The 140,589-nt window shown below is 40.6% G+C and overlaps 12 protein-coding genes, 1 long non-coding RNA gene and 1 pseudogene across 22 annotated transcripts; 8 read left to right on the top strand and 6 right to left on the bottom strand.

The window, feature by feature from the left end:
- Positions 1-92: 92 nt before the first annotated feature.
- Positions 93-2,312, bottom strand: LOC115692469 (beta-carotene 3-hydroxylase, chloroplastic-like). Of its 3 annotated transcripts, none has more exons than XM_056304216.1 (7): positions 1,778-2,312; positions 1,609-1,668; positions 1,368-1,439; positions 1,113-1,247; positions 778-903; positions 565-621; positions 93-440 (listed from the first exon to the last, which is right to left on the bottom strand). In XM_056304216.1, the coding sequence occupies exons 1-7, from the start codon at positions 2,219-2,221 to the stop codon at positions 423-425; spliced, it is 912 nt and encodes a 303-aa protein (XP_056160191.1). In that variant the 5' UTR covers positions 2,222-2,312; the 3' UTR covers positions 93-422. The 3 variants fall into 3 exon arrangements, with proteins under 3 accessions (XP_056160191.1, XP_030475170.2, XP_056160192.1); XM_030619310.2 differs by having other exon boundaries at positions 93-400; XM_056304217.1 differs by lacking the exon at positions 1,609-1,668 and having other exon boundaries at positions 93-400.
- Positions 2,313-4,378: 2,066 nt separating this feature from the next.
- Positions 4,379-7,980, top strand: LOC115692485 (heat shock protein 83). Its single transcript, XM_030619340.2, is given in 5 exon segments — positions 4,379-4,817; positions 4,819-4,848; positions 5,599-5,740; positions 5,888-6,168; positions 6,271-7,980. Coding segments are annotated over 5 exon segments (2,097 nt in total). The 5' UTR covers positions 4,379-4,724; the 3' UTR covers positions 7,822-7,980.
- Positions 7,981-8,674: 694 nt separating this feature from the next.
- Positions 8,675-12,901, bottom strand: LOC115692459 (DUF21 domain-containing protein At2g14520-like). Its single transcript, XM_056304290.1, has 13 exons — positions 12,222-12,901; positions 12,055-12,131; positions 11,887-11,970; positions 11,684-11,797; positions 11,487-11,573; positions 11,230-11,369; positions 11,058-11,145; positions 10,908-10,981; positions 10,582-10,757; positions 10,246-10,505; positions 9,788-9,834; positions 9,424-9,703; positions 8,675-9,025 (listed from the first exon to the last, which is right to left on the bottom strand). Exons 1-13 carry the CDS (start codon positions 12,400-12,402, stop codon positions 8,981-8,983), a joined length of 1,653 nt encoding a protein of 550 aa, XP_056160265.1. The 5' UTR covers positions 12,403-12,901; the 3' UTR covers positions 8,675-8,980.
- Positions 12,902-17,011: 4,110 nt separating this feature from the next.
- Positions 17,012-20,672, bottom strand: LOC115692466 (DUF21 domain-containing protein At5g52790-like). Its single transcript, XM_056304299.1, has 13 exons — positions 20,492-20,672; positions 20,325-20,401; positions 20,157-20,240; positions 19,954-20,067; positions 19,757-19,843; positions 19,500-19,639; positions 19,328-19,415; positions 19,178-19,251; positions 18,878-19,053; positions 18,542-18,753; positions 18,079-18,125; positions 17,714-17,993; positions 17,012-17,297 (listed from the first exon to the last, which is right to left on the bottom strand). Exons 1-13 carry the CDS (start codon positions 20,670-20,672, stop codon positions 17,253-17,255), a joined length of 1,605 nt encoding a protein of 534 aa, XP_056160274.1. The 3' UTR covers positions 17,012-17,252.
- A 6,806-nt stretch (positions 20,673-27,478) lies between these two features.
- On the top strand, positions 27,479-28,765 carry LOC115692461 (protein SAR DEFICIENT 4). The gene is given in 2 exon segments (XM_030619300.2): positions 27,479-27,787; positions 27,790-28,765. Coding segments are annotated over 2 exon segments (1,152 nt in total). The 3' UTR covers positions 28,633-28,765.
- A 493-nt stretch (positions 28,766-29,258) lies between these two features.
- LOC115692457 (uncharacterized) lies at positions 29,259-32,003 on the top strand. Its single transcript, XM_030619295.2, has 4 exons — positions 29,259-29,547; positions 30,432-30,546; positions 31,071-31,189; positions 31,577-32,003. Exons 1-4 carry the CDS (start codon positions 29,324-29,326, stop codon positions 31,626-31,628), a joined length of 510 nt encoding a protein of 169 aa, XP_030475155.1. The 5' UTR covers positions 29,259-29,323; the 3' UTR covers positions 31,629-32,003.
- Positions 32,004-39,160: 7,157 nt separating this feature from the next.
- Positions 39,161-41,033, bottom strand: LOC115663950 (membrane-associated kinase regulator 5-like). The gene is made up of 2 exons (XM_030585910.2): positions 39,839-41,033; positions 39,161-39,724 (listed from the first exon to the last, which is right to left on the bottom strand). Exons 1-2 carry the CDS (start codon positions 40,854-40,856, stop codon positions 39,621-39,623), a joined length of 1,122 nt encoding a protein of 373 aa, XP_030441770.2. The 5' UTR covers positions 40,857-41,033; the 3' UTR covers positions 39,161-39,620.
- A 10,026-nt stretch (positions 41,034-51,059) lies between these two features.
- On the top strand, positions 51,060-62,762 carry LOC115663951 (reticulon-like protein B2). 4 transcript variants are annotated; one of them, XM_056304355.1, is made up of 5 exons: positions 51,060-51,333; positions 52,604-52,784; positions 61,712-61,855; positions 62,360-62,427; positions 62,524-62,762. In XM_056304355.1, the coding sequence occupies exons 1-5, from the start codon at positions 51,138-51,140 to the stop codon at positions 62,652-62,654; spliced, it is 720 nt and encodes a 239-aa protein (XP_056160330.1). In that variant the 5' UTR covers positions 51,060-51,137; the 3' UTR covers positions 62,655-62,762. The 4 variants fall into 4 exon arrangements, with proteins under 4 accessions (XP_056160330.1, XP_056160329.1, XP_056160328.1 ...); XM_056304354.1 differs by lacking the exon at positions 61,712-61,855 and adding an exon at positions 52,872-53,013 and having other exon boundaries at positions 62,358-62,427; positions 62,524-62,750; XM_056304353.1 differs by lacking the exons at positions 61,712-61,855; positions 62,360-62,427 and adding exons at positions 52,872-53,013; positions 53,525-53,594 and having other exon boundaries at positions 62,524-62,744.
- LOC130135365 (uncharacterized) lies at positions 55,482-57,783 on the top strand. Its single transcript, XR_008814777.1, has 6 exons — positions 55,482-55,778; positions 56,109-56,225; positions 56,369-56,519; positions 56,608-56,887; positions 56,988-57,074; positions 57,197-57,783. It is a non-coding gene; the product is annotated as an uncharacterized LOC130135365 (long non-coding RNA).
- A 32,573-nt stretch (positions 62,763-95,335) lies between the features above and the next one.
- Positions 95,336-102,706, top strand: LOC115667306 (G-type lectin S-receptor-like serine/threonine-protein kinase At4g03230; annotated as a pseudogene).
- A 1,216-nt stretch (positions 102,707-103,922) lies between these two features.
- On the bottom strand, positions 103,923-106,723 carry LOC115692468 (F-box protein At5g52880). Its single transcript, XM_056304169.1, has 6 exons — positions 106,487-106,723; positions 105,763-105,917; positions 105,594-105,681; positions 105,265-105,464; positions 104,796-104,938; positions 103,923-104,294 (listed from the first exon to the last, which is right to left on the bottom strand). Exons 1-6 carry the CDS (start codon positions 106,669-106,671, stop codon positions 104,178-104,180), a joined length of 888 nt encoding a protein of 295 aa, XP_056160144.1. The 5' UTR covers positions 106,672-106,723; the 3' UTR covers positions 103,923-104,177.
- A 1,138-nt stretch (positions 106,724-107,861) lies between these two features.
- On the bottom strand, positions 107,862-115,008 carry LOC115692467 (cell division control protein 48 homolog C-like). The gene is made up of 16 exons (XM_030619308.2): positions 114,390-115,008; positions 113,059-113,180; positions 112,889-112,977; positions 112,772-112,807; positions 112,470-112,563; positions 112,259-112,298; positions 112,002-112,102; positions 111,468-111,532; positions 110,806-111,302; positions 110,581-110,668; positions 110,346-110,480; positions 109,332-109,900; positions 109,079-109,214; positions 108,908-108,976; positions 108,657-108,797; positions 107,862-108,492 (listed from the first exon to the last, which is right to left on the bottom strand). The coding sequence occupies exons 1-16, from the start codon at positions 114,608-114,610 to the stop codon at positions 108,379-108,381; spliced, it is 2,517 nt and encodes an 838-aa protein (XP_030475168.1). The 5' UTR covers positions 114,611-115,008; the 3' UTR covers positions 107,862-108,378.
- Positions 115,009-131,133: 16,125 nt separating this feature from the next.
- On the top strand, positions 131,134-134,884 carry LOC115692475 (S-type anion channel SLAH3-like). 5 transcript variants are annotated; one of them, XM_056304197.1, is made up of 6 exons: positions 131,134-131,396; positions 132,153-132,316; positions 132,640-133,119; positions 133,246-134,016; positions 134,099-134,130; positions 134,224-134,884. In XM_056304197.1, the coding sequence occupies exons 2-6, from the start codon at positions 132,170-132,172 to the stop codon at positions 134,612-134,614; spliced, it is 1,821 nt and encodes a 606-aa protein (XP_056160172.1). In that variant the 5' UTR covers positions 131,134-131,396; positions 132,153-132,169; the 3' UTR covers positions 134,615-134,884. The 5 variants fall into 5 exon arrangements, with proteins under 5 accessions (XP_056160172.1, XP_030475187.1, XP_056160174.1 ...); XM_030619327.2 differs by having other exon boundaries at positions 131,136-131,385; XM_056304199.1 differs by lacking the exon at positions 131,134-131,396 and adding an exon at positions 131,476-131,650.
- Positions 134,885-135,503: 619 nt separating this feature from the next.
- LOC115692477 (aspartic proteinase nepenthesin-2-like) lies at positions 135,504-136,712 on the top strand. Its single transcript, XM_030619330.2, has one exon. The coding sequence runs from the start codon at positions 135,504-135,506 to the stop codon at positions 136,710-136,712; it is 1,209 nt and encodes a 402-aa protein (XP_030475190.1).
- Positions 136,713-140,589: the final 3,877 nt, after the last annotated feature.

The following is a 140,589-nucleotide window of genomic DNA, read 5'->3' as shown; positions in this document are numbered from 1 at the left end:
TTGAACATTGTCTTCTGCTAAGATTACGATTCACCATGGGCAATAGTCATATCACTATTACCTAAGGACAGCAAGAAGACAGATTCCTCATATAACGAGATGGACCATGCTTCCACTCTTATAAGAATTGCCAACACCCTTGCAGAAGAACTGATGCTGCGTCCGGCGAAAACCGAAGACCGAACTCGACGGGCAAAGCACACGAAACATCCGTTCCAAAAATGCTTCTTTCTTTTCATCATCATTTACGACAGTTCTCATTCATTTTTTACACCGATGGAAAATTCTAAGTCAAGACAGGGCCGGCCGGTTCCGGCTACGATCCCGAGCCCTTTTACGATTTGGTTCTCCTGCTGATCTCCTTCTCCAGCTCTTCTAGCCCTCCAACTTCCTCGAGCTCCTGCGTCACAACATGTTTCAGCTCACTCCCTCACCAAAAACTAAAATACAGAATCGGTCAACGCAACCAATAATGGGGTCAGTCAAAGGAAAAAACCACACCAATAATTGCCGCCACAAAAGAAAAGGAAGGAAAGAAAACACAGAGACGGGTCGGTCCCCTACCTTAGGTCCGAGGAACAGTCCATATGGCACCCCATTGAATTTGTCCGAGTGGTGGATCTGGAAGAGATGAAAAAAAAATCCAAGGATTGCTCAGGACGAGATCTCCGCCGTCGGATTAACCCATAGAAAAACGACAAAAACAGAATCCCTAAGCAGCCACGTGGAGCGCCCCCATTGGCCGCGGCGCCGATCTCCCCGTATGGGGTTTTGTACCTGGTGGGCTGAGGCGACCCTTCTGAAGTAGGGCACGTCGGCGATGGGGCCCACGGGGAATCGCCTGTGGACGAGGCCGTCGTGGACGAACATGTACGCCATCCCGAACACCGTGATCCCGAGGCCCTGATCGATCGAGCGATAGAGTCAAGAGGGGGGTTGGTCGTCGGAACATCAGCGAGAAAGTAGGCGACGATCGTGGGGCCCGTCTTCCCAGCTCAATTAGAAAGCAAAAGAAAAAAAGGGAGCATAGAATAATCCCAGGCAGGTGATCGCAACGGCAGCCGATTAAGGCGATAATTAAACCGTTGTTAAGCGAGATTCCGGTCACTTACGGCGCCGAAGCAGAGACCGGGGACGAGGCCCTTGTGGAAGAAGCCGTAGGAGAGGAGGGCGATGGCCGGAACGGCGTTGATGATGGCGAAGACGTCGTTGAGCTCGAACGGCCCGTCTCTCGGCCGATGGTGAGACTGACATTCAATCGAAACAAACTTGGGTCAGTTTCTTTCGGCCATGGAGAGGGTATTCAAATGGGAATTCTCTGTTCTCTAAGTCAATGGGCTGCTTGAAATTATGATGAGGGGACAGACCTCGTGCATGTGCCACAGAGAGGCATGCCAGAGAGCTCGGTGAGCCCATCTCGCCCAGAACTCCATGCCCACCTGAAAGTCAAAGAATGCAATGAAGCTCATTTCTCGATTTCGGCACTGAGAACGCAAAATCAGGAATGCCCAACCTTTTCTTTATTTCATCTTCATGCTTCATGAACCCAAAAAGAACGAAATTTTTAAATTCCTGTTCGTGTTTCAATATTGAAAGATGGAAACTTACGGCAGCGCCCACAGAGAGAGCGAATGTGCCGAACATCTCAGACATGGGCACCTGCCGTCCCTGCAAGATTAGAGTGGGAAGAAAAAGGCCAAGCTTTGCATTAGAAATTGATTTCTACGTAGAGGAGAGAACGCGAAAAGAAAAGGGACCGGATTCCGCGGTTTTTTACCTCCATTTGCCACGCGAATCTGTAATAAACGGCCATGACGGCCATGGACGTGATCCCGAAGCTGGACATCACGGCGGCGACGAGGTAGGTGAACCGCTCCGACCTCTTCCGCGCCAATCTCTCGGCGGCGCGCGAGGCCGGGGCCGAGATCTGATCGGACCGCGCGGCGGCGGCTTCGTCGGGGCCGTCTTCTTGCGAGGCGGTGGCGGTTTCGGTTTCGACATGACGGGGGCTCTGTTTCAGGTCCTCCAGAACGAAGCACACCGTGAGGAGCGTCTTCCTCCTAGGGGCGTGGAAGACCGTGCAGTTTCTGGAGAGAGAAGGGGCGGAGGAATGAGAAGAGCGAGAGAGGCAGGTGGGCTGCGGCAGGAGGAGGAGGTTGGAGCTCCCGAGGAGGAATTTGATGGGCTTGGGGATGGCGGCGGTGGACAGGCCTGTCGCCATGGGAGGAGCCAAAGACGGGCCTTCGAGCTCTGTGTGCTTGCGTTGGATCGAGACAGAGAGAGAGAGAGAGAGGGAGAGAGCGGTGGGACTCCGGAAGAGTGAGGAATTGGAGCTGCTCTCAATTGCACCGAGACCACAAATCTTCCTTGAGCAAAGCAGAGACCTTTATTGTATTAGAAAATGTTCTATAGACTCAAGAATTGGGAAGATAGACAAGTGCCCCTCCCTATGTTCTGAATTGCTGAATTGCCACCATTGTTGGTCAATTCGCTATTTCCTCTTTAATATGTATAACAAATTATTAAGAGGGTTAATTCACGTGCTATTCTCGAAAGGATCTCTCATCTGATACGGAATGTTCGGCTCGAGTAACGGTCACTCGATTCGTCCCGAAAGTCAAGAACTCGAGGTCGATGAGCCCGTCACTGCAGCCCAATTGAGCGGAGCGGCACTACTCTCTTGACTTTCACCAAGACTGCACGTGCCGACGAGTGTTTACATGTTTATTTGGGAAGCAGTGATACCCTTCCTCCCTCTATGTCTTTTAATTCGCTGATCTTGCCTCGTGTCTGTAAATTCCCATCCCTCTAACGATATCAGATCGTGTGATTTAACAATGCCTCGCAATGCTAACGACCGGGATAATTTGATCGTACAAATACGAAAAGGGTAAAAGATTTGCCCTGTACTATTATAATAAAGATTAGAGCATCGAAGTCGCACGAGACGGAGAGAAAGTGGACCGGAGAGGAATCGACAAATGACAAGGGGAAAAAAGACAAGGGGGAGAAGAAGGGGCTGGTAGGTTCGTGAAATTTGGGACGAAGTGGAGGGGCAAGTGGGGGACCGATGTGTGGAGGTGAGACAACGACACGTGTCTGGCTCGGACAGGCGAATGTGAGGCCGGTGGGCGGCCGCAGGATTTCGTATGGGAAGCGGACAGCGAATCACGCCGCACCTTTTAGATCCCTTCGTTCCTCTCATGCGTTTTACAAAAATAAAAATAAAAACTGATTTTTCTCAATTTGTTTTTTGATCGATCCTACTCTAATTTTTAATTCACTGTCAGACTTTTATCCTACATCTTACAGGAGGACGTGGGAGTCGAAACCCACGTCTGAAACTATACGTCTCTACCCTAACCCCCTTGAGATGGTGGGAAATTAAACTCCCCACCTCCCCCTTCCCAAGTAGGAAGGGTGGCCACTGAGGCGAACTCCAGTGGTTTTTTTTTTTCTCAATTTAGTCCCCCGTTTTTGCTCGCTCCTAAACGTGGACACGTATCGGCAACCAGCATCTCTAGCTACCTTGACGAACTACCTTTTTAATCGAGGGTCGATAGTGTCGCCTACGCGGACCCGCCCTTTTGGGCTCCACACCCGCCTCCCTTTTTCAGCATCCCTATCGATGCTCGCAAGCGTGGAGCGGAGTGGAACTTTGCCTTGGTCATACGACCTAAACAGACCTGTCAAATGGGTGAGTCGAGTAAAAAATGACTTGGCTCAAATTGAATCATTTAATCTGTTTTAACCCAATTCCATTCAATATAAATTTAGTGATCCGCAACCGACCCGGCACACACACCCGACCCATATTTAATCCAATATAGGAAAACTCGTGCTCAAATTGAGGTGAGAGCGCGAAGAAAGCGAGCGCGAGATCGACCAAGAGCAAGAGAGAGTGAAGAGAGAATAATATACATATATTTTTTATCAGAAAAGAGAAAGTAATAGAGATGAATTCGATTTAAGTAAGTTTTTTGTGAACCCATTTTAACACTCATATTATTAAGGATTTTACTATTCTAAACTTATTTGGTGAATATAGCTAACTCGTATAATAACTCATCTAGTCAAATCTTGGTTAAGAAATAGGATGGCCCATTTTTGACTTGTCGAGATCCAAGTCAAACCCCTGCTTTGGCCCAAGAAATTTCGGCCCGTATCCAATGGAGGAGCATCATTAAGCCGGGCCTTTCGGCCCATAACCCCCTAATCTTCCGAGCAGAACCGGGTCGGGTCACATGGGCCGAGCGATGCCGGGCCGGGTCGAAAGGGATTTATTGACCGCGGGGAAAGAACTTGGATTCGGTGGGTCCCCACCCGGCGGAGGAAGAACGCGCGGGAGAACATTCGAGACTTACCTCCGGGGATCAGTAGGGAGAACGTTCTCGAATTCCAAAAAACACCAGAGCTCGATCCACACCGGCCGGGGGAAAAAACCGACGTCGCCTCCGACGTCGTTTCCCGTTCGTGGAGGAAGAATCCAGAACCACGTCCCCAGCTCTTCGCCCGTTCCCTCCAAGCTATATAAAATGCCGCTCCGCCTCGCCCTCTGCGGTCGCGTAGACAAGGCGTCCGATTCCGATTCCGATTCGCTCGCGCTCTCTGACTCGGCACGCTGATCTTTACTCGTCTCTCTCTCTCTCTCTCTCTCGTTCTCTCGTTCTAGCGTGTTCCGTTGCCTTGTGTGCGGCGGTGTGCGGGGGTGTGTGGCGACGGGAATGGCGGATGCGGAGACGTTCGCGTTCCAGGCGGAGATAAACCAGCTCCTGAGCTTGATCATCAACACCTTCTACAGCAACAAGGAGATCTTCCCTTCGCGAGCTCATCAGCAACTCCTCCGATGTACGTCACCCCTCTCCCCTCTCTCTCTCTGTTGAGCTGTTTGTCTCTCTTCTCTCTCGTTGAGCTGTTTGCTTGCGCGTTCCTGCCTTTTTTTTTTACGTTCCTGGCTGTGGCGTCCGCATCGTGAGCTTTGAGGGAATTAGAATCGTGTCTGTTCGGTCGCGCGGAGAGGAATCGAAACTCACGTTTCACCGAAATTTGGCAGTGGGACTTGGCGATCGAAGGCATCACCGCAACGTGCATAATTCAATGTCTTGTCTGTTGGGTGTAGTTATCCAGTGTGATTTTTGTCTCGGCGCAAGTATTTAGGTCCGTTTGTTTCGCGGAAAACACAGGTTTTGGAAAATATTTTTCTAAAAATAATTGATTATATCGTTTAAAATAATTAGCCAATAAAAAAAAGATTTCGTCATCGATAGTAATTTATGTCCAGACATTTTCATGGACGATAAAAATATTTTTCATTCGTTTCTTTTTGTAAGTGGAATAATCAATCATTTTTACGAAAAAAAATTTCAAATCGTTCATTTTTCGCAAAAAAAACGGACTCTTAGACACAGCAGTTGTGATTCTCGATTTATATTTGCTTGAATTAGACATTTGATGTCTGGTAAAGACTAAGAGCCTCAATCTATAGTAATCGAATGGCTCTGCCTGAACATTGTTGAAGAATAGTTGTGATCAAATGCAATATTGTGATGCCGAAGACGCTATACTAATTCTGCACTCTGTTCGGATTGTGCCCTTTAGGCCTTGGACAAGATTAGATACAAAAGCCTCACGGACAAGAGCAAGCTCGATGGGCAGCCTGAGCTGTTCATTAGGCTGCTGCCAGACAAGGCCAACAAGACCCTTTCGATCATTGACAGTGGCATTGGCATGACTAAAGCAGGTAATGCAATCGGTTGGCTGAGATTAATCAATTTTCTTGTGCACGTCCTTTGGCTCTGTCCCCGTGCGACAGCAGTATTTGTGACATTAAGTTCATTTAAGTTCTGAGACTATCAATAGATATTAACATCTAAGGTGAATTGGACAGATCTTGTGAACAACTTGGGTACGATTGCGAGGTCGGGAACCAAAGAATTCATGGAGGCATTGCAGGCTGGAGCTGATGTGAGCATGATCGGTCAATTTGGTGTCGGTTTCTATTCTGCCTACTTGGTGGCTGAGAAAGTCATTGTGACTTCTAAGCACAATGACGATGAGCAGTACATCTGGGAGTCCCAGGCCGGTGGTTCCTTCACTGTCACGAGAGATGTGAGTGGGGAGCAACTGGGCAGAGGGACCAAGATCACCCTCTTCCTCAAGGAGGACCAGGTGAGTTCCTTTGGGGTTGCATTTATGAATTGGTATAGGAAATATGCATTGTTTTTTATGTTACATGATGCTAACGGTGTCGCATGTCTCTGTTTTCCTCAGCTGGAGTACCTGGAAGAAAGAAGGATTAAGGACCTTGTGAAGAAGCACTCCGAGTTCATTAGCTACCCCATCTACCTATGGACTGAGAAGACAACTGAGAAAGAGATCAGTGATGATGAAGACGATGAACCCAAGAAGGAAGAGGAAGGAGACGTGGAGGATGTCGATGAGGAGAAGGAAGAAAAGAAGTCCAAGAAGAAGAAGATTAAGGAGGTTTCTCATGAGTGGCAGCTCATCAACAAACAGAAACCCATCTGGCTGCGAAAGCCAGAGGAGATCACCAAGGAGGAGTATGCTTCCTTCTACAAGAGTTTGACCAATGATTGGGAAGACCATCTTGCCGTGAAGCACTTCTCTGTCGAGGGGCAGCTTGAATTCAAGGCTATTCTCTTCGTCCCAAAACGTGCTCCGTTTGATCTCTTTGATACTCGCAAGAAGATGAACAACATCAAGCTCTATGTTAGGAGGGTGTTCATTATGGACAACTGCGAGGAGCTCATTCCGGAGTATCTTGGATTTGTGAAGGGAGTTGTCGATTCTGATGACTTGCCCCTCAACATTTCTCGTGAGATGCTGCAACAGAACAAGATTCTGAAGGTCATCAGGAAGAATCTTGTCAAGAAGTGCATTGAGATGTTCAATGAGATTGCAGAGAACAAGGAGGACTACAAGAAGTTCTATGAGGCCTTCTCGAAGAACTTGAAACTGGGTATCCATGAAGACAGCCAGAACAGGGCTAAAATCGCAGACCTCCTTCGGTACCACTCGACAAAGAGTGGTGAGGAAATGACAAGTCTGAAGGATTATGTCACCAGGATGAAGGAGGGCCAGAAGGATATCTACTACATCACTGGTGAAAGCAAGAAGGCTGTTGAGAACTCTCCATTCCTGGAGCGGCTCAAGAAGAAGGGCTATGAGGTGCTTTTCATGGTGGACGCAATCGATGAGTATGCTGTAGGACAACTGAAGGAGTATGATGGAAAGAAGTTGGTCTCTGCAACCAAAGAGGGCCTGAAGCTCGATGACAGCGAGGAAGAGAAGAAGAAAAAGGAGGAGAAAAAGAAGTCTTTTGAGAACTTGTGCAAGATAATCAAGGACATTTTGGGAGACAAAGTTGAGAAAGTGGTGGTATCGGACAGAATTGTGGACTCTCCTTGCTGTCTGGTGACTGGAGAATATGGTTGGTCCGCAAATATGGAGAGGATCATGAAGGCTCAGGCTCTGAGGGACAACAGCATGAGCTCTTACATGTCAAGCAAGAAGACAATGGAGATCAACCCAGACAATGGCATCATGGAGGAGCTGAGAAAGAGAGCTGAGGCTGATAAGAACGACAAGTCAGTCAAGGACTTGGTGATGTTGCTATTCGAGACTGCTCTTTTAACATCTGGTTTCAGTCTCGATGACCCCAACACTTTCGCAGCGAGGATTCACAGGATGCTGAAGCTCGGTCTGAGCATCGATGAGGATGAGACTGCTGGTGATGATGTTGACATGCCTGCGCTGGAAGAGGATGTTGCCGAGGAAAGCAAGATGGAGGAAGTCGACTAAGCTTCTGCGACATGGAAAGTAAACTCTGTTTTGTATTAGTGTCATAGATAGAAAAGTTTCTAAGTGGTAACTTGTGATATTGTATCCGTAAGGGCTTATGAGCTGGAAAGAGTATGATGTTTTGTGCTGACAATAGTGTATAAATTACTTGGTCTGGCATATCTTTTCATCGTGTCTAATCTTGAACATGCCCAAACATCCTCTGCATCGGAATTTCAGGGGGGCTTCTCCTTCAGGCTTCATTGTTGCGAGAATTCGACTTGGAAATGTAAGAATCTCACAAAGTTCAGTGCATGCCGTGTCGCAGAGACCGAAGGCATGAGCATGCTCGAACTGTGAGTGCGGAATGGTGAACTAGAAATGTTGGCTTACTTGCACACCCAATATATCATATAACCCTTTTAGTGTGTTGGTGGAACATAATAAAACATTCGTTTTGCTCTCTGACAGAAATAGAACTTTAAAGGGAATTATTTTGGTTCAATTTACTCCTTTTTGACTTGCTTGGTCGAGTTTTCTATTTTGGAAACGAACTAATCACATAATATCCCCAGTAATTTGGATCTCTTTTCAAACTGTGTCGATATTTTTCCATGGTGGAAGAAATACAGAGTACTGAAAGGAGTACTGCTTCGTGGCTCTGTATAATAACAGTTTACTCTCATTAGTTGGGAATCTTTATGATTTCCCTAGCTTTTATCTGTTTTCCTGGAAGCAGGATCATGACTCTGCTCTGTATCTCAAACAGATGAGCGGGCTACCGTTCGTTGCACATGTGTAGCATTTCCTACAAAATGGTCTCTCTACTCCTCCACATATGTCGGAGTTAGAGTTGTACTAATCTGCACCAAAGTTCATGCAAAAAGCGAAATTAAAGACTGCATAGTTTAGTCAATCAGCTTTAACCGTGTTCAAATTGTCTCGTAGAATTCCGTACAGCAATGTCAACTGGTTCCGAATGTTCAGGATTACCCCATCCATGAAATGCTAGCAAAATAGAGTATTGGGGAAAGAAAGTCCCTCATTAAATTTCAATACAGTGTCCTATGAGTTACTTTCTGCATACAAGGAAAATCGGAGCGTCGCTTCTTTGCTTCACATGCTGTGTTCCTTCCTTTCCGTGAATCAGTAATAATACAGGGTGTCTTTGGCAATCAACTCATGGAACACTCGATTTTTTTAGTTTCTCATATTTTTTTGAACCCTGAAACGCAAACAGGAAGGAGAAAATGCATCAATGCCAGATCCTGGATGTATAGACTCCGACAGCCAAAAGAAAAATAATGCATGCTAATATGGTATTCGTCTATACTAGGATTGAGACCAGACTTGAAAGCGAGTGAACTACGCAATAAATGGTTCATTTCGGAACTATAAGCCAACGGTGCATCTTTATTTTCAGTATTAATGAAATCTAGTGTTGACGAATAAATTAACCTAGCAACTAGCAAGATCTTCGAGATATCTGGTGAGAGCGCCATACTGCTGTTGGAACTGAAAAGATATAGCAAATGAAGATGTTCAAGACCTATTAATCGTCAAATCTTTTGGGTAGATGATGTTTAGCATTTACCAGTATCATATTCAAGTGAGGAGTCTTACTGGGGATGGTGAAGTGGGAAAGAGGCCTGAATGTCTTGATGGAGTTATTGGCCTGGAATCTCCAGGGGAATTGCACAATGTTGGCCTTATGAATGGTGACTGACTCCACGCAGTGATTGGCGAACGCAAAATAGGAGTATGATTGCATGAGGAAACTGGCGTAGGGTGATACGAGGAAACTGGAGACATGACTGGCGTCCGCCAGTTTATCTGAGATGCTGATGCTGCTCCGGGCGATCTAGATAATGACAGTCTCGAAGGTCCCATGCTGATGCTAATTCTAAGACAGGATAGTAGGAGACAAGATTAGCTAAAGGAGAAAAGAGAACATATTAATGCACCTCTCAACTAACTAGCTTCTTACTTGTTATAAACATCGACGTACTCATCTGTCTCGTCCAGTATTTCTTCCTGCGTCAAAAGATTAATAGTTAGACATACACATGAATCAACTCAAACTATTCATGCATCAGTAGACTTAGCTTTCACGTTACTGATTTCCAAAGACGTAAAAGATGTGACATCAAACAGATTGAACAAGCAAATCGACAACATGCCTGAAAAATAGATCAGCAAATTTCTAATGATGCAAATAGAAGCGCTATAAAATTTAGACACGCTACTTTTATATTCATCTGGTGAAAGAGAACTGCATATGCCATTGTCAATGTCAGATACCATTTGTCTAACCTAAACAAGATTACACTGGATCACTTACATAATCCGAGAGGTCATCCCTAATCTATATGCTTACGCCTGTAGATGCAGAGAAAGAAGAATTTACAGACTTACAAGTGACAAGCACTATACTATGTGTCTGACCTGTAAAAGTTCCTCAATGACATCCTCCAATGTGATGATGCCGACGACTTCATCCTCCGTACTCGGGATAGATTCCCAATCTTCCTTTAAGATATTGTCCTCTCCTTGCTTCAGTTTCTTCGACTGGGAGAATGATTTTTTGGGCAGTTCAGGCATATTCTTCTGATTTGGGCTTTGGGCTTCATTATCAGTGGAGTACACAGACGGCGAGTTTCTAAACATGATACGTTGCTCTTTCAGCCCGAATTGATGACCAGAGCCTGCGAAAGGTTCTCGTAAGAAGTTTCTATCTTCTGTAATCACCTTAAATCAATCAGAGAAGACAATTGCTCTTACCTCTTATGTTACCTTGTTGTTTTGAATCTGAATCCACATTTATGCTGATTGTGGTAGGTTTTGCATTTTCTCCAATGTCATTTAAGCCCTTTTTGCATTTTATAACCACAGCCATGTGGCTGTGACCCTTTTGGAATTGGTTTAATATATCATATAGAGGCAAATAATCCTGAACCCTGCTAGAGATCATCAAAAATTGTATGAAATACGCACTCTTCCGATTAGCCGGGACACTTTAAGCGGCTAAAAAAACAACTTTGCAGAGGAAAAATTGTAAAAAGAAACTCAGAATTATCAAAAGCAAGTTTACCCAAAAACTTAGGTACCTAGGAATTTTCCTAATGGTAACATCTTTGACAGGGGTTTCATCTTCTGGGTTGCAGTTGATCAAGTTTTTCACCTTCATCCAGAAGAGAACGGCTATTATTACAAGATAAACGATCTGACACACAAATTCTAGAGAGAGTTCACCTTACCAAAATAAGGCCGATTATGTTAGTTGGGCTCCCCGAGTAAATGGGTACACGGCTATGCCCCTTCCTAATGATCAGTCCCATTGTTTCCCTAAGAAAACCGAACTTGAAATTATAATCTAAGCAATGAAAAGTATTCATACTAAACGAAAAGCAGACGTGAGTGGAGCTGTACTTGTCGAGTTTAGAGTTCATGTCGAGACCAAATATGTCTGATATCGGCGTCATGGCATCTTTAGCAGTCTTCTGAGTCATATCCAAAGCTCCAGCAATGATGGTTGTTTCGTCGTGCGTCAATTCTCCGCCTTTCCCAGCCTAGACAATTTACATGACAATGACAATATGATCAACTTTCTATATCTTTTCTTGAAGTTCCGATCCTGCCATTCCAAGTTCATTTGTTGTGAATCCCAAAGCAGACACGAGACTTACCTGATTCCCGTGCATATCAACAAACATTTTCAGCTCTGCCCGCCGTAGAAGTGCCGAGTGTCCTTTACCGAGCAACCAATCCAATGCCTAACATGAAATCCACAATGCCATTAGGACTACAATGCAGTTTCTTTTATATTATCAGAACTCAAGTTCATTGGTCGTTATCAGTTTGAGACTAGGAATCAGTGCACTACCTTACTGATCGGGTAAGCTATAGGGAAGGCGACTATTACAAGCAACCGGACAACAAAAGACAATTTCGCTCCAACACTTAGCCCATATTTAGAACAAACAGCTTGTGGAATAATCTGTCATGGAAAGGAGAGAACACTAATTCAGAGTCGCTCGTCACATACCTACATAAAAAATCACATCGATTGAACTCCGAGTCTCTTACCTCACCGAAAGCAAGTATGAGTGTGACCGAGATCACTACAGAGGCCCACGCTGGAAGAAGCGCGTCAAGGAAGATCGGCAAAGCCTTTGGAGAAAATCATCAAGAATCAGATACCAAATAGAGACAAACCATACATAGAAAACCATATGAAGGAACGTCTTTATCTACCTCCATAGCTATGGAGTTGCATATGAGAAGTGTGCATAGGAGTAAATGCTGATTCTTAACCAAGGGAAGGATTTTTGCTGCGACCACGAGAGATCAATGAAGACTAATTACTTCAGAAGACAAATGCTAATTAAGGAGTGGAAAAGAACGGAAGATTAAAGTTCCACCTGCATTTTTCCTATCCTGAGGCTGACCAGCTTTCGCAAGAATCTCGAGATCGACCAAGCTAAGCGACATGAGTCCCAGCGTGAGGCCTGACATGAGGCCGGCAAAGCACACAAGAGAAATGCACACCACTAAATAGACCCAGAACATTGACTCGCAGCATGGCACATCATTAGCAGCCATTTTAGGCCTTGGGGAGTGGAATGAAAAGCTTTTGAGAAGATGACTACTGTCGCAGATAAGAATGAAGCGAAAGTTGAGGGCTATTAATATTGAAGCTTTCAGCTTGTATGAGATGTTTTTATGAATTCAGAGATCAAAATCTTGCGAGGATGATGACAAATGACACCGACTTTGGTGCGTCATTACGGCAAAATGCCCAGTCCTAACTGCCAAAAACTTGATAAGTGAAACTGCAACACTAGCAGTACTTTTTTCTCCAGGAGCAAAAACAAAATGAGACAGATGCTGTCATCATCCATAATCACCCCACCGATCACAATAATAAATGGCTTTCCATTAAGACAAACACAAAAAGGAAACATCAACAAGAAAGATGACGAAAGAAGATGGGCCATTGCTGAATCCCATCATCTGTTCATCAGTTACCAGCTTGAAGAAGAGAGAAATTGTTCCAGGGAAGGTGCAACAACTGAATCTGAGCCAGTACATGTATGTGAATACGATATCTATATTGTCAAAGTAGGCATCTCTACTCTTCAATCAATGAATTTGCTTCCGCGAGGAACTCATCTTCCGAAGAATCATGAAACTTTGCATGTCCCGATATTAAAATAGTGTGAAAAACGCGTTTAATCAATGCATCTTCAATCTGTCATGCATGACCAGATCAATCAGATTCGAACAAAATAAAATATTAAACCCGAAGTGGGCTATAGCAGCAATGGTGTAGCAGGTATGGCACTTTGGACCTCTTATTTTAATAGTGCATCAGCACATAAATAGCTGGCTATCTTAACCCATGAACGGTTCCAATTAAGGATAGAAGAGACCACCTAGCTTACTTCAAACCTGTGACGCTGCTAAACAGTGGGGGCAAATCCTAGCTGGCTATCTTAACCCATGAACGGTTCCAATTAAGGATAGAAGAGACCACCTAGCTTACTTCAAACCTGTGACGCTGCTAAACAGTGGGGGCAAATCCTTCTTTAGCTGTGGAAAAAAAAGAGATAAAGGTACTGGATGAATTTCCCTAATTACAAAAAAAAAAACACTCATAATTTTATTTTATTTTATTTTTGGTCGAAAACACTCATAATTGAATTTGATCATTGAAAGCGACTTAGTTAGGTATTTGAGATCAATGACGATTGACCCAGAAGTGCCTACCTCAAAAAGCACCACTTTTACGTCCCCAGCCACCATCTGCTTACTTGAGTAGCATTGGTTGAGTTTAATATTTGGTAAGATTAGGTTGGACCGATTTGTTAAAACGATTGAGAAGGATGGATTCAGCTTTCTTCCGATAAAATAATCCGTTTATCCTTCCCATATAGCACGCTTTCGTCTCGTGTCGAGAGAAATGAATGATGCGGAAAGGAAAATGTGAGGAAGTTCTTGTATATTTCTATGTACATAACAAAGAGTACATGACCCGGCTTTTCAAGATGACTAATTAAAGTAACCGAATGTTATAATATCGATTTACATTCAATCAGGAAGATATCCAAAATCTCCTCCACATCCTAAGCATTTCTTACATTGAGAATGCCAAACCTCTCTCTCCACGAAATGCATTAGCTTACTTGCCGTGCATGCGTTGAGACTCCCATCAGTTTTTAGGATTTAATACATTGAGGGAAAAAGAAATATCATATTATATCGAAGTGGTATAGTGATTCTTTGCTTTATAGTGAAGTAAGAATGTGTAATCACAAATAACATTATAATATATATATATATATATCTCCCGAGTTTATGTTGTTTGGTGTATAAGATGTAATTATTGGAGAGGCTTCTATTTTTCGAGTTTTCCTATTGACATTAAACTTCTACTGATTGATTGATATCACAAGATAATACATAGATAGACATCATACGTGTGAATAAATTCTCACAGGCTGAATTTTCTTGTTTTATTTCAACTATATATGTATAGTTTTGCTCTAATCCTGTTAAACATTAGGATATGAAGACAATTGAAAATGGTGAAAATCAAAGGTGATAACTCACTGAAAAAGTGTCGTCCCACGCCGAGAGGCTCAATGACTTTGTGACTTATGTGCCCTCCACGAATTTAATATCAAATCGACAAATTAAATAAACTCAATGCAATTTTCCATGATTAATGTCAACTTCAGAAAATAAGATCCAATAAATAAAGATGAACGTCGGCATGCGAAGCTCAAGACACATGCATATAAAAGTGACGACACAAATTGAGATACGTTAAGGAGTCTCATCTTATGTTAATATACAAAACTCATGCCCCTTTTAAATTAATGGACGTGGACATTAAACTTGGATTTTTCTTGAACACTTATGGAGTCAATGAGATCGCAATATTGTTTTATTTTGTGGATTTTACATATAATTTATCTTAGTACAGATGTAGTCGTAGCGTCGGATGAATGGATTTCACTGTCAAGCTTGCCAGAGTAAATGCATTGATTATGCGATTTTTTTTGGTCGAAATTGATTATGCCATATGAGGAGGTTAAAAAATGCTTATTAGTTTATTTGGGTGTTTGTCCGTATCTTGCAGAATATTTGAACTAATTTTTTTGGTTTTTTTATATATTTTAATTTGCAAGCAAAATTTCAAATTGATTATCGCTCCAATTTCACTAGGATTTATGCGATTCTCATTTCTTAAGATTCCTATTGCGTTGTTTTTTTTGCCCATTTTATGGGCTAAAACTAGCCGATTATTTTTGCACGACCATTAATAACATGCATGCACTTAAAGACATGCGGTTAAGTGTATTCGACTTAAATTATTGGTTCCGTTTGTTTCGCAGAAAATGTGACATTTCTAGAAAATATTTTTTGGAAATCATTTTTCAGGATAATTACAATAATTTCTGGTATTTTGTTGAGACCTACAAATGAACTGAAAAATATTTTCTGTCGTTTCGTAAGGCAAATCTTATTTGATTTTCCTAAATAGACATACACTATTCAGGTAGGAAAATTACCAAAATTGGATGTCAGCCGTCCTATGTGGCACGGTCGGCAATCGGCAAAGAAAGAAAGAAAAAGAAAAAGAAAGAAAAGAAGAAAAAAATAAAAATTATTAAAAATATGTAAAAATTATCCATGTCAGCACCGCCGTGCCACTTAGGATGGCTGACGTCTATGTCAGCAATTTCGGGCCTGACATCCCGGGCACCAGTGTCCCGGGGTCTTGGGCAGGGCTTAGATGGACTTGGGCTCGACCTCGATGGACCCGGGTGTCAAGGACCCTGCCTTGCTGCTAAGAACTCGAGAACGAGCGTTGGGGTTCATGTGTTCAAGCGCAAAGTTTTTAGTCAAAACGTCGATAGCTAGTCATATTTTGCAAAATGATTTTCGATTTGTGAAAGAGGAAATTATTTTCCCGAGTTTAAGCTTTGTAGGAAAACCTTTTCCATTGATTTATTTTCTTAAATCAAACAAATGCCGGAAAATGGGAAAAATGTTTTCTTAAAAATCGGTTTCGCGGAAAATGAGTAATTTGGCAAAAAATTTTCGTAAAAATAATCATTTATATTGCTTGAAATAATTAGGTAAAAATAATTTTTTTTTAAATATTTTCGTAGACGAAGAAAATATTTTTTGTTTACTCATTTTTATAAGTGATATAAATAATTTCTTTTCAGAACAATTCATTTTCTGGAAAAACAAACCAATCTAGTAACTTTCTACTATCGATGTCAACTTCAGAAAATCAGATCTGATAAGTCAAGATGGAAGTCCACAGGGGAAGCGTAAGACACCAGCATATAAAAAGTGATGAGACAGGCTGGGACACGTTAAGAAGTCTATTACGACTCATGCCAGCACACGACACTCATGCACACGTGGAATCAACGAATGTGTATCCGAAACTTTGATTTTCTCGAACGCGTCACATTTTTTTATTTTATTTTATGGAGTCAGTGAGATAGCAACAGTGTTTTGGTTTGTTAGTTATACACGTAATTTATCTTAGTATAATGAAAAAATGACACAAATCGTCCATGAACTTTGATTCAATATGCAATATGATCTATGAACTTTTAATTTGTTCAACGCGGTTCTTGAACTTTAGAATTTGCCAACATTATCCCTGAAACTTTCAATTTGTTTAATGTGGTCCTTGAACTTTTGATACATGTCTAATCTAGATCATATGAAAATGTTCACTATTGTTTTTGAACTTGAAATAATGAAATGATAACAATGAACATTTTCATATAATCTAGGGACTAACTTGAACATGTACCAAAAATTTATGGACCACATTGAATAAATTAAATATTTAGGGATTACATTGCATATTGAGTCAAAGTTCATAAATTATTCGTAACATTATTGATAATATATTTACAGTGCTGACATCAGGTGATTTTAGTCAACTTTCAAAACAATGTACAGTTAAATGGATTTCGTCATCAAGCTGGCCAGAGTTAGTAAGGTTTTTTCCTTTTGGTCGGCGAGTAAGTAAGTTGAAAAGGTGAAAAAATGTTCATTATTTTATTGGGCGTCTGCCTGTATCTTTCGTAATATTCTAATCAGTGCTATCAAAATAGGTTACTAACCATTGGTACATAGATAGGATAAAGTCCGCTGAGTTTGAAGGAGTGGAGTGAGGCAAGTTTCTTGGCTCATAACAGTGAATTTTGATCGAGTAATAGGAATGTTCACGGCAAGTCTGAATAGTGCAAGTGAAAAAGGTACGGTAAGATTATATATTGATGTGTTTTAGTAATATGAGTCGGGTACGAGTTACTTTCTGCGTATAAGAGAATCGGAGCTTCGCTTCTTTGCTTCACATGCTGTGCTCCTTCCTTTCCATGAATCAGTAATCCACGGTGTGTCTGGGAATCAACTCATGGAACACTTGATTTTTTCAGTTTCTCGTATTTTTTTGAACCCTGAAACGAAACCAGGAAAGAGAACATGCGTCAATGCCAGATCCTGGACGTATCGACTCCGAAAGGCAAAAGAAAAATGATGCATGCCATTACAGTGAACTCTGCAATAAATGTATCGTCCATACTAGGATTGAGACCAGACTTGAAAGTGAGTGAACTATGCAATAAATGGTTCATTTCAGAACTATAAACAACGGTGCATCTTTATTTTCAGTTTATATCGAAATCTAGTGTTGACGAATTTAATAAACTTAGCAACAAGCAAGATCTTCGAGATATCTGGTGAAAGTGCCGTACTGCTGTTGGAACTGAAAAGATTTAGCAGATTAAGATGATCGAGGCCTACTAATCGTCAAATCTTTCGGGTAATTGATGCTTAACATTTACCAGCATCATATTCAAGTGAGGAGTCTTACTGGGGATGGTGGAGTGGGAAAGAGGCCTGAATGTCTCGATGGAGTTTTTGGCATGGAATCTCCAGGGGAATTGCACAATGTTGGCCTTACGAAGGGTGACTGACTCCACGCAGTGATTGGCGAACGCAAAATAGGAGTATGATTGCATGAGGAAACCGGCGTAGGGTGATACGAGGAAACTGGAGACATGACTGGCGTGCGCCAGTTTATCTGAGATGCCGATGCTGCTCCGGGCGATCTAGATAATGACGTTCTCGTAGGTACCATGCTGATGTTAATTCTAAGACAAGGTGGTAGGGGACAAGATTAGCTAATGGAAAAAAACAGAACATATTAATGCACCTCTCAACTAACTAGCTTCTTACTTGTTATAAACATCAACGTACTCATCTGTCTCGTCCAGTATTTCTTCCTGCATCAAAAGATAGATAGTTAGACATACACATGAATCAACTTTGAACTATTCATGCATCAGTGGACGTAGCTTTCACATGTACTGATTTCTAAAGACATAAACATAAGAAGATTTGACATCAAACAGATTGAACAAGCAAATCGACAACATGCCTGAAAAATAGATCAGCAAATCTCTAATGATGCAAATAGAAGCGTTATAAAATTAAGACACGCTACTTTTATATTCATATGGTGAAAGAGAATTGCATATGCCATTGTCAATGTCAGATACCATTTGTCTAACCTAAACAAGATTAAACTGGATCACTTAATCTGAGAGGTCATCCCTAATTTATATGCTTCCACCTGGAGATGCAGAGAAAGAAGAATTTACAGACTTACAAGTGACAAGCACTATATTATGTATCTGACCTGTAAAAGTTCCTCAATGACATCCTCCAATGTGATGATGCCGACGACTTCATCCTCCGTACTCGGGATAGATTCCCAATCTTCCTTTAAGATATTTTCCTCTCCTTGCTTCAGTGTCTTCAACTGGGAGTATGATCTTTTGGGTAGCTCAGTCATATTCTTCTGATATGGGCTTTGGGTTTCATTATCAGTGGAGTACACGGACGGCGAGTCTTTTGACATGTTACGTTGCTCTTTCAGCCCCAATTGATGACCAGAGCCTGTGAAAGGTTCTCGTAAGAAGTTCCTATCTTCTGTAATCACCTTAAATCGATCAGAGAAGACAATTGCTCTTACCTCTTATGTTACTTTGTTGTTTTGAATCTGAATCCACATTTATACTGATTGTGTTAGGTTTTGCATTTTCTCCAATGTCATTTAATCCCTTTTTGCATTTTATAACCACAGCCATGTGGCTATGACCCTTTTGGAATTGGTTTAATATATCATATAGAGGCAAACAATCCTGAACCCTGAGTAAATGGGAACTCAGATTAGCCTGGACACTTAAGCTGCTAAAAGACAACTTTGCAGAGGAAAAATTGTAAAAAGAATCTCAGAATTATCAAAAACAAATTTACCCAAAAACTTATGTACCTAGGAATTTTCCTAATGGTAACATCTTTGACAAGGGTATCATCTTCTGAGCGGCACTTGATCAAGTTTTTCACCTTCATCCAGAAGAGAACGGCCATAATTAGTGGATAAATGATCTGACACACAAATATTAGAGAGAGTTCGCCTTACCAAAATTAGGCCGATTATGTTTATTGGGCTCCCCGAGTAAACGGGTACACGGCTATGCCCCTTCCTAATTATCAGCCCCATTGTTTCCCTAAGAAAACCGAACTTGAAATTATAATCTAAGCAATGAAAAGTATTCATATTAAACGAAATGCAGATGTGAGAGGAGCTGTACTCATCGAGTTTAGAGTTTGTGTCGAGACAAAATACGTCTGATATCGGCGTCATGGCATCGTTAGCAGTCTTCTGAGTCATATCCAAAGCTCCAGCAATGATGGTTGTTTCGTCGTGCGTCAATTCTCCGCCTTTCCCAGCCTAGACAATTTACATGACAATGACAATATGATCAACTTTATATCTCTTTTCTCGAAGTTCCGATCCTGCTATTCCAAGTTCATTTGTCGTGAATCCCGAAGCAGACACGGGACTTACCTTATTCCCGTGCATATCTACAAACATTTTCAGCTCTGCCCGCCGAAGAAGTGCTGAGTGTCCTTTACCGAGCAACCAATCCAATGCCTAACATGAAATCCACAATGCCATTAGGACTACAATGCAGTTTCTTTTATATTACCAGAACTCAAGTTCGTTGGTCGATATCAGTTCGAGACTAGGATTCAGTGCACTACCTTACTGATCGGGTAAGCTATAGGGAAGACGATTATTACAAGCAACCGGACAACAAAAGACAATTTCGCTCCAACACTTAGCCCATATCGAGAACAAACAGCTTGTGGAATAATCTGTCATGCAAAGGAGAGAACACTAATTCAGAGTCACTCGACACATATGTACATAAATAGCCTCATCAAGTGAATGCCGAATCTCTTACCTCACCGAAAGCAAGTATGAGTGTGACCGAGATCAATACAGAGGCCCATGGTGGAAGAAGCGCATCAATGAAGATCGGCAAAGCCTTTGTAAAAAATCATCAAGGATCAGATACCAAATAGAGACAAACCATACATAGAAAACCAAATGAAGGAACGTATTTGTTTACCTCCATAGCTATGGAGTTGCATATGAGAAGTGTGCATAGGAGTAAATGCTGATTCTTAACCAAGGGAAGGATTTTTTCTGCGACCATGAGAGATCGATGAAGACTAATTACTTCAAAAGACAAATGCCAATTAAAGAGTGGAAAAGAACGGAAGATTAAAGTCCCACCTGCATTTTTCCTATCCTGAGGCTGACCAGCTTTCGCAAGAATCTCGAGATCGACCAAGCTAAGCGACATGAGTCCGAGAGTGAGGCCTGACATGAGGCCGGCGAAGCACACAAGAGAAATGCACACCAGTAGATAGACCCAGAACATGGACCCACAACATGGCACATCCTTAGCAGCCATTTTAGGCCTTGGGAATGGAATGAAAAGCTTTTTAAGAAGATGACTAGTGTTATAGATAAGAATGAAGTGAAAGTTGAGGGCTATTTATATTGCAGGCTTGGGCTGTATGAGATGTTGTTATGACTTCAGAGACAAATCCTTGCGAGGATGATAAAAAATGGCACGGACTTTGGCTCGTCATTACGCAAAATGCCAAGTCCTAACTGATAAAACTTGATAAGTGAAACTGCAACACCTTTTCTCCATGAGCAAAAACAAAATGAGACAGAAGCTGTCATCATCCATGATCACCCCACCACAATAAGATAAGGCTTTCCATTAAGACGAAAAAAAGCAGAAGGTAATTTCAACACAAAGATGGAGAAAGAAATTGGGTCATTGCTGAATCCCATCATCTGTTCCTCAGTTACCAGCTTGAGGAAGATGAATTGTTCAAGGGAAGGTGCAACAACTGTAGCTGAGCCAGTACACATCATGAATACGATATATGAATTGTCAAGCTCGGAATCTCTACTCTTCGACCAATGATTTTGCTTCCAAAAAATTATGAAACTTTGCACGGCTCGTTCTATTAGAATAGTGTAAAAAATTGCATGTAATTAATGCATCGTCAATCTGTCACGCATGCGCATTTCATGCATGCCTGCAATCAGACTCGGACCCAATAACATATTAAAACCGAAGTGTGCTATAGCAGCAATCGTATAGCAGGTATGGCACTTTGTACCTCTTATTCTATTAATCCATTAGCACATAAATAGCTGGCTATCTTAAACCATGAAATGCTCCAATTAAGGATTGAAAAGACCACCCTACTTCATTCCTGTGACCGTGCTGAACAATGGGGCAAATCTTTGTTTACTAAATGAATTTCTCTAATTAAAAAAACACTCATAAATGAGTGTGATTATTGAAAGCGACTTAGTTAGGCATAAGAGACGAATGACGATTGACCCAGAAGTGCCTGCCTGAAAAGCACCACTTTCACGTCCCCAGTCACTATCTGTTTACTTGAGTAGCATTGATTGAGTTTTAATAAAGGTAAGATTAGGTTGGACCAATTTATAAAAACGAAGGATAGATTAAGATTTCTTCCGATACAGTAATCCGCTTGTCTATTCCATATAGCATATAGCACGCATTCATCTAATGTTGAGAGATAAGAATGACGCGAAAAAGAAAATTTGAGGAAGTTATTGTATATTTTTATGTACATAACGAAGAGTGCATGAATCGACTTTTCAAGATGGCTATCTAAAGTAACAGAATATTTTAATATCGATTACAATCAATTAGGAAAATATCTAGAATCTCCTAAATATCCTAAGTATTTCAAACATTGAGAATGCCAAACCTCTCTCTCCACTAAATGCATTAGCTTACTTGTCGTGCATGCATTGTGACTCCCGTTAATTTTTAGGATTTAATACATTGAGTGAACAAAAAAAAAAATACCATATTATATCGAAGTGGTATAGTGATTCTTTACTTTATAATGAAGCAAGTATGTGTAATAACAAATAGCATTTATCGTATTATAATATTAGTATAAGATGTACTTATTGGATAGGCTTCTATTTTTCGAGTTTGCCTAATTGACATTACACTGCTACTGATCGAATAATATCACAAGATATACATAGATAGACGACATCATACATGTGAATAAATTTTCACAGGTTAAATTTTCTTGTTTTATTTGAACTATATATGTATAGTTTAGCTCTAATCTTGTTAAACTTTAAGATATGAAGAAAATTGAAAATGGTGAAAATCAAAGGTGATAACTCAACCACCCGCCTGGGTGGCGCTGCTGGAGCGCGCACTCTTCCTCTCGCAAAAGGTTGAGTGTTCGAATCCCGGGTGCCGCAGGGTGACTTAACCGGTGCACGTGTGTGGTGGCTAGCACGTGTCGCCCCCAGGGTTTATCTCCCGGCTGTCGGCCGTGCGGGGGTTCCCTGGGTCATAAAAAAAAAAAAAAAAAAGGTGATAACTCACTGAAAAAGTGTCGTCCCACGCGAGAGGCTCGACGACTTTGTGACTTGAGTGCCCTCCACGAATTTAATATCAAATTGACAAATTAAATAAACTCGATGCAATTTTCCATGATTAATGTCAACTTCAGAAAGTAAGATCCAATAAATAAAGATGAACGTCCGCATGCGAAGCTTGAGACACATGCATATAAAAGGACGACACAAATTGAGATATGTTAAGGGGTCTACGTCTTATGTTAATATACACAACCCATGCCCCCGTTAAATTAATGGATGTGGACATGAGACTTGGATTTTCTTGAACACATTAAATATTTTTATATTTTATTTTATGGAGCCATTGAGATAGCAATATCGTTTTATTTTGTTGATTTTACTTGTAAGTTATCTTAGTACAGTTGTGGTTGTAGTAAGTAGCATATGGATTTCACTATCAAGGTTGCTAGAGTAAATACATTTATTGTACAATATGAGGAGGAGGGGGTGAAAAAATGCTTATTATTTTATTTGGGTGTTTGCCCGTATCTTGCAAAATATTCGAACTATTCTTTGCAATATTTTTTACATATTTTAATTTACAAGCAAAAATCTCAAATTGATTATCCATCCAATTTCACTAGGATTTCTGTGATTACGTTGTTTTTTTCCCATTGTATGGGCTAAAACTAGCCGATTATTTTTGCGCGACCTTTAATAACATGCATGCACTAAAAGACATGTGGTTAAGAGTATTCGACTTAAAATATATGCTCCGTTTGTTTTGCGAAAAATGAATGGTTTGGAATTTTTTTAAAAAAAAATAACCGTTTATATCACTTGAAATAATTAGATAACCAAAATTGTTTTTGTAGACAACCAAAATTATTTTTCATTCATTCATTTTTGTCAGCGATATAAGCAATCATTTTCAGAATAATATTTTTTAAATAATTAATTTTACGGAGCCTCTCTCGATGCAACTTTCTACTATTGATGTCGACTTCAGAAAATCAGATCTGATAAGTCAAGATGAAAGTATGATATGCGAAGCATTACACACCTGCAAGATGAAAGTAATGACACAGACTGTGATACATTAAACAGTCTACGTCTCATGTCAATATACGACACTAATACACACGTGGAGTCAACGAATGTGGATCCGAAACTTGGATTTTCTCGAACACGCCACGCTTTATTTTGTTTTGTTTCATGGAGTCAGTGAGATATCAATAGCGTTTTGGTTTGTTAGTATTACATGTAATTTTTCTTAGTATTTACTCAACTTTCAAATGAATGTAAGGTTAAAATGGATTTCACTATCATGCCGGCCAGACTTAGTACATTTGAATATACCATATGAAGAGGTGAAAAAGAGTTCATTATTTTATTGGGTGTCTACCCGTATCTTTCGGAATATTCCATTCTAACTAGCCCTTTCGATTTTTTTAAGAAGTATCCTTAATTTACAAGAAAAAATCTCAAATTGATAATTGACCCGATGTCACTAGGTTTGATCTAATTTTCATTCTCTTATGATTCCTATTGCGTCATTTTTTTTAATTTCCTTGCTTTGATTACTCTTCAACTTTAATTGTGTTTTTTTTTTCCGGGTTGTGGGCTAAAACTACCCGATTATTTTTACAAGACATTTGCCCCCTTGCATGCACTGCACGAAACTTTGAACTTAAACACAGAAGTGGCCCAAAAACAAAATCTGCCAATGAGCCTAGTTTGGCTCTTACAGGAATCGTATATACTAGTGATTTTCACTGGACTCAATTTTTAGCTAGGCTGAGGATTTGAAGGAAGGATCTTCCCCATCCGTTGTGATGGAGATGTGCAGTCTGATAGAGAAAAGTAATATTAGAGCTCAGAGTTTTTATGCTAATGGAATATATGTAATTTCTATCATAACTATGTATGCCCTAAACTCCTACTGTATCTATTGTGGTAATATCTTTTATAGTTGTAACACTAATGCTTGAAACCCTGATGCTTGTAACTCCAATTATGATACTGATAGCAAGGAGATTGTCTATTGCGGCACCGTGATTTTTCCCTTTATGATTTTGAAAGGTTTTCCACATAAAAATTTGCTTGTCTTCTTCTCTATTTTATTCTCTTCAAAGATTCGCGTTCCTGACAACTGGTATCAAGCTCTGGTTTGGCGAAATAGTGGAGCGACGAATATGGACAAAGAGACGGTGAAGATTGATCGGTGTTATGGCAAGGACTTTGGCTTATGGAAAATGCAGATCAAGGATCTGCTGTATCAGAAGAACTTGCATCAATCTCTGTCGGGAGAAAAACCATATTCAATGAAGCAAGCAAAGTGGGAATTGTTAGATCGGTAAGCTCTGGATGTGATTCGTCTCGCATTGGCGCGAAACGTTGCCTTCAACATCGCCAATGAGACGACAACGGTAGAATTGATGAGGGCGCTGTCCAACATGTACAAGAAGCCTTATGTATCCAACAAGGTATATTTGATGGTCGTCTTTTCAATCTGAAGATGGATGAAGGTGCTTTTGTGACACATCACTTCAACGGATTCAACGTGATCATGGCTCACATTGGCGTGAAATGTAGTTCGCCACATCGTTTCATTTCTCAATAACCTCTTGGCCTTCTTTTGCCGCTTGGTGAATGGCTAAAGATTCGGTGTGCAGCTACTTCGTCACCAGTTATGGCATTAGATTATTGTTGTCGGCACCATTTTTGGACCTTGTTGAGTAATCTCTTCGAATCAACAAAATGCGTCTTATTTGGTGTGCCAAAATTATTATTTTTTTGGCTGGAAATGGCTCCACGCGACAAAATATCTTTTACCAAAGGTTGGATCTTCGGTCAATGCGTAAAGGAAAGTAAATGCATAAACCGGAAAAATAAATTGTAAACTGAAAGATACATTATTTGTGTTGATGATTAGGGGTTTACAAAGAATGCGATGTGGCAATCTATAGCTCACAATCGAATCGACGATTACAAGTGATTATTGAATTTGAAAAGATAATTTCTTAATCTTATCTTCAAAATAAATAACTTCTTAATCTCATTTATTTACGGTTACAAAAAGTCACAATAACATTTATACATAAGAAGTTATAAAAATCCTAAAATAGCGACAATAAACGTAATCACCACCGGTTACGTTTTTTCAATCAATCGCTTGATGTCCACGACTTCCTTGATGGTCTCAGCCGAAGTGGGAAGCTTAAGACACATGCATATAAAAACAATGACAGATTGGACACGTTAAGAAGTCTACATCTCACGTCAATATACGACAATCATACACACGTGGAATCAACCAGCGTGGATCTGAAACTTGGATTTTGTTGAACACGTTGTACCTTTTTATTTTAATGGATGGAGTCGGTGAGGCAGCAATATTGTTATATTTTGCTGATTTTGCACGTAATTTTTCTTTTTATAGTTGTAGCAATAACTTCAAGTGGTTTTTAGTCAACTTTCAAATAAATGTACGGTTAAATGAATCTCACTATCAAGCTTGCTAGAGTAATTAAATTGATTATGCCATTTGAAGGGGTGAAAAATGTTTTATTACTTTATTGTGTATCCGCTAGTATCTTTCAGAATATTTCAACCGATCTTTTCGATTTTTTTAGATATTTTAATTTATAAGCGAAAATCTCAAATTGATTATTGACCCAATGTCTACTGGGATTTATCTTATCTTCGTTTTTTTCTTTATATTCCTATTGTGTTATTTTTTTTCTCCATTTACTTGATTTGATTACTCTTCAATTATACTTCGGTTTTTTCGTCCATTTTATGGGCTAGAACTAGCCTTATTTTTACACGACCACTAATACCATGGATACGCCACACGACCCGTGGTTTAGGGTACTCGACTTGAACTTAATGATCTTCGTGCCATAAAATTATCAATCACTTCACGACATTCTTAAAACAAAGTTCAATTAAATAAGTCAACGTGTTATATTTTTTTACGACACATTTAGATACATTTGAGACACATAACTAGACAGGTTATCGCCGTACCATGTTAGCAAGGAAAAGACAACAGATCTGACCTTCTGCCTAGATTCTGCCGGAGCAGGGGAAGTTGAAGATCAATGCAAATGGAGCTTTCCTTGGCGGTACGGCCGGAGCTACATCGTGCGTGTGCCGCGATCCCACCGGAAATCTCATCGGCAGCTTTGCACAATCGGTGAGGACCGGATCTGCTCTCCAAGTTGAAGCCCTAGCTATTTTGGAGACATTGCACTTTCTTCGCACATGAATGGATCAACACTTTGTGTTTGGAGTGGAGTCAGACAGTCTTTGCTTATCAATTTTAGACATCTTCGTTTGGCCCGCTGTGTAATACTGCAAAGTAAAAAGTAGCGGACTGGGTTGTTAAAGCCCAAATCCGAAATGCTCTCCCTTTTAGTTGGATCTCAAACCCCTCGAGCCTTATGAGATTTATTGTGCTCATAGGCCCACTTCGTGTACTCAAATGGATTATCTTAATTTAATAAAGTTCATCTTTTCGACCATAAAACAATTACCACGACTATTTAGTTACATTTAGACACGTTGGTACTTATCCAAACCCAATTTTAAACGTTTATATAAAAATTATAATCTATTGAACACGTTAAACGTGTCATGTAACTCATTTAAAACAAATTTCAAGAAAAGGAGACGATTGAGAATGATCGTGTTTGGATTAAATCGTGAATTTGACACGAAAAGAGTGGGAATCGGAGGCACGAATTTCTCTGCCTTGCCAAAAGGCTCGATTTCATAATTATATTAAAAATTGCAATTAGGACTTGTTGACTTGTTAAGTCTTGGTCAATGGTCCATCATCATCTCCGACCATCTCCAGATGATTTTCTAAGTCTTGGTCGTTTTTTTTTTTTTTTTCGTTTTAATTTCGTTTTCACCAAACAGATCGCACCCAATCTCCACTCTTCGAAGCACCAAATTCAATCTCTTCAAGATCCAACAATGGCTTCCTCCTATCCCAACGCCAACCCAATCTTCATCGCCGCCGACTCCATCCACGCCCTCCTCTCCCACCAGTCCCTCATCCGCCACTTCCGCTCCACCCTCTCCTCCTCCGTCCACACCCCTCTCCGCCACTCCCACCCCCTCTCCGCCGCCGCTCCGCCTCCCTCCTCCTCATGCCCTCCTGGTCCTCCCACCCTTCCCTCCCTTACATCGGCGTCAAGCTCGTGACCCACTTCCCCGGCAACTCCTCCGCGCTGAACCTGCCGGGGGTCCACGCCGTCTTCGTCCTCTTCAGCTCCCTCACCGGCCAGCCCCTCGCCACCGCGGACGCCACCGTGTTGACCCTGTACCGCACCGCCTGCGTCTCGGGCCTCGCCTCCGAGCTCCTCTCGCGGACCGACAGCAAGGTCCTCGTCATGGTCGGGTCGGGCTCCCTCGCCCCGCATCTCATCAGGGCCCACCTGGCCGCCCGGCCCGGCATCGAGCGGGTCATCATCTGGAACCGGAGCCCGCAGAAGGCCGCGGCTCTGGCCGCGAAAATGAGCGAAGACGAGGGCCTCAGGGCGGTGCGTTTCGACAGCGGCGAGATCTTGGACGAGATCGTCGGGTTGGGAGACATCGTGAGCTGCGCGACGAACTCGGAGGAGCCGCTGGTGAGGGGCGAGAGATTGAAGGCCGGCGCGCACTTGGACCTGGTGGGGTCGTTCAAGGAGACGATGAGGGAGTGCGACGACGCGGCGCTGGGGAGGGCCGGGAGGGTGTTCGTGGACTGCGCGGCGGCGTTCGTGGAGGCGGGGGAGCTGGTCGGGGCGGCGGAGAGAGGTGTGGCGGTGGAGAGGGGCGGCGAGCTGGCGGAGCTGGCGGGGGGCGCGAGGCCGGGGCGGCGGAGCGAGGAGGAGGTCACGGTGTTCAAGTCGGTCGGGTCGGCGGTCGTGGATCTGTTGGCGGCGCAGTTGGTGTACGAGGAGTATGTGAAGAGGAGCGGAGGGAGTTTGTAATCTCTAATTTAGTTTGTCGAAATTATGTGTATAACGTATGGTATGTAATTGATCGATTGTACCGCACTGAGAATTGCTGTGTGTAAGCAAACTACGCTTAAATTGGAGATGAGAAAACAAAATTTTACATTAACTAACTAGGATGCACGCATCATATCGCATGTTAACGTTATATCACAAATCTTTTCGAGTAACTCGAATTACGTAATAGACGATTATTGATTGTATACTTAATACTTGAGAAAAATGGTCACTTGATTGGATTGTAGATACAAGATAGCACATCGTGTATTGCCAATTTGCCGGTGATCTTTGCCACCTTTGATGGTTATTGACGAAGAGCTTTGTTGCAACAATTTTATTTTACACTCGCTCGTTAAATAAAATACATAAATTCAATATGTTCCTTAAATAAAAAATATATTGCTGATTCTCGTAACGAAAACAATTTCAGTTCAATTAATAGGTCAAGCCTTGTTAGCTAGATAAAAATTTTCATAATTCTCCACCCATTTAGATCAATTTTAGAAAACTGCAGATTAAGAAGTTAAATTCTAAAAGATTATGAAAAAAAACCATTTTTTGTATATTTCAAATATTTGATTTGTTAAAATAAAAGTACATCCCTTGGCTGGACGGGACCCGGGTTCCCGGTGTCTTCTTCAGTCGAAACCCGCGAACCGAAAAAGCGATGCAGTTCTTCGGAGGCTCCGACATCAGCCCGTCGCCGCCGGCGCCGACGGCGGCGGGGCACAACGCGAACGTGATGTACGTGTTCAACCGGAACGGCGTGTGCTTGTTCTACCGAGAGTGGAGTCGTCCCCTCCGAACCCTAAGCCCCCAGCAGGACCACAAGCTCATGTTCGGCCTCCTCTTCTCCCTCAAATCGCTGACCGCCAAGATGGATCCGACCAGGTATCCGGAGCTTGAGCTCCGTCTCCGATCTTTCGTTTTTTTCTTGATTCGATTCCGGTCCGTCGAGTTTGCGGGGAAGTTGAATTGCGATTGCAAATGGGGAACCTGCAAAAAGCATCGAAAATGGCGGCTTTTTATATCGGTCTAGGGTAGAATTGTAGATCTTTATGCCTTGTCTTGAGATTGTATATGCTGTCCGGTTGCTTCATGATCTGCTTTGACTTCGATCCCCCCACGTAATTGGTCTCTGAACACTCTCCCAAATGGTTAGCTGCGATTGAAAATGTCGGTGAATTTGCGGAAATGAATGATCTTTTGAAGACTGTTATATTCAATTCGGGCACCGTTTAACGGTAATGCGGTTTTTTTTCTTAATTGGGTATTTAGGATTGCTGTTATCCTCACGACTGATCAGCTAATCTTGGGTTGAAATGTCCAAAAGAAAGCTCATTTTGAGCTTAGTCGGTTCTACCTTCAAATTGTCGTGCTGAGTTCGAGCTAAAAAAAAGAAAATCTAATGTAAGTTGAACCTGCAGCAGAAATTTTAGATGAAAAGACATTTGTGTTTCTTATGTTTATGCGCACTCACCGGTTCTCACGTACATGTAAACGTATTATGATCGCACAAAACATAACTACTCAATAGCTCATTAGTTGCACAACTTAAGCATTGCAAAGGTCGATACTCAACTAAACTTTTTTTTTCTGAGTAGTCACTTCGTCGAGCTCAAGTAGCTCGTGAGTAGGAGGAATTTCTTGTGCCATGAGCTTAAAGTCGCAAAACCTTTTGTACTGTATGGTGCCAAGTATGCAGGAGAAGATGCAGGAGAGCCGGATGATCAGTGATTAACGTACACACTCTCTCTGTTTTCTTCCTCTTGTAGTGCAGACAAAGGAAATCTTGGGGTGCCCCAGTTACCGGGCCAGGGTTGTTCATTTCACAGTTTCCGCACTAACACCTACAAGCTTAGTTTCATGGAAAGTCCTTCTGGTATAAAGGTTAGTTAAACTAATTCTGCAGTATTTGGTTTTATATTGTTTGTGTTTCTACCTCAGATGTTGCTTATAATGAGCTTTTGCTCGAAAACTTTAATAGTCTTAGCAGATTAGCAAGACCTGTTGAACTGAGTATTATTAAGGAACTTACACTTCTTCTGATGATAATTTATCTAAAGGCACCACACAATCAGAAGGTGTTTGTGGTTCCTTGACCACATAATACAAGAGAAATATGGTTTGCTCTTGTTAACTTCTACTCTCTGGGCATCAACTACTTATTATTAATGCTCAATAAGGCAAAATGAATTTGTTGAGAATGACATTGCCGCATCATCTTACTTTTCAACAGTGTTAAGGATTTGCCTTATGCTTGTATCGCTTGCAACTTCAGTAAATATGCTAATGCCAATGCATTCTTAAATCAGCTCTTTGCCCATTGTTGTACTTCTCTTCAGAAGAATCTAGCAACCATCAATCTGCCTTTTCTTTTGTTCTTTTTCATCTTATGCCTGATGTCTTTGCAGATAATCTTAATTACACATCCTAGGACCGGTGATCTACGGGAAGCTCTGAAGTACATATACAGTCTATATGTTGAATATGTGGCTAAAAACCCTGTCTACGCTCCAGGAACTCCTATCAGGTGACTGATGAACTTTTTTTGGTTTAAATTGGTTGATTAGATGACTTGTGTCAATTTTGATGATCTATTATTTGAATAGTGTGCTATAGTGGACTAAAATAGTCCGATTGTCTGCCAAAAATAACTCTGTTAAAATCCTCGATGGTACTTTTTCATCATTTTAGATAATGAATCCTGCGCTGTCCCGGTGCTTTTTATCCGGGTCGTCCGTTTCGGCACCTAGCTTGCATCTTTTTGATATGAGTACTTCTACGGACATAAGATTAGGAATTTGGGATAAAAAGACATTTCGTGTTGACTATTGCTTTTCTTTCCGTGAGTTATTTTTGCATGACTGCAGAAGCTGGTGTTTTCTCTCCTGACACTTTTTCTTATCCTTCTGTGAAGGTGTGACCTTTTCAATACAAATCTTGACCAATATGTAAGGAGCATTTCGTAAAACCTCGGTACGGAGCTAAATACGTATGTGCCTTTTGGTCATGTATCAAGCTTAATGGACAATTTGGAGAGATGGGTAATATGCCCGCTTGGTGTATTATGTGCCTTTCTCTTTGCTGCCAGTTCTAGTCCAACTCCAATCATCCTACGCTTATGTACCAGCTGCTTCCTTCAGTGGAGGGTTAGAGGAGGAATTCTTCTATGCTCCTATTTCTTCAATATGGATGATAGTGATCATTCCTGCGCACATTACTCTGTGGCTCTCCTTTTTCCTTATTTTACGGCTTTGTTATTGGGATGCGTAGATGTTATTGGAAGGCGTTGATTCTCGTGTCTTGATTTAAATCGAGCCCATGTAGGTTTACATGATTCAAAATGCACAAAGCTGCAAGCATCTGCTGTGAAGTTTTGATATTGCCTTGTTACGAGTGATTGATGTTGTGCAGAACCGCGTGTGTTTCTACTAGCTTCGCCATGAAAATATTCCTAGGCCCTTGTGACGCCGGAGTACATATTTTTGGTGGTATTCCTGGATATGATCGATCATCATCAATATGATTCATGCTCACTCCTTGTCATCAGATTGATGGGTATGGATTATGATTGGTCTTAGAGTACCTAAAATAGTTAATCCTAGTCTCCAATATTTGGTTGAGTGGCTATGGCTTGAAGAAAGCAAAAACTTAGAACGGCAGGGCAGGGCCATGGTCAGCGAGTAATTCATCAGGCCAGACATTGCTCAGACCCGACTCAAAAGGCTCCTTAATTGAGCTTTATACAACAATCAAAACTAGATTAATCCTCATCGGCTTCAATCAGTTTCTTGAAAGAAACAAAACTCCAGATTTCACACGTCGAGGTGTAGTCAGAAGTTGCTTGATATTGATAATTTCATGACTGGACTGTATACATAAATCTGTCGCTTCCTTTGTGAATGCATTGTTTTGAGATGAATTCAATACACATTCTGTGGAATTCAATGCACGTTATGTAAGAGCATGCTGATGTTCCTAGCTCCGAAACATTTGTACTATCTCACAATCCGAGTTTGTATGCATCTCCTCCTAGATGACATGAGGACAAAATTACTAATTCAGTGTCCACTGTTTCCTAACACTAAAAGATAAACGTCTTTTTTAGTTAATTGTTGCTCGACATTTGGGATCATAGGACAGATGCAATGAACCAGAGCGAAAATCCTCCGTCTTTCGGAGCCAAATCTCCTTGAAACAAGTAATTGGGTTGCGTTGAAAAATGGGCTTCCCCAACATGTTGTGAGACAGAAGAGGGGGACATGGTAAATCCAAGTTCGTTGGAGTAAGATATGGTGTCGGGTCTCTTCAACTTGGGTAGTAGTGTTCATACTTATGGCGCACTATATATTCATCTCCAAGCATTTCGCCCCATGATTTGTGCAGTGAAATAAGCCAACCGACCCCATCTTGGTGCCTGTTTAATGTTAATTTTGTAGGAAAGTAAAGAATTCATTTATTGCATTGACTCCTTCAATGATTCTCTTGTTTTTTTATTTTATTTAAGATTCGATCGAGTTCATGTAGTTAACAGATCCAAATTACCTTTACTATCAAGAAATAACCATTTTTCGTCGGGCGCACCTATCGCAACATTTGGGTATCCTAGGTGATTTAAGAACGAACGTATGGGCCTCGTTAGGGACACGAACAAGTCCAATATACCATGCTACAGGCCAAACGGTTCGATACATGTATAACTCGTTTAGCTTTTAGCTCTCGCCTTATCCGATTTATGAGAGCAATATGATATCTAATAAAAGGGGGAGGTTATCTATCTAAAGCTTCGTCGCCCTTCAAAAACGAGGTTATTGGCCAACATCAACACCAGTGAATGGGGCCAAAGGGGGTGATGGGTGCCCAGTGGAGGTTGCTGGTGATAGTGAAATCTTGCCGAGTCCCAAAGGAATTTTGCCTTGATTTGGGGGGTCCGTGATGCCTTTTATTTTCTTTTTGGGTCGTCGTCATTAATTGATGCATTCTTTGAAAATTTGGTTTCATCTGCTCAGAGTTGGAGAATGCAGTGCCTGAAAGTCTTTTTGTTCCATTCATGAATTTGTGGTTCCTCGACAGACAGTCCACGACCCCATGCCCATTCCCTCTCCCTCTCGTTTGAAATTTCAAACTTCAAAATGTGCCCTGCGGTCCATAAGATCTTTGTTGAGGTCTATCATGTTTTTGTCTCCAAATGCACTAGGAGTTGTCTCGTCCATTTTGAAATTATAGTTGTAATTTCAACTTTGCTATCTTAAGAAGTTTTGGATAGTCCGCACCAGGATCATAAGCCATGTAAAGGATCATGGTGGTGGAGATAATGCCCACTTTTAAGCTTTTCAATTTGTCGCAACTTGGCTTGATTCGTCAAACCAGCAAGGTCACGCGCCAAGTTGGGTTGTGAGCGAGAAAATGAATGATTTGGGAATGTTGAGATTACTTTAACACGAGATTTCGATATCCTTTCTCGATTAGATACTAATTGTTCATTAGGATGTTGGAATTTGAAAGCAAAATTGGGCTGTTGAAATTAAAATGACAACGAAAAAGAAGACACTCCACGAAATTCAAAATGTCTGTAAAGTGATGATGAGAGAGGAGAAGTTAAAATAGGGATCGCATGAAAATGTCTGTAAAGTGATGGGTGATTATGAAACATTGGGAAGACATGATCTTGTTTCGATGTTGATATGCAATTTCCATTAGTACAACAATTGAGATGTGGAGAGAATCATGTCGTCATTGAAATGTACATGTCTCATCTTGATTGATTGGATCTCAGGTAACCTTACAAATGCTTTATGAGTAAGATAATCTTTCTTCGACAAAAAAAAGAAGAAGAAAGAAAGATAATCTTTCTTAACTGGTGGATACTAAATATAGAGACAAATTATTTTGGTAACCGATTTAATAACCACGGTATCTTTTCCAGTGGATAGATGAGTGCACTCCCAGCGCTACTCAAGGTGAAAAATAATCCATACATTGAATATTCTTACGAAGAAGGATCACTCTTTTGGTGTTGTGTTCATGACAAAAGGAAATGGAATTGCACTCTAGTGTCACAGACCAAAGGTTTTAAGGCAAAATGGGCGAGGAAGGCCGAGATGATCAAACATGAACTCTCTAGAATTCTGGATATCCCAATACATGAACCGTACATCCCCTTTATATTAAATGGGATGTACGGTAGTTGATAGATTGGGAGATAAGATATACACCATTTGATAAATAAGAGATTTACGATATATATATAGGGGTCCCCTCCCCTCATTTGTATCACTTTCTCTATATAGATTCCTAATTCGCAGAGGAGGTATTCTTGGACACTCAACCATTAATTCGCTCTGTTTTGGATGGATTGAACATGTGTATATTTGCCAATGGTCAAACTGGTTTAGGAATATCATATAAATGGTACGTCGAAACCTTCATCTGTGTCCTTACAAAATTTGGACTGCTTCTTTTCTTTATAAAAGACATTGTTATGCTAGTAAAAGAGTGGGCCTAGCGCATCATTAAGGGAGGATTGAAATGTCAATTATCTAGCTCTAAATGATCTTTTTCAGAAGGCACAAAGCAAAATACTACTGTTTTATATGAAGTTACTGTTTTACCGGCTGGTCCATGGCCGCGACAGGCGAAGGTGGCTTGGCTTGGACGCACGGCATTGGTCGGCACGGACACGGCGCGGGCAACTCCTCCGGTTGCAACTGACGGAGGGACGCACGAAGGTCCAACTCAAGGTGGCCTAGATGGGGGTGGAAGAGAGAGGAAAATCAAAATTTTGTTTTGTTTTCAATGTCCACGTGTCAAAGTCTAAGTGGATTCGAGGAAAAAATATTCGCCACTGGGAATGTAGAACCACTGAATATTTTTTACGAAAGAAGACATGAAATCTTCTTCTTTTTTAATAATATTATTTTTTTGTTGGCTTTTTGTAGATGTACTTAGGAGTTATATTAGAAAAATTTCACATCGGAAAATTGATATGGCATGATCCAATTAATAATTCTAGTTAGCCCATAATCATAGATTGAGGTTTTTGAGTAAAAGCGAGTCGATATTGATATATTGACGAGAGTGGTATTGAATTTCTAATGTCCAGCTCATCGGTGATTTGATAAACGCTCCGATGATCCCGACGATAAATTTCTCATCTCAGACAAGAGAATTTTTGCTTCCTATGCTCCAATCCATCTCAAGAGGGTGACGAGAAATTTCTGAAAAAGAGGAGCGAAAACAATAAAAATAGAAGCCAAAAATAGAATTCGGTTATTAACAAAAGTTATTTCAGCGTAACGAATGGTGGAACTAAAAGAGAAATATGTACGTACTAACGCTACACTAGGACTTTTATTCCATGGGGTCGTTCGAGGAGACAGGTGAGAGAATGCAAACAGTGCAGTGGCGTTTGCGGAGGCGGGCGAGCCGAGAGGGGCGGCGGTGGAGAGAGGCGGCAAGCTGGCGGAGCTGGCCGGGGGGGCGCTTAAGAGTCTTGTTACTATGCAAGCCATGCTTAACTTGTAGATGAGAAGAAAAAAAAATTACATTCAAGTAGATCGCAAAGATCAGCGGCACTTTATAGGGGGAGACAATTATCGCTCTCGACTTATCAATATGCTAATAAGATTATCAATCGTAAAATCCGGGATTATTGTTCAATGGAATTGCACTCGAATAAGCAAGGTCAATAAAAAACCAAAAAGGAACAAAACTTGACCCACGGTTAGTGATCATACAAGCGAGCAAGCTCTTCGGGGCTCGGTAATTTGCCATGTCAGTAGCACGTCAAGAAACAACCATTTCAATGTCGGGGGCACCACCAACCTGGATCACTCGAAGGTTCAATCGCCTGTGTCTGCCGCGACGCAGACGGAACTCTGGTCGACGGATTTGCAAAGGATGTCCCTACCTCCTCAGCCGAGCAAACCGAATGCCTAGCAATGGTGGAAACCCTCATATTTCTCTCCTCACGCGCGGATGAAAGACTGACTGTCCAGTCAGATTGTCTAAATCTGGTCAACGCATTGAAGACTACACAAGCTCTGCCGTGGGAACAGAGGGCAATTATTGCTGAAGCACGTGAACTGCTGACATTATTTTCACAATTAGATTGCGGACTGGGTAGCAAAGTCCCACCGGAACAAAACACTCATTGACGACTGGCTGATTTGTCCTCCGCAGGCCCTTAGAGACTTGCTCTGTTTTGAGACTCCCAAAAGGGGTTATGGTTCTACTAGATATCAATGAAAAGCAGTTCATTCTGACCAAAAAAAAAAAAATGTCGAGGGCACACCTATGGTATCACGACATATGGGCGGCCCTGGTGATTCAAGAACGAAGATATGGGGCATCATTAGTGACACGAACATGTCCGATATGCCATGCCATCGGTGTAACAGTCGGACTACCATAGATAATTCTTTCAGATTTTACCTCTCTCGTCTTATCTGATTTACGACATTAAATCTGGTATCGAACAAACCGAGGGTCAGATCTATTCAATAGCTTCGTTGCCCTTAAAAGGGAGTCATTGGCCGACAACAACACCGGTGAATGGGGACGAGGCGTGGGTGGGGATGGGGCACCAAGCGGTGGTTGCTGGTGATATGGTGAAGTCTTTGCCGATTCCCGAAGGAATTTTGCCTTGATTTTGGGGGTCCGTTAGTGTCTTCTTCCCTTCCGGAAGTCGTCGTCATTAATTGATTGCGTCGTTTGAAAAAAATGTGGCTTCATCTGCTCAGGACTGGAGAGAATGCAGCGTAATGCAAAGTCTTTCGCCTCCATTAATGAATTCGTCGTTCCCTCAGCAGTCAGCAGACAGCCCATGACTCCATGCCCACTCCCCCCTCTCTTTCGTTTGAAATTTCAAACTTTAGAACGTGCACTACGGTCGGAAAGATCCATGTTTTAGGGTCCATCGTGTTTAATCTCCTAAAGCACTGAGGACTTGTCTCATCAGTTTTGCCATTATAGTCGCAAATTTCTACGTACCGTATCAACTGTTCATATGCCCGTAAAAGGATCATAACAACGGCGGCAAACATCCACTCTTAAGCTTTTCAATTTGTCGCGACTCGACTCGATACGTTAGATCTACAGGTTCATGTCCCAAGTTGCGCCTGCGAGCAAGAACAAGGAATGGCTCGGGAATGTTAAGAATTCTTCAGAATTCGAAGATGCGACTACCAACGTCCACAAGGGATCTTACAATCTCATGACTTGTCAAAACTAGATGCTCTCCAACATTTTGTTTTCCCAACGTTTGAATTTAAGATTATGTCGATGTGCTCCACTGTTTACCCCAAAAAAGAAAACACTCCAAAAAGGAATGATAGTTGTCCGGATCTAAGGCTCTATTTAGTTCATCATTTGAATGCTGCTTTGAGACTTTAAAGTCCCTTGAGCAAATGCAAAATTATTTGGCAAGTTTTGAGAAGATGCAATTGCATCTCCAAAGCTCTCCAAAGGCCTTTGATTGAATGGAGAGATGGAGGAGCCTTAGGGAACTTACATTTTTGGGATGCAACTTCACTATTCATCGAGCGACTACTGTTCATCTTCTTCAAGCTTTGGGTCCAGCGGCCGACGATTGCCGCCTAAGGGGTCGCGTGACCCCGACGACCCCCGCCTGGGGTCGCCGAACCTCGGGCGATGCCCTGGGTCGCGCAACCCAGGCAAAGCGGTGGTCGTCGGGGTCGCGTGACCCCCAAGCGACAGGCGGCCTGAGGTCGCGCGACCGCCACCTGGGCGTCGCCTAGGTCGCGCAACCTAGGCCAAGCGTTGCCTGGGTCGCGCAACCCAGGCCAAGCGTTGCCTGGGTCGCGCGACCCAGGTGACGCAACCTAAGGTCGCCGGACCTCAGGCGTCGCCTGGGTTGCGCGACCTAGGCGACGCTTGAGGTGCGACGCTTGAGGTCGCGCGACCTCAGGCCGCCTTGCCAAAGGTCAGGTGACGGTGGCCGGCGACCAGATCTAGCGGCGGTGGTGATCGGTGGGTGAGCTCTATCGAGATTGATTTTTTTTTTTAAATATCAGTAAAAGTCTTTTACAAAATATAATTTTTACTAAACGGTATTTAGGCCAAAGTTATTTTCAAATGTGATTTTAAAATACACATTACCAAATTTAACTTACGATTCGAAGACTCTTTTAACTTAAAAGCCTTTGTATTTTGCCAAAAGTATTTCCCAAAATCGAACGAAACGGATCCTAAGTCTATGCACGTTCGGGTGGAGCGCAAGTCCCAAGCATGTGAGAGCGGTCCTTCCTGGTTATTACCTTCACGCATCCAATTTCCATAGTCATACATAAGAGTCAAGCCTATCCTACGAGCGAAGCCTATCCTTCTCGATTGTCCCTCCCCATTAATGTTACCATACGACCAATTGACACTAGGACCTTTCCCATTTTATAAAAAAAAGAAACCCAATTTATTGGCAGAAATAAATAAGAGTGGGAATCTTGGAAAAAGACAGAACGAGGGGGGGAAAGAAAAAGGGTGGTAAAAATAAGAGCCATTTGCGAGGTCACTTGAGGTCCAATCAATCGAAGTTGACCTGACCATCAGACAATGTACATCTCAATGACGATACCACCACGACACGATTCTCTCTCGACATCTCAAACTGTCGTACCAAAAGGAAAAAAAATTGCAGATCGACACCGAAACATTAACGTCGTGTCGTCCCGATGTCTCGTGATGACCCGTCACTTCACAGACGACGCCCCCCCTTCAGGCCATCCCAAAATCTGCAAAAACTCACCCAACCCTAATTCGAATTTACTTCTGTTTTTTTTTCTACACCCACAAAAACAAGGCAACAGTTCAAGAAAAATTAAATAAAAAATAATAACCAAAAACTCACCCACCCACATACCCTCCTGTAAAGTTTGACCGACTGCACAAAAAACAGACCCTTTTTTTTTTCTTTGAAAAATTATGGCTCCAAAGGCCGAATCTCGTTACAATTTACTGTCACTCGCTTCGTCGCCGGAACTTCGTCTTCCCGATTCAGAGGACGTCTCCGGTGGACCGCTAGCGGATCGCGATGATAACGGAGAACAATCTGCAACACGACCCGATGATTAGGCGACGCTAGTGATTCATTGTTCGAAAGAAAATTACCGAAGAATTGAAGCGATAAATTCAGAGGGACAGAAGATTTAATCAAGTTACGTACCGCTGGAAGAGTTATAGGATCTCTTGCAATGCAGGATCGCGCTCTGGATCCCGTCTTGCTGCTGCGCCAGCGAATCGTCCCTCCTCGCCGGCGGCGGCGACGAGACCCCGCCCGACGCCGACGCGGACCTGCTCTTCCCCAGCCGCTTCGGAGCCGCCGCCGGGAATCCGGCCGGAGACTTGCGCAGCGCATGCATCTTGGACGAACCCAGCGGCGGCATCGCCGGAGATGACGTCGCCGACAGCTCGCCGGAGAACCTCGTGGCGGCGGCGGCGGCGTCGGTTTGTTTCCGGGAGACCATGACGTACAGGGGCTTCACGAGCTTCAGGTACTTCTGGATCACGTCCTTGGAGAACCGCTTCGAGCTCGAGTCGATGAAGCTCTCGGGGCTCCGGCTCGGAAACCCCGTCTCGGATCTTCTCGAGCTGTTCGCTCGCCTCAAATCCGGTCGGGGGCCTTCTCGCACCTTGAACTTCAAAGTGAACAGACCCCCTCCTCTGCCTCTCAGCTCTCCATCGTCTCCAGCCTTCTCCCCGTCGCTCGACGAAGCCGACACCGACTTCGACTTCCGGAACATGAAGACCCGGAACTTCGGAGCCGACTTCAGCAGCGAGATCGGGGACTGGGGCCGGGAGCACGGGTCGATCGGGAGGATCTTCCGCAGCGAGAGCGACGACTGGTGAGAGAGACGATAGTTCCTGCCGCTCTTCGTGGTCGTCGAATTCGGTGAGCTCCTCTGTTTTTCTACGCTGGAGTCAACTTCGACCAGGTCGCCATCTTTGACATTTTTCTTGCCGTCGCTGGTACTGCACCCGCGGACGTCGCGATCAGGAACAGTGAGCTCCAACTCGAAGAACGAATCTTCTTCCTCCTCCTCCTCCTCTTCTTCTCCCCCTTCTCCCGCGACCGCGTTGAGGAGCCCGTCGCCACTTCCCACCGCAAGAAGGCTAGGCGCTTGGGCGGCGATGGCGGCGCTGGCGATGGGCCTCCGGAACCTGAGCAAGGTCAGAGCTTCCATGGCGGGCGGGCGGGCGGGCGGGCGAGCGAGGAAGCAAGACAGAGCAGACCCTCGAGGCGGATACGTCAGGGCTGGAGATGGAGAGACGGGGGAAGGGGATGTGCGGAGTGAGGCAGAGGAGGAGAGAGCTTTCGCGCTTCGTTTTATGGGGGCGAGGTTTATCCTCGGCTGCTTGTTGCGGGGTGACGAGAAAGAAAAGGGAAAAGGGAAAAGGAAAGGAGGAGAGAAAATGGCGTTTCGAGGAAAAAAGAAGGAAAGGAAAGCGAGAGACGCCCCTCCCCTTTTCCTTTTCTCTTTCTTTTCTCTCTGTTTTTTTTAACTGCTTTTTTGGAGAGAGACAAAGCTAAGCGCTGATCACCTTTTCCTTTGTTTGGAGGAGCTTTGTCCTGTCTGCTCGCGAGGTCGGAAAAATTGATCTGCGTATATTAACAGTTTACTTAAATAGGGACTAATTCTAATCGTATTGTTAGTGAGTACGAGATTGTGTTTGGTGTTTATGAGCTTGAATTCTAAGTGAGCTGGAATCATGGATGAAATCTTTTGCTCTAGATAATACGGAAGTGTCGGTGCAACTATAAACTAGCCGGCCGACGCATATTTTCATTTCTTAATTATTATCAGTTCAATTTAATGATGTTAATCCTTATAAAAAAAGGATTCATACCACAAAAAAAAAATCCCCAAATCGATACATTTTGACAATATTAAGTAAGCACGTCACGAGAAAATTTTTCTACCGTGAATTCGTAAATATCTCGTCCGCGTCGAGCCACACAGATTTCGATTTCAAATGCGGGTTTATATTTCCTTTTTCACTATTTTCGCAAGTTTCTAAAATTTAGTAATATTTAAAATTTTGACTCGGAAATACCTTCGCTTCTTAAAATCTAAGACACACCCACCAAAAAGTTTTAAGTATATTATTAATCAACAAAGCTCGTACATGGAAATTGCCCCCTCGTATTTTCTCGATAGTAAGTAGATTGTGAGAATTATTTTTCTTACGTTTTAATTTGATCAAATATGCATGCGCAATATCATCTTAACTTGCGTAAGCATCTTTCGTGAAAAAGGTCATCGAATTTTGATTTCCCCAAACGCGCCGGAACTTTTTATGCTTATTATTACATTGCTGCAGATGATGCATTTTCACGAGAAGTCGGTCGATTAAACAGCGAAATGCACATCGAACAGACGATATCAATATGTTTCTTTCCAGATTCTCGTCGGGAATTTAATTGAATCGCGAGTCGAAGTAACATTGTTTCGGTGATTAAATTAGTAACACGAGTGTAAAATTTAATCGAAATATTTAGAGGCGTAGACACACACACGTACAAGCTTCTCGTCCTCATACTTACATGTTTCTCTTTCCCTCTCAGATGTATCTTTCGCTGGCCATTGGTCGGTCACGTGGATGTACAGCGCGGGTCACGTGAGCTCCAGTTTCTTTTTCTTTTTCCCCCTTTTTTTTTTATTTTTTGCAGAGGTCAGAAAGTCAGACGTATTTTATGAATTGTCCGATGTCGAGTGTCCACTACCGCGCCACGCGCGGTCCCTCGCTCTCGCCTCGGGTCAACCCTTTCATCATGCTGGTGGTTGACCGCCGTACCGGCCGAGCTCTCTTCTCTTCCTTTTTCTTCCCTTTTCCCGTGCCATTTCTATCGGAATCAAACTCGGCATCCATCTCTCTTTTTGATTCCACCGATTTTTGGGTCGTTTTTGCATTCATCGAACACCCAAAATAAAATGAGGGCGCGAAAATCTTTACGGCTTTGTTTGCTTCGCAAAAAAAAAATGAACGACATGAAAAATATTTTCACGAAAATGATCGATTGCATCGTTTGGAATAATTAGTTGATGGAAAACATTTTCACTGTCGACAACAATTTGCGCCTAAATATTTTCGCTGACGATGAAAATATAATTTCTTGATTAATTTTTGTGAGTAATATTAGCGATCGTATTTTTTTTTTTAAATTATTTATTTTTCATGGAATAAGACGAAATCCAAGAAGAGGAAATGCTTTTTTTTTTTTTTGGCTTTCTAGGATTCTGAGGTCGTGAGGTGGTGTAAAAGGTGAACGGAGGAGGATCCGTAATGTCCAATCCAGCTCGAGGGGGGGGGGAGGGTGAAGAGAAATTTCTGGAAAGAGGACTGGAGAAACAATTAAAAGAAAGCCCAAAAGGAGAGAATTCAATATTCGCAAAAGTCATCTCACCGTCAAAATTAAAAAGAATAAAATGGAATAATAGCAATAAATAACAAGAGTGATTGTCACGTTAGGATACATCGGGGAGCGTAAGCGTACTTTACCTTTTTTTGCAGGGGTCCTAAAAGATACTCCTCGTCAGAAAGGGAAGGAAATGTGGCTCTTTACCGTGTTTTGTTGCTCCCTATTGCTCATGGACCAACCCCTTTAATTAAAAAAAAAGACCACCCCCTTTTTTTTTTTTTGGGACATAGGAGGTCCGGAGAGTTATACTTTGGCCCCCCAAAAAAAAAATTGAAGATGGCCTTAGGCTTTTTCTCTTTTGTTATCCTTTTTTTCACAGAAAGAAACGGGTTTGACCTGCTGGTAGAAGTTTAGCGCACTCGGTACCTTTTCTCTTACTTATTTATTTATTTATTTATTATTATTCGTTATTTACACCCCTTTTTTTTTTCTCTTTATTTCTTCCTTTTGTTCCCTTCTTTTTTTCCACCCGAAAGACGCGTTGAATAAAAATGAGCCTTTTCTTCGCCATCGATCAAAAGAGCTCCTGTTTTTTTTTTTTGGATAAATGCAGCAAAAATCCTAAACTTTATCAAGAAAGTGCAATTGAGCTCTAAATTTTTTCTTTTCAAACGTGCAATTAAGTCATAAAACTTATTACAAAAGTGCAATCGAGTCCTAAAACTTTCAAAAAAATGCAACAAAATCCTAAAACTTGTCACGAAAGTACAATCAAGTCCTGAAATTTTCGAAAAGCGTAATAAACGGAAGAACTAGATCGGACCAATTTGATAAGTTTTTGGATTTGATTGCACTTCTGTGATAAAATTCTAGGACTTAATTGTACTTCTTGAAATTTTTAGGATTCAATTGCACTTTCGCGACAAGTTTTAGGACTTGCTATGCACTTATCCTTTTTTTTTTTTACCATCTCCATCGGCTCGAGGCATCAAGGGATTTTTACATGCATTTCGTAATGAGAAAATTATCAGGTAAATTCGTTCTACGGACGATTGGAATTCCTGAAGTCGCTACGGTGCAAAATGTAGGAAGGCAACGACTTGGAGCGACTAATAAATGGAGAGGCGGGGGGCAATAAACATAATCATTTGTTTGTGGGGGTGGAGACAAATTTGCAGGGGAATATCTGGAGGGGCTAGGGGACGTGCCTCGTGCTTACTACAGCAGCCTTTTGTGGTCCTAAAAAACTTACGCCCTTCACTTTTTTATTCGTTCTCTATTTAAAAAGCTAGATCGAAACGTACAGAGATGAATATGAAAATTACTCAATCGGTCCGAAATTTACTGATATGAAGGACTCAATTGGTAAAATTAAAAAATTTAGGACCGAATTGGAATCCGTACAATTTTTCTCGAGATGAATTGATAAATGCGAAAAGAAAAATTCTCTCTCGCGTATGGAAAATTGTAAGTAAAGAAAAAAAATGATATTTGGGTAATTATGAAATTATGACATGAATAGTATCTTTGCAAAATCCTACGTCTCGTATGAAATGATGATGATACAAGGGGCTTTGGAATTTGTTTCTAGCTTTATCAGTAAAAAGGAAGGGACCGAAGTTCCCCCCACCATCATCATTCGCTGCCTCCTTTGTTGTCGTCTCAGGTGGACGATGATTTGGTTATATTCCGAGTCCTTTTTTTATATTGATTATATTCCCTTTTTTTAAACTTAAAAAAAGAGAGAAGAAAACCTGTTTTTTTTTTATGACTTTTATGTACTTTGTCTTTCGTTTTTATGGTTTGTTTGTCGGTTGTTGCCCTCAATTTTCACCAATGGCTGGCGGGTCCAATGGTTCCCCTCAACAATTCTTCCCCCAACAAGTCCAAAAAAATAAAGTAAAATCTTAGAAATCCGTTCATTAGTTATCTACTTCACGTTTTAAATTTGATTTATTAAGTCGAAACTGTTCATTTTTCGGCGTACTAAGCCTCGAAAACCTTTTTAATTTTGATCGATCGAGGACAGCGTTCAATTCCTTTTGTTGATTGGAAAAAGCGACACGGAATGTCATAAAGTGAGCCGCGTGTGGCTTTCCAGGCTTGAAGTTCCATAGGAGCTAATTAAGAACTTAAGATTGTCACGTTGTTCCTCATCGAGTTTGACTAGATTTCTTAGTCTGGTTCAGCGACCATTCCAGTTCCACCATTACACGGGATGAGCATTCCGTTCTTTGCCTTAATGACTACTCCAAATTATTTGAACGAGTAATTTACTTGTAACTTTTGATTCCAACCTAAAGAATTGGCATTTTTTCTTCATCCATTACTTTCTTAGCTCATTCTATTCCATCGTACTAGATACGCAAAACGTTAATTCGATCGTGATATCCGATCCTCACTTTTAGCGTGGGGAAAAAGAAAACAGTTGCCCGAGTTTTTGGGCTCTTGCACTTGAATATATTCGATCTGTTACTAGCGAATTTAAAATCGATATAAGTGATTTATATTTTAAATTTCTCACGATCCTTCCCAAATAAAAAACCGCATATGCCAAGAAGTTGCCCGCTCAGCTTCTGGCTGGTTTCCCTTTGCCAAATATCAAGTGGGAGTGGGGCAACAGCTAAATCCGAACTCACTCTTTCATTAATAAAATCATGTGGGGATTGACTGATTAGTGGAATAAAGCTCGCAAGTTTGGTCAAGTTTTGCTTCTTTGGCCGACGTCAAAAGGAAACGTCTTTAATGGCACGAAAGCCATCTTCACTTTCGGAGAATGGCAACATCTAGTTTGAATAGTTTGAGGCACATTCAACATAGGCGCCGTCCATAAGCAAAGCCTCGTGATCGAATTGACACTCTGGCTATGAACTTGTAGCTGAAATAAAAGCGTATGCACTTGGATCGGTCCTAGGGTCGAGCGAGCCCACCGACGAGCTCACTTGATTAGCCCGAGCTTAAGAAGGAAACAACCAGTTCAGACCCACGACTTGCACTTCGAGCCTGTGCAAGCTGCCGGGGACCTGATCATAAAGTCCTGACCCTCGGGGGTGTCGAAGTCGACCTCGAAGCACCCTTTTTTTCTTTTTCCTCCGGACAGCATCATATCCTCTCTTTTGACTGGGAAGAATGAAAGCCTCTTTTGCCTAAACCCTGACCATGAAGCTTTGGTCGAATCACATGCCTAGGAATTGTTGAAGTTAGTTCAAGGTACGTATGGAGTGAAAAAGGGAAGGGAGAGAGTAAAACTCATACTGAACTGGGATGTACATGTGTATATATATACCTGAATAGAGTAGCCAAAAGAGATGTACAAGCCGTAGGCAAACGTGCGAGAGAGGATTTAATACATTTACTCAGCCATCCTCAATCGTTCTGTCTTCCAATTTATGTCCCTCAATCAGAACAGCAGCCTCAACTGGACTCGGGGGATTTTGAAGGGGTTCTTCAGCTTAATGCACTTCCAATTTAAGTCGCAGCAGGTGTTAAAAACATAAATAATGAACCGGGAAGCCTTCTTTTAATCAAGACTTTACCCTGTATCAATCCACCTTTTTTAAACATACGACTGCCAAACTCGTCTCCGTAGTTGAAATGCGTGCCATATATCTTTCCGTCTGCAGCAAGATTCAACTTTCCAAAAAGAAAGCAAGTGATGTCGGTTTGAGAGGCTTTGTAGAGCGTCTTTTCCTTGCTCTATAAAAAAAAAAATTTCGTCCAATTACAATCTTTTGTAACGACTTTATCACTTCAATTAAGATTATTATTTCGAAATTGGTAATTTAGTTAAGATCGTAGCATGAAACAGATGATATATTATAGAGATGATATATTTATAGAGAGAGAGGCACACGTCTAGATGAAGAAATAGCGTTTTATGGTTAATGTCATGAATCCAAAAGACTCGACTTGATCCGTGCCTGGCACTGCAAAAATAGGATAGATTTCTCCACAATCTTCTCATTGGTGAGTTGACTTGTACTAATTTGTAGATGATCAATTTTCTCTTCTAGATGGCTAGTCATCAGCTTACAAACTCCAATTGCAAGAAAGAATGTGTCTCCCCTTCCTGATTTGGATTATGACATGGGGACCTCACATGTGCTGAATATACATCCTTTGAAATTGTACACATGCATACACGTAAGTAAAGTCACTCTTTGCCCTTCTCTACAACTGATCTGGGTTGATTTGAGAACCCTCAAACCCACTCTCTAAATCATACATTTTTTTCTCGCCCATTGTTCATGGGTAGGTGTATTGTTCCCAATTGCTTGCAATAGGTAGCTTCTCTTTTATGGGAACAACAAAGAGTACCACTTTTGCCTCTTACAGTTTGGGTAAGAATTAAAGCTCGATTACACGATCATACGCTTCATCACAAGTGACTCTTTTCCATCTACAACAATAGTTACCTTTCCAAGAAAAAAAAAACAACTATATGGGCTTAACAGGTTTTATCTAAACTGGAGCAGAGCCTCTCTTTCTTGCTCTATTGCTCTATCCAAATGGATGTTGAATTTCTGCAGAGGCATATTCGTGAATTATCTAAAATAAAACAATGGGGTTACTAGTCACCTTTGATATATCAAGCCGGACAGTAAAAAGTGCCACAAAAGAAAGCTAAAATTCATATATTAGTAAGTCCTTGCGAGAAAAAGCTCACAACTTTGATAATTAGAAGGCTCACTTTCTCGGAACATGTTGGATCCCTATTGAGGAGACAGATAGTACAGGATATAAAGGGACATTCTCTTTGCCAAGGGCACAACTTCCGCAGTGCGGGGCAACGCAGCCATGTTGCTGAATTAAAGGACTTTCTTGATAATTGAGCTGAAAATCTAGTTCGAGCTTTGGATTTACACCCGGTGACAAACAATAGAATCAATCGCATGGAAGAATTTCAGTTCAATGTCGAGTCGAGAATCAGAAATTAAACGCCCTCATAAAACAAAAAGACATACAACTTCACGTCCGAGAGATGAAATTTGCCGTTCTTCCAAATTGGGCATGCTTGATTTTCGCAATTAAAGCCTCATTATGGTCAAGATTTACCTCTGCTTCCAAAATGCCCATTCGTTTGGCACCTTAGAGTAGGAGAGCATTAGAAGCTTTGCTTTTTACAAATGAGTATTTACCCAGAAACATGCTTTCGTCGACGTACGATATCTTTAGATGCTTTGAAGCTTAACGGAAGTTAGACTAAGCTGATCTTCCATCGTGATCGCGATGCTCCACTTGAGAAAAGAGCATTCTACCTTGCATATCTTATGATGCTTTCATGATGAATTCGTTCATAATGTCATCGAAGTCTACGTCGTGCAAAAATAGATGATCCATGTCTAAAGGTCCCTGATGATTTCACACTGGTGGTGGGGTTCGAACTCCCCCCCTAGAACAACGGGGACATCGGACCACAGGCCCACCGGTTTAAAGGGAGATTTGAAGATGAGCATATTCCGAAATTTGTGCTCTTATTCTAATCAACAAGCATGAGGAAAATAGCATATTCCAGTTCCACCTGTCACCACCGACGCTTCAACGACACTCTCGGCATTTTTGGTTCTGAAGACCGCACCAGTCAATCCTGCACCATTTCCACGGCTCTCCGCCATGGTCATCGTCGTCCTCGCCGCCGGACTTTGGACCCCGGTAACTGAAATTTTCTCTCTTCTTCTGTACTTAAGACACAAAGCTACGACCCGCATCTTCGTATGGTCCGATTTGATGATTGTTCTGTTTGTGCGCCTGGATGATCGGGATGAATTTTCCAAGAGCCTATCGTTGTGCGTAGATTTGCTGAACAGGATCCGAATCTCACATGTCTGCTTTGTGCTAATAATTCACGCATCACTTGGTGCGTCCAAGTTTGAGTTGTCAAGTAGGGAAGCTGGAATGAAACCTTGCCCTCCGGTTTCTTTCCGAAGAGGCAAAACCGCATTTCTGCTCATTGGTTAGTGATGCCTGTCCTGTTTCTACCAAAGGAGAACTGTTTTAGCAGTTTGATCATATGCCTTTGTGTCCATAATGCCGAAGATTGTTCATATGACTCAGTTACAGCCTTACAGGACATGTTTGCGAGCTAGCTAGTTCTTGCTTTGGCACAAGTCATTGTGATTCACCAATTTTCATTGTAATTGCAACTTAGCTCTTAGCATTTTTGACCCACTATTGGTTGCTTCGGACTTTAGTGGATGCATGGTGTGTTGTGATCTTTTCGATGTCCCGACGCTTATTAAGCACTTGAATAAGTAAAGTTTGAACGTTTTTCGATGTGCTGCTTTTCTTCTAGTAATATGAAATCGATACTTTGAAGATTGAAATGTTCTGATTGGAAATGTTTGACGAGCATCGCGGGACTGCTCATTGATAAGAGACAAATCTCACTTACCTTCAAATATGGTGCAGTTTTTCCGGTTAGTATTTTGGCATTGCTTGAATACTTAAAGAGAAATGGAGGGCAGCGACACCGATTCATGTGCAGAAGTTGAAGACGGCCTTGAGATATTAGTTTACCACCCATATCAACCGCTCTAGAACGCAACGTGCAGTTGATGAAGATACTAACTCGGCATACGTGGCATATGTGCACTTAATGCATCTCGACCATTTGATTTGATCACCCAGATGGTTCAATGGCCCGAAATGCATCGGGTGTGCATCTGTTGTCTATTGCTCCAGGAATGACAGTGCTTGTGTTGTGACATTGTGCAGGTCAGTTCTTTTTCTCTCTTCCCATGGTTGTAATCTTACGAGTTTTCTTCAATGGATTGGAATCCTCCAACTAGATTTTCTTTGCATCTCTTAGAATTTTGTATCATACTTCCACCATACTATGACATAACCCGGTTAGTTTCGGAAATGAGCTGGTCGTTTGGGGAGAACTGTGCTAAACGTGCCTATGTGGTCCAATTGAAAGAGATAGGTTTTTGACTTTTTTCCAAATGGGAGGAAGTTTAACTTGCAAGGTTTTGTCAGCTTCGGTTTTGAAAGGTTTTTATGCGCTGAGATTATCATTTTTGGGGGACATTTCACTTTTGTTTGAATTTGTGCTGGTGGTGTTTCGTTTGAGCTGGTTGTACTAGAGGTTGGGCCGACTTCGTGCTGGTTGTACTGGAGGTTTGGTCATTTTTTTAGAAAATCTTTTCAAAATCTTTAAATATCAGTGTACATTTTGATCGGGTTTGTACTAGATGGGTTGGGTTTATGTGGGTTGGGCTTGTACTGGGATGTTGTCCACATATTCACTAATCCCCAAGGAATAGAAGAAAGCCAAGCTAAGATTGCACTTAAATTCAGAAAAATTGACACGGATGGTTCTTAAATTCTAGTCAAATATGCAGTGTGATTCATGAATTTTTTGTATATGTTAATTTTGTCCATGGACTATATGAAAATATCTAATGTAAGGGACTTAATTGAACATTTCCTAAAAGTTCAGCGATCATATTGAACAAATCAAAAGTTTAAGGACCATATTATATCTTTTGTCAAAGTTTATTTATATAATTATCCCCTTAAAATCTATAGCTCGGCAGCTCAATTCATGAACGGTCTCCACCTTTATCACCCCTTTCTCTTTTTGCAATCGCAACAACCACAATTAAACAACTAAAGTAAAGCATTCTCGGAAACTATATCATTATGACGACATATATAGGAATTTTATTCACGTAAATCTCAATGGCTATATGATCCTTTGATTTGCATTAATTCAGCTACGATAGATGTAAGATTAGATCTGGATTTTTATTTACCATTATAGAATTTCCCCATGTTTCCTGGAAATAGTCATTCTGCGACGGGCCGAGGGGCACATGCCATTCGCGTTGCCCCCCTCCTTTCGAGACACCTGCCCCCGTCCCTCGGTTTCCGTTACCGGAACCACCCGAGCCTGGAGCCTCGCTACCCTCCCGAACCTCCGGTTCGGACCCGGCCCAACGGCCCAGATTTCATCACGCGCGACGCCGAACCTCCGTTCCCCCCCTCCCTATCTCTCCTTGTAAAGCCCGCCAATGGAAGCTGAGGGGCACGAAGGACGGACATACCCACGCGCGCTCTCTCTCTCTCTCTCTCTCTGCCGTCTCTCTCTTGAGGAAAGTCCATGGCGGATCATGCAGGAGACTCCGAGCCATCGCTGATGGAGAAGGTGGCCGAGAAGATCCACGGCCCCGAGTTCTCCTCCTCCTCCTCCGATTCCGACGACGACAAGCCGCCCACCGTCGGTTCCGTGAAATCGAGGGTCTGGAGGCTCTTCGGTAGGGAGGTGCCCGTCCACAAGGTCCTCGGCGGCGGAAAACGTAATCCCTCTCTCTCTCTCTCGCAATGGATATGGATGAGTGCAGTTAGACAGGCGAAGGCATTGTTTAGAATCGCGGACTCGGAATTCTCTCGTATTTCGAATTGTTTAATGTGGCTGCGACGTGAGCGGGGGCGGGCTAGGTCGGGTAAACTAGATGGGGAAATGATGAGTGCGATGAGATTGTCGACGTCGGAGTTTATACGCATCGATGGATTCGTTTCTTGCATCTCGACGATGTTGTGCCTGCGGAGGAAGAGATTAGAGATGCTTGAGGCCGGCGATGAGTGTTTCTGGTTCGCATTGATGACTGCTGCTCGATCGGTGGCGGAATGCAGTATGACATTGTTTATTCAGTAGTATATGGTTGAAGAGGGGTGAGCGGATCAAATGGCTGCAGATCGCCGTGTTTCCTCGTATTTATTACTGTTTCGTGGCTTGTCGATTTGAGCAGATTGACCATATGCAGTTAGAATACGGGCATGACAGTATCCATATGATATATTATAGATGCCACTCAAAAGTTGGATATTGTTTAGTCAGCAACAAATTATGGCATGCTACATCGGGGCGGGGTTAGTGATTACATTTGGGTTATAGGTCATCTACATTGTCTTTTGGATGTGTGATTGATTGGTTTTTAACTCAGTGTCGATTTTTTCTCGAAGAGTATGTGTTTTCCATGAGTGAGGTGTATTTCCTCGAGTGTTTCCCTTGCTCTATCGGTAAGGATTGCCACGACAAAGTGTCGATGCATGTTGTACTTCCTGATATGGGTTTTATAATCCATGAAGAGAATAAATCGCCGGACCCCTTTTATGCCCCACCATTTCTCCCATTAAAAAAAAAGGAACGAAAAGAAGAAGACCTTATCTCCCAAAGTTACATTTTACCTCCCAAGCCAAGTTAAGTTGGATTCATGCAAATTAGAAGTTTTAGGGTCTTTTTGGATTAACTTTTACCTTCTTCTTTTCACTTAATAAAAATCTTGTGACCCACACACTTTGATTCTTTTACATTTAAAAAACTTGAAACTTTCGCAAAATGCACACGTTGATATGTAAATTCACATATAATATTTCTTTATTTATTTGAAATTTGAATCATATTATATTTTGCGGTTTTTTGCACATAAGCTGAAACAAACAGACCTTTAGACCACTGCCGTAGTGAATTTCTTAAGTTATCCTCCCATAAGGGGAAAAGCTGAAAATATCTCGTTTCTCTTCATGGCTAAATTATTTTCCATTAATGGGCTCCCTTTATTGCAGCTGCTGATATTTTCCTTTGGAGGGACAAGAAAGTCTCTGCTGGTGTCCTGGGTGTGGCCACTGCGATATGGATTCTCTTTGAGTTGATGGAATACCATCTGATCACTCTTGTTTGCCATATCTTGATCCTCTCTCTGGCAATTATTTTTCTGTGGGCTAACGCGTCCATATTCATCACAAAGTAATTGTTGATATTCTGAATGTTCATCTTGCTCATGTAATTTTTCTGTTCATTTTTTGTCCTGACATTACCATGTCTCTTGCTTAGGTCCCCACCTAACATCCCAGAAGTTCATCTTCCTGAGAAATGTGTGCTGGAAGTGGCTTCTGCACTGAGATTTGAAGCTAATCGAGGATTGGCTCTCCTGAGGGAGATAGCATCAGGGAGAGAATTAAAGAAGTTACTAGCTGTAAGTTGGTTATCTCTGAGGCTTAGTGTTTTGAATCTTACTTTTCTAATCAGGGCCGTTATTCCTGGACAAAGAGCAGTTTCTGTTTGTTCGCCTTTTTTTTTTTTTTTGATAACCCAGGGGCACGACATCTGTTTGTTTCTTTGAACAGTGATAGGGTACTGAAAAAGAACAACATGTTTAAAAGTAAGGTGGCAAAGATCACATTGGATTTGTAGATAAGTGGGATCCATTCACAAAGTGGTTGGCTTATTTTATCTCGTGAACTCAGTTAGTAGACAGAATTTAGGAAACTGTGTACAACTAGCAATTCTCTTGTTTTGATTTTTGGATGTTACACTTTGAATTCTAAAGGCCACAGAAGCAGGGCAGGTGATCATTAGGCCTTTCAATGTCCAACTAATGGTTTATGACTTAAAATTAGAGTTTGCTGGACACGTTGCAGTTCCCAAGACGTGTTTGGCCCTTGATGGGCTTATAAACCAAATACTAATACTGTGTTCCTTATCAGTTCATTGCGGGATTGTGGGTTGTCTCTATGGTCGGGAGTTGGTTCAACTTCGTCACCTTGATATACATAAGTAAGCTATCACTGCCTCAAAACTTTTTCATTGCGAAACTACTCTTCTACGGCTCCTGACGGTTTATTCTTTTTATTTATTTATTCTTGAACAACAGCTTTTGTTTTGTTACATACCATACCGGTGTTTTATGAAAAATACGAAGATCAGGTGGATTCGTTCGCGGAGAAGGTGATGGCCGAGATCAAGAAGCAGTATGCAGTCCTTGATGAGAAGGTCTTGAGTAAAATCCCAAGAGGACCTTTGAAAGACAAGAAAAAGGATTAGTCAGCAGCGTCGTCATCCTTATTTTACCGGGTTCATGGTGAAAGCAAAACGGAAGGTTTTCTTGGCCCGCGTCTGGTCCTGTTTGCCTCTGTGAATCTTATATATTGGATAGTGCTACATCTTAACATGCACTGACTAGTTATATATGTGGACATGTTCTAAATCAGACTGCTTTTATATCTTCTTTGCACGCTTGCTCGCGGGCATTCTTGTCAATGTCTTATGAGGATATTTGTTGGAGAGATAGGTCAAAGTTTCTTAAATAATAGATTGGAATACAGCAAATGGAGTCATGACGACCCCAGGAAATAGCGTACATGTTCCATAGATGAATATATTGTGAACAGTGAATGGGTCATGTGGCATAGTGGATGAATTTTCAATGTTTATAACTTTTTTTTTGTCAACCTATTACTTTTACTTTTTACCGAACCGAATTCCACTATTTTGCCATTTATCAAAAGCGTGTGTATATATATATATATATATATGTTATGAAGATGATTTGAAAAGTAAAAATGCTATCTGGCCTCTGGAAGATTTATGAATTGATTATTTTCCTATTCACTTTTTTTAAATTGTCGTGTTTACAATCTTATCATTTTTTACATAAATTTTTTTTATTGCGACACATTTCGCAATAAAATATTTTCAATTAAGATGAGATGGAGAGTACAAATTGCATTTTGTCAATGCCCCCACGGGACCCAACTCATCCCATGTTTTCTTGTTCCCAACCCGCACGGTTTATCTAATCGGGGAACCGAAAAAATAATCAGATAAAAAAGAAGAAAACCAAAAAAATAAGATGAAAAATACAAAGATGAGAAGACTCAAGAAAAGCAAAAGCTACAATGGGGTATCTATATTTAGTACTCAATGAGACCTGAGCATTCGTCACTGGCTTGTGGACGACAACCGTCTAGTCTTGAATCCTTCGTTAATGAACAGCTGATTTGCAACCTACCCAACTTTCTCTACCCAATGGAGAATTCTTGTTATAGACTTGTGACATGGTTCTTGATCACGAGCGCAATCTTTTCTGGTAGATATGCTCGCCAAATTTCCATCTTAGCTATGGCTACAGCATGTGATGTGACCATACAAACGAAACTCATACAGAAGGTACTCTAACAAAAGTAGGTCGATAGATAACAAAAGTTTCGCTCTCTTCCGTGATTTCCCGTTATAGGGTCTGCAAACATCACATGTCCGTAGTAAATGCATTACTACAATTTGATTGGTTTGGTAAATGTCACAATCACTACTGAGTAAAGAGGCTATACATATTTGTAGGTGGAGCTCGTTGTGCATCATGGAAAATCTACAGGATCTATCCTGCCTTCAAAAAGCAGAGATCCTGCATCATCGTGGGGTCATGAAAATTAGTAGGTAACGCTCATTGTGCATTACTACAATTCCCTTCCGCACTCTCGATAAATACAAAAGTTGGGTTCTCTTCTGTGATTTCCCGTTATAGGATCTGTAAACATCACATGTCCATAGTAAATACATTACTATAATTTGATTTGTTTGGTAAACGTCACAATCACTACTAAGTAAGAAGAGACTATAAATTCCAACCAAAAAAAAAGAAAAGAAGAGGCTATAAATATTTGCAGGTGGAGCTCGTTGTGCATCATGGAAAAACTGCAGGATCTATTCTACCTTCAAAAAGCAGAGATCTTGCTTCATCGTATATGAAAATTTGTTGGTCGTCGTGCATTACTACAATTCCCTTCCGCACGCCCCTGCTTCTTTCTGTCCACCTCTTTTCTCTCTCTCCACACACAGAGAGCCCTCTACGAGCGAGAACAGAAGCGCAGCAGAGACGCGAAGGCCAAGATGAAATGGAGCAGGAAATAGTTGCCCAAGATGGTCACGACCTCTATGTCCGAGTGCGGCTTTCAGACACAGGTTAATTTCCTTTTAGGCTTGACCTTTTTTCCTTCCCGAGATCATTTGCGTTTGTGACCTTTAGACTTGTGCTGTGACTTCATTGTTTTCATTCTATTTGGTGACTTCTGGTTTGCCTTATTTGATTGAGTTTAGAAACTCTGCTCATATCTCGTGCATTACATGTTATCTTGATTGCAAGAATATCCAAACCATATCTTCCAGTCCACCTGCGTATGGCAAACAAATGATGCTATCCCAATTTTTAGCTACAAATATTATGTACGATTAGAGTTCAATGAATGTGCATATGCATTGATGCTGATATTTGTACAGTGTTTGGTATCACAGGATCTATAAGCAGGAATTGTGGAACTTGTGGCACTAATTTATTCCCCTACCCTTTAAGCACGGAAGAGGACTGTCACGATCCCCTTTACTCTCCATTAGCTACGACAGCAAAAATGGGTAAACCTTACTTTGAATTTGTCCAAATAAAGAATTTGTTGGACTGTATGCAAGGCAGTGACCACATTATCACCTTCTAATATTTGTGAGGAAAATTTGACATTTTGACTGTAGCTTAATTATGTTGTTATGCTCTAATGTAGCGGATACATGTCTCCGGAGTATGGTTTGAGCGGAGTTTTCTCGGTCAAGTCCGATGTTTATAGCTTTGGTGTTGTTGTAATGGAGATTGTTAGCGGGAAATGTAACACGGGCCCTTATCAGTCCCAAGAAATATCGAGCCTTCTCGCTTATGTGAGTATAGTCCATTTGGTCTCCCTTTCTTTTATTTTATCCATTTCCAGCGGCCCTTTTATCTGGTACTGAAACTTCAATTGTGCAGGCACGGGAATTATGGAATGACAATAAAGCGTCGGACTTGATGGATCAAGCGCTGCACACAACTTACAATATAGATGAAGTTTTGAAGTGTATAAAAGTGGGCTTTTATGTGTGCAAGACGACCCGAGTGATTGTCCCACAATGTCAGATACAGTTTTGATGCTCCATGGCGGATTTGCGACTCTTGCGATTCCCAAATGACCGACTTTTACAGTTCGGAGAGGCCCGGCTCTTTCTTTACCGGAGTCGAGCACGGGGTCATATACTCGTCGGGACCATGGGTAACACTGGATCTTCCTGGACTCTTGATTCCACATCTTAATTGCGAAAAGCTTTAGCCATCAAGCATTCGTTTGACTGTTCTCCTCTGACAAATTGCAGTTAACCCTCCGTCTCCGCCGCCGTCACAGCTGCTGCGACCGGGGGGGCTCTTCGGAGCAAGCAAGAGGGAGTGTTGAGTCCGCAGAGGTGAGCGAGCGATGTTCATCTGCAGTTTCTATCTTGATTGCAGACAACTTTCTTTTTCCTCGATTAAGGTACGTGAACTCCGAAAGGCTAACGTAATGGTTGCATCCAACGTTCATCTGCAGTCGGAAATCGCCATACTTCCCATAGAATGAAAGGGCCATTTCAGATATCGAACGGCATATTACAGTGCCCCACACACGACCGAATTGCCTTCCCATGATTTGACGCTGAAGAACTGCATGCATCCCTAACCTCTGAAGTGATCAGTCGATTCTCAAATACGAAACAATGAAATCGATCGAGAATCACATTTAACACAGCGGACATTGATCATCGAATGCCAAACTAGAGCTCTAACGGAGGGCTTACTCGGGAAGGAGACGAAAGGCAGACGGACTTGAGATTCTTGGGATTCAAGACATGAAATATCAACGGTTTCGCCAGGAACGAGCCATGGCCGCTTGCTCGACTCCGGTAAAGAAAGAGCCGGGCCTCTCTGAACCGTAAAAGTCGGTCTTTTGGGAACTGGAAGAGTCGCAAATCCGACATGGAGCATCAAAACTGCATCTGACATTGTGGGACATTCACTCGGGTTGTCTTGCACACATAAAAGCCCCACTTTTATACACTTCAAAACTTCATCTCTATTGTAAGTTGCGTGCAGCGCTTGATCCATCAAGTCCAACACTTTATTCTCATTCCATAATTCCCGTGCCTGCACAATTAAAGTTTCGGTACCAGAGAAAAGGGCCGCTGGAAATGGATAAAATAAAAGAAAGGGAGACCAAATGGACTATATTCACTTAAGCGAGAAGGCTCGGTATTTCTTGGGACTGATAAGGGCCCGTGTTATGTTTCCCGCTAACAATCTCCGGACAAACCATACTCCGGAGACAACACCAAAGTTATAAACATCGGACTTGACTGAGAAAACTCCGCTCAAACCATACTCCGGAGACATGTATCCGCTGCATTAGAGCATAATAAGATAATTAAGCTACAGTCAGAATGTCAAATTTTCACCGCAGATATTAGAAGGGCTAGGTCGGGTAAACTAGATGGGGAAATGATGAGTGCGATGAGATTGTTGACGTCGGAGTTTGTAAGCATCGATGGATTCGTTTCTTGCATCTGGATGATGTTGTGCCTGCGGTGGAAAAGACTAGAGATGTTTGAGGCCTGAGATGAGTGTTTTTGGTTTGCTTTAATAACTGCTGCTCGATTGGTGGCGGAATGCAGTATGACATTGTTTATTCAGTAGTATATGGTTGAGGAGGGGTGAGCGGATCAAATGGCTGTAGATCGCAGTGTTTCCTCGTATATATTACTGTTTCGTGGCTTGTCGATTGAGCAGATTGACCATATGCAGTTAGAATACGGGCATGACAGAATCCATGTAATAAATTATAGATGCCACTCAAAAGTTGAATATTGTTTAGTCAGCAACAAATTATGGCATGCTACATTGGGGCGGGGTTAGTGATTACATTTGGGTTATAGGTGATCGACATTGTCTTTCGGATGTGTGATTGATTGGTTTTTAACTCGGTGTCGATTTTCTCTCGAACAGTATGTGTTTTCCATTAGTAAGGTGTATTTCCTCGAGAGTTTCCCTTGCTCTATCGGTGGAGTAAGGATCGCCTCGACAAAGTATCGATGCATGTCGTAGTTCCCCGATATGGGTTATATAATCCATGAAGAGAAAAAATCGTCGGACCCCTTTTATGCCCCACCCTTTCTCCCATTAAAAAAAAAGGAACGAAAAGAAGAAGGCCTTATCTCTCAAAGTTACATTTTACTTCCCTGGCCAAGTTAAGTTGGATTCATGCAAATTAGAAGTCTTAGGGCCTTTTTGGATTAACTTTTTCTTTCTACTTTTCACTTAATAAAAATCTTGTGACGCACGCACTTCGATTATTTTACATTTGAAACAGTTGAAACTTTAGCAAGATGCACATGTTGATATATAAATTCACGTATAGTATTTCTTTATTTATTTGGAATTTGACTAATATTATATTTTTCGATTATTTGCACATAAGCTGAAACAAACAGATCCTTAGACTACGGTCCCTAGACTACTGCCGTAGTGAATTTCTTAAGTAATCCTCTCCCATAAGGGGAAAAGCTGAAAATATCTCGTATCTCTTCATGGCTAAATTATTTTCTATTGATGGGCTTCCTTTAATGCAACTGCTGATATTTATTCTGGACCATGTTTTGAAACCTACCCTATTTTTTCGGTCTGACTCTAGAGTCTACCCGAGAACCTTTTTTTTTTTTGTTTCTTTTTCCGGGTTTCATAAACGCCCCAAGTAGGAAGCAACTCGCCCGATGTCCTATACGGCTTCGGATTTTACATAAACACGTGAGGAAACAAGTACGTAATCCTCCTAATCTATATTGAAACATTAAGCACATGTAATCAATAAGCTCCTAGGATATCAATCATTTTACAGCATGCTCAAAAAGATAAAGGTTCATAGACTTGGAGGGAGCAAACTACTCTTTCGTTTCCTAAAATACTAAAATGTGCAGAGGCTACTTTTATAACCTTAAACAAGAATCAAATCACTTGAATTGAACTGCACCACAAATGAACTGAAACTACTGCAAGAAACATGGATCCGATATCAGTCCCATTCCCACAGCTAGAGGATGGATTGAATTGGCAAGTATGACCGAGTTAATTCAGGAAGCTGTTCAATTATGTGAAACGATCATTAAATCTTTGCTGTAGGCATAACTCCTCCTCCAAGAGTGAAATCAGGCGAGCCAATCCACTTGGTACAAAATCTGTAACAAAGACCTGAAATTCATACATAAAGAAAAATCAATAAGAAACCATGCTCTAGAGACAAATGCAAAAGTGCTGATTAATGAAGTCTATTTACTCATCCCAAAATCAGAGTTGCAGAATACATATCGAAAACTTACAAATCATAAATTTATGCTGACATAATAAGACATGTTACAATAACAAAGAAAGATCATCTTTCAAATTTTTATGCAAACTCAGAAGTATTCAAAATTCAGAAAATAAGCAGAACATGATAGAATGACAACGAAAAGAAGTAGCTAGAAAGTGCAAGCCTCTCATCTTGGTTTAGAGTAATCCAAGCATCAATTCCACCATTAATTGGACTATCCACAAGAACAACTGACCTCATAGGAGGGCTTGTGTTGCTCACCAAGTCTGGTTTCTCCCACCCAAAATCACTATTGTAAAATCACTCTCATCTGGCATTTTTATAAGCATAATGACCCACTTTCCCCCACGGTCCCTGCACCGGTTGATCCCTAGAGCATTACAATATTTAACGCCTCCGTTTTTCTTCTCCCTCAATCTCTCATCTGATCGATCTCTATCTCTCTCTCCATCTTGTCCCAAGTTGTTTCTCAATGGAGTGTTTATAGCCTCTGTTTTCGGTCCGGTTGCACACCCCTCCTACAAAGTCCCATTAAAGGGATGAGACTCACTCACAAGAAATCAAACACCTAGAATCCCAAATCAAGAAATTGACCCATCAAACGCGACCCAATGTTCAATTAAAGATGGATCTAATCTTGATGACCGCTGATTTCTAATAGCACTTGACAAAAAGGTAAGAGAGAATCGGAGAGAATGACGAGCGACGATCGTGGGCCGGTGGAGACGAGTTCCTGCGGCGCCGTGCAAGGAAGAGGAAGAGTCAAAGACTGCGGGTATGCGAGGAAGGGGGAGAGTCTAAGACAGAGATTGACGGGTGACGATGGTGGGCCGGTTCCTGTGGCACCATGCGAGGAAGAGGAAAGAGTCCGAAGACGACGATGGTTGATTGAACGGCAAAGAGAGAGAGAGAGAGGTGACTAGGAGCAGCTGCTGAGCTAGGTTTTTTTATTAACCCTATCTAAAAACCGGTTCCAAATAGTGGTGAGCAAGATAGACCGCCCAAATCGGGATCGGACCGGACCGACCGATTGGGTCCGGTTCTCGGGAATATCGGTTTGGTTCCCGATTTCTAAAAGTGGAACCGGTTTTTGAGCGGTCCGGTTCCCACCCTAGAATCGGGAACCGGACCGCCCCGGACTAGACCGATAAATATATATTTTTCTGATTTTTTCATATATGTATTTATTTACTTTTTAAAATTTTTGAAAAAAATAGAAAGCCTAATGTAATTTCCCCAATTCTCTCTTGCCTTACCAATAAGTGATTGGTCCCATTGGAACCGGTCCACGGTCCCAAGACTAGCCAGTCCGGTCCCCAATCCTAGAAACTGGGAACCGGTCCTCCCGGTGCGGTTCCCGATTCTTGGGTTGGACCTAACTGGACTGGGAACCGCTCACCTGTAGTTCCAAAACTGGTCCGGTTGGTTTGGTTTCCAGGTGGGTCTTCACTTGGAACCGGGAACCGGACCGGTTTCAACCGGTCCCAAAAAATGGAACCGGGTCCCAGACCGGTTCAAATGGGAACCGGTTCTTGGATCTGTTTTTGGGTGGGCCGGTCCGGTTTCTGGGTAAATCCGATCTGATTGCACACCCCTAAATGCGTCCATATTCATCACAAAGTAATTGTTGATATTCTGAATGTTCATCTTGCTCATGTAATTTTTCTGTTCATTTTTTGTCCTGACATTACCATATCTCTTGCTTAGGTCCCCACCTAACATCCCAGAAGTTCGTCTTCCTGAGAAATGTGTGCTGGAAGTGGCTTCTGCACTGAGATTTGAAGCTAATCGAGGATTGGCTCTCCTGAGGGAGATAGCATCAGGGAGAGAATTAAAGAAGTTCCTAGCTTTAAGTTGGTTATCTCTGAGGCTTAGTGTTTTGAATCTTACATTTCTAATCAGGGCCGTTATTCCTGGACAAAGAGCAGTTTCTGTTTTTTTTTTATAACCCAGTCACTCTATAATGACCTCGGGGCCATTCAAAGTAGAGCTGGCCATTTTTTTTTGTTGCAGTTGAATGTGGAGTATAATGGATCACCACAGCTCCCTTCCGTGCTTAGAGGGTAGGGGAATAAATTAGTGCCACAAGTTTTACAGCTCCTAGTGAATTCAGTTAGTAGACAGAATTTAGGAAAATGTGGACAACTAGCAATTCTCTTGTTTTGATTTTTGGATGTTACACTTTGAACTCTATAGGCCACAGAAGCAGGGCAGATGATCATTAGGCCTTTCAATGTCCAACTAATGGTTTATGACCTAAAATTAGAGTTTGTTGGACACGGTGCAGTTCCCAAGGCATGTTTGGCCCTTGATGGGCTTATAAACCAAATACTAATACTGTGTTCCTTATCAGTTCATTGCGGGATTGTGGGTTGTCTCTTTGGTCGGGAGTTGGTTCAACTTCGTCACCTTGTTTTACATAAGTTAGCTATCACTGCCTTGAATCTTTTTTATTGCGAAACTACTCTTCTACGGCTCCTGACAGTTTCTCTTTTTATTTATTTATTCTTAAACAACAGCTTTTGTTTTGCTACATACCGTACCCGTGTTTTACGAAAAATACGAAGATCAGGTGGATTCGTTCGCGGAGAAGACGATGGCCGAGATCAAGAAGCAGTATGCAGTCCTTGATGAGAAGGTCTTAGAGTAAAATCCCAAGAGGACCTTTGAAAGACAAGAAAAAGGATTAGTCAGCAGCGTCGTCATCCTATTTTACCGGGTTCATGGTGAAAGCAAAACGGAAGGTTTTCTTGGCCGGTGTCTGGTCCCGTTTGCCTCTGTGTTTATTATACATTCGACAGTGCTACATCTTAACATGCATTGACTAGTTATATATGTGGACACCTAATTTTTAGCTCATTTTTGTCATATTTTCAAAAATTTCAAAATTAGGTCTAGGGATCTTGGCCAAGCCTAGAAACCTATTTCTAAACCAAAAAAAATAATTTTTTAGCATTTTTCTGCATTTTTTCTTAATTTCTTTTAGTCAAAATAAGCAAGAAAATCAAGAAAAATAGTAAATGGAATCATAAGATTCCATAAAAATAGTCATTAATCTTATTTTAAATCTAATTTCATAAATACACTGTCAATTTTAGAAAATCTCAATTGGGTATATGTTTTTCCCAAAATTGGGCAAAATTAAACCCCAATTGAACCAAAAATTAAATTAAATTTTTTCTAGACATTTTTAAGTCATAGTGTCTTCACAACAATTGATTCTAGGACCTTAAATTGCACAATGGTCTGTCCAATTGCACAATTTTACATAAAAATAAAAAATACCCAAAATTTGATTGAAAATTAAGAATTTTGAACCCAAATTGGGAATCATGCCCAAAATGAAATTGTAGAAATATGAGACTATCATTTCTTGGGTTAATCAGGGGTGGGTAATTCAATTTTGGCATCAATTTTTCCTAATCAGGTCATTAGGACATCAAATTAAACAAAACACTATTAACCCGAATATAAAAATGAGAAAATTTTGGGCACAATTATGATAAAAATTGGGGAAAATTATATGTTTGGGTTCGGAATATGATGCGAATTCAATTTTGGGGTCGAATTTCGAAAATTTGGTGGAAATCGGACTTAATTTGCGAATTAATACAAAACCGGAACTTCCGGGTCGGGCGGGTTGACCCGACCCGACCCGAACAGTTCATCTTCTTCGCCCGATTCCCCATCACATGCACAAACCCAGAAAATTGTTTCGGACCCGAGACTTCATCGATCATGTTCCAGTTATTTGAGCATGTTTTAATAGATTTTTAAAACCTCTTCGCCGGAGCTCCGGTAACCCCGCCGGAGCTCCGGTAACCCCGCCGGAGCAATGCCGTGGCCTTAAAACATCCAGGTTAGTGTGCCTCGACCTATGTTTGATGTTTGTTAGTGATAGGAATCGGTTTAGACGGCTAGGGCGATTAGAATAAGGATTTGAAGCTTTGAAAAGCTCGGTTTGGTCAGTTGTGATTTAGGGTTTTTGGTCGGGTTTTTCGCCGGCCGGTGAACTTCCGCCGGCGTGCCGAATAGGTTAGAATTGAAAGTAGAATATACAGACTCCGTTGTGGTGCAACCAGAATGGCCAAAAGGTCGCCGGCGGTGAGCTCGAACCGGCGGTCTTGAAAACTGAAAACATGGAATAATGCCCACCAACCGTTTGTGAAAATGCCTAAATGAAAAACACTTCAAACGACGCCGTTTTTGGTGTTGGGCTCGCCGGAGAGGACGACCGGTGCCGGCGCCGGCCCGGCGATGGCCGGTTCGGTCTCAGCCGAGCCGGTCTGAACCGGTCCGGTCCGGTTCGCCCTCCGACAGGAAAATTTTTTAAAAATATATAAAAAAATATAAAAAAAAAATTAGAAAAATTCTAAAAAACTAAAAAATCACAAAAATCTAAAAAAAAATTAGTTTTTCTTGCAAAATTTGAAAATTTTGCAGAAAATTCATAAAAATCATAAAAATTACAGATAATTCAGAAAAATTCAAAAATTTCAGAAAATACAAATAAAAAATTGAAAAATTGGAAAATTCACAAAAATTTCCAGAAAATCATAAAAAAATCAGTTCTCGGTTTTAAAAAAAAATTTCCCAAAAAAAAATATCAAAAAGATCAAAAAAATAAAAAAAAAAATCAAAAATTTTGAAAATCTACAGAATGATTAAAAATCATTGTGGCCAGTTATAAAAAGTAAAATTTGGATTTTCCAAAATGCCCAAGTGGCATTTTTTGGAAAATTCCAAATTTAGGGACAAAACCCCTAAAAAACCCTAAACCCCTAAAAAACCCTAAACCCTCAAAAATGAAATGAACAAGCTATTAGAGCTTCGTTAGGATTTGGGTGTTCTGCTTGACTTTCATTTTTAGTGGCCAAATTAGGATTGTTGTGATTGATTTGCCATTGGATGTGCACTTAATTCTTGGTGCTTAACTGTTTGTTCATGATTAGATTAGTGAATTGACCTTAGGGATCCGTGTGATACGCTAGACATGCCATATCGTTCTTAGGTACCGAAATGGCGTTAATGGTCTCAATTTGAGATCGTTAACGTAACCAAGTCCCTTATCCAGAATCTTTGGTTCGTAGGATTGCGGTACTTCTCCCGTACCACAATTAGGTTTCTAGTCAATCTACCGTAAATGACTAGTGGCGACTCCAAGTTCAAATTTAAATCACGTAAACCCTACTGTCACGTGAGGTATGGTCTGGGAGAGGCATGTATAGAAAAATACCTCCATTCTAGCACGCGAGAGCGTGGTGCGACAGGCTTAGCGACTCCACTGGGGAAATCTTAAATTTCTAAGTGGACTTAAGCCTAGATAGAACGATATGCATGTGTTTGTGCTCGCAAGGATCCCAGGTACGTTCCACTAATGACGTGTTAAATAGTGATGCAGGTGGGAGGTATAAGGGGTGTAGTCTATGCTTACCTTTGTTTTGCAGGATGGTGTTGGGATTGAATGTGATTTGATACAAATTTTAGAAGTGTTGTTTGGTTATAAATTGTTGTGCTTGCCTTTAAATTGCTTTAGCACTACACTTTTCGCACACACCACTCGTGGCCAACCCCGGCTATATTTAGGATCACCCTTAGGAGGTACGTGTTTAAGCGAAACTGTGAGCCGATTTCTCATGGGATCGTTTAAATACAATACTGATCACCGAGATGGAATAATATTTCATTACTTTAGGCCGATCGCCTATTGAAATGGAATCCCTTGTCCATTAAAGTGGTGACCTTGAGCCTTTAGTATATCCCCACCCTTTTAGGTGTCAAAACCTCACTTGTTGCATATGCTTGTCTTTGTGGTTGGTATACCTAAAACCAAGCAAAATATGTCGGTAAGTAAGTGTCGTTCCACTTCTCTTATCTTTTTAATTATGCAAAGTTAGTTGACACAATTTTGTTAAAAAAATGCCCAAATGACAATAAATGTTTGATCAAAATGCCTTTTTTATACTAGAATGAATGAATAGGGCAACATGCTCCATTTGGTCACATTTTTCATTTCTAGATGGAATGTATAGGCCCATGGCGATTTTCAATGTAATTCAAGTAGATTGAATGCTCAAGATGTGACAAGTACAATCCCATTTACCGAAAGTCTATTTTCGATGTATTCGAAGTTGTAAACCATAGGATAGGACTTTATGGTCAAAATGGAGCATGTCAAAAGGCATTTGCATTATGATTAACTTTCCACTAAAATAAAGAGACTTATCAACTCGCCCCACAAGAATACCATTTTACAGACCAGTATCTGTTCATCGAAATATCAACTTTCTCACATGACACTTAGCTTTTAGACCGTGAATAAATATGACTGGCGGTCTATGTAGTTGACATATAAGAATAACTTCAAAAGGCATTTGCTCGCGATTCGAAGCTATATCTTCTTAAGGAAAGCATTAATCCCACGCCACATCACTCCATAGGGCATCTCTTGATGACCATGTGATTAGTTCTGCATTTGTCGGAGACATCAGAATGTCACATCCGCTTTAATTGACTGATTTACTGCTTGAAAACGAAGGGAATTGCGTGCAGTGCCCTTTTGAATTAGAGTTTTTGTCCAATTATGGCAGAAGAATTGTATGCTGCGGACTAGGAGAATTTGCTCCACGAATGCACGCTGCTTTATTTCAACGCAGAGATGGAGGATAGAACGAGTTATTATGTATTGGCCGAATAGGTTTTTTCTAGGTCTGTACGCGATAGTGTATTGAAACCGCGATTCCAAAGTTAAAGAGAGGATGGTATAACCAACAAAAAAAACAAACCAATCACATTTTTGCTGATCACAAATAATTTAGAGCATTTAAGTGCGTGATATGATGGCCAACGTTAGCCGACACATGGAACACAAAAAGGTGTTTGATGCAATCAACGTTGGGTTTATATAACTGAAAATACGTCCTAGGGTTTCTTACTGATGCTATTCCAAAAGTCGAATAGTGATGGATAGATTCGAGACGTTTTCATGAACGGTGGCGATTGGATTTGGTTAAGGGGTTATTAACTCTCCTCTCTCTCTCTCTCTCTCTCTCTCTCTCTCTCTCTCTCTAACTTTTGCTCTGCCTTTTACAGAAAGTGCAGGAATCGAATCCCGCACCCATGATGCTCGCCCATACCCTCCTAATCTCTTTGTCAGCAGTATGCCTATTGGCGACTAGGGGTAAAAGCGGTGAAAATGAGAGGTGGTTGTGAATGGGGTCCAACCTATAAAAGGGGAGAGAGAGAGGAATGAGGAGATTTGTCTTTCACCATTACTCTCCTCTCTCTCTCTCTCTCTGACTTTTGCTTTGCCTTTTGTAGAAAGCACAGGAATCGAATCCCGCACCCATGATGCTCGCCCATACCCTCCTAATCTCTTTGCCAGCAATATGCCTATTGGCGACTAGGGGTTAAAGCGGTGAAATGGGAGGTGATTGTGAATGGGGTCCAACCTATAAAAGGGGAGAGAGAGAGAGGAAGGAGGAGATTTGTCTTCCACCATTACTTTGCTCTCTCTTTCTGACTTTTGCAGAAAGTGCAGGAATCGAATCCCACGCCCATGATGCTCGCGCATACCCTCCTAATCTCTTTGTAGTAGTATGCCTATTGGCGACTAGGGGTTAAAGCGGTGAAAATGAGAGGTGATTGTGAATGGGGTCCAACCTATAAAAGGGGAGAGAGAGAGAGGAAGGAGGAGATTTGTCTTTCACCATTACTCTCCTCTCTCTCTCTGCCTTTTGCTCTGCCTTTTATAGAAAGCGCAGGTATCGAATCTCGCACCCATGATGCTCGCCCATACCGTCCTAATATCTTTGTCAGCAATATGCCTATTGGCGACTAGGGGTTAAAGCGGTGAAAATGAGAGGTGGTTGTGAAGGAGGAGATTTGTCTTTCACTGTAATGACTCTTTTAAGGCAAGGCTCTGCAATTTTCCTGATGGACAGAGGGTAAAATCTTGTTTTTCCTTTTTTCCCAAATCGTGGGTTTGTTTTTGTCTGCCCAAAATTCACTTTTATCTTTGATTTTTTTATTTAATTTTAGTGTTGGAATGTAGGTACTTTTTAACTTTTTAAAAAGTCTAGAACATTTGAAACTCTCTCGTAACATATAAATATTACTATTAGATTCACGCATACTTTTTCGTAATTCTTTTAAAGCTGTATAATAGTTTGGAATTTGCTCGAAAACTCAAAAAAAAAAGGATTTTCTAATTTTGCTGTATCTTAGACGAACGAGCCCTAAATTTTTTACTTTCCCGCCAAAAGAAGAATATTTTACAAACTTCAAAAAGTTACAAAAAAATTATATATGAATTTATGTATTAACAATTATTCTTCGTTTGTTTCGCGAAAAATAAATAATTTGATAAATATATTCCAAAAATTAATTGCTTATGTCACTTGAAATAATTAGTCGATAAAAAAAATTCTTTATCAACAATAATTTATGTCTAAATATTTTTTATAAACTCGTGACGTGGTTCTCGAACAAGAACGCGATCTTTTTCGGTAGATACGCTCGCCAAATTCCCATCTTAGCTATGGCTACAACATGTGATCATACAAACAAAACTAGTACAATAGATACAGAGTTCGGCTCTCTTTTGTGATTTCCCGTTACAGGATTTGTAAACATGTCCATTGTAATTGCATTACCAAAGCACGACCATTTGATTTGTTTGGTAAAGGTCACGATCACAACTAAGTTAGGGTTCATGAAAATTTGGAGGTGCCTAGTGTTGACACCTAAATTTTGGCTATCATATTTAATTCTTTATCGCACAAGAAAATTAGGGGTTGGTCCGACCCCTAAACAAAAATATCATTATAATTCATATTTGCAATCATGTGTGAATCATATGGCTCGAGCGCGGTGTTATCACGTGTAGTCGTGTGTGTAATTGGAAAAGATGTGGTCGACCATGGTGAGTTTGAATTCCACACTCAACTCCTTGCGGATAAAGATTGATTTCCGGTGGTTATTTGATTGTCCGTAGTTATCAATTCGAATCTAAGAGATAAATTAGGGTTGAGTAATTTCGAAATCAAGTAAAATGAGGAGAATTTAGAGGATGAAGGCTTTTAGAGATAAAGATATCCGCATTAAAATCATTGTACGAGCTTCAAAAGAAAATCAGATCAGGCCGTGAAATGAGTTGGAATTTGAATAGAAGAAGCTTGTCATTATCTGATAAAAGCTCTCATCCATAAAGGGCAACCATCTTTATAAATAGAGGGCGGGGGCTCTCTTTCGGGGGGCTTCACTCCACGCAATTGAGAGCAGAGAGAGAGAGAGAGAGAGAATCGTGAAAAATCGTGAACGGGGGAAATACAACTTGATTTCGTCTGAAATCATTTGAGCAAGGTGACACTGTAGACCTCCTTGGTCAAGACAGTGAAAAATACAACTTCTGTGTTAAGTACACACCTCCACCCTGGGCTTTTAAAAACGAAACTATTGTGCCTGATGGATGGGGAGGCATGGATGAAATCCCAATCAACAAATTAAGTCTTGAGGAGAAAGAAGATCAAGACGAAAAAATGAAGAAAAAGGCTCGCCAAGGAGACAGACGATTTGTTCGCAAAGCACAAAGACAAGGCAAAATTGTGGATTATCTGGGACAAGACAGTGGCCGGTATAACTATCGTGTCAAATACACGCCGCCTTCATGGGCATCTAAAGAGGAAAATATCGTGCCTGACGGTTGGGGTGGAATGGATATTATGGAAGCTGACAAAAGCATGGTGTCCATGATTACACCACTATTGATTAATCTTGATGAAGTGGATAGACTTGACGAAGAGAAGAATCATGTTGAACCAATTACCATTGAGCTCTCAATTGGTCAACTAAAGATCGAAGATAAAGAGGTTCAGCCTGTGATCATTACTTTGCCTCCAAAGGAAAAATTTGATACCAAATGTGTACCATGGGACTACACGCCTAAAGAAGTTGATGCAATAACCAGATCGGGAAGATGTTATGTCATAAAAGAAGGTGAGCACAAAAAGAAGGGAGTAACTGAAAAGGATGTCAAGCAGTTGTTGTCAGTCATGAGGACAAGTGAATATGAAGTAATTGAACAATTGAGGAAGATGCCGGCACAGATTTCCTTACTGGATCTCTTTAAGACTTCATAAAGCCACAAAATGGTGCTTATGAAACTTCTTAATGAGGTGCATGTCCCAGAAACGATTAATGAGGTACAACTGGAAGACTTTGTTGGTGCCATTCTTCTAAAAGATCAAATTGCTTTCTCTGATGAAGATTTCCCAATTGACGGGCGTTCCCACAATAAAGCCATGTATATTGCCGTCAAATGCTGGGGCAAGGAGGTGTCACGAGTGCTGATCGATAATGGTTCCGCACTTAATTTGTGTCCATTAAGCACATTGTATCGCTTGGGAATTAGTGAAGAACTTATCAAACCTTCAAAGGTAACTGTACGTTCGTTCGACGGGATGAAGAAGGATGTTATCGGTGACATCGAACTGGAAGTAAATATAGGTCTTGTACCTTTCCTGATCGATTTTCAAGTGGTAGACATTCCAAGGACTTTCAACCTACTGCTAGGGAGGCCTTGGATTCATATGGCTGGCGCCATTCCCTCTAGTCTTCATCAAAAGGTTAGATTCGTTATTAATGGTAAAATGATTACCGTGCACGGGGAGACGGACTTTACCACTTACAAGGAAAGTGCCATACCTTATGTCGAGCCTTAAATAAAAGAAGAGCCTAGTTATCATTCCCTCGAGATGATTTCCATGATACAAATTCCTGCTAGTAGTATCATGAAGTCTCCGGAATTTTCGGCATTGTCTATTATGTCCGGAAAAGTATTGTGCCAATATGGATTTAACCATAATGGTGGGCTTGGGACAAAAGCGCAAGGAATTAAAGAACCCATTATCCCATTTGGCACAAAGAAAAAGTATGGGGTGGGGTATGAAGTCATTAGTAATCACCATGGAGGCCGAGGCCAAGATCAAAAGAATCATGAAGGCCGTGGAAGCCGAGGTGATCAAACCATTAACCCATCAACATGGAAGGGTAAGGCTAGAGAGTTACCCTATCATCATATTCATATTAGAGAAAACCTTCCTGGACCTCCCAAACTGCTTGCAGAAGAAAATTTACATGCAGAAGTAGAGCCTGTCTTGCTGGGCTTATTTGAAGAGAATTTTATCAACGTCGTCATAACTGAAGACGAAGACACCTACGCACTGGAGTAGGAAGATTCTTTTGAACCCTTTCCTTATTGTTGCCTTTACAATTTGTCGATTTCATATTGATGTTGTTTGCAATTTCAATTCAGTTGCAATTTACATTCCTTTCAATATAGATGTAATTGCATTTTTCAAATTCAATAAAAGTGTTCAATGTTTTGTTAAGGACGTATGGAAACAAAACAAAACCAATGATGAATATTGCTCTCACACTTGAGGCTTGAGGTTTTGGGTTTCCATATGATTCCTAATTGTGAAAACGGTTTTGAGAGCAATGATGTCCAAGGATATGAAGACTAGCTCTATCCTCTTGGTCCTTTCAAAACTGATTTCAAAATAATTTTTCAAAATGGTTTTTCATAAAACCTCATGCATCAAATTCATTCCAAATGCTATCAAGACGTTCTACTCATGAAATGAAGTTGAACATTTCGAAAACAAGATTGGCACCCTTGTAGGACATGTGCATATCATGCATTCCGTAGAACATGTTCGTTCATTTTGCAGGATATGACAAAAGGAAATCTAAGATAACTCAAGACTTCTAAAATTCCTCAATAGAGTTGGTAAAAGTAAAGGAAAGTATCGTTCCAATTTACTCTCCTAGATGACATTCTTTGACATATTCTTCCTTTTTATCATCCCCAAGGAATTCAAAGGAAGGAAATTACAAAAAAAAAAACAACAACAAACAAATCCTCAGTGGAATCAAACTGGAAGCACATAAAAGTTGGCGGTATTGTTCCAATTGATGATAAGGATTGTGCAAATAAACTCTAACACTAGATTTTTAATCCTTGCAGAATTTTCACCAATCCAAAAAGGTGAGTTGTCATTCAAAAGGATTCCAATTTCCCAAGTGGGGTAAATCAAAACAAGAGATCAAAAGAGATAATCTTTCATGAATGATCAAGACGAGACAAACAAGAGGTTGGTTGTATCGTTTCAATCAGAAATGAACAATGCTTGAACCAATGTTAACACTGGGATTTAATTTTACAGGGATCTCATCAAGCCGATCAGGTAAGTATCCCTAACCCATGAATTTGAGCTCAAACATTTCATTTTCAAATCTCCAATGGAGCAAATTAATGCAGAAATTTGAAAAGATAATTTTTCTTGAAAAAATCAAAGCAAAATAATCAAGAGGGATATTGACAAGCCAATCAGGTAAGTATCCCTAACTTGTAAATTTGGGTCTTGAAGAGGTTAATTTTCTGGAAAAATGAAACTTCTTTTCCCCAAGCGGATTAACATGAAAGATTGTTTCAAATATTACCTCAAAAGTGCTTTAAACAAAAAAAGTTTTGAAATACGCATTCTTTGAGCATGCATTACGCATCAGAATTCCTTAAAAAGAAGTTTTGACGAAAAGCTTTGAAAAATTTCATAGAAAAAGTTTGGATCAAATCAAATGGAAAGACCTTCAAATGATGAAAGGTAAGCCATATCCAAACACGTCCCCTATACACTAGAGTGAATGGAAGGATGAGTATCAGAATGAGAGAAAACCTCATTTAAAGGAAATAGGGGATATTCACAATGATTACATGAATTGAAATGATGAAAGGCAATCATTTCATCATCCCAAACACACGATTATCTCTTGCAAACCAAATTTGAGCCTAAACAGTGGAGAAATTTTCAAAAACAACCCTGTTAAGAACCACCCCACACTGGGGCAAATTAGGAGGTTCACGGTTGACATTTATGGAGAATAGGATCAAGAAAGATTTTATTGCATACACTTGCATCAATCTTTCTGTGATAACCTCAGATGAATTCATATGGAAGCTCACAACATCCCAAGAGGAAGAAGAGCATTTCGTTTCCATATCCCAAACACATTTACCTTTGACAAAGCCCAATTGAGCCTGAATATTCATTTCAGAACCCAAAGTTGGTGATCGTCTCTTCGCATTGGAGCACGAGCATATGATCCACTTTGATAAATAGAAAGCAAAAGGGTAGAACACAGAGTCCTTAGAATGCAAAAGATCAAGGACAAAGGAGTCTGGGGCATGAAAAAGCAGTGTGCCTGGTAAAAGCAAGGCCAATGCCCAGAAAAATAAGCAAAAGAAAAGAAGAAGAAATCAAAAGAAAAGCAAAGATTGTGCAAAATCAAAGATCACAACAAGTTAGAAGTTGAAAAGAAAAGACCATGATGAGCATCTAAGGGACTCTTGTGGTCATGAAAAGAAAAGATCCCTAGTGGACAAAAGAAAAGGGTGGTGATGCCAAGAAGATCGCCAATTTCATGAAAACCCTGAATTCAAAACAAAACAATTGAGCCTTTTGAGCCTACCCAATACCAACATTACAACCTCTCCCCAAAGACTCTTCAGATTGGGATGTTGAGAGTGAAAATATGATTTCATGACTGAAGCCATCACTTAAAGAAATGTGTGCAATATTGTCTTATCTTATCCTCGAGGTTCTTAACTTGTAGACCCGAAGTCAGACATGATGAAATCCTTTTCTTGACCTCAGAATGCCTATCCTTTGAATAGCCATTGACCAAGCCAACATTACAACCTTTTGAAAGACCTTATCGAATCAATTGGATTGTATACATTGCGAATATCTCCGAACACCTAAGGATTGATTAGGAGAGATAAAATTGAGGGATATCGGATCAGTCCCCTTTGAATCAAATGAAAGAAAGACCAAATTCATATATCAAGACAAATCCTTTCTAATGAAGGTATTCTAAATGATCATTCAAAACATTTCTCGAAAGATTTCGAGTTATTTGCTCAAATACTTCCTTTAAAAGGAAATTTGATTGTCAAAATGCATCGGCATGAAGAATGCTGTTTTTTCAAAACCACGTTTCAAAATAGTTTTTGGTTAACTAAAAAACCATACGAAAGTTTCGTGAAATTATTCTTAAAATCACATTTTGTTAAAATAGATATTTCAAAGCAAATTGCACTTCGTAGACTCTGAATAATGATTCTCATGAGTGATCGCGATTTTGCAGCTTTGAATATGGTGATTTTTACAATTTTCTCAAGTGATCGCAGGATTGTAGCTTCGGAGCTATCACTCTCCGAGTATTCGCAACCTGTAGCATTGGATAACTTTTTTGGCCCAAAGCATGGCCCCATCCAAGTCCTATTGGCAAGAAGCCTTTAGGCAATTTCCAAAATCCTACGGATGAGAAATTACATGGAAAGTCTCCAAAATTCAAGTTCTATTGGCAAGGAGCCTTTAGGCAATTTCCAAAATCCTACGGGTGAGGAATTAAATGGAAAGTCTCCAAAATTCCAGTCCTATTGGCAATGAGCCTTTAGGCAATTTCCAAAATCCTACGGGTGAGGAATTACATGGAAAGTCTCCAAAATCCAAGTCCTATTAGCAAGAAGCCTTTTCCTCACCATGGAAAGTCTCCAAAATTCAAGTCCTATTGGCAAGAAGCCTTTAGGCAATTTCAAAATCCTACGGGTGAGGAATTACATGGAAAGTCTCCAAAATCCAAGTCCTATTGGCAAGAAGCCTTTAGGCAATTTCCAAAATCCTATGAGTGAGGAATTACAGGGAAAGTCTCCAAAATCCAAGTCCTATAGGCAAGAAGCCTTTAGGCAATTTCCAAAATCCTACGGGTGAGGAATTATATGGCAAGTCTCCAAAATCCAAGTCCTATTGGCAAAGAGCCTTTAGGCAATTTCAAAATCCTACGGGTAAAATTACATGGCAGGTCTCCAAAATTCAAGTCCTATTTGACGAGGAGTCACTAGGCAAATTTCAAGTCTATTTGGTGAGGAGCCACTAGACAAAACAGGTATTCTAAAGCAAATTGCACTTCGTAGCTTCTGAGTAATGATTCTCATGAGTGATCGCGATTTTGCAGCTTTGAATATGGTGATTTTTATAGTCTTGCCAAGTGTTCGCAGGTTGTAGCTTCGGAGCTATCACCCTCCGAGTGTTCGCGACATGTAGCTTTGGATGACTTTTTGGCCCGAAGAATGGCCTATTCATGGTGATTTTTATAGTCTTGCCAAGTGTTCGCAGGTTTGTAGCTTCGGAGCCATCACCCTCCGAGTGTTCGCAACCTGTAGCTTTGGATGACTTTTTAGGCCTAAAACATGGCCTCGTTATAGTTCTTCTGAGTGATCGCGGATTTGTAGCCTTGGAGAATTGACCCTCCGTAAGTGATCGCAAACCGTAGCTTCAGAAAACTATTATACAAATCCTATTTGACGAGGAGTCACTAGGCAATTGCAAGTCCTATTTGACGAGGAGTCACTAGGCTAATTCCAAAGTCCTATTTGGTGAGGAACCACTAGGCAAATTCAAAGTCCTACTGGTAAGGAACCACTAGGCAAATTCAAGTCCTCAGGCGAAGAGCTTCGGGCGTTCATGGTTCGTCCTTAAACAGCGAAATCAGAATAATAATCATAATCATCACTACCATCAATTCATGCCCTTGGATGAGCAACAAAGAAACTCTCACAAACAAGTAAGTTTCTGTCTCTCAATCATCAAGAACCTTTCAAAATGCGTTCCAAAAAGAGAACCTTTGGATTAGATCACGAATTTCAAAAGCAAATACCCTGATAAGTTGTTGTGAAATTTCCATTTAATCTTGTTCAGCGAGTCGACTAAAAATTCAGGTGTCATCTTATCTTTGAGATCAACCTCTAACGAGCTCAATCTCAAAGAGGGGCAGCTGTTGACACCTAATTTTTAGCTCATTTTTGTCATATTTTCAAAAATTTCAAAATTAGGTCTAGGGATCTTGGCCAAGCCTAGAAACCTATTTCTAAACCAAAAAAATATTTTTTTAGCATTTTTCTTCATTTTTTCTTAATTTCTTTTAGTCAAAATAAGCAAGAAAATCAAGAAAAATAGTAAATGGAATCATAAGATTCCATAAAAATAGTCATTAATCTTATTTTAAATCTAATTTCATAAATACAATGTCAATTTTATAAAATCTCAATCGGGTATATGTTTTTCCCAAAATTGGGCAAAATTAAACCCGAATTGAACCAAAAATGAAATTAAATTTTTTCTAGACATTTTTAAGTCATAGTGTCTTCACAAAAATTGATTCTAGGACCTTGAATTGCACAATGGTCGGTCCAATTGTACGATTTTACATAAAAATAAAAAATCCCCAATTTTGATTGAAAATTAAGAATTTTGAACCCAAATTGGGAATCGTGCCCAAAATGAAATTTTCGAAATATGAGACTATCATTTCTAGGGTTAATCAGGGGTGGGTAATTTAATTTTGGCAACAATATTTCCTAATCAGGTCATTAGGACATCAAATTAAACAAAACCCTATTAACCCGAATATAAAAATGAGAAATTTTTGGGCACAATTATAATAAAAATTGGGAAAATTATATGTTTGGGTTCGGAATATGATGCGAAATTTAATTTTGGGGTCGAATTTCGAAAATTTGGTGGAAATAGGACTTAATTTGCGAATTAATGCAAAACCGGAACTTCCGGGTCGGGCGGGTTGACCCGACCCGACCGGAATAGTTCATCTTCTTCGCCCGATTCCCCAGCACATGCACAAACCCAGAAAATTGTTTCGGACCCGAGACTTCATCGATCATGTTCCAGTTATTTGAGAACGTTTTAATAGATTTTTACAGCTTTATATCATCCACCTGGCATCGGTAAACAACCAAAACCGATTATAATTCTGTTCCAACCGAATTTCGAGCGAGAAATGAAAGATAAAAAACGGAAAAAACTGAAGAACATGAACGGAGGGTGTTCGAGAAAATTCGATAGAGAGAAGAGAGAGAAGGAGGCGAAATCAAAGAGAGATAATTTGATAGAGAGGGTCAGAGGTCCCCCCGCGAGTGTTCGGTGCCGCCCTAGACGGCGGGGCGCCGGCGAATCGCGAGTTGGCCGTGACCTCCCCTCGCCGTGCCAAGCCGGAAAATCTGACCGTGAGGGCCTGAAACCGAGTGCCGTCCGGTCGACTTGGACCTGTTCCGGAGAAACCAAGAGCACTGGGAGGAATAATGAGAGTATATGAACAACCTTAGGAGCGCATATCAGTTCAACAATTTCGTTTGACCGACGAACGAACCAGGTAAAAACTCTTCCCGATCAGCTTTATCAAAAAATTCCAGAATTTAATTTTGTCCTCAATGTGCATGTTTGAGTGATTTCTTTGACTAATCTTGGTATTTTTATGTTCGAAACATGTTTCTGACCATGATTCATGTATTTGATTGCATTTGTGGATGAAAAACGGCATAAACCGAGTCGGCCACGTTTTAAAACCTCTTCGCCGGAGCTCCGGTAACCCTGCCGGAGCAATGCCGTGGCCTTAAACCATCCAGGTTAGTGTGCCTCGACCTATGTTTGATGTTTATTAGTGATAGGAATTGTTTTAGACGGCGAGGGCGATTAGAATAAGGATTTGAAGCTTTGAAAAGCTCGGTTTGGTCAGTTGTGACTTAGGGTTTTCGGTCGGGTTTTTCGCCGGCCGGTGAACGTCCGTCGGCGTGCCGAATAGATTAGAATTGAAAGTAGAATATACAGACTCCGTTGTGGTAAAACCAGAATGGCCAAAAGGTCGCCGGAGGCTCGCCGGCGGTGAGCTCGAACCGACGGTCCTGAAAACTGAAAACATGGAATAATGCCCACCAACCGTTTGTCAAAATGCCTAAATGAAAAACACTTCAAACGACGCCGTTTTTGGTGTTGGGCACGCCGGAGAGGACGACCGGCGCCGGCACCGTGACGGCCGGTTCGGTCTCAGCCGAACCGATCTGAACCGGTCCGGCCCGGTTCGCCCTCCGGCGGGAAAAATTTTAAAAAAATATATAAAAATTTAGAAAAATTCTAAAAAACTAAAAAATCTAAAAAATCTAAAAAAAAATTAGATTTTCTTGCAAAAGTTGAAAATTTTGCAGAAAATTCATAAAAATCATAAAAATTACAGAAAATTCAGAAAAATTCAAAAATTTTCAGAAAATCCATAAAAATTTCAAAAATTCAGAAAATATAAATAAAAAATTTGAAAATTCTGCAAAATCAATAAAAAATTAAAAAATTGGAAAATTCTCAAAAATTTCCAGATAATAATCAGTTCTCGTTTTTTAAAAAAAAAATTCCGAAAAAAAAAAATTCAAAAAAATAAAAAAAAAATCAAAAATTTTGAAAATCTACAGAATGATTAAAAATCATTGTGGCCAGTCATAAAAAGTGAAATTTGGATTTTCCAAAATGCCCAAGTGGCATTTTTTGGAAAATTCCAAATTTAGGGACAAAACCCCTAAAAAGCTCTAAACCCTCAAAAAATGAAATGAACAAGCTATTAGAGCTTCGTTAGGGTTTGGGTGTTCTGCTTGACTTTCATTTTTAGTGGCCAAATTAAGGTTGTTGTGATTGATTTGCCATTGGATGTGCACTTAATTCTTGGTGCTTAATTGTTTGTTCATGATTAGATTAGTGAATTGACCTTAGGGATCCGTGTGATACGCTAGACATGCCATATCGTTCTTAGGTACCGAAAGGGCGTTAATGGTCTCAATTTGAGATCGTTAACGTAATCAAGTCTCTTATCCAGAATCTTTGGTTCGTAGGATTGCGGTACTTCTCCCGTACCTCAGTTAGGTTTCTTGTCAACCTACCGTAAATGACTAGCGGCGACTCCAAGTTCAAATTTAAATCAAGTAAACCCCGCTGTCGCGTGAGGTATGGTCTGGGAGAGGCCCGTATAGAAAAATACCTCCATTCTAGCACGCGAGAGCGTGGCGCGACATTTATATATGTGGACATGTTCTAAATCAGACTATGCGTTTGTATCTATTTTGCACGCTTTACTCGTTGGGACTCTTGTGTCTTTTGAGGATATTTGTTGAAGAGATAGGTCAAAGTTTCTAAATAATAGATTGGGAATACAGCAAATGGAGCCATGACAAGAACATGTTCCATATATTTAGTGGCATCGTGGATAAATTTTCAATGTTTATAACTTCTTTTATTGGTCAACCTATCACTTTTACTTTTTACCTAACCGAATGCCACTATTTTGCCATCTGTCAAAAGCATATACATATACATATACATATTTCATGAAGATGATTTGAAATGTAAAAATGCTATCTTGCCTCTTGAAGATTTTATGAATTGATTATTTTCCTAATCACACTCTCCAATTGATGTGTTTACAATCTTACCATTTCTGACCTCAGTTTTCTATTGTGACACGTATTGCAATAGAATATATTCAATTAAAGATGAGATGAAGAGTGCAAATTGCATTTTGTCATTGCCCAACAGGACCCAACTCATCTCATATTTTCTTCTTCCCAACCCGCACAGTTTATCTAATCAGACCAAAAAGAAAAAACCAAAATAAAAATTACAAAGATGAGAAGACTCGAGAAAAGCAAAAGCTACAATGGGGTATTTATATTTAGTACTCAACGAAACCTGAGCATTCGTCGCTGGCTTGTGGACGACAACCGTCTAGTCCTAGGGTTTTTTACTGATGCCATTCCGGAAGTGTCGAATAGAGAGATACGAGACGTGTTCATGAATGGTGGCGATTGGATTTTGTAGGGTGGGTTTATTAACTTCGGGGGGTTAAAGAGGTGAAAGTGAGAGGTGGTTGTGAATGGGGTCCAACCCATAAAGGAAAGAGGAAGGAAGAGTTTTGTCCTTCAATAATGGCTATTAAAGGTAAGGCTCTGCAACAATAATTGACATAAATAAAGGCGTCCTTAACAGGGAAGTCTGAATTCCCCGCCTTACCTCAACCATAAAAATATGAATCCTTAGTTAATGAACAGCTGATCTGCAACCTACACAAGTTTCTCTACCCAATGGAGAATTTTTGCTATAAACTTGTGACATGGTTCTTGATCAAGAGCGCGATCTTTTCTGGTAGATACGCTAGCCAAATTTCCATGTTAGCTATGGCTAAAACATGTGACCACACAAACAAAACTAACAGTCTAATACCAAAGGTACTCTAACAAAGGTAGGTCAATAGATACACAAGTTTGGCTCTCTTCTGTGATTTCCTGTTATAGGATCTGTAAACATCACATGTCCGTAGTAAATGCATTGCTACAATTTGATTGGTTTGGTAAACGTCACAATCCCTACCGAGTAAAGGGGTTATGAAAATTTGCAGGTGGCACTCGATAGATACAAAAGTTTGGCTCTCTTCTGTGATTTCCTGTTATAGGATCTATAAACATCACGTGTCCATCGTAAATGCGTTACTATGATTTGATTTGTTTGGTAAACGTCACAATCACTACTAAGTAAGAAGAGGCTATTAATATTTGTAGGTGGAGCTCGTTGTGCAGCATGGAAAAACTGCAGGATCTATCCTGCATTCAAAAAGCAGAGATCCTGCATCATCGTGGGGTTATGAATATTTGTTTGTAATGCTCGTTGTGCATTAATACAATTCCCTTCCGCACGCCGCTGCTTCTTTCTGTCCACCTCTTTTCTCTCTCTCCACACACGCAGAGGCCTCTACGAGCGAGAACAGAAGCGCAGCAGAGACGCGAAGGCCGAGATGAAATGGAGCAGGATCGAGTTGCCCAAGATGATCACGACCTCTACGTCCTAGTACGGCTTTCAGACACAGGTTAATTTCCTTTCGGCCTGGCCCTTTTTCCTTTTCAAGATCATTTGCGTTTGTGACCTTAAGACTTGTGCTGTGACTTCATTGTTTTCATTCTCTTTAGTGACTTCTGGCTTGTCTTATTTGATTGAGTTTAGAAACTTTGCTTATATCTCGTGCGTTGCATGTTATCTTGATTGCAAGCGTTTCCCAACCATGTATTCCAGTCCGTCTGCGTATGGCAAACAAATGATGCTATCCCAATTTTTAGCTACAAATATTATGTGTGATTAGAGTTCAATGAATGTGCATATGCATCGATTCTGATATTTGTACAATGTTTACTATCACAGGATTTATAAGCAGGAACTGTGGAACTTGTGGCACTAATTTATTCCCCTACCCTTTAAGCACGAGAGGAAGCTGTGGCGATCCATTGTATGGTCTGGGAGAGGCCCGTATAGAAAAATACCTCCATTCTAGCACGCGAGAGCGTGGCGCGACAGGCTTGGCGACTCCACTGGGGAAATCTTAAATTTCTAAGTGGACTTAGGCCTAGATAGAACGATATGCATGTGTTTGTGCTCGCAAGGATCCCAGGTACGTGCCACTAATGACGTGTTAAATGGTGATGCAGGTGGGAGGTATAAGGGGTGTAGTCTATGCTTACCTTTGTTTTGCAGGATGGTGTTGGGATTGAATGTGATTTGATACAAATTTTAGAAGTGATGTTTGGTTATAAATTGTTGTACTTGCCTTTAAATTGCTTTAGCACTACACTTTTCGCACACACCACCCGTGGCCCAACCCCGGCTACATTTAGGATCACCCTTAGGAGGTACGTGTTTAAGCGAAACTGTGATCCGATTTCTCATGGGATCGTTTAAATACAATACCGACCACCGAGATGGAATAATATTCCATTACTTTAGGCCGATCGCCTATTGGAATGGAACCCTTGTCCATTAAAGTGGTGACCTTGAGCCTTTAGTATATCCCCACCCTTTTAGGTGTCAAAACCTCACTTGTTGCATATGCTTGTCTTTGTGGTTGGTATACCTAAAACCAAGCAAAATGTGTCGGTAAGTAAGTGTCGTTCCACTTCTCTTATCTTTTTAATTATGCAAAGTTAGTTGACACAATTTTGTTAAAAAAATGCCCAAATGACAATCAATGTTTGATCAAAATGCCTTATTTATAATAGAATGAATGAATAGGGCAACATGCTCCATTTGGTCACATTTTTCATTTCTAGATGGAATGTATAGGCCCATGGCGATTTTCAATGTAATTCAAGTAGATTGAATGCTCAAGATGTGACAAGTACAATCCCATTTACCGAAAAGTCTATTTTCGATGTATTCGAAGTTGTAAACCATAGGATAGGACTATATGGTCAAAATGGAGCATGTCAAAAGGCATTTGCATTATGATTAACTTTCCACTAAAATAAAGAGACTTATCAACTCGCCCCACAAAAACACCATTTTACGGACCAGTATCTGTTCATCGAAACATCAACTTTCTCACATGACACTTAGCTTTTAGACCGTGAATAAATATGACCGGCGGTCTATGTAGTTGACATATAAGAATAACTTCAAAAGGCATTTGCTCGCGATTCGAAGCTATATCTTCTTAAGGAAAGCATTAATCCCACGCCACATCACTCCACAGGGCATCTCTTGATGACCATGTGATTAGTTCTGCATTTGTCGGAGACATCAGAATGTCACATCCGCTTTAATTGACCGATTTACCGCTTGAAAACGAAGGGAATTGCGTGCAGTGCCCTTTTGAATTAGAGTTTTTGTCCAATTATGGCAGAAGCATTGTATGCTGCGAACTAGGAGAATTTGCTCCACGAATGCACGCTGCTTTGTTTCAACGCAGAGATGGAGGATAGAACGAGTTATTATGTATTGGCCGAATAGGTTTTTTCTAGGTCTGTACGCGATAATGTATTGAAACCGCGATTCCAAAGTTAAAGAGAGGATGGTATAACCAACAAAAAAAAAAACCAATCACATTTTTGCTGATCACAAATAATTTAGAGCATTTAAGTGCGTGATATGATGGCCAACGTTAGCCGACACATGGAACACAAAAAGGTATTTGATGCAATCAACGTTGGGTTTATATAAGTGAAAATACGTCCTAGGGTTTCTTACTGATGCTATTCCAAAAGTCGAATAGTGATGGATAGATTCGAGACGTTTTCATGAACGGTGGCGATTGGATTTGGTTAAGGGGTTATTAACTATCCTCTCTCTCTCTCTCTAACTTTTGCTCTGCCTTTTATAGAAAGTGCAGGAATCGAATCCCGCACCCATGATGCTCGCCCATACCCTCCTAATCTCTTTACCAGCAATATGCCTATTGGCGACTAGGGGTAAAAGCGGTGAAAATGAGAGGTGGTTGTGAATGGGGTCCAACCTATAAAAGGGGAGAGAGAGAGGAAGGAGGAGATTTGTCTTTCACCATTACTCTCCTCTCTCTCTCTGACTTTTGCTTTGCCTTTTGTAGAAAGCGCAGGTATCGAATCTCGCACCCATGATGCTCGCCCATACCGTCCTAATCTCTTTGTCAGCAATATGCCTATTGGCGACTAGGGGTTAAAGCGGTGAAATGAGAGGTGATTGTGAATGGGGTCCAACCTATAAAAGGGGAGAGAGAGAGAGAGGAAGGAGGAGATTTGTCTTCCACCATTACTTTGCTCTCTCTTTCTGACTTTTGCAGAAAGTGCAGGAATCGAATCCCACGCCCATGATGCTCGCGCATACCCTCCTAATCTCTTTGTAGCAGTATGCCTATTGGCGACTAGGGGTTAAAGGGGTGAAAATGAGAGGTGATTGTGAATGGTGTCCAACCTATAAAAGGGGAGAGAGAAAGAAGAAGGAGGAGATTTGTCTTTCACCATTACTCTCCTCTCTCTTTCTGCCTTTTGCTCTGCCTTTTATAGAAAGCGCAGGTATCGAATCTCGCACCCATGATGCTCGCCCATACCGTCCTAATCTCTTTATCAGCAATATGCCTATTGGCGACTAGGGGTTAAAGCGGTGAAAATGAGAGGTGGTTGTGAAGGAGGAGATTTGTCTTTCACTGTAATGACTCTTTTAAGGCAAGGCTCTGCAATTTTCCTGATGGACAGAGGGTAAAATCTTGTTTTTCCTTTTTTCCCAAATCGTGGGTTTGTTTTTGTCTGCCCAAAATTCACTTTTATCTTTGATTTTTTTATTTAATTTTAATGTTGGAATGTAGGTACTTTTTAACTTTTTAAAAAGTCTAGAACATTTGAAACTCTCTCGTAACATATAAATATTACTATTAGATTCACGCATACATTTTCGTAATTCTTTTAAAGCTGTATAATAGTTTGGAATTTGCTCGAAAACTCAAAAAAAAAAAAGGATTTTCTAATTTTGCTGTATCTTAGACGAACGAGCCCTAAATTTTTTACTTTCCCGCCAAAAGAAGAATATTTTACAAACTTCAAAAAGTTACAAAAAAAATTATATATGAATTTAGGTATTAACAATTATTCTTCGTTTGTTTCGCGAAAAATAAATAATTTGATAAATATATTCCAAAAATTAATTGCTTATGTCACTTGAAATAATCAGTCGATAAAAACAATTCTTTATCAACAATAATTTATGTCTAAATATTTTTTATAAACTCGTGACGTGGTTCTCGAACAAGAACGCGATCTTTTTCAGTAGATACGCTCGTCAAATTCCCATCTTAGCTATGGCTACAACATGTGATCATACAAACAAAACTAGTACAATAGATACAGAGTTCGGCTCTCTTTTGTGATTTCCCGTTACAGGATTTGTAAACATGTCCATAGTAATTGCATTACCAAAGCACGACCATTTGATTTGTTTGGTAAAGGTCACGATCACAACTAAGTTAGGGTTCATGAAAATTTGGAGGTGCCTAGTGTTGACACCTAAATTTTGGCTATCATATTTAATTCTTTATCGCACAAGAAAATTAGGGGTTGGTCCGACCCCTAAACAAAAATATCATTATAATTCATATTTGCAATCATGTGTGAATCATATGGCTCGAGCGCGGTGTTATCACGTGCAGTCGTGTGTGTAATTGGAAAAGATGTGGTCGATCATGGCGAGTTTGAATTCCACACTCAACTCCTTGCGGATAAAGATTGATTTCCGGTGGTTATTTGATTGTCCGTAGTTATCAATTCGAATCTATTAAAAGAGATAAATTAGGGTTGAGTGATTTCGAAATCAAGTAAAATGAGGAGAATTTAGAGGATGAAGGCTTTTAGAGATAAAGATATCCGCATTAAAATCATTGTACGAGCTTCAAAAGAAAATCAGATCAGGCCGTGAAATGAGTTGGAATTTGAATAGAAGAAGCTTGTCATTATCTGATAAAAGCTCTCATCCATAAAGGGCAACCATCTTTATAAATAGAGGGCGGGGGCTCTCTTTCGGGGGGCTTCACTCCACGCAATTGAGAGCAGAGAGAGAGAGAGAGAGAATCGTGAAAAATCGTGAGCGGGGGAAATACAACTTGATTTCGTCTGAAATCATTTGAGCAAGGTGACACTGTAGACCTCCTTGGTCAAGACAGTGAAAAATACAACTTCTGTGTTAAGTACACACCTCCACCCTGGGCTTTTAAAAACGAAACTATTGTGCCTGATGGATGGGGAGGCATGGATGAAATCCCAATCAATAAATTAAGTCTTGAGGAGAAAAAAGATCAAGACGAAAAAATGAAGAAAAAGGCTCGCCAAGGAGACAAACGATTTGTTCGCAAAGCACGAAGACAAGGCAAAATTGTGGATTATCTGGGACAAGACAGTGGCCGGTATAACTATCGTGTCAAATACACGCCGCCTTCATGGGCATCCAAAGAGGAAAATATCGTGCCTGACGGTTGGGGTGGAATGGATATTATGGAAGCTGACAAAAGCAGGATGTCCATGATTACACCACTATTGATTAATCTTGATGAAGTGGATAGACTTGACGAAGAGAAGAATCATGTTGAACCAATTACCATTGAGCTCTCAATTGGTCAACTAAAGATCGAAGATAAAGAGGTTCAGCCTGTGATCATTACTTTGCCTCCAAAGGAAAAATTTTATACCAAATGTGTACCATGGGACTACACGCCTAAAGAAGTTGATGCAATAACCAGATCGGGAAGATGTTATGTCACAAAAGAAGGTGAGCACAAAAAGAAGGGAGTAACTGAAGAGGATGTCAAGCAGTTGTTGTCAGTCATGAGGACAAGTGAATATGAAGTAATTGAACAATTGAGGAAGATGCCGGCACAGATTTCCTTACTGGATCTCTTCAAGTCTTCAGAAAGCCACAAAATGGTGCTTATGAAACTTCTTAATGAGGTGCATGTCCCAGAAACGATTAATGAGGCACAACTGGAAGACTTTGTTGGTGCCATTCTTCTAAAAGATCAAATTGTTTTCTCAGATGAAGATTTCCCAATTGACGGGTGTTCCCACAATAAAGCCCTGTATATTGCCGTCAAATGCTGAGGCAAGGAGGTGTCACGAGTGCTGATCGATAATGGTTCCGCACTTAATTTGTGTCCATTAAGCACATTGCATCGCTTGGGAATTAGTGAAGAACTTATCAAACCTTCAAAGGTAACTGTACGTTCGTTCGACGGGATGAAGAATGATGTTATCGGTGACATCGAACTGGAAGTAAATATAGGTCCTGTACCTTTCCTGATCGATTTTCAAGTGGTAGACATTCCAAGGACTTTCAACCTACTGCTAGGGAGGCCTTGGATTCATATGGCTGGCGCCATTCCCTCTAGTCTTCATCAAAAGGTTAGATTCGTTATTAATGATAAAATGATTACCGTGCACGGGGAGACGGACTTTACCACTTACAAGGAAAGTGTCATACCTTATGTCGAGCCTGAAATAAAAGAAGAGCCTAGTTATCATTCCCTCGAGATGATTTCCATGATACAAATTCCTGCTGGTAGTATCATGAAGTCTCCGGAATTTTCGGCACTGTCTATTATGTCCGGAAAAGTATTGTGCCAATATGGATTTAACCATAATGGTGGGCTTGGGACAAAAGCGCAAGGAATTAAAGAACCCATTATCCCATTTGGCGCAAAGAAAAAGTATGGGGTGGGGTATGAAGTCACTAGTAATCACCATGGAGGCCGAGGCCAAGATCAAAAGAATCATGAAGGCCGTGGAAGCCGAGGTGATCAAACCATTAACCCATCAACGTGGAAGGGTAAGGCTAGAGAGTTACCCTATCATCATATTCATATTAGAGAAAACCTTCCTGGACCTCCCAAACTGCTTGCAAAAGAAAATTTACATGCAGAAGCAGAGCCTGTCTTGCTGGGCTTATTTGAAGAGAATTTTATCAACGTCGTCATAACTGAAGACGAAGACACCTACGCACTGGAGTAGGAAGATTCTTTTGAACCAAGGACAAAGGAGTCTGGGGCATGAAAAAGCAGTGTGCCTGATAAAAGCAAGGCCAATGCCCAGAAAAATAAGCAAAAGAAAAGAAGAAGAAATCAAAAGAAAAGCAAAGATTGTGCAAAATCAAAGATCACAACAAGTTAGAAGTTGAAAAGAAAAGACCATGATGAGCATCTAAGGGACTCTTGTGGTCATGAAAAGAAAAGATCCCTAGTGGACAAAAGAAAAGGATGGTGATGCCAAGAAGATCGCCAATTTCATGAAAACCCTGAATTCAAAACAAAACAATTGAGCCTTTTGAGCCTACCCAATACCAACATTACAACCTCTCCCCAAAGACTCTTCAGATTGGGATGTTGAGAGTGAAAATATGATTTCATGACTGAAGCCATCACTTAAAGAAGTGTGTGCAATATTGTCTTATCTTATCCTCGAGGTTCTTAACTTGTAGACCCGAAGTCAAACATGATGAAATCCTTTTCTTGACCTCAGAATGCCTATCCTTTGAATAGCCATTGACCAAGCCAACATTACAACCTTTTGAAAGACCTTATCGGATCAATTGGATTGTATACATTGCGAATATCTCCGAACACCTAAGGATTGGTTAGGAGAGATAAAATTGAGGGATATCGGATCAGTCCCCTTTGAATCAAATGAAAGAAAGACCAAATTCATAGATCGAGACAAATCCTTTCTAATGAAGGTATTCTAAATGATCATTCAAAACATTTCTCGAAAGATTTCGAGTTATTTGCTCAAATACTTCCTTTAAAAGGAAATTTGATTGTCAAAATGCATCGGCATGAAGAATGCTGTTTTTTCAAAACCACGTTTCAAAATAGTTTTTGGTTAACTAAAAAACCATACGAAAGTTTCGTGAAATTATTCTTAAAATCACATTTTGTTAAAATAGATATTTCAAAGCAAATTGCACTTCGTAGACTCTGAATAATGATTCTCATGAGTGATCGCGATTTTGCAGCTTTGAATATGGTGATTTTTACAATTTTCTCAAGTGATCGCAGGATTGTAGCTTCGGAGCTATCACCCTCCGAGTATTCGCAACCTGTAGCATTGGATAACTTTTTTGGCCCAAAGCATGGCCCCATCCAAGTCCTATTGGCAAGAAGCCTTTAAGCAATTTCCAAAATCCTACGGGTGAAAAATTACATGGAAAGTCTCCAAAATTCAAGTCCTATTGGCAAGGAGCCTTTAGGCAATTTCCAAAATCCTACGGGTGAGGAATTATATGGAAAGTCTCCAAAATTCAAGTCCTATTGGCAATGAGCCTTTAGGCAATTTCCAAAATTCTACGGGTGAGGAATTACATGGAAAGTCTCCAAAATCCAAGTCCTATTGGCAAGAAGCCTTTAGGCAATTTCCAAAATCCTACGGGTGAGGAATTACATGGAAAGTCTCCAAAATTCAAGTCCTATTGGCAATGAGCCTTTAGGCAATTTCCAAAATCCTACGAGTGAGGAATTACATGGAAAGTCTCCAAAATCCAAGTCCTATTGGCAAGAAGCCTTTAGGCAATTTCCAAAATCCTACGGGTGAGGAATTACATGGAAAGTCTCCAAAATCCAAGTCCTATTGGCAAGAAGCCTTTAGGCAATTTCCAAAATCCTACGGGTGAGGAATTACATGGAAAGTCTTCAAAATCCAAGTCCTATAGGCAAGAAACCTTTAGGCAATTTCCAAAATCCTACGGGTGAGGAATTCCATGGAAAGTCTCCAAAATCCAAGTCCTATTGACAAAGAGCCTTTAGGCAATTTCCAAAATCCTACGGGTGAGGAATTATATGGAAAGTCTCCAAAATCCAAGTCGTATTGGCAAAAAACCTTTAGGCAATTTCCAAAATCCTACGGGTGAGGAATTATATGGCAAGTCTCCAAAATCCAAGTCCTATTGGCAAAGAGCCTTTAGGCAATTTCAAAATCCTACGGGTAAAATTACATGGCAGGTCTCCAAAATTCAAGTCCTATTTGACGAGGAGTCACTAGGCAAATTTCAAGTCTATTTGGTGAGGAGCCACTAGACAAAACAGGTATTCTAAAGCAAATTGCACTTCGTAGCTTCTGAGTGATGATTCTCATGAGTGATCGCGATTTTGCAGCTTTGAATATGGTGATTTTTATAGTCTTGCCAAGTGTTCGCAGGTTGTAGCTTCGGAGCTATCACCCTCCGAGTGTTCGCGACATGTAGCTTTGGATGACTTTTTGGCCCGAAGAATGGCCTATTCATGGTGATTTTTATAGTCTTGCCAAGTGTTCGCAGGTTTGTAGCTTCGGAGCCATCACCCTCCGAGTGTTCGCAACCTGTAGCTTTGGATGACTTTTTAGGCCTAAAACATGGCCTCGTTATAGTTCTTCTGAGTGATCGCGGATTTGTAGCCTTGGAGAATTGACCCTCCGTAAGTGATCGAAAACCGTAGCTTCAGAAAACTATTATACAAATCCTATTTGACGAGGAGTCACTAGGCAATTGCAAGTCCTATTTGACGAGGAGTCACTAGGCTAATTCCAAAGTCCTATTTGGTGAGGAGCCACTAGGCAAATTCAAAGTCCTACTAGTAAGGAACCACTAGGCAAATTCAAGTCCTCAGGCGAAGAGCTTCGGGCGTTCATGGTTCGTCCTTAAACAGCGAAATCAGAATAATAATCATAATCATCACTACCATCAATTCATGCCCTTGGATGAGCAACAAAGAAACTCTCACAAACAAGTAAGTTTCTGTCTCTCAATCATCAAGAACCTTTCAAAATGCGTTCCAAAAAGAGAACCTTTGGATTAGATCAAGAATTTCAAAAGCAAATACCCTGATAAGTTGTTGTGAAATTTCCATTTTATCTTGTTCAGTGAGTCGACTAAAAATTCAGGTGTCATCTTATGTTTGAGATCAACCTCTAACGAGCTCAATCTCAAAGAGGGGCAGCTGTTGACACCTAATTTTTAGCTCATTTTTGTCATATTTTCAAAAATTTCAAAATTAGGTCTAGGGATCTTGGCCAAGCCTAGAAACCTATTTCTAAACCAAAAAAATATTTTTTTAGCATTTTTCTGCATTTTTTCTTAATTTCTTTTAGTCAAAATAATCAAGAAAATCAAGAAAAATAGTAAATGGAATCATAAGATTCCATAAAAATAGTCATTCATCTTATTTTAAATCTAATTTCATAAATACAATGTCAATTTTATAAAATCTCAATCGGATATATGTTTTTCCCAAAATTGGGCAAAATTAAACCCGAATTGAACCAAAAATGAAATTAAATTTTTTCTAGACATTTTTAAGTCATAGTGTCTTCACAAAAATTGATTCTAGGACCTTGAATTGCACAATGGTGGGTCCAATTGCACGATTTTACATAAAAAATAAAAAAATCCCCAATTTTGATTGAAAATTAAGAATTTTGAACCCAAATTGGGAATCGTGCCCAAAATGAAATTTTCGAAATATGAGACTATCATTTCTAGGGTTAATCAGGGGTGGGTAATTTAATTTTGGCAGTAATATTTCCTAATCAGGTCATTAGGACATCAAATTAAACAAAACCCTATTAACCCGAATATAAAAATGAGAAATTTTTGGGCACAATTATAATAAAAATTGGGGAAAATTATATGTTTGGGTTCGGAATATGATGCGAAATTTAATTTTGGGGTCGAATTTCGAAAATTTGGTGGAAATAGGACTTAATTTGCGATTTAATTCAAAACCGGAACTTCCGGGTCGGGCGGGTTGACCCGACCCGATCCGAATAGTTCATCTTCTTCGCCCGATTCCCCAGCACATGCACAAACCCAGAAAATTGTTTCGGACCCGAGACTTCATCGATCATGTTCCAGTTATTTGAGAACGTTTTAATAGATTTTTACAGCTTTATATCATCCACCTAGCATCGTTAAACAACCAAAACCCATTATAATTCTGTTCCAGCCAAATTTCGAGCGAGAAATGAAAGATAAAAAACGGAAAAAACTGAAGTACATGAACGGAGGGTGTTCGAGAAAATTCGACAGAGAGAGAAGAGAGAGAAGGAGGCGAAATCAAAGAGATATAATTAGAGAGAGAGGATCAGAGGTCCCCCCGCGAGTGTTCGGTGCCGCCCTAGACGGCGGGGCGCCGGCGAATCGCGAGTTGGCCGTGACCTCCCCTCGCCGTGCCAAGCCGGAAAATCTGACCGTGAGGACCTGAAACCGAGTGCCTTCCGTTCGACTTAGACCTGTTCCGGAGAAACCAAGAGCACTGGGAGGAATAATGAGAGTATAGGAACAATCTTATGGGGGCATATCAGTTCAACAATTTCGTTTGACCGACGAACGAACCAGGTAAAAACTCTTCCCGATCAGCTTTATCAAAAAATTCCAGAATTTAATTTTGTCCTCAATGTGCATGTTTGAGTGATTTCTTTGACTAATCTTGGTATTTTTATGTTCGAAACATGTTTCTGACCATGATTCATGTATTTGATTGCATTTGTGGATGAAAAACGGCATAAACCGAGTCGGCCACGTTTTAAAACCTCTTCGCCGGAGCTCCGGTAACCCTGCCGGAGCAATGCCGTGGCCTTAAACCATCCAGGTTAGTGTGCCTCGACCTATGTTTGATGTTTTTTAGTGATAGGAATCGGTTTAGACGGCTAGGGCGATTAGAATAAGGATTTGAAGCTTTGAAAAGCTCGGTTTGGTCAGTTGTGACTTAGGGTTTTCGGTCGGGTTTTTCGCCGGCCGGTGAACGTCCGTCGGCGTGCAGAATAGGTTAGAATTGAAAGTAGAATATACAGACTCCGTTTTAGTAAAACCAGAATGGCCAAAAGGTCGCCGGAGGCTCGCCGGCGGTGAGCTCGAACCGACGGTCCTGAAAACTGAAAACATGGAATAATGCCCACCAACCGTTTGTGAAAATGCTTAAATGAAAAACACTTCAAACGACGCCGTTTTTGGGGTTGGGCACGCCGGAGAGGACGACTGGCTCCGGCGGGAAAAATTTTAAAAAAATATATAAAATATATATATAAAAATTAGAAAAATTCTAAAAAACTAAAAATCACAAAAATCTAAAAAAAAATTAGATTTTCTTGCAAAATTTGAAAATTTTGCAGAAAATTCATAAAAATCATAAAAATTACAGAAAATTCAGAAAAATTCAAAAATTTTCAGAAAATCCATAAAAAATTAAAAAATTCAGAAAATACAAATAAAAAATTTAAAAATTCTGGAAAATCAATAAAAAATTGAAAAATTGGAAAATTCTCAAAAATTTCCAGAAAATCATAAAAAAATCAGTTCTCGGTATTAAAAAAAAATTCCAAAAAATATTTCAAAAAAAAAAAATTTCAAAAATTTTGAAAATCTACAGAATGATTAAAATTCATTGTGGCTAGTCATAAAAAGTGAAATTTGGATTTTCCAAAATTCCCAAGTGGCATTTTTTGGAAAATTCCAAATTTAGGGACAAAACCCCTAAAAAACCCTAAACCTTCACAAATGAAATGAACAAGCTATTAGAGCTTCGTTAGGGTTTGGGTGTTCTGCTTGACTTTCATTTTTAGTGCCCAAATTAGGATTGTTGTGATTGATTTGCCATTGGATGTGCACTTAATTCTTGGTGCTTAACTGTTTGTTCATGATTAGATTAGTGAATTGACCTTAGGGATCCGTGTGATACGCTAGACATGCCATATCGTTCTTAGGTACCGAAAGGGCGTTAATGGTCTCAATTTGAGATCGTTAACATAATCAAGTCCCATATCCAGAATCTTTGGTTCGTAGGATTGCGGTACTTCTCCCGTACCTCAATTAGGTTTCTAGTCAACTTACCGTAAATGACTAGTTGCGACTCCAAGTTCAAATTTAAATCAAGTAAACCCCGCTGTCACGTGAGGTATGGTCTGGGAGAGGCCCGTATAGAAAAATACCTCCATTCTAGCACGCGAGAGCGTGGCGCGACAATTATATATGTGGACATGTTCTAAATCAGACTATGCGTTTGTATCTATTTTGCACGCTTTACTCATTGGGACTCTTGTGTCTTTTGAGGATATTTGTTGAAGAGATAGGTCAAAGTTTCTAAATAATAGATTGGGAATACAGCAAATGGAACCATGACAAGAACATGTTCCATATATTTAGTGCCATCGTGGATAAATTTTCAATGTTTATAACTTCTTTTATTGGTCAACCTATCACTTTTACTTTTTACCTAACCGAATACCACTATTTTGCCATCTGTCAAAAGCATATACATATACATATACATATTTCATGAAGATGATTTGAAATGTAAAAATGCTATCTTGCCTCTTGAAGATTTTGTGAATTGATTATTTTCCTAATCACACTCTCCAATTGATGTCTTTACAATCTTACCATTTCTGACCTCAATTTTCTATTGTGACACGTATTGCAATAGAATATATTCAATTAAAGATGAGATGGAGAGTGCAAATTGCATTTTGTCATTGCCCAACAGGACCCAACTCATCTCATATTTTCTTCTTCCCAACCCGCATAGTTTATCTAATCAGACCAAAAAGAAAAAACCAAAATAAAAATTACAAAGATGAGAAGACTCGAGAAAAGCAAAAGCTACATTGGGGTATTTATATTTAGTACTCAACGAAACCTGAGCATTCGTCGCTGGCATGTGGACGACAACCGTCGAGTCCTAGGGTTTCTTACTGATGCCATTCCGGAAGTGTCGAATAGAGAGATACGAGACGTGTTCATGAATGGTGGCAATTGGATTTGGTAGGGTGGGTTTATTAACTTCGGAGGGTTAAAGAGGTGAAAGTGAGAGGTGGTTGTGAATGGGGTCCAACCCATAAAGGAGAGAGGAAGGAAGAGTTTTGTCCTTCAATAATGCTCTTAAAGGTAAGGCTCTGCAACAATAATTGACATAAATAAAGGCGTCCTTAACAGGGAAGTCTGAATTTCCCGCCTTACCTCAACCATAAAAATATGAATCCTTAGTTAATGAATAGCTGATCTGCAACCTACACAAGTGTCTCTACCCAATGGAGAATTTTTGATATAAACTTGTGACATGGTTCTTGATCAAGAGCGCGATCTTTTCTGGTAGATACGCTCGCCAAATTCCCATGTTAGCTATGGCTAAAACATGTGACCACACAAACAAAACTAACAGTCTAATACCAAAGGTACTCTAACAAAGGTAGGTCAATAGATACACAAGTTTGGCTCTCTTCTGTGATTTCCTGTTGTAGGATCTGTAAACATCACATGTCCGTAGTAAATGCATTGCTACAATTTGATTGGTTTGGTAAACGTCACAATCCCTACCGAGTAAAGGGTTATGAAAATTTGCAGGTGGCACTCGATAGATACAAAAGTTTGGCTCTCTTCTGTGATTTCCTGTTATAGGATCTATAAACATCACGTGTCCATCGTAAATGCGTTACTATGATTTGATTTGTTTGGTAAACGTCACAATCACTACTAAGTAAGAAGAGGCTATTAATATTTATAGGTGGAGCTCGTTGTGCAGCATGGAAAAACTGCAGGATCTATCCTGCATTCAAAAAGCAGAGATCCTGCATCATCGTGGGGTTATGAATATTTGTTTGTAATGCTTGTTGTGCATTAATACAATTCCCTTCCGCACGCCGCTGCTTCTTTCTGTCCACCTCTTTTCTCTCTCTCCACACACGCAGAGGCCTCTACGAGCGAGAACAGAAGCGCAGCAGAGACGCGAAGGCCGAGATGAAATGGAGCAGGATCGAGTTGCCCAAGATGATCATGACCTCTACGTCCGAGTACGGCTTTCAGACACAGGTTAATTTCCTTTCGGCCTGGCCCTTTTTCCTTTTCAAGATCATTTGCGTTTGTGACCTTAAGACTTGTGCTGTGACTTCATTTTTTTCATTCTCTTTAGTGACTTCTGGCTTATCTTATTTGATTGAGTTTAGAAACTTTGCTCATATCTCGTGTGTTGCATGTTATCTTGATTGCAAGCGTTTCCCAATCATACATTCCAGTCCATCTGCGTATGGCAAACAAATGATGCTATCCCAATTTTTAGCTACAAATATTATGTGTGATTAGAGTTCAAAGGATGATCTTCGAATAAGAAAGCAATAAGATTAGGAGTTGACGTCAGTTTTTGTTCGTTTGTTTTTCTTTTGCCAAAAGTCCAAGTCAGGTTGACAAGCCAATTTGCTTAGTAAATGCTAGGGAGATCAAAAGCCGGGGTACGACCCCAAATGATTATAAATAAGCGGGTCCCTGTCACATTCCTAGTTGCTTCGTCGTAGGGACTAGGGAGGCCAAAAGAGGGACGACAGAGAGACAGAACCAAAGCGGGAAAGCTTCCCAAATAGAGGAAGAGAGAATATTTTGCTCTCTCCGACGATGGGCAACCGGCTATTAAGGAAGCTGGGGACAACCGGCGATGACGGGCAACCACCACAGTTTCACTTCGGCAACTGGGCCTCCGTCCTCTCTCTCCCACCGTCCCTCGACCACCTCGCCTTCTCGCAACCCAAGCTCTCGAGCACGGCCGACCCTCCTGCCCACAACTCCATCCTCACCGCCGGCGGCTCTCCCTCTAACTACTTCAACCTTGACGGCTGCCCTCTCCTCGAGCCCGACCTCTTCAACCTACTTGCAATAAGTCTCCACTCTACCTCACTTCACAAAAGCTTGAAAAACTTGCCACAGTTCAGAGAGAGGAAGAGCGAGTGATCGCAGTGACAATGAGGACGAGGTATTGGTCCACCAACGACTTCATTTGCTTGTTCCTGTTTGTGATGCTCCTGCCATTTTTCTTGAGCATGTCGACACTGGTCTAGTCTGAGCCAATGGGCCAGTGCAGCGTATTCAATTGGTGTGGCAAGTTCGGGAGCTGCAACGATAAGAATGGAAATAAGACTATGTGCAAGTGCTTGCCGGGGTTTGAGCTGGTGCAGCCAGACTTGGGGGACTTCTCTCTGGGGTGCCGCAGAAAGTCGCTGTCGTGCGGGAAGAACGGTGACAATAGTCCAATTTTCTTGAATCTGAAGATGATGAAGGCCGGGAGGCCGGACGGGCAGATCTGGGCAGACAGCGAGAAGCAATGCAGGCAAGAGTGCCACTGGTTCAAGCTGTATCAGCGCCAGACGGAGAGCAACACCTGCACATGCTATTTCTGGTCAGAAGATCTCGAGAATATTCAGGAGTTTGTGGAAGATGGTCACGACCTCTATGTTGGAGTGCCACTTTCAGACATAGGTTAATTTCCTTTTGTCCTGACCTCTTTGCCTTTTCAAGATCATTTGGCTTTGTGACCTTTTGACGTTGTTTTAATTCTCTCTTATCACAGAATCTGCTAGCAGGAGCTGTGGAACTTGTGGAACTAATGTATTTCCCTACCCATTAAGCACGGGAGGGAGATGTGGTGATCCACTTTATGCTACATTTAGCTGTGACAACAAAAATGGCCAGCTTTATTTCGAACGGCCCCAGGGTCGCTATAGAGTGACTAGTGTCGTTCCAGAAGCTCGAACATTTAGGTAGCGCATGATAATCATTCTGATTCTGTCCAGAACTGGTTTTCTGTTCCCAGAAATAGTTTTGGACCAGAATCCCGTTTGGTAACGCAATTCCATTTTTCTTTTTCTAGAACAAATTTTTGTTCCAGAACCGATTCTGAACCAGAAGTCAGAACAAAAAAAAAGTAGGTTTTCTATTTTTAGACAAAAAATGAGAATCATTTCTGAGAGAACTATTTCTTCAAAACACATGTTCATTTGGAAGTCACGATCTTTGAGGTAGGAAAAAAAAGCAAAAAATCAAAAATTTCAAAACTTCACAGAATGGTTTATAATCTGTGGCTACCCACTTTGAGCGAAATTTAAATTTTTTTAGGTGCCGAAAAAAATAAAAAAAAACAAAAATTTCAAAATTTCACAAAATGGTTTAGAATACCTATGGCCACCCATTTAAGAGAAATTTAATTTTTTTTAGATGCCAAAAACAATAAAAAATAATGAAAAAATTTAAAATTTAAAAATTTCACAGAATGTCTTAGAATGCCTATGGCCACCCAATTTGAGCGAAATTTAATTTTTTTTAGCTGCCGAAAAAAATAAAAAAATAAAAAAAGCAAAAAATAAAAAATTTCAAAACTTCACAGAATGGCTTAGAATATCTGTGGCCATCCACTTTGAGCGAAATTTAATTTTTTAGGTGCCGAAAAAAATAAAAAAAATAAAAAATTTCAAAACTTCACATAATGGCTTAGAATACCTGTGGCCCCCCACTTTGAGCGAAATTTAATTTTTTTTAGATGTCAAAAAAAATATAAATAAGCAAAAAAGCAAAAATTTCAAAACTTTACAGGATGGCTTAAAATACCTGTGGCCACCCACTTTGAGCGAAATTTTATTTTTTTTAGATGCCTAAAAAAATAAAAAATCAAAAGCAAAAAATCAAAAATTTTAAAATTTCACAGAATGGCTTAGAATACCTGTGGCCATCCACTTTGAGCGAAATTTAAATTTTTTTAGGTGTCGAAAAAAATAAAAAAAAATAAAAAATTTCAAAACTTCACAGAATTGCTTAGAATACCTGTGGCCACTCACTTTGAACGAAATTTAATTTTTTAGGTGCCAGAAAAAAATAAAAATAAGCAAAAAAGTAAAAATTCCAAAACTTCACAGAATGGCTTAGAATACCTATGGCCACCAACTTTGAATGAAATTTTATTTTTTTAGGTCCCGAAAAAAAGAAAAAAAAAGCAAAAAATTAAAAATTTCAAAACTTCACAGAATGGCTTAGAATACATGTGGTCATCCACTTTGAGTGAAATTTAATTTTCTTTAGGTGCCGAAAAAAAATGAAAAAATCAAAAAAATCAAAAATACCATTTGGGCACCTAAAAAAAATTAAATTTCACTCAAAGTGGGTGGCTAGAGGCATTCTAAGTCATTCTGTGAAGTTTTAAAATTTTTGAATTTTTTATGTTTTTATTTTTTTTTCGGCACCTAAAAAAATTAAAATTTCACTCAAAGTGGCCATAGATATTCTAAGTCATTCTGTGAAGTTTTAAAATTTTTGATTTTTTGCTTTTTTTTCACCTCAAAAAATTAAAATTTCACTCAAAGTGGATGACCACAGGTATTCTAAGCTATTCTATGAAGTTTTGAAATTTTTGAGTTTTTGAATTTTTTTGGGCACCTTAAAAAATTTAAATTTCACTCAAAGTGGGTGGCCACATGTATTCTAAACTATTCTGTGAAGTTTTGAAATTTTTTATTTTTTTTATTTTTTTTGGGCACCTAAAAAAATTTAAATTTCGCTAAAAGTGGGTGGCCACAGGTATTTTAAGCAATTCTATGAAGTTTTGAAATTTTTGATTTTTTGATTTTTTTTGAAAAAATTCAACAAATTTCCTATTTTCCCGAAATCTGAATTTTTTTTATTTTTTGGAAATTGTGATGAATTTTTCTACAATTTTTCAATTTTTTTTGGATTTTTTGAATTTTTTTGAGATTTTTAGGAATTTTTTGGATTTTCTAATTATTTTTATTCCATTTCTAAAAAAATGGATTTTTGTTCCTGGAAATAGAATTTTGTGTTGTTTATCAAACGGGTTTTTGTTTCAGGAAATAAAAATTTTGTGCTGTTATCAAACGGGTTTCTGTTCCAGAAATAGAAATTTTTTGTCGTTATCAAACGGATTTCTTTTCTTAGAAACTTATCCTGGAACCAGAAATAGAAAAATCTATTTCTGTTTCAGGAACTCATTCTGAAACAGAATGGTTATCATTCGCTACCTTACCGTCAAGGTCAACAATGCACTCAACTGCAATCTGGTGGATGTCATTCTGCAGCTTAACCAATCCTCGCCATTTCAGGTGAGTAGCGGGTGTAGTGGAGGAAAGAATGACTCTTTGGGAAGTACGCGGTTGAGTGAAGTGAAAATCGTGTGGCGGAAGCCAAAGGAGCCAATCTGCAGTTTTCCCAAAGACTGCATTTGGCCACATACAACTTGCAAGAGAGCACCGGATGGAATGACAAGGTGCCTCTGCAACTTGGGATTTAGTTGGAATTCTTCAAGCTTCAATTGCTCTTCGGGTGAGAATGCTGATCTTGTAAATTGACCTGCAATTGTAGCTGCTGCATACATGAATAACGAATTAGAAGGAAATGTAACCATTAGGTTTTACCAGTCGACGTGGAAGATTATGTCGTGCCCCCAAATCATTATTTTCTATCTCCATGGTTTATCATTCAAAGTACTACTAGGATGATTAGCTCCTCCTGGAAGCAAACTGAAAAATTCCATATAGTCAGCATCTATAATTTCAGCGTGCATTTGGAATTTGTAATAGGTCAGCGAGAAGAGCTCGAAACCAGAATAGATGTAGCTATAGTTTGTCTTTGGCCCAAGATTGCCGAGATATGACCCCCCTGTCAAAGTTTCAATAGCATTTGCCTTTACAGTTACCATCCTAAGTAAGGTGTATGCATGCAATGAAATGAGAGTCGTGGACTTGCGCCAACTGAACCTGTTACTCTTTTTCCTATGACTATAAGAGGGATCGTGACCATGCACTATGAAGTCATCGCCTGTCCTTCTATCAAATTAACGAGTGACTGTGTCTACAAATATTCGTTTTAACTCTTGTCCAAAGTACATTACTTACATTTTCTTCTCTTATGTAGCGGTAGTAGGTGGAGGATCCAAGCAGAAAGAAAATAAACTTGTATATATAGTTGCTCCTACCGGTGTCGCAATTTTCCTCCTCCTTGTGGGTGCCTTATTTTACATGAGAAGGTGGCTTGGTATTGCGCAAGGTAACGACTAATCACATCCATATTTTTTATCTGTCATGATTAGAAATACGATAATAAGACAGCAAACAATTTGTAATTGGAGCTGGCACTTCAGGCAACAAGGGAAGAGCCGAAATTCCTCAATTGCATCTACAGGACATGGGGGAACGAATGAAATGGCGGATGGAGTCACCCCTGGTCGAGGAGGATGACAAGAAAGACATCGACGTGCCGTATTTTAATTTTGAAACTATTCAACTAGCCACGAATAACTTCTCTGAGGAGAACGAACTTGGAAGAGGCGGGTTCGGGCTTGTATACAAGGTAAATAAAATGGTTTCTTCTTCTACCATCTGGGGCTCTTGACTGGGTCATGGTGATGAAGTTCTCTATTTCTTGAGTTTGTTTCAGGCTACTTTTCCTGGAGGAGAGGAAGTTGCGGTGAAGAGACTGATGAGGGGCTCGGCACAAGGGCTAAGAGAATTCAAGAACGAAGTCATGTTGATCGGGAAACTTCAGCATCGGAATTTAGTCAGATTAGTAGGATATTGCGTCGAAGGAGATGAAATGATGTTACTATATGAATACATGCCCAACAAAAGCTTAGATTCCTTCATATTTGGTAAGCACCTTATTTCATGTTCCTATTCCTTTATATGCTTCCGTGCATAGCTCTAAGAGGTAGCACTCAACAGTCTCTTTCTCTTTATGAAGATTTTAAGTTAGTCTAGTTAGATTAAAAAATATTTGCCGCTGCCATCATAAATAAAAATTCAAACCTTGCTAGATTGAACAAGGTGTTTGTTGCTGACCTGGAAGATGCGCTTTGACATTATCTTGGGAATTGCGGGAGGAATGCTCTATCTTCACGAATTTTCTAGGCTGCAAATCATTCACAGAGATCTCAAAACGAGCAACATTTTACTTGATGAGGAGATGACTCCCAAAATTTCCGACTTTGGCCTCGCACGGATATTTGAGGCGAAACAATCTGACGCAAGCACGCAAAGGGTGGTCGGAACATAGTAAGTTTTTGTAGATGCGCATACCATTTATTTTGTCTGGATAAAGAATCTGTTGGACCGTACACAAGGCAGTCGCCACATTATCACCTTCCAATATCTGTGGTGAAAATTTGATATTCTGAATGTGGCTTAATTATCTTATTATGCTCTAATGCAGCGGATACATGTCTCCGGAATATGGTTTGAGCGGAGTATTCTTGGTCAAGTTCGATGTTTATAGCTTTGGTGTCGTCGTACTGGAGATTGTTAGCGGGAAACGTAACACGGGCTCTTATCAGTCCCAAGGAATACCGAGCCTTCTCGCTTATGTGAATATATAGTCCATTTGGTCTCCCTTTCTTTTATGTTATCCATTTCCCGCGGCCATTTTCTCTGGACTTACTGAAACTTCATTTGTGCAGGCACAGGAATTATGGAATGACAACAAAGCATTGGACTCGATGGATCCAGCGCTGCACGCAGCTTACAATAGAGATGAAGTTTTGAGGTGTATTAAGGTAGGGCTTTCGTGTGTGCAAGACGACCCGAGTGATCGTCCCACAATGTCAGATGCACTTTTCATGCTCCATAGCGAAATCGCAACTCTTCCGGTTCCCGAACAACCGACTTTTACAATTACGAGAGGCCCAGCTCTTTCTTTACCGGAGTCGAGCACAGGATCATATACTCGTCGGGACCATGGGTAACACTGGATCTTCCTGGAGTTGTGATTCCACAATCTTAATTGCAAAAAACTTTAGCCATCAGGCATTTGTTTGACTGTTCTCCTCTCACAAAATGCAGTTCACCCTCCACCTCCGCCGTCATAGCTGCGGCGACAGCTGGGGGCTCTTTGGAGCAAGCAAGAGGGAGTGTGGAGTCCGCAGAGGTGAGCGAGCGATGTTCATCTGCAGTTTCTATCTTGATTGCATGGAACTTTCTTATTCCTCAATTCAGGTACGTGAACTCCGAAAGGCTAACATAATGGTTGTATCCAATGTTCATCTGCAGTCGGAAATCTCCATGCTTCCCATAGAATGAAAGGGCCATTTCGGATATCGAACAGCATATTACAGAGCCCCCACACACGACCAAATTGCTTTCCCATGATTTGACGCTGAAGAACTGCATGCATCCCTAACCTCTGAAGTGATCAATCGATTCTCAAATAGGAAACAATGAAACCGATCGAGAATCACATTCAACACAGCGGACATCAATCATCGAATGCCAAACTAGAGCCCTAATGGAGGACTTACTCGGGAAGGTGACGAAAGGCGGACAGACTTGAGATTCTTGGGATTCAAGACATTAAAGATATCAACGGTTTCAGAGGATTTGCCGGGAACGAGCCATGGCCGCCTTAAATAGGTTCGCCGCTAATCAAGTCGAATTGAACTGGATTCGATATTAGGCCGGTCTTTTGCCGGTTTTTGATTGAGGCCGGTTCAACTGTGTACCCGATTCAATTTTCGGTCCGGTTTACAAACAATTGTATGTATTAGATAGAGGAAATGTTGTACTCAAGAAATGTCTTCAACCGAAAGAAAAGGAATATCTCCATCCTAGTTCAACGGGCAGTGGATAATTTCTTGCCCGTCTTGAGAGGTTTGACCGTACTCCTGAGCAAATATGTTTGGAGTAGTTTCTTTTTCACTTCTACCTATTTGTTTTCCCTTTTATGAATCTATCTTATGGCTCCCATCATTTGATTGCTGCTAAGATGAACAAATCGAGTTAGCTTTACCGTAAATTCTCCGACCAAGAGAAGGGTTTGGTTGTTGCTATCAAGTGATGTATCATTTGTAAATATATATCCAAAATAATATTTTTTTATAGGTTGAAGCTATAAAAAAAATATTTGACATGATAAGTGAGGAGGTGATCTTTTAATTGAAGTTAGTGTGGGATCTATCATTTCATAGCCTAGTTATAATTCGAGATATAAGCTTGTTTCCATGTGATATTTTCTAACGTCTACTTGTCTTAAGATTCTTGGTTCACTAAAATAAAAGGTGATAGTGCAATTCAAACTAATCTAAAGCTAACATATTGCCCGTTTGGAATAATTTAAAAAGAAATAAAGCCCGTTTTTTTCCCGAGTACTTATACCTCGAATTAATTAAAAAATACTTTATAATCTTCTACGCGATTGGTTGGATGTGCTTGACGAGAAGCATTGCAAAGATTCACAGGCGCGAGTGAATTCAACGTTTTAATTTGGGATTTCGATCCGAATGCTGAGAAATTCTAATTCATGTAACAATTACGAAGAATGAATATCATGCATCAACGACGCTACTTATTTCTCCCGCGTACACACCATCATCACTATTACGAAGGAATATTGTTAGTACATAAGATAACTATGGTTGACAACTATCACATAAAACTAGATAATACAGAATAAGATAATTCCCCTATAAGATACAGTGATGATCGCAAGACAACGCGTTGTAGGCCGGCAATCCAATGGTGGTTAGGGCAGCATATCAGTCGATCGAATGTGGTGGTGTCAACTGTTTTCAAGACGTCGGCTAATGTAGAACAACAGTACTAAGTGATACTAGATATCTGCATGTGTTTTTGCTGTGGTCTATGATGCCAGATGAAATTAGTGGCCTAACTACTGGTTATATTCGATAATTAATAGCGTAGTTATAAAAAAAGTCGCAGACTTCTTGTAAAAGTAAATTGTAAATGTATCGGATTTCTTGTTACGGAACTTTATTAGTCCTACGAATACGTTTTTTATTGTAGATACACTTTTGCACTTAATTAATATTAAAAGCTATTAATCTATTATGGACAAGTTGCTAGTTACCAGTTACCACGATATATGCAAATTCACTTTTTTTGTCAAGTGAAAAAGTTACTGACTAGACGTAAAATGTTCTTATATTCACAATATAGCTCAATGATGACCTTTTTGCCCCTCTTTACAGAGCTTGGAAGACAAGCTTTTGGCATAAAACTGCTCCGTTTTGATGCCAATTGCATTCCTTTCTACAAAACCAATGTTTTCATATTCTTAGATGAAGAGATGCACAACTTCATGGGCCATGAAGAGAGAGCTTCATCCTTGTTGATAGCATACGTAACACACTGGACCTGAGGAGGAGGATTAGAACACCTCTAGGATGGAGTAGCTTTGGGATAGGCCCATAACCTGGAGACCGACTGATCATCTGAATCACTATCACCATCATCACTATCCGAAGAACGAAAATCGCCGAGCAGATAATCAACCACCTGAAAGAAGACGTACGCATGACCATTAGCATCTCCGTCGTCAAAGTTCATACTATAGTATAGATGTAAGAGCGAAAAGTAAAGAGACTCTGGAAGCAAGGCCAAAGAAGCAAAATACATTCCTAACTAATTGTTAGAGGTCATCCCCACCAGGCCCATATAGCTGATAGAGCAAAATCTCTTTCAGAAACTCGGTTTTAAGGAAAACATCAGCATAGTTTATCCATGACAGAAACTTTCCCATTTTCTTTTGCCCGTTACGTTCTTTTTATTTTGGGAACAGATATAGGGTGCAGGACAACAGCAACTGAATACCCAAGCTATTCTATGCACACATATCATCAAAATTAGAATAGTGCATCTTCAATCACAAGAAGGAGGAGCAAATATTTTTACAAGTAACATTACGGATAGTGAGACATCAAAGGAGACACAAGGCTCGGAATATGTCAGAAAATTGAGAAGCACCTTGATGCAGAAGAATGTCTATGGAAGAGTTACCTGTTGGGGTGACACAGGCTTAATTTCATTATTGCTCGATTTAGCTCCCCCATGGTTTGAGCAATTGATACCATTGAGCCAAACGATAGTCTTGCATCGCCTACAAAATCCTCTGTCAAAGATTATTTTCCTCCTTGAATTGGCTGCATACATACCATTATGAAAAAGTGAGAAGGACATGAAAGGTCAGCAAGTTTCCAAATCAGGTTTGGCAAAGCTCAAAATACTCGTTGCATGCAATGCAATCCATGAGCTGTGCATTGAGTTTTATTTGCAGCAATTAGATAATATTATACAGGAACGACAATCATTTTCCCACATCAAGTTCGCGCGCAGCTTGAAGTGTGCAAACTGTTACTTTTTCATTCAGAAAATTTCGAACATATCGTACCCACCACCACAATAAAAAAAACCAAATGCATCTGATGCACATGCATTTGAACTTCATAAGCTAGCAGAACAGGTATACCTATATATGATCTTTTAAAGGCCTCCCTCCAGTCAATATATGGCATAGCAATTTCCGCGGGCATAAGCGTATCTTGCTGATCATCGCACACTGATCTATTTTGCTGATGCTTGGTTTTCAAACTATTATCAGCACGAGGAAAAACTCTTGTATAATAAGACTGCCAGAGAGAGTTATCACTCGCAGTGTAATTCCATGACCTTCAATTAAAAAATTCAAAGAGAAGATTAAGAAGCTAAATCATACTTTCTGAGAAGACACGCAATGGACTTTCCAACTATAGTGTGTACTTAAAAAGCATCGGCAAACAGAACAGAACAGAACCTTACCAGCAGACAAGCATGGCAGCAATTAGAGATGGAAAATCTAGGAAACTGAAGATATGCAGCAGAACATCTTGTGGTAGCTGGGAAGATTCTGAAACAGAGAGAAATTAACGAATGGTCATTTTCCGTGTAAAAGGATTAGAGAATATACATAACAAAGATGAAAAATGACCTTTTTCTTCCCGGCGTGTTTTGCATTGCTTCTTATGAGCAATTTTTGCATGCTTGAATTCCGTCAGAGCCATATTTTTCTTCTGCTTCGGCAAAGCAGCATCCGCAGCCTGAGCAAGCAAAGTAGCCGATGAAACAGCACTCTGTGTCTTCATTCTAGTGTGGCATTGATCACAGCACAGCAATCAAACGTTCAAAACTCGATGAACAGGAAGTATTTATTTTTTTGCGAATGTCAAAATACTCGCTTCTTGCATAAATAACTCGACTTGACATCGGAGATGGGAGGCATGGAGTAAGCCATTAACTTCTTCATCTACGAACTACAGGTGAGTTCATCGAACTAAATGAAATTCAATAATCGAAGAGATAATACAAGAGCTTTTTTGGGCAGTTTCTATTTTGATTGCATGAACTTTCGTATTCATCAATTCAGGTACGTGAACTCCGAAACCCTAACATGATGGCCGTATCCGATGTACATCTGCAGTCGGAAATCGCCATGCTTCGCATAAAATGACAGGCCATTTCAGATATCGAACAGCATACGACAAAGCCACGCACACACACGCGCACAACCAAATCGCGTTCCCATGATTCGACGATGAAGAACTGCATCCCTAACCTCCGAAGCGATCAATCGATTCTCAAATCGGAAACAACGAAACCGATCGAGAATCAAATTCAACGGCGCCCAAACCAGAGCCCTAACGGAGGGGACTTACTCGGGAAGGAGACAGAAGGCGGCGAGGGCGTCGTCAAGGACGGCGGACTTGAGGATCTTGGGGAGCTCGTGATAAGCGGCTCTGAGGATGAAGCTGAGCTCCTTGCAGGCGATCGGGTACCGGTGGGCGCTGGGCAAGGATCCTCTCAAGCCCAGCTTCCGGTATCTCTCGCCGGCGCCGGACATCGTTCTTCCGCCGTCGCGCCTCCGGGATTCGAGAAACGGGAAGGCGTCGACGGTTTCGGAGGATTAGCCGGGAACCAGCCACGGCCGCCTTAATTAGGTTCGCTGCTAATCGGGTCGATTCGAACCGGGTTCGATAGTACGCCGGTCTTTCGCCGGTTTTCGGTCGAGGCCGGTTCAACCGCGTAACCCGATTCAGCTTTCAGTCCGGTTTCGTTAACTTTGGAAGGTTCCGAGAGACTCAAAAACACCAAACGTGAGGGGAAGACAAAATTGAATCTCGAAATGGGAAGGGCTCGTGGATATGAGAAATGCCGGCAAAACAACGTTGTTGTCCATCTAAATCGATCATCATATCTTAAGATGCGATAAATAAATGTACATGTTTTAAAAAAAATTATACAAACGGTTGTATGTTCTCCTGAGCAAAGGAAGAAAAAAGGAAAATGAGAGAGAAGTCAAGACTTTTGAGTAGGGACATTCAGAATATTCGGGAATACTTCGAATGGTTCAAATCCGAAATTTCTCTGGAGAGTACAGATTAGACTCTATGAAAAAGATCAAGTCTTTATCATCAAGTGCCGTGATCTATTGGTCTAATTTTTAGATCTTCACCTAACTCATAAGATAAATTGCTGAAACATAAAAGATTCAATTTTCACCAAAACGGGTGGTCTATCCCCGTAAGCCTTTTGGGATTTGCTATGTTTTCAAGCTACCTCTTTAGCGGCCCCTTCTATTTCAGTTCAGAGACATGACAAACTCTTTGGTGACAGAAAAAAAAAATAGTGTCATTTTCGTTGATGTTCTCTTGACCAAAGCCAAAGTGCAGATGCCCACTTAAGAACATCAACAAGAAGAGTAACTTCTCAAGAAAACATGGGACTCATGGACTGAACTTTACCACCTTTCCTCACAATCTCATGATTTTGCAGTAGTTTGGTAACAATTGGTAAAAATTAGCCTCATCCATCGGCACTTTCATGGTATCACAGAATGTTCCTCATTGCTCGCTATGTGGTTGTTGCTTAGACAAGAAATATCGATGGAACTGCTGCTTTGTGATACTTCTTTTGTCATTTACACACATCTGGTTAGATCTCCGAGCGAAGCGACATTGCGAAATAACAGTCTGTGTAAGCTACAACCGACTAGAGCATCAATGTAACAAGCTCGAGAATGAAACAACTCAATCAAGCCAACCGAAATTTCTACTATCAATTTCAAAGGATTTATACAATCTACAACTACAAATACTGTTCTATGAGCTGTTCAATCACAAGCTGCTAACAAACTTATAATTCCCTAGCAAACATACCCCATAAATGCATTCCCAAGCACCACACTGTTTTCGCAGCCGACAAGCCCCATTACTTACACAGGACGACCTACATCTCCTAAGGCCAACAAGTAGAGTTGCAAATGACAAGCTGATTCGCCAGAGACGAGCTGAGGATCCCGTTAAAAATCATTCTATACATAGCCCGGAAAACGCATTTTCACGACTGACTATGATAACATTCTTGTATAAGCCATGTGGTATCGTCAGGATTCCTCCAATGAGAATCAGAAGCGATAGCTTGCACTAACTGCCAACTGGTTCCTCCCAGGATCAGGTCACTTTTGACTCGAACTCGGACTGGTTGTTTGTATCTACAAGACCATAACCTTGCTCATGAATGCCTAAAGGTGCCTCCACTTATTGCCCTTTTAAAGGAAGTATGTCAGCTGCTGCTTCTTTCGAGAACCTCCTTCGCCGTACAGATCATTCCACTGCTTAAGTTCAGCCATCACGGATCCTTCAGAAGCGAAGCTTGCAGCGACCTGCATTTGCATTTCCGAAATAGATAATGTTATGTATTGGATGTAATTTACTTCACGCTCATGCCACAGTTACCCAATGACTGTTGCAAGAGAAGTTTAAGGAAAGAAAACCGGTCTTACAGCTTAGCAGGAGCTTAGAAGATGGGAAAAAGAGATTCGATTACCTGATTCTTTGCTTGCCTCAAGTCTTCCATCTTCAAGGGCCTTAAGGCAATTACTTCCTCGTCCTTATTCTCTTCCTTTTCTTCCTTTGTGTTGGAGGCTTCTTCCGAGCTCTCACCTTCTTCAGCTCTTCGCTTTCTTTCCTGTGGGCATATTTTCAACAATATTTCAGGAGACATTGTCACAGTCACTGCAAGAACAAAAGACAAAATAAAGCATGACCAACCAAAGATAAACTACAAGGATAATTTACCAGATTTTTTTGTCTTTCCTGCTGAATCAGATCTCTAACAGGACGATACGCTGCAGTCACGCACAAATTCTGTTTCCAGCAATCAATGGCAGGGTGTAATCAGTGGTCAGAACCAATAATTGAGGGGATCAAACTCATTATTCATTCCTGTACTAATAATTATAGACAAACCTTAAGATCGCTTCCACTGTATCCTTCTGTCATAGCTGCAAGCTCTTTATAATCCAGATCGGCCACTATCTCCTTTGCCAGAAGAGTCTTCAAGATCAGTTCCCTGCTCTCGATAGATGGTAGACCAACCATAATCCTGCTCAAATGATGAACAAGTTGACCTCGCGATTGTGAATTTCAGCAATATTGACCCACAAATTTTATCCAGACTGAGAAAGCGCACGGACATGATTTTATACACAATGCAACATACCTGCGCTCAAACCGCCTGATAATAGCTTCATCAAGGTCGAAAGGCCTATTGGTTGCTGCAAGGACCAAAATACGTTCGCCAGATTTTGTCAAAAGCCCATCCCAATGCGTCATGAATTCATTTTTAATCTTCCGCATGGCTTCATGCTCTCCAACTCGAGTCCTTTGCCCAAGCATGCTATCCACCTCGTCCACAAAGATGATGGTGGGAGAAACCTTCGCTGCCAGCGTAAAAAGTGCTCGTACATTCTTCTCATCTTCCCCGAACCATTTCGAAGTAATGGTGGACATGGAGACATTAATAAAACTTGCTCCAGCTTCATTTGCAATGGCCTTTGCCAGCATCGTCTTGCCAGTACCAGGGGGTCCAAAAAGCAGTATACCTCTGCAAGGCTTCAGAAGCCCACCTTTGAAGAGGTCTGGTCTTCGGAGTGGGAGCATCACCAACTCTTGAAGTGATTCCTTAATCTCATCCATAGCACCAATGTCTGAGAATGTTACTCCAATCTCATTCGCTGGAATAACCTCGGGCCTTATCCGCTTCTCAAATTCATTATCAGGGAGAACTTCCTGTTCAAAGATTGTAATTTTCTCTTGGTTACTTATATATGTCGACACATAGAGAAGGTAAATGCCAGTGGTGCACATTAATTGCCCCACTTCAAGCACATAGTGAGATAACTCAATGGTTTAGTACTTTAATGCATTGAGGTAAAGAAATACTCAACACTTTGAAACAAGGCCATGAGCATGCCATATTTCTTATCGTATGAGGCAAAGTAAAGCTGAAAAAGGGGCTACTTCCCAGGTAGAATTAAAGAACCAATTACTCTTTTATACTTTATGACAAATAGCTACTTAGCCAATAACTGCTGAAACTTGAAATAGCTTGGTAGTCCTTATTTTCGTGAATGCTCTCATTCTCATGATGGAATGCTCTAAGCAGATCAAATCTAAGACCTAACTCCAACCATATCGTCCTCATTTTAATATTATCTCTGTAATTCAGACTCACCGGTGCTTTTGATGGAAGGGGATTATCTACGTCCTTCTTTGCTGCAGAAGCTGACTTTTCTGTCTCACCCTTGATTTCAGGATTATCAGCCTTTGAACCAGTTTTTGCACCGATTGCTTCTTCTCCTTCATTTTCCTGAAAAAAAAAGGTAATATGATTAAATAAACCTGTACGTGTAAGGATTGGGTTTTCTTTGCCCAGTTTCGGAATTTGTAAAACCAAAAGTTAGGCCAACCTTTGAAGATTCAGAATTTTGCTCTCGCTTTAGAGTGTCTTTGTCACCACTTTTGCCCTCCTCAAATATATTTAACCCATGGGACAAACTGCAAAAAAACAAGAATGTTAAACTTCTCAATCTTTCTCCTGGAAAAAGGGAAGATGTGGTAACAAAATTGCAACAAACATCAAGACAGAGAGGGTTAGGTGATCGCTCCTAAAAATAATCAAAGAGGATAGAGACCTCTTGGAAGATATGACAAGCTTCCCATTGCGGTATTCTGGTTCCTTGTTATTCATAAGATGGTACGATAAGGCAGAGACCACAATTTCTTCAATATAATTGCCTAGAACCATCGTGTCTGAATGGCAGATTGATCCCAGATCATCGCAGATGATATCATTTTCTGCTAGAACCTCGGCAATGTGGTTCCTGTTATCCTGGACCTGAAGCATCTTCATATCCTCTTCCAATTGAGCTTTCCAGCTGACAAGATTAGTCTCATCTTCAGGTGGCCGGATTTCAATGTTGTAAGGGAACAAAAGACTGAGCCTCTCATCAACTGCTCTATAGTCATCATCTGTGTCCAGCTTACGAGAACCAAGTATAAGAACTGCTCCCGACAGTTTCTGCACCATCTTATGGAACAACTTTCGCAACCGTTCTGACTGGAGGAGAAGCTTCTCCGCATCTCTGAGGTACAGAATGATAGGAGTGGTTTCTGATACCGAAACCAAAACCTATAAACAAAAATGATAGTGTTTCTGTCAATAACCCTAAGAAATATAGGAGCTTGTCGGTTGTCATTGTTAGCAAAAAGGCTTCAAGCAATCAAGTTCAGGGACATGAAATCATTGGGGATAAGGAATTTTGACTTTAACATTAAAGTACCATGACAACTGTACCTGGTAAAGTGACTGCAGAAATACTCTCTCATCAAAACACAACTTGCCCGTGCGCTTTGGAAGTCCTGACAGTGAAAAAATTTGCTCATGAGAACAACAAAGAAAAATATTGTTTCCCTGAAATGGCTAACTGATAGCATGGGAAAAGGAAAAACAAAAAAAGAAGAGAGAGGACATAATCTGCCAGACAATAGACATCGACAAAGTAAACAACACTGATAGCTATTTTTAGGAGAAAAAAGGAATATCTTCTCAAAGTTCAAGTTTTTCATGATGCAGGCCTATAAAGGAGAAACTACAACAGTCCCAATCGCTTGCATTAACAAGTATAGCTTTAATGCATTGTCCAAATTTATGACATTAACTAAATCATCAACTTGATTATATTGAGGAACAAAGTGACAGATAAATCCATCATTTCTGTGAGTTTGGAACACGTATCCAAATCAGGCACATGTGCATTGATTAGTGGTCAACCCAAGAACTGTCTTTTGCTAAAGAATCAAGCATGTTGCAAAGAGATCCAAGCGCAACCTGAATTGATAGGAGTGCACTCGGGGTATATACTGCTCGTATCGGACATTGCCGATGCATTCCTGCGATGCTTGGGAGGATTACTTGACTCTTCCATTGCCCTAAGCAGGTAAGCAAACAAAGCAATTATCAGGGCAGAAACGAACAAGAAGATTATGCACATGACCAAGACAGAGAGCTTTAAATAGCATTTCAAAGAATATAGCCAGATCTGAAGGAGTCAGGGTTAATTGCATAAATATTTTTGATTTTATTACCTTGATCTAATGTCTGTACTACTGCTTTGCCTGCTCATGCCTGCACTAAAATCATTGGTTAGACTAGAACAACAAAAAAATAAGTGAAAGAAGATTGCATGAAAGAGTAAATTTGTCAAAGGATGGCTGGCTCAATAATCTAGTAAACTCTGTCCAATAAGTTCCAAGCTTATTTAAGCATGTCTTTCATATGAAGGTTGTCTGGCCATACCTCTTTTTTGATCTCTTGGTGGAGCACCTGAGAAGGAACTAAGCAAACTGGACATTCTGTCGAATGTCGCCTCTGATATGGACCTCTTGAAATACTGAAAAATGAAAAAAAATCAGACACGCATAAAACTTTGATACTAAACATTTTTAGTAATGCAGCAACAAAAGGGGCCAATTTCTCCGGACAGAGGCATTGGTTCATGAATTCGCTCAATTAATTCTCATTCGCTTTACTCCATCCATACGCACAGATAGTCAAAGAGTTTAAAATACTGGACTGTGTTACATATATGTATTTCTTACCGATTCTTTGTTTGTGATGCCATATTTATTCTGCATCTGTTAAAAGGAATTTTAAACATGTCAGCGTGATAGAAGCTTAGAGTCTGTAAAAGAATGCTCACTAATGCATTCAGTCACCTTCAGTGAAAATTCAGTAACATCCAATAGCAGCAACTTTGATTCAAAGAAATGAGACAAAGCCTTGGCAAGCATTTGCTGGTAGAGCTCTGCAAGAAATTATAAATTATACCAGGTCATGTCGAAGAACCAGGTACTTCGATAGAGACATGTCATACTAGAGAACTTACCAGCTGGTCCGCTGAGCAGAATAGTCCTACTAGCAGGAGAAAGGTTTCGCGCATGCTTAGAGAAGTCAGAATGCTTCAGATGTACATAGGCAACACTGGTCAATAACGCTCGAGTTTGCTCACTGTAATATTGTGAACACAGCATGATAATCATTAAAATGATATCGATGGAAAACTGTGCATCCACCAAATGCATTAACAAATTGCAAATTCCAGATTTATGCTAAAACTCGAACCAAATGAAGACACGGAGACTCTATTCTTTTCAAAAGCGTAGAAGGCAAAAAGGCAGAGTAAATGCGTAAGTAATCTCAGAAGGAAAACATGGTTGACAAGTAAAGCAAGACTGCAGGTCATGGCGTCTTTCAACAGAATTGCAACAAATGTCTCATATTTAACAGCGAAGAAGGAAAGACGATACTATGGAAGGCAAAGGGTTAATCCTCCAAAAAAAAATATCAAAGCAGTATCAAACACCAAAAATCCTCGGACACGATAAAAAGCTCTGTACAATGAAAAACATTGGACATCAAGATCAAACGTAATCAAACCAATGCTTCATTAAGTAAACCAAATGCCACCTTCAGTAGATCATTAAATAAAAAAAAAACTGCATCTTTTGTCTACTATTTAAGACAACAATCCTGCAGGAACTAATGCTCTTCTTTACTTTTAGCACTGTGATGCTCTCAGAATAGTAAAAGAAAATATACTTTATAACACTAGGCTGCGCCTAAAATACAAATGACACTGATCTTGAAATTACAACAGATGAAGAGGTCACCAGTTTGTCAAAAGCCGCATTAAATGCAGATTTCTCACATATATAGACCCAAAACTCACATCATTCTAAATTAAGATATGAAGCGTATTTCATTTCACGTGATCAATAGCAGGACAATTTCATGTGAATATGTTTCCAAGGGAAAAAAAAGAACCGTCAACAAGACCCAGAAAGAGAGAAAGAAAGAAAGAAAGAAAGAAATTCTACGTCATTTTCTATATCAAATACCACGAGAGAAGGCCTATTTCTCCATCGCACCAACACGGCAAGTTAGACCACCATTGATGATCCAAACAAAGACGAAGAGCGAGCAACAGATATTAAATTAAACCGTTTCGCATTCTTAACGGAATTTGATTTCAACAAGGGCGGGTCAAGCAGCTCTTGGTCCGGCTGCGACAGATCTCGAACAAGTTCGATAAACAAGATCGACCCCATGGACGGCGCGAGATTTACGTCCCATCCATGAAAACCACACCGAGCAGTTTCGGATACCAAGTTATAAGAAGGAAGAACCAAAAAAAAGATTTCGAAACACGGTCATCACCTTAAATAATAGGGGAACTCATCGAATTGAACGCTGCTTTCTCTGCCATCAATGATCTGCCTCATCAACTCCTGCTCAATCTTCTCCGCCGTCACCTCGCCGGCCGGGCAGCTCCCCCCGCCGACCCACCGGCCAACCGTCTGCCCGGAGGCCAGACCGAGGCCGACGCCGACGCCGAGCCCCACGCTCAGAGCGGACAGCAACACGTTCTTCTGTTCCATACCGCCGCCGATCAAGAAAACGACAAACACCCTCTTCGAAAAGCAAGCTTTCTCGCTTTCACCGCCCACCAACCAACACACCCCGGGGCCGCAAGGGAGAGAGAGAGAGGAACACGCAATCTTGGGACGAGAGAACGAAGACCCACGAAGGCTTTCGAAGGGTGGTGGGCTACTGGGGGAATCGCAGTAACTGTGCCATCATTGACAAGGGGACGAAAAGCGATACAAGGGATATGCAGGGATGATTCTTTGGAAAGGAAATATGGGGGAAGTGATTCAAGGGAATCAGGGAGAGAGGGAGAGGAATGGATTGGTTGGTGCGGAATGCAATGAATATTTTTGTGCTCTGTTTCTTTCCCCTGTTTTTTTTTCCAGAGGCAGAGAGAGATGGATGCGTGAGGGGCTGGGGATGTATGTCCGAATAAAACGTACAGGGCAGGAGATGGGTTCGGTGTTTGGTTGACAGGTCAAAAAATGGGGACTTCTTCGGTGTGTGTGGGGGAAGGAGAAGAGAGGAAGACTATTTATAGTGACTCTTTTGTTTTTTTGCTAGAAACTATTTATAGTGACTTGTGATTGGCTGAAATTGAGTGCCGCCCCGTGGGACTTTCCTTTGAGTTTCTTCCTTTCTTTTTCTTCTCCTCTCTCTCCCTCCCCTCCCTCCTTTTTGGCTGACCGGTCACCTCTTCTCCCCGTTTTCTCTTCCCTTCTCCCCTTTCTTTTCCTCTTCCAACCCCGTGGAATACCCCACTAACCGAAATACAGGCGGTCGGTCCAAATGTATAGACACATTGGTGTTTTGATCATATTCACGAGTCATTTCACGGTGAATTGGGATGAATTGAACACTTATTGTGCATTGAATTCTCGTATGTATGCCTGATTTGTGAATAAATATCAAACCCAATGAAAAGAAATCTTATATTGTAACTTGGGTCATTGATGCATCGTAAGATGTAATGACTTATTTATTGTAATTCATAAATAAGTTACGAGCCTCGTGCATCGACCATAATCACTCGTCTTTCTTCCTTCACCATAGTGATTAGCTTAGTAGTGTACGAATTATCGCTAGGTGGCTCTCTAGTCAAAAGGGTTGAATTTTCAGATTACTCTTCAGCCTCGGAAAGCCTGGTTCGTCCTCTACATAATTTCGCACACACCATGACATATGATAATCCTTACTCTAACCTCATACGACCCCGTGATTATGGTTCAAAACAATTAATTGATTGTGAAGGAGGGTTTTTGTGGTGGTAACCCTCGGTGGGGAGAATCATCGACGTAGGCTGCCCGCTCTCCTATCGCCTTTTTCCATCAATTAGCACATCGGCATTGGTCGAGACCGCTTAGGAGGGTAGTTTTCTACCTACAATATGAAACTTGTTTCCAATCAATCAATCAATCAATCACCTTAAAACCCTTCTTTTCTTATTTCACAATCACTTTTTTCGTCCCAATAACTTTTTTTGGGGGGTCGCACATGGGAGACCCTTAAAGCTAGAAATTTCTCCTCTTTTTTTTTTTTAAAGAACCTAATTTCTTTCTTCCTTTCCTTTTACTTTCTCCTCCTTTTCCGCACTTACTTTCCACGTTCCGTGGGCCGCCAGCGCACGGCACACCATGCACGCCCCCCAATGGAAAGTGGCGGCCAACACTTCTACTTGCAACCCAAGTAAACTCGTGCGTATCGCATTTAAATTGTCGTATTAATTAAAAAAAATTAAAATCACGCACGTATATAGGACAAAAAAATGAAAATGCAAGCATGTATATATATATATATTGATTTATATTGAACGAAAGAAATAATGGTTAATACCATGAAAAAAATAATGATAAATTTACCCTCTGTTAGTTTCCGTTAAATTTTAATCTCAAATTACCGAATCAGATGACACGTGACAGTTGATGGGTGTACCGGTATGGGGTATTAACCCTCCATTTGACACGGGTTTACTAACTTGTGACTTTTCGTGGTATTAATCCAATTTAACGGAGGGTAAATTTATCACGAATGTATCAGTTTAGAGTTTTTTTTAGTTAAAAAATTAATCTATGGTAAATTTATCACTGGCGTATCAGTTCGAGGTTTTTTGTGATAAAAAAAATTAATTCGAAATAAATTCATCACGAACTCATCAATTTAGGATTTTTCGTAGTACTGACCACAGAAAGTAAATCATTGTCTTCGAAAAGCTGGATTTACCTTTCGATATTTCAAAAGAGCATCTTCTTTGACCGCACTGAGAAACGAGCATCTTATAAAGTAATTATGTAAAATTGTGAAGACCATCTAATGAAAAGGTCCAAAAAAGATCTCACCAAAGCTACCGTCGGTGCCCTTTTTCGGGACTCCTTTCGTTTACTTTTTAGAAAGGCTCGTGGCCATAGCATTATTATATTGGCATATCTGCACGGGGTTCGCGAAAGCAGCAAGCACTAGAGTGCGCGGATGGAATGACACTATAACTTTTCGAAAGTTCACGAGTGGATTTAATTTTTTTTTTTAAACATTTGAGTCAATCGAATTTAAATAATGGGAAAGAGAAATTCCATCTAATCAAAAGGATCGGGGCTCAGATTCCTAAATGTGCGATGGATTTATGGGATTGATTGAGTTTTTAAATCGATATTCATCTGCCATCTTGATCGCGACGTCGTGTGTCAAATATATAATCCCGAACTCGTTTGAATAAGCACCTGATTTCGTGGAAATCTTGAAATCATATTTTGAAATCGAGAGCTATAATTAATAAATGCAGAGTGTAATTCTTGTCAACTCCTCAAATTAGGGATAGATCGTGATGAAATTATTCGATTAAGTCCACCCCTCCCGACTATAGCTTGAAGGACAAGTAGGGCGGCTTGCTATGGAACGATGGCCTAATTTTCTTGACCAGCTAGATGAGAAATTCAACACAAAGATGTGTAAGAGATTGTACCGATTAGGAAATCTACCAAATTTTTCAACATCGAGATGGTATGCTCAATAGGTCATGTGACCACCCAATAAAATTCGCACAGCAACCATCGCTCCCTCCGCCTATAAGCACACGATCTTAGGCTCGTGGAATATCGCGATGCTCGATATCATAATGTTGCATATTGCGCAACCTCAGTTGTCACGGAAGTCGGTAGAAAGGGTCGGGGGTATCCACGCATGCACGGTCCACGTGTCGATATCCCACTCCTCCCTCCCTCAAATCGAAAACCCACGTTACAAAGTTGAAAAGCCAGCGTGCCTAAAAGCAGTGGCTATTGTCTAATCACACAATGTTTCGTTCAAAGTATCAATTTTTTTTACTCCAATGGAAGAGGTCCAATCCTCTCCCCAAAAAGGCGGAGAGCGAGAGTGATAAGTGCTCTTATCAATCAAACGGCCATATGACCATGGGAAGAAGAGCACGAGAGGGTCTAAGAGAATCTTTTATATATTTTTTACTTTTTCCTTTTTTTAAAGGGCTTCATTAATGATTTTCTGTAATTTTTTAAATGAAATTAAAGAAATGTTAATACCACGAAAGATCTCAAGCTGATACATCTGTGATAAATTTACCCTCTCTTAGTTTCCGTTAATTTTTACTGTCAAATTTCTGAATTGGATGACACATGACAATTGACGGGTGTACTAGTTTGGGGTTTTACCCTCCATCTGTCACATCCGTGCCATTTAGTGATTTTTCGTGATATTAAACCAATTTAACGGAGGGTAAATTTATCACAAAATGTACCAGTTTTGGATTTTTGATTGTCAAAAAATTAATTTAGGGTAAATTTATCACAATTACATCAGTTTCGAATTTTTTATGATCAAAAACTTAGTTTTTAATAAATTTATTATAAATGTAGTCATTTGTAGTTTTCTGTGGTATTAATTCATTAGAGAAATAAGATTCCTTTTGGCATCAAGGGCATCTTTTGCTTTGGTCCTCGAGGCCCTTTTCCACCTCAGCATCACATGGTTTTGGGCCTTTTTAGACCCGAAAACCGCCTCCTCCTCCCTTCTTTTCTTTCCCTTTCTTTTGTGACATTTTTTTTCGATTTGATTTGCGGATTACACGCAATGCCACGAGAACTTTCCACCCACTTTACTACCAGCATGCCACGTCAGATCTTACTAGGCATTTTGTCCTTCCGATTGACCCAATTTCACAAATATACATAAATGTAATTCTGATACGTCCCTCGACAATTCGATCGATTACCCCATTCGGACAAGATCCAAGCATTGTTCTTGACCAGGACAAAAGGGACACACTAAATTGTGCATAGAAAATATAAGGGTTGAACATCAGTTCTTAATTTAGAGTCATTGTTGCGTCGCATATTTAGAATATTTGTATTCGGAGGAAAAGAATGTGCAGGAACGATTGCATTTTACGCTAGAGATTTTTTAATTTTCTTTTTTCTGATTTGAGCATGAATTTTCATGAGATCCATTTACTTTTTCCCTCTCATCAATGACACGAGCACAACGATTTAACCCACCACCCAGACCACCGTCATATCCACATCCAAGCGCCGCCCAGAAACCAGATCCCCGACAAACACAAACGCCGACCCAGTTCGACCAATGAAACACGAACCAGAAAACCCTTTACTCCAATCGCGCAGGCGCAGCCTAAATTCGGGCCCCCGCCAATCTCCGGAGACGGGTAAAACGAGCTGCCCAGAATCCCGAACGGCGATGTCAAATCAAATGGGGAAAGAATGAAAGAAAGCAACAGACCCACCGAATTCGAGCAGCCAGGAGCTGCGACGGAACGATCTTCGGAGGATGACGACGACGATGACGACGACAATCAAGAATCGGCAAGAACCTCGACAACTTACTGAGCCTTGCCTCCCCCGCCCGCCGACCTCGATTCAGACAAACGGATTCAGAGCCTCGTCACCGCAAGGACGAGGCAGCAACTGACGATTGATGATAGAGAGAGAGAGAGAGAGACAGACAAGGGGTTGATATTACGCAAAACATATCGTTTCATGGACGCACGCACCCACTAAGAAATGTTCGCATGTGACTTTGCATGCATGAAACTTTCTGTCACTTTCTTAATTACCTTCTTTAATTTTTTTTAATCGTTGCAAATTTTTTAAACTAGCTTTTCAATTCTCTTGGAAGGAGTAGTATCGACAAATGGTTGGAAGACGACATCACAACTTCAACTTGCTCTTTTCATTTGATGGGCTTTTCGAGATGCGAAGTGCTGTTCAAGTCGAATTTTGCTTTTTGGCGAATTGCACATCAACAGCAGTTGCCTTTCTCTTGTGTCTTTCACAGAGGAAGCACTGTTCTTTTCTTGGCCACCTTTACCGATCTGCTAAGTAACTACTTTGCCAGCCAACCAGAACCACAGAAAAGAAGGAAGAAGACAACACCCCCCTCATGCCATCACGCCCACGAAACTTCAAAGCACCTCATTTTTCCAAAGAAATTCATCATCCTGAGGAAAACTTGTTGTGTGGGATTAACCCTTTTTTGCAAAGTCAAATCAATGGTGTATAAAGTTATGAATGGATAGTGGAATTCGCAGTCGGCGAGCTCGTGCTTTGCACATATTTCCATTTGCATGGATGTCGTTCTTGCCTCTCACACCGTCTCTAGAATAAGTCTATCGCGATGCTTTTCTAGTTAAGACATGTGTTACGAGTACATGTCGACCTCATTTCCTAACTGCTCGAATTTTCACGAGAGCGGCCTCTCATAATACGATATCCAAGTACAGTTCAACTTGTGGTTAGAAAGTATTACGGAGTAGACACTGAACATTCATCTCGGGTTTAGTTTAACTTTTGACAAGCTGGGTAATTAGGAGAATGTCATGCAATGACATCTACACTGATCCATTGTTACTCCAAATAATTTCAGACCTTTTCCAATTGCAGGAAGTGCCGATCTGCGAGGATGTGGACAGGAACCGGAATCCACCACCAACAGGCAATATCATTAGCTCTTACCTGTGCGCCAAATCACGGGTCGAATTCTGGCCGTTCGCTGTGATGGGTGATTTTCTTTGGACATTTGTTGTTGTGGGCCCGGACGTTAAAGCTTAATGACTCCTCAAATCATTAATTAATCATGATTTAGGCCACATATCTTTTTAGGCGGTCGGAGTTTTTTTGTTCATGGTCACGACGGAAAAAAGTTCATATGGCGATACCCACCTTTGCTAAAACATACATAGAACTTCTAAGTATGAGACCATGAGCCTTGTATCAAACTCGAGGTTTTGAATTGAAAGGGGTATGTCGAACGTGCGAACGATCGAACCGTGTATGGAGATCGAACAGAATATGGTCAGATTGCATTTGATTACTACAGGAACTGAATCTTGAGCATTAATTGTATCGTTGAATCATGATCTAGCTAGCGAGGGTTTGGTGAAATTGTCGCTTTTTGAGATGATCATAATGTCGCCTTCCCAAAAGTCTTAATTACTGACTACGAAATTCTATCTCACTAATCGAAGAACTGTTGTAAGGAAAGCGACGCGGTTGTGTCCTCTTCTCGTTTTCAGAGAAATTAGGTACATTGACTATTCAAAATGGACAAACTGTGTAATGAACGCTTCTTCTTCTTTTTTCTTTTTTACGAACTTATCTATTCCCATCTATTCCCTTCCCATGCAAGCCACATAACGAGTGGGGGCACGTCTCTCACGAGCCACCGCCAAATCAATTCGGTGGCAGGTAATAAACAATTAATAGGCGACGATGGTGGATAAGTATGATCAATCGATTTTCATAGTAAAAAATCTTATATCGTCGCGATATATGATTGAAATGAAATTTCTCAAACGCCCTAACATTTGTCAAGCCGAGCCCATTGTCGAATGTATCGTTGCTGAGTTTATGTTTTATGGGTCAATACTTATCACTCTCTCCCTTATATTCGAAGTCGAGCGACGATCACTTTGTAGGTGAATTCGTTGAATGACCTATGGCTCGAGTCAAGAGACGTCATTGAGTTTCTTAACATATAAAGCGACAGTGTATTATCGACAATCATTACCAATTTCTTTATCGATGACAAAGCACATTGGTAAATCGAACGAAATAAGATAACAATAGTACCATAAGAGGTCGGAAGCAATTGAGGGAAATTGTCAAATCAGTTATAAATTTTCTAATTCCTAAACTTTTGCATAATATTCTAATGTACTCTTTCTGGCTAATTTTTGTCGGAGATCACTAACACGCTAGTGTGCCACGCAAGACTGCTGGCGATGACTGAACCACCACGTGAGCGATTTCCGGCAAAAATTGGCCGGAATGACTATATTAGAATTTGCATCGAAAATTGTGTGATTGAATTGGATGATAAGTTTAGTATTGATTGGGCAATTTTCCCCGAGACTGACTGATAAGACTCAAGAACAGGTAAACCCTTTCATTAACACCAATCACACCTTTTTAACTTGTCTCAAGGTCGAGTCACAACGACCCCTTTTTGCGCAATTTACAAAAGGCACGATCGGCCGAAAGCGAAGTGCACCACCAAGCAAAACCAGCAAAGCACGAGCGAAGGCCAAGTTGGCCCTTTGTCAGGAACTACCGACCGGCTCTTTTGTTGCTAGTGGCACTGGCCCGCACTTCCAGTAGGAGCCCACGATCCCCAAAGCGATTGGCTTTCTTATTGATTAGGTCAAAAGCCACGGCATGGAAGATAATAAGGACAAACCAGATTTTATAAATAGTAGATGCATCATATGGTCCCAGGGAAATCTAATTATAATCTGGTGGCACATGGGTTCCCCATCTCAGTATAATGTGAGAACCCATCTCTGCTCTGATCTTTTTTCTAACTAAGATGTATCTCCCAAAGGACTTAGAGCCCAGTCGGTGTAGCCGGAGTCATACGGTAGCTGTGTTGTGAAGTGCCGTAACTTTTGTACCTTTTGCAGCCAAACCCCGACGCCTGAAAGCCGCAACAAGCGGCCTCTTAAAGCTATGAACGAGCGATATTGCAATCTGACTCAGCGAACTCGTTCGGGGAGAGATTGTGATACGATCAACGGAGAGCTGTTCTCTTCCCCGGATCGGGTCTGTTTAGCATATATTACCCTGTTCGTTTTCCTAATTGGTTTCGTGCAAGTGAGAAGAAAATAGATGAAAGAACCAGGTACTATATCATCCATCATACTACAAGATTAAGCCCTCTAGTCTCAACAAAGTATGTCGTGGAGATTCTAATTGGAATTAGATTAAAGCGAAGGCCTTTGCGTTCGAGCAATGTATTATCTCGCATCAGTTCAGAAACAAAAGCCCACATCGTCGAACCTGGCCCAACTTCTCCTAGTGCACATTTCTTGATTATCAATTTGAGAAAGATTAATAAGCAAGTACATGAGCCATTTAATACAAATGGGATGGTAATTTCCTTATGATGGCGCCATTTGGTTCCCGTGGACGTGACTAGGGAATTAAAAAAAGCACTGGGCCTTGTTGATAGAAACTGCGGATTACAAAATTAACAAGAAAGAGCTTATAAAACTAGTTAAAAAGCCTTTTTTAAAAGTTTACGCCGACAAGTTACGGGTCAATTAGAATATATTAACTACTCCACATTACACCATGTCTCGATATCGGTCTTCTTTCACTAAATAACACTCCCTCACGCGCACCTCAATGCTTCAACAAGTTACGTCTCTTGTTCTTGAATCTTTTTCCAGCTGGTGTACATAATGCGCCGAACTCCTACCCAATTGAACATGCTGGGATCGTACTCGTGTATAGCTTTCATCGCCCCCATAGTCAAAATCGTGCGGCGTTTAAGTACCGTCGCTATATTCGTGCAACTTGCTATCGATTCGAATTAAAATAAACAAATAAATAGATAAATGAGAGAAGTAATCGACATTAAGCCAACGAAATTCGAATTAAAATAAAAGGGGAAGAAAAAAATTCGAGGGCTATCGGATAACCTAGGGGAGGAGGACGAGGTTGGACCTGTAATAGGAGGTGGACCCTTTAGAGTTGACATTGTGCATGAATTTCAAAGTTTAACCACGTTGTCGCGCAGAAATTGGATTTTTGCTATGCTCCCTGTCGGGACAAAAAACCAAGGTGTTCTTGTTGCTGTCGCGTTCCCTCAATTTCACTGTTGTCGTAAGCGTTTTTGCATGGATATTCAAGCTGCAATGTCAATCCCTCCCTGTCTCTCATATCTGGTTCTCTTCAAATTTACTCCGGTCAAGAATACAAGCGGATGTTTTCAGATCAAGCTGCTTCTAAAGGCAACCATCGATTTGAATCGATTTGTTTTCACAGTAAAGATGAGCTTGATTGATGTGTCAAAGAATGACACTGGTCGATTAGCCACTAGCAAGAGGTGAGACAATTTGGAAACAAGTAAATTCCATGACACTAAACAAATTTTGCATTTCATTTTAGGACAAAGAAGAACAGCTAGATAGATAGTCCCCCGACCCACGACATAAATCGCTTAAGATGTAGATCGAAGTTGGGTTGGATCGTAGAATTAAATATGTCTGTTCATAGATGTACGTGGGAGAATCAAACCCCTATCGCCTATCTAATCCGACAAAAAGACGCGTGTATTTCTTTGTCATTACATGAACGTCATTATCAATTGAACTTATGTATATCTAGAACATGGCAATAACCTTTCACATCAGCTAGTTTCTCGATTTTGTTAATCGATAAAGTGACCATTTCTCTATTCACAAAGTCACTTCCCATTTGGAGAGAACATGTCGCTACGTGAACCGAGTCGACATGGCTATGAGAGTCGGTAGTCAGTCGAATAAAAATTTGATTAATTCATATAAGAGTCGGTAATTTATAACATTGATAAGAATGACAAACAAAAGTTGGTAAAAGTAAGAAAGTTAGTAATATGCCAATCGACAGTAACAAAGTGACTTTGATATTCATTGCACTTGGATCACGTATATAGGATTTATTCATTTTTTTTGTATAAATATGTGAATATCATTAATCAGATGAACTATAAAAGCTTAGGAGAAACCCCTAGCATTTCAAAGAGACAAATTATGCGAGAAGATGGAGGAATGAAGCCTCCATACATAAGCCAATAAAACATTTGCCTGGGAAGGCCTACACTGTTGGTAAAGTGACGCCCTAACTCTCACAACCTTTTGTATCCTAGACAATAGAAGATGAGCCCCAATTGACTTGTTTTGAAATCGTCTGCGATTGCATTCCATCCATATGCAATAGATAGTTGCTAAGAAAGATAGCTTGAGGAGTCTCGCCTCAAATTTTTTGCCCTTGGTGGCCCTTATCATCCATTGAAGTTCTAAATTCCAACCTCCTACGGAATGCCAAATTCCATTTTGTGCCAGAATACTACGATATACACTACTTGTCCAAGTGCACTCAAAGAATAAGTGATTTCTATCTTCTACACCAGTCATACAAAAATTACACGATTTATTCATTGTTGTGCTTGTGTGTAAAAGTAAAAGAAAGCCGTCGAAATCATCAGTAGCTAGATACACAACTTGCTTTGTATTTACATAATTAAAATTCTAATAATGTATACACTTTGTCAAAGGGTCGTGATCAATGAAGAGACATCTTCAGGATATACTCGCGATTAATAATAATGATTAAAGATTAGGTCAGCAGACCTTGTTATGCAACGTTGATCCATTGCATATTTAGATTAAACATGAATCATAGCAGCAGCAAAACGTCGTTTTCGACTCGTGACTGATAGTTCACAAGTTTTTTGCAGATCAAAAGTGCAGATTATAGTCGAGGCCAACTGTGCTCTTATCAAGAAACTCGAAGCAAAAAGAGGCACTTCAAGAGAAAAAAGGAAACTGAAGATAAGCATGGCCAGCAACTTGAGTTCCATAAAGCCAAAAAGGCTCATTTTATCCAGATAATTAGGTCTTAATAGGTCGAAAAAACACTTTTTTTTCTTACACCTATTAATCGACATATATATTTTTTCTTTTTAATTTTATCAATGGTGATGTTTGAGCTCTTGGCATCGGCTTTTTTCAATGCGAATTGAACTCCCACGCTCTCCCCCACCATCCATTGGCTCCCCACATTTGGAATTCCTTTGCTTTTCATTGGTGGCTCTAGTTAGGGTCCTTCCCTCATTACCCAATAAATGCAGGACTAAAGTTCATTTTTAAATGGCATCAATGCACGCCTTTTTCCCCCCATTTTTACTTCAGCATTCCTCCCTTTTCGTTTTCTTGACTTGAATAAGAATATTTTGTGTCCTGTGACATGATCTAGTCAGACTCCACGTTAGAGGGTGGGGAATTGATGGGGGGGAAGAAATTAAGCATGTGGCACAGGAGCGATAGAGCCCGATAGAGCTTAGCAACCACCACCAGTTTAGATGCCCACTTCATGGTCCTTGGCATTGTGCTGAGGAGCCAGAGATTCTTGGCCTCGAGTAGCATGGGGACCATGTCGATCAAAGTCTGGCGGTCGCCGGTTATTCGAAAGTATGGACCGCGAAATGAGCAAAAGAGATGTGGAGTCTCGAATAATTCTGCAGTGCGATTGATTCTGTCTCACGTGTTAATAAGTCAAAAGGAACGATATATACAAGTGAAGATGCATATGTATTTTTCTCTAGATTGGAAGTATATATTCTATAGATTACCGGTGGATAGGAGAGGCACATGCGGGTGCATGCCACCTTCATAAAAGTGATATTTTCAGTATTAGTGAATAGAATAAAAACAAATCTTAGTAATGAAAAATCTACATATATATTGATGGTTTGTTATTCAACTTCGATTGCTTAGTAGAAATTAAGCATGTGGCACAGGAGGATGGAGCCTGATATAACTTAGTAAGCACCGCCAGTTTACGTGCCCACTTTATGGTCCGTAGCATTGTGCTAAGAAGCCAGAGATTCTTGGTCTCGCATAAAATGGTGACCATGTGGTTTAAATTTTAGCGATCGCCGATTATACAAAGTACGAACCGGAAAATGATCAGAAGAGATATAAAGTCTTGAATAATTCTGCAGTACGATTGATTTTGTCTCACGTGCTAAATGAGTCAAATGAATGCGCACAAAAGTACATGAATGATGCAAGTGAAGATCTATATATATATATATATTCCCTCGATATAGATAGGAAGTATATATACTATAAATTAGCACCAGATAGGAGAGGCACACATGGGTGCATGCCACCTTCAGAAATTGATATTTTCGGTGTTAGTGAATAAAATAAAAACAAATCTTAGTAATGAAAAATCTACACATATATATATATATATATACGGTTCATTCAACTTCGGTTGCTTGGGCTCTTGGATCGTGTCCTATCAAAATCACAAGTGTAAAAATCTACGTTTTCAACTTTTACCCACAAAAAAACAAGTCCTTTCTAAGCTCCATAAGCGTAGATTTCTCACAGCAACGATCCTTTCTCGTTTACAACATGGTTTTATGAGTGAAATTAACTTATTTCATGTACGGATATTCGATTAAGGGTTCGGGAAAAATGGCAAATCCAAAATTTATCAGATTTACATTCTCCTTTTCCAAGCTGCAAAAAAAAATAGAATAATATTTTTTTTGTCTGGTTATAGACTTGTAGGTTAGGTTTGATGTAACTTAGTTTATATCCATATTTGAACCGATAAACATCAATCTTCAAGAAAATCTCTATCAAAATATAAACAAGATGAACCGATCCGACAAAAGACTTTTAGATTTCCGATCTTCGGCGGCTGACAACGTTTCCAGGACACGCACCACCTTTGATCTCTTTCTCAACGTGCGTGGATAACGCGGGTGTCGTGAATTGACGTTTATATTGAATATTTTTTTTCTCTGAAATTTGCACTTCACACATGCAATTTTAAATAAAAGTTACAAAAGAAAACTCGTAATTTCTATTGAAAAAAAGTCGCCAAAAACCCGAATTATATGTTAGGCGGTCTTAGACTTCTCTCACCTCAAAAGTTAGCTTAAAGGGTGAAGCTTTCACTCACACTTATGAACTGAACTGATGTGAGATAACCCCAATAGTCTCTCCCTCACACATAGGGCTTAGGTCGAAGCCACAACAACCCTGTAACTCTCTTATGTGACTATTGGGTCCAAGCTTGTTGGTCTTGGGCATCTCTCACCCTTAAAAATAGCTTAAAGGATGAAACTTTCCTTCACATTTATAAACCGACCATCAGCCTTCTTTCACAACTAATGTGGGACAACCTCAACACTATGCCCATCATGACACATTTACCCTAAAAAAAATTTCCGTGACACCGATAATTTTAAACTTGTATCTATGTGACACATTTACTCCCCGTCAATGAGGACCGTTAAATATCTGCCTATATGGGTCAAAAAGCAAACGGTGTGGACAAGACCCCACACATGACTTCAATGAAATAAAATCGACGCTGTTTTTTCTGAAAAATCATCCGAAAAAGGGGTAGATGTATCACGTAGGAGTTTAGGGTAAATGTGTCGCGATAACCATAATTTGGAGTTTCTGATGTCACAAAAAGAAATTTTTTTTCACGATGAGTATAATTTGGAGTTTTCGGCAGTTTTTTCTTCTTGCTCTTTCGAGAAGGTTCGGGCTATATTTACCTGAAAGCCAAAATTTGGGAACCAGACGACACACGCTCAATCAAAGAAGTCAAGGGTATGGACTAGGGCTTCCGGTCTCTGACCAAAAACAAAACATTCATTGCAATCGAATTCACATTAGCTACCACAATCACGAGTAGAGCGCCGCACATTAGAAGTGAGTTGTTCTAGATTCCTTACAGGTTCCACCTGAAACCTGGAACCTATCCCCGGGTACAGGTTCCTCATTATTTGGAACCGGAAACCTACCCGTCAGAACTTGGAATCTACCCTGTCATAAGTTCTAGGGTCCAACGGGTTCTTCTTTTTTTTATTTCATTTTTAGTTAAGCAAAACGAAAATGAACGCAATAATACTGAACAAGCTTGTCATTCACCAAAGAGAATACAAAAAATTAGTTTTCCTAGCATTGCGATTTAAATAAATACAATTCAAATGAGAAGTCATTACGTGAATCGATACTAAGGGTGAGTGGTTTCATATTCCATACGGATTTCACCTGGAGCCTATCCATAAGAATATGTTCATCATTTTTTGGAATTTGGAACTTACCCTATCGCAGGTTCTAGGTTGGTTTCAGGGTCTACCCAGGTTTCACATGTACTATTAATTGAATAATTGTAATGAATCATCGCCTTTAATGATCACCGCTTGCTTCTATTATCCATTAACCACAACTTATAGTTAGATAAACGAAGAATATAAAGTATTAATAAGTCATAGAATGAAAGCCCAGACCAGCGGTTCTAGATTATACACTAGTCATCTAACACTATGAAACATCACAGAATCACCTAAAGACATAGATCAAGAAAAAAAAACTCATTTAGGTTCTAGATTTCTGCCCGTTGAAATAGGTTCCCCAATTTTTGGAACTTGAAATCTATCCTATATACCTTGAAACCTGAAACCTACATGTTTTCACCAGTTAGGCTATCAGATTTTAAGATAGAACCTGAAATCATGCTCACCCCTAGCACACACCTACCTCTTTTGCTGTATCGTGGGGACTGTCTTCCCACCACCACCACCACCACCCCATTCATTCATGTTGCTTCGTACCTACCCCCTTCACGTCCATCACAAAATAATATCATCCCCCAGTTAAAAATTTTTTTTAAAAAAAGTTAAAAAAATTAGAGAAAATATTATCTTTCTTGTTTGACTTCCACCATATATTATAACTCGGAATTTCGATTTTCGTGTTCAGCATTCCATCCAAGCAGCCCGAAATTGACGGTCTGAAATGCTGCTGATGTATCGCGAGAACAGCTCTATTATTATTATTATTATTATTATTATTATTAGTTCCTCAAAATGAGGTTAGGTGTCTATACGTGATATATTATAATTATAATTATGTTTATTTACGATCTTCGAGTATTCTTAATTATCTTCTTAATGTGCGTGTCTCCGTCCCAATCTCGTTTCTCCGTGATGTGAGGAGTGAGGATGAATGGGATGTGATTTTTTATTTTATTTTTTCGATACGTAGAAATGCGGCAGCTTTCGATGTAGTTGACATAATTTTTTTTTCAAGTGCAGGGGTTTGAAGCGGATCGGCGACATCTGTCCACGGTTTTAATCGTTCATGTGGGACGGGTCGTTGGCGTTGTTGTTGATATTTACTAATAATATTATTATTATAATTAGTATTTTTACTATTATTTTTAAACTAGAGAGGGTAGTTTTGGCATATTCTCAATGGGAACAATTCTGGTCAAACGAGAACGGCGACTATCCAGTCGTTTCTAGCTGTTGCTGAAGATTGCGTGATAGGACTCCACTAGCACTGTGAATTTTTGCTTATATTTATTTTAAGTTACAGTGTGCTTAAATGTAACTGTCTTAACATTATTGGAGATAAAAAAGGTAATAAAAAGAGATCACGTGTTTTGTGGATGTAGAGAATGGATTGAAATGAGAAGATACTTGGAAATATGGGCAATAGTGTAACTATATAAAAAAAACTTGTTAATAATACCGGATGAATGACTTGACTTTGTGAAAGAAGGTTGAAGGACCGGACTGAATAAATTGAAAGTTTGTGGAATGGGTTGCACATTTTGCAACAGTTTGAGGACTAGACTGCATATTTTGCTATAGTTTAGATACTTGTGGTGAATCAAACTGAAGGCCTACATTGAAAATTTAGAAATAATTCAAAAACTATATGGAACAGATTGAAAGTGTCATTTTTCCTAAGATGTCAATAGATATATGCTAAAGTGATCTTGAAAACTAAATTATTGATAAGTCTCACACGCAAACGCGCCAATGTCCCGTGAGCTAAACAAAATATCTACCTCTATAAGCAAAACCAAACGACCTCTAAACCGATAGCATTTCGACAAACAATAAGAATGACATCAAATCCAACAACAACAACAAAAAGATTATAAAGACCTCACGTGTTTTTCATGTTATTGTCGACTTCTTTTGTTCAGCTGAGACATATAACAGATTTTGCTAGCTTATTCACCTTTTCTTGTTGCTGTGCAAGTGTTCAGCAACTTGACTTGTAAGATTTCTTGCACTGTTCAATGTCTGCACCCCAAGTTGCTGTCTTCATTCATGTGGGGCGCAGTACAATTTTCCACCTTCATCATGTCCACATTTAACGGTGGTAGGCCTCAGTATCGAAGAAGCCGATGAGATGAAGAGCCAACTTTATATCAAAAAACTTTAGTCAAAAGATATGTAATGTCCAGATCACCATGAACAATAAAGGGGAGACCAGAACGAAAGACAAGCCGTTCAGACCTGCAAATTGCTTTGTTCACCTACCATCAGCATCGATTCATGTTTCCCCCACAAAAATAAGAAGAAATATTCACACCTAATTTGTCTCTTTGCATGGATTTGTCACGGCGTCATTGTCGCTATGAAGTGCTGTTGACGGAATGGTTTTCGAGCACACCACCCATATAGACTCCTGTGAGCGTGTATATATGTGCGTGTTGCGCTTCCAGTGGCTGGCGAACGCGCGGGTCGCGGCTCATTTGGTCTGTGAGTTGGAATCGTAAAGTTTTTCTTGAATTCGTCATCCCCAACAAGAAACTATAAAAAAGGAAGGGAGGGCTGATTTCTTCTGGGGTTGAGCTTGGGTTTGCTGCGGTTTGAAGTTGATTTCTGGGCACACGTCAAATTGCTTCTGAAAGTAGAAAATTTTAAAGAAGAGGAGGCTTATCTGCAGGTTCGTGCATGGTGGGCTTTGTTCTGCAATTTCATTTTTTCACTCTTGCTTCATAAAGAAATGTGATAGAATAATGCTTGAGTAGCTTTCAAGCATTGTCAAAAAGCTTGTACTTGAGGGAGGAAAAAAAAGGCCACAAATTCATTTCAATTCTGTCTCATCAACCAAAGGTACTCCTCCTTTTTCTGTGCTTCGATCAAAGAAGGAACAAGGAATTGGCAAGAGTGTTGCTGAGTGAAGAACACCCGAGGCCTCCACAATGATTGTCAGTAGTGCTACTTCAACCTTAGACACGCATTAATGAATATGATGTTTAGTTTGAAATTCTTTCTTCGACCTTTGATTTGATCCATCATGGTCTCCTCGTTCGGCTTTAGTAGGCCAGTCGGAAATCTTTTTCGCTTTCTTTGTTTCTCGTTTGGTTGTCAGGTGAGAAGCTCCATACAAGCTTGTCGCTGAGCTTTGAACGCTCTGTTTCTTTTAGCTGTCTTTCATATGATGCTCAGGACAATGTCCTGTGATGCGATGTCTCCTCTGATCATTATCTGGTTATGGTAATTCATGACCGCGTTTTCTTTCTCTTTTCCTTTCTTCGTCGAACTCTTAATGGTTAGTCACGCATATTGAATATCAGCAATGGCTACATATACCTATTAGAGAGCGCTAAGAAGAAGAATGCTCCGTCGAGTTCTGAGAAATTTCCCTGCTTGCAATTTCAATTTTGATATGTTGGTGTATCTAAAAAGGGTCGAAACTTTGAATTTCAGGAGGCCTTGGTTCCACCATGGGAAGCATCGAGTATCAGGCTTCAACGAAGCAAGATTCTGAGGAGACACTTCCTTCGCTGATCCAAGTTATATCATCTAATGGAATTAAAGGCTTTGACAACGTCGAGGCAAACAATAACCCGCTTGTCGGCCTGTCTGCTCAAGTAAGCCTCCTCCTTTATCCTTCCGAATCAAGCAGCGGCGATCTTGCTCAACTATATGCTGATGATGCCGCAATCTTGATGACTTGAAAGGTTCTTCAATCAAATGATCAATTTAGTCGCTGTAAATAGATAGACTCGTTCCAGTTTTGAGTCTCAGTGATTAGAAATGTACAACCAGATAGAAAGCAGAGGAATTTCTGCTTTTCCTTGAGAAATTGAGAGCATCCGCATCTTGCAGGATCACTCTACTATTTTTTTTTTAATATGCTTTTGTTGACTAAATTTGGAAGTTCGTAACAGATTTGACTGTTGTGCACCAGCAGGACACTGAAGCAGCCTCCTCTGATGATGGATCTGTAGTAATGAGTTGCGAGAGGATGCAGTCCATTTCAATCAGCATGCCACCATCTCCAATGGAAGCCCACCTGCACAACGCAAAGAGGGTTCTCTTCAGCGATCACGGCGACACGATAATAACAAACGGAAACCCAGATCACACTGCCCCTTCGAACATGGACTCCAAGCAGACAAAGTTCCATTCGCAGCCGATGCCAACAGGATCGGCATATAGAGAGGCAGTCAACGGCGGGAATCTCCCCAAACATCCTGGCATCGTGAAGGACAAAAGGTATGATTCGTTCAAAACGTGGTCGGGGAAGCTCGAGAGACAGCTGTCCAATTTACGCGGGAAGCCGCGAGGAGCTCCGAGCGAGGATGGAACAGCACCGAATGCCGAAATTGAAACTTTGCCCGTGGACAGATACTTTGATGCCTTGGAAGGGCCGGAACTGGACACTCTGAGGGTATGTCATTAAAACTGATGAGCTCTGGTGGTCTTATGCTTCGAACCATCTCATTGTTTCACGTACGATCAGGTACAGTTTCTCGAAGTCACTTCGCACTAAATTTGATTTTCACTTGATGTGCAGGCTTCAGAGGAAATAGTCCTTCCGGACGACAAGCGCTGGCCGTTCCTTCTCCGCTTCCCGATCTCTTCATTTGGTATCTGTCTCGGGGTCAGCAGCCAAGCAATCATGTGGAAAACTCTGGCCACCTCTGCCTCCACGAATTTCCTGCACATAAACCTCACAAGCAATCTCATCCTGTGGTGCATATCCGTCACTCTTGTCGCGGTCGTCTCTTCCATATACCTGCTCAAAGTGATCTTCTACTTTGAAGCCGTCCGCCGTGAGTATTACCACCCAATTCGTGTCAATTTCTTCTTCGCCCCGTGGATCGCACTCTTGTTCTTGGCTCAAGGCGTTCCACCTTCAGTTGCTACCAATCTGCACCCAGCTCTTTGGTACATCCTAATGACGCCTATATTCTGTCTCGAGCTCAAGATTTATGGACAGTGGATGTCAGGAGGCCAAAGAAGACTCTCAAAAGTTGCTAATCCTTCGAACCATCTCTCGATCGTCGGGAACTTTGTTGGGGCATTGTTGGGCGCGTCGATGGGGCTAAAAGAGGGTCCTCTATTTTTCTTCGCTGTGGGGTTGGCTCATTACACAGTTTTATTTGTTACACTATACCAAAGACTGCCAACAAATGAGACACTCCCAAAGGAGCTCCACCCGGTGTTCTTTCTCTTCGTGGCGGCTCCAAGTGTGGCTTCGATGGCGTGGGCAAAAATACAAGGATCGTTCGACTACGGTTCAAGGATCGCTTACTTCATAGCTTTATTCCTCTATTTCTCTCTGGTTAGTGTCTGTCGTGATTGATCATCTACTTTGTCTATGGCGATCCCATTTATAAACAACTTATTTCTTTCGTGTTCTTCAGGCAGTTCGAGTCAACTTTTTCCGAGGTTTCAGGTATTATATAGCGCTCAAACACATCTCTGTGCCCTCTCAAGTTATCATCCATCACTAGTAATTCATTCTAGAGCTGATTCAAATTTAATACAGGTTCTCACTGGCATGGTGGGCATACACTTTCCCGATGACTGGTGCCGCCATTGCAACCACTAGGTATGCAAATGAAGTGACAAACGTGGTGACACAAGCGCTGTCAGTCATACTCTCTTCCATTGCCACGCTCACCGTGATGGCTCTGCTAGTCACCACGATCCTGCATGCCTTTGTGCTTCACGACCTTTTCCCCAATGACATTGCCATTGCCATCAGTGAGAGGAAGCCAAAGCCGCATAGGAAGTGGTTTCATTTGAGGCACGGAAGCTCAGACACCAGAGACATTGAGAACTACTTAAAATTTGCTTGCTCCGAGAGCAAGGACATTGAAGCATCTTTAGGACATCCCAGCTCTGATACCGACAGAGAGTGTAAGCTACCGCTGTGAGCGGGGACAACATCATGAATAATCTTACATGCTGATGCCCAAAACCATGAAGATGCTTCAGTAGCCAAATTTTCTATATCGACGCATGCGAGGAATGTGAGTTAGGATTCCAATGAACATGTGTATCGTGGGTAATTCGGGGTTTAATTTGATGAAAACATGAGCCCAGATGAGTTGTAACATGGCCATTTGTTAAGTTGTGTGTCAGTGAAGACAATAATCTGTTGCCCCTTGTACAAGTAAATAGTAAATATATGGTCTTTACATATCTCTACTCTGCTTCCTAGAAGGTGCTGGACTTTCTCATATCACTGTCCTTTTAGTTTCGAAAGAATGATGAATGTGGTTTTTTCAATTCTGTTACGTACATGCAGTCACAAAAACTTGTTACACAATCACCGCTAGACGAATGATGTGTTGGATTCAGAATTAGTCTTTTCACACAAGCTGCCCGCCAAATGATGCTTGTGCAAATTCAGTGGAATTTTCACTAGATGAAGGCTGGTTGTTCATGCTTTTTTTCTTGTTATGTGAATTATCGGTAACCTGATTTTCAGCAATATGATAAGCTCCAAAAGTGCCGTCTCTCTCTTTTTCATGTCTCACCTACTTTAACCCTCCTTATTCATCTATTTAAGCCTCATCAATTGGGGGGAATCTGCCAACAGTTGCAGAGATCATTCAAGACCAACATAAAGCACCAGTCTATATATTCAACTGCTGCATTATGCCTTCCTTTCACCAAATTCTCCTTTTGCTAACTTATGAACTCCTCTTTTTGTCGACCATTCTTGTGACTTGCATCGATGCCACCAAAAGCACCGGTGCAGGTAGTGTGCCGAAGAGAATAGTAAGAAAATTGATCCATCGTAATTCCGTCAAGTCGCCAATGTATAACTCTGTTCATACCGACTTTGACCGTGCCAAGTTCGCTTTCGAAGATTCCATCTCCCGTGTTGCTATAATAGAGGAAAAGATGAAGCGCTGCGAGGTGAACGTGTCGTGCTCAGACAACATTCAAGCTAACCTGCATGCGAAAGCCTGGGTGGGCGTGTTCTTTGTGGAGTTCTATATTAAAGACATGTCTCACCGGATGCTTGCGGTCATGGACACCGGAAGCAACCTTTTGTGGGTTCATTGCATTCCTTGCCCAAATTGTGCTCAAGCCTCCATCCGAATATACAATCCGAGCACATCCTCGACGTATACTAATGTATCGTGCCGGTCAGAATATTGTGAGGCTTTACGCCAAAGCTCCTGTGATCAGCGCGAGAATTGCAAGTATGAGTTGCATTATGAAGGTGCAGCTCCGACAGAAGGAATGCTTGCTACGGAGTCATTCATATTTGACACTTCCGACGATGGACTACTCACTGTACCCAACGTAGTCTTTGGGTGCAGTCACGAGAGCAACGAAAAACCCGATGCGGTCATGGGAGTGCTCGGACTGAACAACAATAAAGTATCTCTAGCTACACAACTAGGTAACAAATTCTCCTATTGTGTTGGAAGGATTAAGGATCCTTCTTATGAATACAACCAACTAATTTTGGGGGAAGGGGCAATTCTTGAAGGCGACTCGACACCCCTAGAGATATATAATGGGTATTATTATGTCACTTTAGAAGGCATAAGTCTAGGAGGAGCTATGCTGGATATTCCTAAAAATACATTCCAGCGAACCGATTCAGGAAAGGGTGGAGTCATGATTGACTCTGGGGGCGAGTTTAGTTTTTTAGTCCAACGAGCATATGAGGAGCTTGCTGCTGCAGTAATGAACATGATTGATTTGAGGTTTTGGTTCAAACCCGAGCTTCATTTCAGCCAGTTATGCTTTGAAGGCAACGTCACTAAGGAAATCAAGGGATTTCCCAGCGTTACTTTTCATTTCAGCGGGGGCGCGGAGCTGGGACTAGAGGCAGAGAGCTTGTTCTCTCAATCAACACCTACTTCTTTCTGCATGACGATTTTGCAAGCGGATTATGAACAGCCCGGTGTGATTGGCGTAGGTGCTCAACAATACCATAATGTTGGATACGACATTTCAGGGAAAAAGCTGTACTTGAGGAGGATGGACTGTGAACTCCTTGACGAATGACAGACTTTAGATTTATTATCTTAAACATTGGCTCGCACAAGTTCACTTCAGGGCATATGGTTTTTTTCTTCTTTCATGTGAAGCATAGTTTGAGGCGTTTCCTTTCTATTACCTTTTCGGCTACTTTTATCTATTTTAATTATGTGGCCACATTTAGTTCTTTGGATGCCATATTGTTATCTTAACTTGTTCTAAGTTTTGTCTTGCTGTCCTAATGCTAGAGAGCGTGAAGTCTACCCTGAAGTGCTTAAGGGTCTCAAAGAATTGAAAGAACAGTTTTCCTTCTTCAATCTGAGTATGCAGTTGATAAAGCAGCTTGCATAAAAGAACTGTCTCGGGCCATTTTATGATTTTGTCAACATTTCATCCTTACATTTGAGGCGAACCATGGTCTTGCTCACTTGATGATCAGGTCTGGTACACTGCTCGCCACGCCAGTGCATTTCCCCCACTTTTCTCATACACATTGCACAAAGTATAAGAACAGCGTTCTCTGATAACAGATGTCACATAGGCAGAAAAAAATTCAATATCAGAGTAAAATACAGAAATCCTTTCAGGAGTTTTGACCAGATATTTGGTCATTCGTTTGATCTATACGGAATATGACAAGCCATGCCTGGCACAGAGATGCTAAGACTTCGCACTAGAATTTGCTTGCTAAATGTTGTGGCCTTTCTAGATATTTAAACAAGAGAGGCCCATGCAAAATCGATTGGCCTATATATGCATCCAATGTGATTTTGACTAAACACTTATTGAATAATATTACAAAATTCAAGCAAAACTCTCAGTACATCTAACATTTGTACTATGCATAAAGCTATCAATCATCTAAGTCTTCAAAAAATCTTGCAGTTGGCCAGCAGTGCAATGCGATCAGTGTGAAGAGACGAATGACAGCATTCGAGGCCTTAGAAATATGTCACTATTACTCTCCGATAACATCAGATTCAGAAAAATTACCTGTAACTGGCTCAATTATTTATCTTACCGTATTATATGGTTAGCATAGATACAGTTCTTGACTGCACTTAGCTGCAGCTAGTGAGACATGAAAGTGGTTTGTGGAGGCAAGCAGGACAACACATGGTTGTAGTGAATTCATTCAAATGTGGCAAAATAGAAGCTACATTATTAGTGTTGAGATACACATGTGAGTTATGTTAGAGAAGTCCCACATCGGATAATTGTTATTCTGTTGAGCAGTTAATATATCTTAATTGGCCCATAACTCATTAGCTTAAGCTTTTAAGTGAAGGTGAATCCAACTGGATATGTTGACGGACTTGGACTTGAGCTCTCTCTTGGCATGAAGGAATCAAGCTTCTACTGTGCACTCCCAACAAATTGGTATCAGAACCTAGCTTTGCTGAGTTAAAGCGAATCGATGGCGACAGAAGAAGGAAAAGTGAAAATTGACAGATTTGACAGGAAAGATTTTGGTTTCTGGAAGATGCAGATTGAGGATCATCTATATCAGATGAAATTGCACTTGCCCCTGTATGGAGAGAAGCTAAAGACGATGAAGCAAGCTGATTGGGAATTGCTGAACGATGAAGCAAGCTAATTGGGAATTGCTGGATAGACGAGCTTTGGGTGTTATTTGACTGATGTTGGCTCGTAACATCGCGAAGCCCTGTTGGACATGTATAAGAAGCCTTTTGCGATCAACAAGGTCAAATTGATGCGACGTCTGTTTAACTTGAAGATAAGCGAATGTGCGTCAGTTGCTAATCATATCAATGAATTCAATGTGATCGTTAGTCAATTGAGTTCAGTTGATATTGACTTTAAAGATGAGGTATGTGCTTTGATTATATTATCCTCATTGCCTGATAGTTGGAATAGTACTGTTACTGCTGTTAATAATTCCTCTTGGTCAACAAGTTTGACGTTTGATGGTATTCGAGATTTAATTTTGAGTGAAGACATCCATAAAAGAAAATCTGGTGAACATATATCTACTGCTTTAGTAGGTGAAAGAAGGGGAAGAACTGGTATACGTGTTAGCAAAAGTGATATAAATATGAATAAAAAAAGTCAGTCTATGACTGATGGTGCCGTCTATTGGAATTGTGGCAAGAGGGGGCATCTTAGAAGGGACTTCCTTAAGCTGAAAAACGACAAGGGTAAAGGAATTAGAGTTGAGTTTGCAGATGATATTGCAGTTATAGTAGACAGTAATTCGGATAGTGCTGATTATGTCTTGTCTGTCACTGATGATTCGTCGTTTGGCAGATGGATTATAGATTTTGGTTGTTCATTTCACGTTACACCAAACAGGAACTGGTTTACTACTTATCAGTGCACGGATACTAGTAAAGTCCAGTTGGGGAACAATGCGAAATGCGATGTTGTAGGTATTGGTGATGTTAGAATTAGAATGCCTGATGGTATTATGAGGACATTGACTGGAGTAAGGCATGTTCCAGAGCTGAAGAAAAATCTGATTTCCTCGAGTACCCTGGATTCATCTGGGTGTCGGTATACTTCAGAATGTGGAATTTTGAAAATTGTTAGAGGTGCCTTAGTGATAATGAAAGGAATCAAGCACATCGGCCTGTATAAGCTTTAAGGTAAGACAATGATGAAATTCGCTGCAGAGACGTCGAATGCATCGATTCGAGAGTTTGAATTGTGGCATACGCGTTTGGGGCACATTAGCGAGAAAAGCCTGAAGGTTCTAAGTGAAAGAAATTTGCTATGTGGTTATGTTGCTGACGAATTGAATGTATGCAGATTCTGTGATTTAGATCAATGGCGGAAAGTGCAGTTCAGTACGACCGTCAAAGAAATCACGGAAATTGCAGAATTAATTCACTTAGATGTTCGCAGGTTGTCGCGGTTTCCTTCGAGGAAGAGTGCTAGATTTATACTAACAGTTGTTGATGACTACTCGAGGAAAACTTGGGTGTTTGTGTTTAGGCACAAGTTTGATGCTGTTGTCAGGATCCGGCAGTTAAAAGCTTTGATCAAAAAGGAAACTGATAAGAAGATCAAGCAGGTATGGACTGACAATAGTAAGGAGTTTTGCTCAAAGCTGTTAAATAAATTCTGCATGAAGGAAAGCATGGTGAGACACCGCACTAGCGCCAATGAACCACAACATGTTGCAGAGTTGATGAGTAGAACATTACTAGAGACAGCCCATAAAATGCTCTTTAATGCTGGTATGGCTAGGTGATTCCTGGCGGATGCGCTCAGTACGACGAGCTATCTGAAGAATAGATCTCAATCGACTGCGATTGAATGTCGGACTCCCGAAGAAGTGAAGGTGGATCCATAACTCATTGGCTTAAGTTTTTAAGTAAAAGCGGGTCCAACTGAATATGTTGACGGGCTCGGACTAGAACTTCCTTTTGGCGATCTCTTCAGATAAAGGTATCAGGCTTTTGCTATGTCTTCCAATAATTAACAACAATTTGTTTGTATTCATAGGGTCAAACATTGCATAAATGATAATTCAAAAGAACAATGCCACGAATCAGACGTCCTGCTCAAAGTTGTACTTCTCTGAAGCTTCTGATTGTTCTTCACTGTTGGACAGATAATCGATCTGCGTTGTTCTTTACTATAGCATGTGCATGCATTTCTTCCCTTAGCCATTCTGACATGGCATTTGCAATGTCTTAAGTTTCCAATTCATCGTCTCTCCTATGATTTTTTGGCCTTCACCATGATCCGAAAGAGGTTCATGCTTTTGTCTGAGAGCAACGACACTGCAAATTGATGAATCCAAAAGTATGACAATAATGCAGGTGGAGCGAAGAATTGTCTTTGGCCCCAATTAAGAAGCTTTACGTTGTCTGTGCACAAAAGGTTCATTTTCCAAATAGTTGTTTGATTCCGTCCGTTCCCGACCAGCTTACACGCG

Source organism: Syzygium oleosum, unplaced genomic scaffold (assembly GCF_021117445.2).
Source record: "Syzygium oleosum isolate NSW1041296 unplaced genomic scaffold, Sole_v2.1 Sole_v2.31, whole genome shotgun sequence".
NCBI classification, from domain to species: domain Eukaryota; kingdom Viridiplantae; phylum Streptophyta; class Magnoliopsida; order Myrtales; family Myrtaceae; genus Syzygium; species Syzygium oleosum.
Note: the sequence above shows the minus strand (reverse complement) of the source record. Positions and strands in the feature narration are given on the sequence as shown.

What these genes read in the sequence shown, in the direction of transcription:
- LOC115663950 (XM_030585910.2), bottom strand. Translation starts at nt 40,856, where the DNA reads ATGGAAGCTCTGACCTTGCTCAGGTTCCGGAGGCCCATCGCCAGCGCC. An exon ending in ATCCTATAACTCTTCCAGCG is followed by an intron (nt 39,725 to 39,838) that starts GTACGTAACTTG and finishes GTCGTGTTGCAG; the next exon opens with ATTGTTCTCCGTTATCATCG.
- LOC115692468 (XM_056304169.1), bottom strand. Translation starts at nt 106,671, where the DNA reads ATGTCCGGCGCCGGCGAGAGATACCGGAAGCTGGGCTTGAGAGGATCC. An exon ending in GCCTTCTGTCTCCTTCCCGA is followed by an intron (nt 105,918 to 106,486) that starts GTAAGTCCCCTC and finishes ATGCCACACTAG; the next exon opens with AATGAAGACACAGAGTGCTG. An exon ending in GCTGCCATGCTTGTCTGCTG is followed by an intron (nt 105,465 to 105,593) that starts GTAAGGTTCTGT and finishes TTTTAATTGAAG; the next exon opens with GTCATGGAATTACACTGCGA.
- LOC115692467 (XM_030619308.2), bottom strand. Translation starts at nt 114,610, where the DNA reads ATGGAACAGAAGAACGTGTTGCTGTCCGCTCTGAGCGTGGGGCTCGGC. An exon ending in TCTGCTCAGCGGACCAGCTG is followed by an intron (nt 112,978 to 113,058) that starts GTAAGTTCTCTA and finishes AATTTCTTGCAG; the next exon opens with AGCTCTACCAGCAAATGCTT. An exon ending in CTTGTCATATCTTCCAAGAG is followed by an intron (nt 110,669 to 110,805) that starts GTCTCTATCCTC and finishes GTTTTTTTGCAG; the next exon opens with TTTGTCCCATGGGTTAAATA.
- LOC115692469 (XM_030619310.2), bottom strand. Translation starts at nt 2,221, where the DNA reads ATGGCGACAGGCCTGTCCACCGCCGCCATCCCCAAGCCCATCAAATTC. An exon ending in CTCTCTCTGTGGGCGCTGCC is followed by an intron (nt 1,440 to 1,608) that starts GTAAGTTTCCAT and finishes TTTGACTTTCAG; the next exon opens with GTGGGCATGGAGTTCTGGGC. An exon ending in CCGGTCTCTGCTTCGGCGCC is followed by an intron (nt 904 to 1,112) that starts GTAAGTGACCGG and finishes TCGATCGATCAG; the next exon opens with GGCCTCGGGATCACGGTGTT.
- LOC115692477 (XM_030619330.2), top strand. Translation starts at nt 135,504, where the DNA reads ATGTATAACTCTGTTCATACCGACTTTGACCGTGCCAAGTTCGCTTTC.
- LOC115692457 (XM_030619295.2), top strand. Translation starts at nt 29,324, where the DNA reads ATGCAGTTCTTCGGAGGCTCCGACATCAGCCCGTCGCCGCCGGCGCCG. An exon ending in AAAGTCCTTCTGGTATAAAG is followed by an intron (nt 30,547 to 31,070) that starts GTTAGTTAAACT and finishes ATGTCTTTGCAG; the next exon opens with ATAATCTTAATTACACATCC. An exon ending in GCTCCAGGAACTCCTATCAG is followed by an intron (nt 31,190 to 31,576) that starts GTGACTGATGAA and finishes CCTTCTGTGAAG; the next exon opens with GTGTGACCTTTTCAATACAA.
- LOC115692475 (XM_056304197.1), top strand. Translation starts at nt 132,170, where the DNA reads ATGGGAAGCATCGAGTATCAGGCTTCAACGAAGCAAGATTCTGAGGAG. An exon ending in TTGTCGGCCTGTCTGCTCAA is followed by an intron (nt 132,317 to 132,639) that starts GTAAGCCTCCTC and finishes GTGCACCAGCAG; the next exon opens with GACACTGAAGCAGCCTCCTC. An exon ending in CGGAACTGGACACTCTGAGG is followed by an intron (nt 133,120 to 133,245) that starts GTATGTCATTAA and finishes CTTGATGTGCAG; the next exon opens with GCTTCAGAGGAAATAGTCCT.
- LOC115692466 (XM_056304299.1), bottom strand. Translation starts at nt 20,672, where the DNA reads ATGGCTGCTAAGGATGTGCCATGTTGTGGGTCCATGTTCTGGGTCTAT. An exon ending in TCATACTTGCTTTCGGTGAG is followed by an intron (nt 20,068 to 20,156) that starts GTAAGAGATTCG and finishes TTTGCATGACAG; the next exon opens with ATTATTCCACAAGCTGTTTG. An exon ending in ACAAACTCTAAACTCGATGA is followed by an intron (nt 19,416 to 19,499) that starts GTACAGCTCCTC and finishes CGGTTTTCTTAG; the next exon opens with GGAAACAATGGGGCTGATAA.
- LOC115692459 (XM_056304290.1), bottom strand. Translation starts at nt 12,402, where the DNA reads ATGGCTGCTAATGATGTGCCATGCTGCGAGTCAATGTTCTGGGTCTAT. An exon ending in GCAACTCCATAGCTATGGAG is followed by an intron (nt 11,971 to 12,054) that starts GTAGATAAAGAC and finishes TTTTCTCCAAAG; the next exon opens with GCTTTGCCGATCTTCCTTGA. An exon ending in TTGATATGCACGGGAATCAG is followed by an intron (nt 11,370 to 11,486) that starts GTAAGTCTCGTG and finishes TAAATTGTCTAG; the next exon opens with GCTGGGAAAGGCGGAGAATT.
- LOC115663951 (XM_030585911.2), top strand. Translation starts at nt 51,138, where the DNA reads ATGGCGGATCATGCAGGAGACTCCGAGCCATCGCTGATGGAGAAGGTG. An exon ending in GGTCCTCGGCGGCGGAAAAC is followed by an intron (nt 51,334 to 52,603) that starts GTAATCCCTCTC and finishes CCTTTATTGCAG; the next exon opens with CTGCTGATATTTTCCTTTGG. An exon ending in AATTAAAGAAGTTACTAGCT is followed by an intron (nt 53,014 to 53,524) that starts GTAAGTTGGTTA and finishes GTTCCTTATCAG; the next exon opens with TTCATTGCGGGATTGTGGGT.